Genomic DNA, 144,179 nt, shown 5'->3' with positions numbered 1-144,179 from the left:
TAATTAAAAAAAAACACATTGAGTAAGTTGACTTGACATTTACATCATTTTTAAATTGAGATTTGAAAACGAAGTGACATCACATTTTTACTTTGCGAAAGATTTAACCACAACTCTAACCACATGCATTGAGTTGGTCAAATTAGATATCATGAAATACCAAACACTAGTCATAATATGAAAAATAATAAAATATATATGTATCGTCCATTCCGGTTCTAGTCATCAATTAAACCGTCCATCCACTTATTAACTAATCACAATTATTTATCTATTAACTCAAAATGTATAATTAAAATGAGGTTATGATACTTTGCAATATTGGGCACATTGATGCGCATGCTATGTATTCATATTTCCGTTTTTAAAATTCAAATAGTCGATCTGAATTGTTCAATATGATCCAGATAAAAAAATTATCTAATTTAAAAATTTTGGACTTCCGGGTCGGGAGTAGTAATCTTCTACCTATCTAGAAAAATAGTAAAATAAAATTCTAAAAATATTATAATTTGATTTTGGTAAGTACATTTTCATGTGGAGATTATGATGAGTTGTTCAGATCGATTGTTTGGACTAAGAAAATATGGAGATATGAATTGATAGTGCAAATCAATCCGCACATTGCACCATATATATATATATATATATAGGAATATGCTAGCATGCTATGCATAGCATAGAGCCCCTTCATGCAACAGCTCGGATTTCGAGTTTTCAAAATCCTAACGGTTGATCCGAACCGTTCATCTTGTTCTCCATATTAATATGTGTTTGGCGACCAAATTTTACATTTTTGGGAATTTTTTTACTATTTCTTTAGATTTATTGAAAATCGCTGTTTTTTTATGGTCCAGATTTGCTGAAAACAGGGATTTTCAATAAATCTAAAGAAATAGTAAAAAAATTCCAAAAAATATATAATTTGGTCTCCAAACACATATTAATATGAAGAACAAGATGAACGGTTCGGATCGACTGTTAAGATTTTGAAAAGTCGAAATCCGAGGCGTTGCATGGAGAGGCTCTATGCTATGCATAGCATGCTAGCATATTCCTATATATATATAGAGGAGGGATCAAGTTACAACAATTTTTGAGTTACAACAAGCATTTTCTACATTTTTCAAAGTCCAAATCGTCGATCCAAACCATTAGATGTGATCTCTACAATAAAATGTGCTTGGAGACCAAATTTTATATTTTTTGGAATTTTTTTACTATTTATTAAGATGGGTACAAAATTCAATGGTCTAAATTTGACTAGTTTTTGTACCCATCTTAATAAATAGTAAAAAATTTCCAAAAAATGTAAAATTTGGTCTCCAAGCACATTTTATTATAGAGATCACATCTAACGGTTTGGATCGACGATTTGGACTTCAAAAATGTAGATAATGCTTGTTGTAACTTGTTGTAACTAAAAAATTAGGGTCCGGCTAATTTGCTGCTAGCAGCATTTTAGCCGGAGGTGCTGCCGCCTTTTTTTTAATTTTTGTGATGTTCAAACAACAAATTCAAACCGTTAGATGTTTAATCTATATTATAATCTACTTGGAGACCAAATTTTACATTTTTTGGAATATTTTTACTATTTATTAAGCTGGTTTGAAAACTGCTGATTTCAGTAAATTTCTATAGCATTGAAATCAGCGGTTTTCAAACCAGCTTAATAAATTAGTAAAAAAATTCCAAAAAAAAATGTAAAATTTGGTATCCAAGTAGATTATAGTATAGATTAAACATCTAACGGTTTGGATTTGTTGTTTGGACATCACAAAGTAAAAAAAGGCGGCAGCACCGCCGGCAGCAAATTAGCCACAGCATATATATATATTATAGCCTCAATCAATATAATAATTTTTTTATTTATCATTTTTTATATATTTATGTAAATTTTATAATGATTTTAATTGTTATTAATTATATATTCTTAGTTAATAAATAACTAACATGTGTTAAAAATAAGTATGCAGTTGGATAGAAAAGACAGGTGTGAAGAGTACGTAACGCATGCACATTAAAATGTTGAAAAACTTAATAAGCTAATTAAGAATGTAAGCAAGAAATTTGTTAGGAACATGAAACCCGATATTTCTGTTGAATTCAGGCTCAACCAGATAAAAAAAAAAGAAGAAGAAAAGAAATATATATATCTAAATAAGGCGGTTGGGACACCTGGCATGCATGTACATCGATCTAGTCTGATCAGGACTTGAAAATAGAGAAACGGAGGGAGAGACGGAGAGAAATAGATTTCATAGAATTAATGCATGTCAAAAAAAGATCGAGATCTTGCTTTCAAAGATATATAAGAGCTAAATTTCAACAGGAGTATTCTGTACTCAGAGCACACCAATGCTGATTTTCTCTACTTAATTGACACCTGGCTTCTAGGACATCACATTAAATTACATTTTAAGCAAATTATTATTTCTATATATGGTACAGAAACATGAATATATAGCTTGCCGGCTGCTGCTACATACCACAATTAATGTTATCGCGCGTATGCATATACGTACGTACATGACAAGTACTGCATGCCTTGACAATTAATTAAACAAATGGTTTAAAAATTAAAAGAAGTGGCAACAATTAATATGAATTAAAACAAATATAGGAGATGAGGAAAGGACAAGTGGTAGAAGATATATATATTGCGGCTGCCGATCGAGATCATATATCGATCGACAATATATGTACAACAAAAAATCAGAACCAGATAGGTATTAGAGCGGCATAATGCTAGTGTGACTTAATTAATGACGAATCTACTGTCAACATAAAAGATACTTAGTAACTTTCATAATTATATTGAATTTTTTAGAAGTATTTATATATTTCGGTTTCTTTCATTAAATGTTAAATATGTATCTATTTTTTAATAGTTAGAAGAGCAAAGTTAGGGTGTGATGTGCTTACCAAGAAAATTTGGTGAGCACAACTCTAAAAGTATATCCGATCGGCTTCAAACGACAAATTCAAACCGTTGAAATTCATGTATATGTAAAATTTTGAAGTTTCGAATTTATTTGCTACAAGGTCAAGCGGTCAAAGAAATGACTATTTTATAAGTTGTTTTATATATTCATTTTCTCATTATTTGTTTGACAGCTTGACCTTGTAGCAAATAAATTCGAAACTTTCAAAATTTTCTCATTAATTTTTAAGCATTGTTGTAAGTAATCTTCTGTCACTAGTGGAGAATGTACAATTAGTGTCGCTTCATTAGTATCGGACATCTTAAAAATGCGATACTAATACTATTAGTGTCGGTCAAAATAAAGAGCTGACACTAATAACTGACAATTAGTATGGGCTGTTTATAAATAGCCGACACTAATACTTTAGTGTCGGCTGTTTATAAACAACCGACACTAATAACAGACAATTAGTGTCGGCTCTTTATAAACAGCCCATACTAAAGTATTAGTGTCGGCTATTTATAAACAGCCCATACTAATTGTCAGTTATTAGTGTCAGCTCTTTTAAACAGCCGACACTAATAAGTCAAATTCCCTTCCCTCCATTCCTACGCGAATAAATTACCTCTCCATCTCTCTCTCTCTCATTTTGTGCCGCTCACTTAGGGTACCATCTCTGTCTCTCTCTCGTGCCCACTCCGAGTGACTACACCAGGCATTGCACCAGGCGCATTGCACCTCAGTCCCTCTCTCTCGCGACACCAGGCGCATTGCACCTCCGCCCCTCTATCTGGCGACACCAAGATCTGCCCCAAGAAGGCACAGTGGGAGAGAAATAAGGTTTGTGTTCAAATTGTTATTATTAAGAGGTTTGATTGCTGTGTAATGATGCAATGGTCTGTTTCTAGGTGGTACAAAATTTGCGAGCTGGTTTGGTAAAGTTTAGGGGCTGATTTGCGTAGTGTCAAGTATATTTGGTTTGTAAAAACTATACTGGTACAGTTCCAGAGATTTGTTAAGATAATTTAAGAATTTTTGATAGTTTGTTTATTAGCTCATTTGTATTCTGATTAAATCTGCAAAGAAATCAGAGATAAAAAGCTTAGTGGAGATGCTGGCAAAATATTTTTTTTTTATTTTTTTTTAAAAAAAAAAACATTTAGTATGGGCTTTTTATAAATAGCCGACACTAAAAGTAAGGAATTAGTGTCGGCTGTTTATAAATAACCGACACTAATACTTATTAGTGTCGGCTTTTTATTAAAGAGCCGACACTAATGTCTTACTTTTAGTGTCGGTCATTTACAAAGTATTAGTATCAGCTCCATTAGTGTCGCCCAATGTCCGACACTAATACCCATAAACAGCCGACACTAATTCTAAGTTCTCCACTAGTGTGTGTGTTGTTTGACTAATTTGCAAAATATATAAACATTTAATTTTATAGTTTCTTGGTTTAAGATATGTGTAGGTTTAATAGTTAGGTTTAATAGTTACGACCAAAGGTCAAAACAAGTCAACGATTATCATGACAAATTGGCATAAGAAGTTGCGTCTGATCGATGGTCAATGAAAGTAAACGTGCATATCGTGACAAGTCGGAATGTGACAAGCTGCACAATATCATAATCTATTGCATGATCTCCTCTAGTTACAAGGAATGATTTAATAAATATGATATGATGGAAGATTCACACGAGCCATTAGTAGTGTCGGATATTGATGAAGATGTTGAATCATGAATATTACAGAAGATTATAGAAGATCAAGATCATAATTTGGGCTATAATTCAAGTATAGAGAGCATTTGAATTTTGAGAAGACACAACTCAACTCTCCATACTTCAATCATAACTCTCCATACTTCAATCATAACTGGACAGATTAACTATGCTAGCAGTTTTTCTGCCAACCTGTGCGCAGGAGATTTGATTCCTTTTGTGAGCTAAAATGTATCCGTTGAGATTTTGAAATGTTAATAGCATCTAACTTTCTTTTTTAGACACATTATGCCATCTAACTCAAGGTAAGAATGCAACGTACAATTGTACGGCTACACTGTAGCCTCCTAATTAAATCTGTCAATCTAATTCATATCTTCGATTCTTTTCTTTTTTTCAATTATAATAGCGAAAGGCTGAAAATTGGACATTTGTAGCAGGACACGTGGATGGAACTGAGTTCGGTGAAATGTCAGAAATTGAGAAGAATCTGAGTTTCCCAAAATTTATATATTGACAGGTGTGGCTTTCCTCTTGGTCAGCCTCTGCCAGGATTTCAAAAGAAAGACAGGTGTGGCTTTCTGATTCATTTACTTAATTGCCTTGGCAAATGTAGTCCTTGTATTTGATTTCTAACTTTCCATGGTGTCAACAGTCACGTGCCTTATTGATTTCCTTGTTGTTGGGAGAGGAGGCAAGTGTGCCTCATTCGAATTCGGATCAGATCTGGTCAAATTGAATCACAATTGTATCGCTCAGGTCGGCATGCAATTTTTATTGTTCTGATCATTTTTTGTAGTTGTTGTTTTTTAAGATGCATGATATCATAAACAGCTAAATCAAGGATGATTATGTGTCACTTTTGTCCTTTCTTATGCCATGCATGTGCTCTTATATATGGCATGTTTGGTGCTTCCAAAAATATCTACTTGCAATTATGTAAAATCATGACTTGCACTTTGGGGCCAATTAATTAGAAAAGTAATTAAGGATCATGACTTGTGGTCCAAAAGCACCAAATTATTAAAAGCTTTTTAATAAGGAGTTCATGTTGATATCAACTTAATTTCTTTTCGTTATTAGTTTTATTATCGTGTTTTATATATGTATTCCATTCACCAAACTACTAGCTCATAACTTTCTCTTTCCCTTAAGCTAGCCAACAAATTTCAATATGACACACTATCAAGAGTTCACTTCAATCAAATTTCAATTTGAAAGACTTGACAGTGTGTGCCACACTATATATATATGACATGTAACTTCTGTTGCAATACATATGCATGACTGGTCATTCTCGGTTGGTTTTTGCTTTAATGTAACTTGTGAATGTATTTTTTTGAAAATTCTGAATAGCGATTATTATGTCATTGTGGGAAGATTAAAAACAAATATAACTATTGCGAAAGCGTAGCTATATCGGAAAAGCTATCGTATATATATAGTATTTTATTTCTTCAAAAATTATATTATATATTTCTACTAATTATCGACATTATCTAATAATTCATAGAGTAATAAGTAATACCAAATTGATTAAAAAATTATCATATTGAACTAGTACAAAGTTCAAGTTGTCATTCAAAATATCCTTACTAACATCTCTAGGAACAGTGCGCTTGCCTCTGTTTCTCACTCATCGCAATTTCTAGAGGAACACAAATGATAAACTGAATTAGAATCAAAAGTAATATGGGCTTTCAAAAAATTTGGTCCTTAAAAAGAATTTTTTTTTATTTTCACTTTTAAATAAAAGCCTATCTAGCACAGCGTGCGTTATTTGCACTACACGTTACATGCTATTGCGGACGACGGACCCCCATTACCACTATAGCAGTCGAAGCTAAATTAGTGCACTTTATTTCATAGCTTAATTTTTAAGCGTTGTTGTAAGCAATCTTTTGTGTTGTTTGACTAATTTGTAAAACATATAAACATTGAATTTTATAGTTTCTCGGTTTAAGATATGTGCAGGTTTAATAGTTACAACCAAAGGTCAAAATAAGTCAACAATTCATATCATGACAAATTAGCATAACAAGTCGCATCTGATGGTCAAAGAAAGTCAACGTGCATATCGTGACAAGTCGGAATGTGACAAGTTGCACAAGATAATCTATTGCATGATTTTCTCTAGCTGCAAGGAATGATTTAATAAATATGATATGATGGAATATTCACACAAGCCATTTGGAGTGTCGGATATTGATGGAGATGTGAATCATGAATATTACGGAAGATCATAGAAGATCAAGATCATGGGGAGTATTCGGCAACCATAGCTTAGAGCTCCTTAGTACTCTAAGGAGTCTTAAGCTCACCGAATGGGTGCTCCTTTATCAAGCTTAATGCCACCTCCTTAGTGCTCCTTTTGCCCACCTTTCTTAAGCTTGTCCAAATTTTTAAGTCATAATTTCACATGGCTTAAGCATTTTACCAAGCTTAAAGCTTTCTTAAGAAAGTTACTTTTCAACTTTATTCACAACAAGAATGAGACACTTTTCGCGAGGATAAACAAGTGAATTTTTGCGACGGATTACTCTCATTATTCAGCTTTTTCTTTTTGCGACGGACGACCGTCATAAAAGCGCTTTTTTCCTTACAAAAAGTGTCTACTTTGTTGTAGTGATTGCCGAACGGGTGCTCCTTAATGCAGCTTAAAATTTAAGCTTCATATGATTGCTGAACACTGCCATGAAGATTATGAAGATCATACTTTACCACCCTTATGTTATTAATTTTTATTAATCTCCAAAAGTATGGTAAAGTAGATCTGAGGTTGAGACCACCTGAGTCTAGTCGTTGCATGGCTGGACATCAAATTCAAAATTTAAATTACCGGGTCTGGTCAATACTGGAAACTAGGCTTGAGCAAAATAGATTAAACCATTATGTTGTAGATCTTGTGATCTGCATAGAGCCATTGGCTTTCCTTTGAATCCTTTGAGAGGTTTAGCCTAGTCCATTGTTGTTTAAGCCTAACCTTCAATTAGAGTGAGAGTAGTGATTGTCTGGACTTAGAGCATGTGAGCTCGGTCATCTTTGAGTTGTTGTGCTCACCTTTCTCTCTCTAAGCTGTCACTAGTGTAAAAGCTGGAATCAGAATTGGCCTATCTGGATCGGTTATACGAGACAACCGATCCTAATAAGTATCTGGATCAGTTTTCTTAACCGATTCTAAAAACTATTCAGATCGGGTTTTATTGTCAACCGACCCTAATTTATGAACTATTAGGATCGGTTTTTTGTTAGAACTGATCTTGATACTATCATGATCGGTTTTTATAGACAACCGATCCTAATAGTTCATTCATTAGGATCGGTTGTTACTAAAAATCGATCTTGATAGTATCAGGATTGATTCTAACAAAAAATCGATCCTAATGAATGAATTATTAGGATCAGTTGTTTATTAGAACCGATCCTGATACTATTGGGATCAGTTGTTATAAACAACCGATCCTAATACATAATTTACTTTTGGAAAGTAATACATATTTTTTAAGAAACTAGAAAGATAATTTTTTTTTTGATTCCTAGAATAAACATATGAGTTATACACATGGAATGCAAAATTGGCCGATATCACATACTTCACTTGCTCTCTTTCTCTCTCCACACTCTGAATAGTTGCAACGGCGAAAAGATGTGGGTGCCGGTACTGCTGCAATTGAAGAAGTTAAGAAGGGATCACTGGAGTGGATGGGGTCCCATAGAGAGGCTAGAGGTATAAACAACCGATCCTAATAGTTCATTAATTAGGATCGGTTGTTAATATAGCCGATCCTAATTCCAGTTATTTTATAAATTACTTTATAAATTATTTTAATAAATTATCTTATAAATTATTTTGATGTAGCATTTGGCAAACTGGAAGAAGAAAGAGATACATTTCCAGAGAATAACATTGAAAAAGAAATTACTTGATTAACTAGATAGTACATAAGATTGAAGCAAATTGAGCACTCCAGGAAGTCGGTATAGATTGTGGCTATCTCATTTTCTTCTCCAGTCTCGTTTTGAGGAGATGTAGGATTCAAAGTCTTTCGTCCCTTGGTTTTACTCTAAGATGGAGGATTCAAAGTCCTTACTTCTTTGATTTTACTCTGAGAAGATGGAATATTAAAAAACGGGGGAAAAACTATTAGGATCGGTTCTCAGATATAACTGATCCAGATAAGTGCCTATTAAGATCGGTTGGTTAAAAAATAAAAAATCGATCCTGATAGTATAAGTATCGCCTTCATCAGGATCGATTATATTCTGATACTAATATGCGTATATAACCGATCTTGATTCCTTATTTTCCATTAGTGTGTTGTGCTTATATGTCGTTTGTGTGGACCGCATGAGTGTTGTCTCATACCGGTCACAACTTGTAATTTTTTCTTTATTGGGTAATAGAAATGTGCGTCTCTTAAGATTGCGTTGCCCCGGAGACGTAGGTCCTTTAGTGACCGAACTTCGTAACCAATTCATGTATTACTTTTACTTTACTGCACTTTAATATTTATTTAATTGTAATTTAATTTACAAATTCTTGATTCCGCCAAGAGCTTACAGTAGATAGATTAAGTAAACACAAGAATAATTTTCAAACTTGTCTATCTAACTGATAGTTACAAGTTGTACATGTTGAATTTTTAAACAAACTTATTTACCCTCCCCTAGATGTCGTTACAAACAACATTAAGATCTTACAACACGTTTTAGAACACTTATTTCTTTTATTTTCTTATCTTGATTTAGCAAGTCATTGCAGTGGGCATAGAGAATTAATTCTTCCCTGGTAGCTCTTCATGATGGATATGCGCTCGTATATAACCGGTCATTTTATTGTCTTGATGATGATAGAGATAAATGCAATTCTCACCTTTAACCTCTAAGATTAAAGAATATAAGATCCATTTTTTTCACCGCATAACCTTAATTTTATTATATTTGTTTGCTTGTCCGAAATTTTTAGTTCATCATTCATAAAATATTGATAAACCAATAAACCACGATTAAGTGGAAATTATATATTCACTACAGACGCAAGCTGTAGTTGAGTCCATAAAAAAAATACTGAAATCGAGTAGGAACCAATATATGCTTTCATTTTGGATGAACTTAACCACAGGTTGTGTTTATGACATATATGAAATTTTAGAGAATTCATGGTTTTTCTGTTATCTTTTTTTCCGAATAATAAATATAAAATTTTCGGTTTTCTTGTATATATTGCAAATGTTTTTTTTTCTCCTTCGTTATTTTTTTGTTTGCAACTGGTTTTAATAAAAAAAAAATTGGATTTTGCTATGCTGTTCTCCTTTTTAATAAATATTGAGACCAATAAAAATTAAATACAATATTAATTATTGTGAATATATTTTATCTTTTATCAAATTCATTTATTAAATTTCAGATATAAAGATTCAACACCTATAATTATAAATAATTTTATATAAAAAAAAAAGTTATCAGAAGAACAGTATAATAAGACTTGAATTTTTATTTGACAAAACCTACTGCTTAAAAGGAGAAACAAAAAAATTATCTAGTCTGAGTTCGGTCCAGTAAGGCCATGGTTCACTGGGATATCATATGGATTGTATTAGGTTCGGTCATTATGAAGATATTTTAGCACAATAGTAATTTCTTTTTGTAAATTGTTTGTGTTTTAAAAATTATTGTTTTTTTTTAAATGCTTGATAGAGACTATCAAAGTATGAATAATATAAATGTGTTTACATCACAATCTTACTTAAATATACACAAAAATTATTGTTATTGGTCATAACCCAATTAATGACCGCAGTTGGTGTCCGGTTTCGACTTTGAATAATTCATGTGAAAAAGCTTATTGCATGTGCGCATTCCTTAAGCAACGCTCTACATTGATTAAATCCAACGGTTAGCGGCACATATTAATTATTTTTTCTTACCTAATTAATGGATTTTTTATTTATTTAGAATTACGTTAAAATAATTCATTCAAACAAGCCTTCCAAGGCTTGATTTTCTGTAACTAGCCTCCACCGATCCCTAGGATCGGTGGAGCAAAAAAAATCAAAACTACACCAGTCCTAGGGACCGGTGGAGCCTATTCTGTGTCTGCCACACCGACTACACGCAGGACTACACCAAAACAAACCTGCACCGATCCTGTGGATCGGTGTAGCTTAAAAATTAGTCCACCGGTCCTGTGGATCGGTGTAGGTTCACACTATACCATTTACCCAGCCGCACCCTTCTTCTTCTCTTCCTGATCTCCATTTTTCTTTCTTCTTCCTTCTATTTTTTCTTATTTTGTTTTTTTCAGATTCAGTAGAGGAGTTGTCATATGAACAGATCGCCACCACCATTGTACTCAGCATCGTCTTCTGATTATTATTGTGAGTTTTTTTTTACTCATATGCTTATATTTAGTGTTATAAAATTGAAAAATATTTAGAGTTTGATTTAGTGTTTATTTTTTACTCATATGTTTATATTTTAGTTTTTTTTACTCATATGTTTATATTTTGAGTTTTTTTACTCATATATTTATATTTAGTTTATTTTTTACTCATATGTTTATATTTATTGTTTTTCTGTACTCATATATTATGTAGTGTTTTTTTATATGTTTATATATTTAGTGTGTTTTTTTTACTCATATGTTTATTTAGTATTTTTTTTTACTCATATGTTTATTAATTTAGTGTTTGATTTTTGTTTAGCAAAATGTCACTGCTATTGATCAATGTGTATTATGGTGGTAACCTCCAAAGCACTTCCACAGGTGTTGGTTATGACATAGGGGCTGCATTTACCTTTACTATATCTGATTCTACCAGTTTTGCTATTATAAGACGGCAAATATACGTTGGACTTGAATTGCTTCCGAGTCGAGTCAAATTGACAATCAGGGTACGTATGAACACAGCACCGCCCGGATCGTACCATTTCTCACTATTTCGGATAGAAAATGAGGAAACTTGGGATGTCATTAAACAAACTGCAGCTCAAGTGGCTGGATTTAAGGTTATAGAATTGGTAGCTGAGGCGCACCAGGCTAGAAACCAAACCAGTTATGATCCGTGTCCAGATAGTTTGCCTGGAGGTAGTAACACACCGTCGGTTCAGACCGGCTTTGATCCTAACTCGGGCAGTGTACCTGTACCCACCTACACACCTCCGGTTCAGGCCGGTGACGGCCTTTGTGAGCAATCAGATGAAGACACAGAATCTGATAGAAGTTCTTTTGATGATGATGATTCGGATGAAGAATGGAATGCAGATATGGATGAAGCAGAGGCTGAAATGAACGACCGAGAAATATTGAAGGATTGGCACAACTCAATCCCATTCCTAAATCAAGAACCTAAGCATCCATGTTCCTCATTCCACGATGAATTGCCAATGCCATACGCGGATCGTGCATTTTTTGCAAACCCCCCCAGGTTAGATGAAAAATTTGCTGAAGGTCAAATGTTTGAATCCAAAGCCAAACTAATATCAGAACTTGCTAAATTTCACCTAAACAAAAACACAGAGTTAGATGTGCTAAACAGCAACAGAACAAAGTATAGAGTTAAATGTAAATCTTCTAAATGCAAATGGAAGCTGTATGCAATTGTAGTACCAACAGGTGCATGGACAATTTCCACCAACCCGTTTATCCACACATGTTTTGGCCGTGCTGAAAGGTTGGATAGTCATCAAATGACTTCTAGAGTAATTGCTGATATTATTAAACCAGCTTTGAAAGATGATCTGGAGTTAAGCATTAAAATGGTCAAGCATCTGGTTAAAGTTAAATTTGGGACAGTAGTGCCCTCGTATAACAAGTTGTGGAGAGGTAGAGAACTTGCAATTGCGGACTTGTTTGGGAGTTGGGAGAAGTCTTACGAGGTGCTGCCATCATTTTTGGCTGCCATCAAACCGTCTAATCCAGGTACACAGTACCTACTAGAAAGTGAACCATCAACCAAGTTTAATATCAATATTTTCAATCGGGTTGCATGGGCATTTGGGCGATGCATTGAGGCATGGGCATTTGGGCCATGCATTGAGGCATGGCCTCATCTTCGACCCGTTATCAGTGTTGATGCTGGGTTCTTATCCGGAAGGTATAAGGGTAAACTTTTTATGGCTTGTGCTTACGATGCAGAGCAACAACTCTTGCCACTTGCATTTGCAATTTGTGAAAAAGAGTCTATAGAAAATTGGGGTTGGTTTATGAATTGGTTGCGTATCAATGTTGTCGGACCAGGAAAAATATGTGTCATCTCGGACCAGCATCTTGGTATACCAGGGGTGTTTGAGGCTCCTAATCTGGGATGGTCTGAGGAACAAGGTGAAGCTGTACACCGACTGTGTTTACAGCATATTTGTGAAAATATTTGGAAAAGATACCCTCAAAAGTGGATCAAAAATGTATTCAAGAAATTTGTTGAGAAGAAAAAAATCTGGAGATTTGAAGAGGGGATGGATTTGATTAAGCAAAGAGATGCAGCTGTACATGACTACATTATGAAATTTGGTAAACGGCTTCGCAACTCTGATGCAGAGCCTTTGGCTCTGCATAAGTGGGCACAAGTGCATGATGGATTCCTCAATCGGTGGGGTATAATGACAAGTAATGGCTCTGAGGTACTAAACAGTGTATTTAGGATTGCCAGGCAACTACCTGTGTGTGCAATTGTTGATAAGACCTTTTATAAGTGCGTCGACTGGTTTGTAAATAGGCGGGAGGCCGCGATTGGATGGGAGGCAACGGGATTGGATTTTTCAATGAACATTACACTAGTTTTACATCGTCGTAATGAGAAAGCAAGAAAACATGATGTAAGACCGATGTATTATGGCCATAACAATTATGAGGTTATTGATAAAGATGGACTTCTCGAGACAGTAAGTTCTTTATATGAAAAATCTAATTATTTACTTTCACGTAATACATTTGATGTAAATAAATTTTTTTAATTGAAGGGTGTTCGGGGCGAAGTGAAGTACAATGTTACCTTCCCTCCGGAAGGAATGCCTATATGTTTGTGTCGGAGACCTCAATTAACAGGAATCCCATGTAACCATGTTCTTGCAGTTTGTTTCGTGAGGAGGCTAAATCCTAACGACTATGTTAGCCCATATTACAGCTTACAAAATTATATAAACACTTGGTCTGGTCGTTTCAATGGATTTGGAAATAAACGGGATTGGCCATTGTATAATGGCCCCATTATAAGGCCAGATCCGGATAAAGTAAATAAGGGTAGGAGAAAACACAAGCGAATTAAAATGGCTATGGACAAAATGGAGGCTCCTGCGAAGAGGCGTAATGCTTGACAACATAATCAAGAGTCAACTTCAGCAAGACATTCGGCTATAACAATTTTAAAATTCAAAAGACAATTCGTTTGCATAATTACCATTTTATTTGAACTAAGTTGTACTCATTTGTAACAGGTGCATCGACTCGATAAACTCCTAGGAATTTCTAAGAATTGGTTGTGTTGACATCATTTGTAACAGTTGTACTCATTAATGTTTCTTATTTAGACATTTTTATTGTATTCCAAGAATTAGTTGTGTTGACATTGTATTGTATCATTAGGGATGTATCTTATTTATGACACCTGAACTTTAAAGATTAATTCCCGCCAATTGGCTACACCAAATTTTGTGTTCTTTATATGAAAATTTCCCTTAAGTCATGATCTATATGGTAGAGGAGGAGGAGGCGGGATCTCTTGGTACCTACCAAACTGGCGCATGACCCTATCCGCATGCTGATACTCTACCATCCAGAAATGGATCACGTAACCGCAGCTCATCCAATACCTCTTTTGTCCTTGAACATGTCTAGGTAACTGATCATAGTAATCAACGTATGGTCGCCAGTTAACTGTCTCATCAGCTAGTCTGTCGAAGCTATCTCTATATGTGGCTGTACCACCTGTCAAAAAAAATATAAATTTTAAAAAACAATTATAAATCTATCGAATTCATCTCGAATTATAAATCTTTATACCTAAGTGAGGGTTGTGTTTCCACAAATGTCGAGTGGTCCACTTCACACCGAAAGCATTTCTCGTATCCTCATCTGCACCACCGAAGGGAGGTGGCTCTTCCCGGGGATTAGGCCGACCAATAGTAAATCGAGTCCATGACCAAATCTGTAACAACAACATCGGACCCGATATCGTGTCTACTCCTGCAAGGCAAGCACGCGACAACTCTCGATAGAGATGTGCGAGTACGGCACCTCCCCAATTGTATTCTTGTGGAGTCTCTAGATCATTAATGAATTGCAAGTACATCGCAGGGACTCCATCCGTACTAGAATCCGGAAACATAACTGACCCGAATAAATCCATACAAAAACCTCGGGTGTACTGTGCAGCTCTCTCATTACTGTCCCACTCTTGTAAGGGTTCACTAAATTTGGCCCGCACCCATTTCAGTCTAATCGAATAAGCAGAGACGGACAATCGTTCTTTCGATGTGTTAGGATTATAAATCCTATATTTATATGGCATTGTCTCAATGAGGTCATCGTAAAAAAGAGTCGGATCAGCCCCTAGATCATACTCTAAGTATGGGTTCCAATCAGTATCGCTGGTGCCAGTAATCGGGTCACCTGCAAATTAAAATAATTATACAATCAACAATTCACCTTAAAAAAATAGTTATTTAAATTAACTGATAAACAACTTTAATTAGTTAATTACCCTTAATCGGTAAGCCCCATAGACATGCAACATCTTCCAACGTCACTGTCATCTCACCGACAAGTAGATGAAATGTATTGGTCTCCGGCCTCCACCTCTCAACCAGAGCACTAATCAAATGCGGATCAATCTTGCAATCATTAAGGCGAGCAATTTGATACAACCCTAATCTCTTCAGAGCATCTTCCATCCGACTGTTGTAAGTAATACGAGTCTTATGTGAATTTATCTGGTTCAATGAAGAGGAAGGCTGCCAAAAAGAAATAAAACATTATAAACCCTTCAAATACTTCATATAATATTTATTTGCAACAAATAATTAATAGATATAATCAAAATTACCATATCACGAACTTTCCATGCTCTGTGGTTCTGTGGTGCTAATTTCAATAGCTCCGGATAATTCACATTATCCATTGACTCTGTTAGAAAATTTGATAAACAATATTTTTGCAACTAATGAGAGTCATCACACATAATTATATAAACAAACATTTTTTTCAAGCATATGGCTACAATAGTCAAAATTTATGTAAACAACATATCATGTAATTTTGATTTTAATAATAAACTTCATAAATATTACTAATTTTATACATTATAATTTTATCTAATTTTAAACTTCATGAATATTACTAATTGTACACATTTATAATTTTATACAAATTATAATACATATTACTAAAAAGTTACATTATACTACATGAATACTTAATTACACAAATTTATTCTACATAAATACTAAATTACACTAAATTAACATCAAATGAACTATAAATTAACACTACATTAGCACTACATTACACTAAATTAAAATCAAATAAACGCTAAATTAATACTACATTAGCTTAAATTACACTAAATTAAAATTAACACTAAATTACACCAAATACTAATTTCACACTACATTTCACAAAAACAATCTAAAAATACTAAACAAACTAAATTAAATTAGTTATTTATTTTAATTCGGCTAAAATAAAAAAATTAAAAAAGAGGAATTTTTACCTTATCAAAATTGTAGATCTGAAGAGTTTCTAATTCTCTTCGACGATCTGAACATTTTGAAACAATTGGATGGAGAAATGGTTGAGTATATTGAAAGAATAAAAAAAAAATTAGAAAAACTCACTGTTTTTTTGGAGAAGGGCTCGGATGGGGGAGAAGAAGGAAAAATGGGCGAGTCTGCGGGTTGGATTTTGAGAACAAAGCTCCACCGATCCTAGGGATCGGTGTAGGGCTTGCTGGGATCTTCTGTGGCCGAGTGATTGCGCTGAGGAAAAGTGAGCTACACCGGTCCCTAGGACCGGTGTAGTTTTGATTTTTTTTGCTCCACCGATCCTAGGGATCGGTGGAGGCTAGTTACAGAAAATCAAGCCTTGAAAGGCTTGTTTGAATGAATTATTTTAACGTAATTCTAAATAAAAAAAAAATCTAATTAATGTCAATCCTTTTCAGTTAATATATATAATTTATATCCATTCCTTCATTTTTCTTGGTCTACATAGGAAGATAATATAATATTTTTATTTAGATCTACACCGTTCGATCCACCATTGGAAAAAATAGAATCAGGATCGGTTATATACGGCTATTAGTATCGGTTCACAACCGATCCTGATCAGGGCGATACAGATACCAAACAAATCTGTATCGGTTTTACAACCGATCCTAATAGTTACTATCTGGATCGGTTCTATAGTACAACCGATCCAGATGTATATTTTAAATTAGATTTTTTTTTAAATTCAGAAAACAATTATCAGGATCGGTTCTTACATAAGAACCGATCCTGATAGTAACCACCTGGATCGGTTCTTACGTAAGAACCGATCCTGATAGTTATTTTGCATTTTTTTTTAAAATGATATCTGAATCGGTTTCTAATATAAGAACCGATCCTGATGCTTTATTGAATTTTAAAAAAATATTTTTTATTAAATGACCAGCTTCCATATTTATTTAGCTGGCCAAAATGCTAATTTATCACAAATCCTAAATTATCAATAAAACACATCCTAATTTAATTATCAATAAAACACATCCTAAATTAATTATATATCAAACACATCCTAACTTATTACAAGATATTCATGTTCATATATGCATGCAAATTCAGATAAAACACCCTAAATTGTTGTACTTCTTCTCGGCTTTATTTCTTTCAGCAAAATTTGGACCCACATTTGGCGAAAGTCGGCCAAGCGTTGTACCGTATATTTAGCGGGAATATCCTGCATTTTTAGAATTTAGAAGAGCATATATATACAATTAAATTGTGTATTTTATTATATTTGAAGCAACAATGCTTATTTTTGAAAATTTTATAAATGCATATATACCTTTAATTGCGGAAAAAACATCGAGGAATTCCTTTATTATGTCTTGCATGAGCAACATGGTATAATATGCACATTCCCAGCCAGCTGGTTGTTGTGGGCACTATATAACAAGTTTCAAAAAAATAAAATGTTTGTATTACGAGCATACAAATAGTTTATATGTATATTCACAAATGTGTGCATCTAGGTCATTATAATCATATCGCAATAGAAACTATTACCTTGCAATCGTTATGAACCGTTAAAGAATTACCCATTTCCTTCATGAAGACGTTGTTGAAATATGAAATCATTGAACAATCAGTACTTACGAGACATTTAAAATGACAATATAATAATAAAATCATTAGTATTATAAACAAACATAAAATTTAGGAAGGCACTTACTCCTCGATAACAGCAGTGATCATTAGCATTCTTTTACACTTCTTATCGGAATCGTACACGTACAATGCACGTTCTCTTGGCATAAGCACGACCAATATCCAATGATTTCTGCATGTTAGGTTTGTAGAATGTCATATTATTCAATTTATATGAATTGAAAGAAATATAATAAAATTAGAATATATATATATATATGATGGTAAGGTATGAAGATCAATCTCTTGTCCCGATTTTCTCGGAGTGCTTTCCCTATGTATTGAAGAACACGTCCTCGGTCATCATTCAACATGGTGGCATTTGTTCGATTGGGGTCCATGAAACCAACCTGCTCATTGGGATATTCCTCCTTGAGGTATTTGTGCCAATACCTACGAAATAAAGACGCAAAGGTGATCTCAATTTTGTGAAATTTGAATTACAAGTACTAAAATTCTGCAATTATTACGAATATTAACTCACAGCATCCAGATCTGAACAACTGGTACAGTGAGCCACTCCCGTGGTTTAAGCAAGGCCGCATAATCATCTGCATAGACGCGTATGGAGTCATCTGAACATAAAAGATCAACTGGCGAATCGATTTCGATTGGACTGCCATCTAGCTCCAAAAACTGATCACAAATGTGCTTGAATGTCCGTCCCAGCTTGTCAAAATTGATACCATCAAATGCCTTGCAGTGAATCGTTGCTTTCGGACCTCCAGGAACGACTAATTCTTTGCCTGGTTCCTGCAAAATTTCATAATAAATTGAAATAAAATCCAGAACCAACTATAACTCTATCACATATATACTAATTCGGAAGTATAAGAACTTGTAATAATAATATACCTCATCTAAACCTACCACTATCTTGGACATCGGCCATGCAGTGAAACTGCCGAGGGCATCCTTTAGGGTTTCCTGCTCGCCATTTGGTACAGGTAATGGGATGTCTAAGAAGTCTGCATCGCAAACACCATCCACCATTACTCTTGCATGGTCGGGCAGCATCGGCCTGCTGTGAATTGTTCCACCGGGTACAACTGGAACATGAATTGTCCCCATGGCCACTCGAATAGTGTTCCCATTGACAACTGCCAGGAGTTTGCAGCTTAGTTCTGCCTCCTGTTCAAATATATGTATTTACTCGAATAAACTAAAACGTATGAACACTAGAACATATAATGGAAAATAAATTGTGAAATCTGAATGTTATTGAATTTGAATTTGCATTACCTTAGTAAACCCGGAAAGATCTGCAATTGGTTTGACTGACTGGCAGCTGCTCTGAAGGACTGTTGGGGTAAACGTCTTCTCTTGTTGGCCCATTGTCTGCTGAAGCAAAAGTGCAAGTTCAGACTTCATTTCTTGTCTCATTTCTGCTCGTAGTCTCTCCTCTATTTCTCTTACTTTCTCCTCCACTTTTGCTTCCACTCTCGCATCAATTTCTGCTTCGGAACTCGAGGGAGCGTGTCTCCTCCTTATTGAGCTCTTCTCGTATGTTTTTCTGATTGGAACCAAACCTCCCACTCCTCTCACCCTCCCAAGATGTTCCGAATTTGGCAGAGATTTTCCGAGAACATCGTCATATCGTTCGACGGCCAACAAGCCTTGTTTCAGAGCCGTCTCTTGTTCTTCCTAAAATGACAACATGTTATAACGTAATAAATTAAAGTTGAGATTTCAATGAATGACAATATCTAAAATCCTCACAATTTTCTTGATGACCGGTACGTATGTTTCTGGATAAAAGCGTTCCTTGGTATCCTTATCGAGCTTTTGTCTTCCTAGTCTCCAGGTGACGTGCCTATGCTCAATCGACATATCAAGGACCTCTTCTGGTTTCAATGCACTTGTTGAGCCTTGGGAAGACGGATCATTAGATGCTTTCTCGTCTACAATCGCCTGCATAGCATCTGTAAGCCTACTCCAAAAACCCTCACCACTGTAACCTCTAGATCCTAAGAAATGCCGATACTCATTTTTGGCCTGATTCTCCTTTCCAATCTTGCTGGCAGTCTACAATGTCAAGAAAGTCATTGTAGGCCTTAATTATAAGAAAATTTGAATTCTTACTTAGAGATAAGGTAGGTGATCCGCAGAAATAAACATACCTCAAACTCCTCCGTCTCTCGGTACTTGACAAATACCTCCCAGTCTTTTTCTTCCATATTTTGCTTGGCAAAATCGGGCGTCTCACCCGCGCGCCACACTTTAGTCATGTCGGTTCGCCACTTCCGATGACAAGTAGCCATTTTCTGATAATAATAGTCCCTCACTTTTTCGTCATCTTTTATACCCCAGTTCAGCTGCCAAACAAATAGAAATCAAAATTTAGAGTTAGTTAATATCAAATGAAAGCTTGTGAACTTAGTACTACGTTATTTACCTTCAGTGTTTCCCATATTTTCAGCTTGTTCTCTTCTGGAACAACTTTCCAGAATTGAAAACTTATAGGAATATTCCTTCTCACCAATATACTGAATTCAGTTGGAAAAGACGTTGTATCCTTAGTAACAACCGACCTGTTAAACTTGTCAAGTTCCAGCTTTTTGCCTTTCTCGTTAAACTTCTCCTTAATTTGGTTAGGGTCTCTTCCTCGTTTCTTAACCGAGGCTGTCTCACTATTGCTTTCCATATCTGAATTTGCAAATAGGTTAACAATATAACAAGTATCAAAATTTGCAATTTCTAACAATTTCTAATCCTCACAAAGATTTCAACAGTTTCTAACAATTTCAACAGTTTCACCATAAATCCCCAAAAATTACAAACAAGTCCCTAATCCTCACAAAGAAAACCATCCTTAACTTGTAACTTTATCGTTCCAAGTCCAAATAACAATTTCTAAACAATGTTTTAATCCGAAATTCTAATTAGCAACAACAATTTTCTAATCCGAAATTTCCTAAACAATTCATAAACAATTTTATAAATAGAAATTCTAATTAGCAACAAGAATTTTATAAATTCAATTGGTACCCAAATTAAATTGGTACCCGAATTATTTCTCAAATTGGTACCTCTTAAATTGGTACCCTAATCTATCAAATTTCTAACAAATTTCTAACAAGTATATTCTTAAAATAATTGGTACCCGAATTTAACAAATTATTTCTAACAAATTTCTAACAAATTTCTCTCAAATGTCTAACAAATCTCTAAATTCAATTTTTAATAAACTCGTGATTTGAATTTAGAGATCTTACCTGAGTTGAGAGGGAGGGATTTGAGAGGGAGAGGGCGGCGGAGCCAACGAGCCGACGGAGCCAACGGAGGAGAATGAGAGAAAGAGGTCACGGAAGAGAAGGAGGAGGAGAGCAAAGGAAGGAGGGGACACGGCGGAGGAGGGGTCATGGAGAAAGAGGTCACGGCTAAGGAAGGAGGAGGAGACGACTAAGGAAGGAGAAGGGTTTTAGGAGGAGAGATTTGAATTTCGTGTAAGGAGTAAATGTAACATACGACTATTAGGATCGGTTCCTAGCTTAAGATTCGATCCTGGTACATTATTTTAATTATTTACAATAAATAATGTATCATGATCGGTTCTCAATCTAGGAACCGATCCTGATAGGGATTTATATTTGTGTGGGTGTATTATATTTGTGTATGTGTATGTTTTTAAAAAAAATTAAAAATAGGATCTTTATGTGTATGATATTTTATTAAAATAAGCTTGAAAATTATTTTAGTATATTAATTAGTTTGAAAATTACTTTAGTATATTAGTTATTTCAAAAATTATTTTAGTATATTAAGTTGATAACTTGAAAAGTACTTATAACATGAAATACAATAAGCTACTAAAAAAATAACATGTTGAAGAATAACTTGAAAAAAAATAAGCTAATAAGCTAATAAATTACATATACATGAAAAAAAATAAGCCACAAGGAATATTGAAGAATAACTTGCATGCTTCCCAGCTTCCTGTGTTTCAATGCATCCTGAAGGAAAAAAAAAATCCTTAAGTCAGCAATATTAATTAAAGAATATTAACTCACATTTTTATATATTTTGACATACCAATAAAAAATCAGGGATTGTTGCCAGTGGAAACTTCTTCAACCCATTCTCCTTCATTATGATCGATGCGCATGTGACCTGTTTCATTATCCTTAGCGGCTGGTAAAGACACCATGCCAGTGGAAAACAGTGGTATCTCATCAAAATGATCGTACGCTTCTTCGTCTTGCACATTATCAATCCCGATGATACGTCTTTTTCCAAAGAGGACAACATGTCTTGAATGATCGGCCGGATCAGTTACGTAGAACACTTGAGCGGCTTGTCTTGCAAGTATAAATGGATCATTCTTATATCCAGCCTTGTTGAAATCCACCAAAATAAAACCATCGTCATCGACCTTAACCCCCCTACGATTATCGACCCATTTGCACATAAATAACGGGATATTAAATCTTCTGTAATCGAGCTCTCCAATTTCTTCAATAAACCCGTAATATGACATCGATGCATGCAATGGTCCGGCACCTTTAGGATCTGACAAATCACTCGAAACAGCAACTAACGTCACTCCACTGTTTTGCACGGTACTCTTTGAATCTTGATTTATTGTGTAAAATGTGTACCTGTTGATGTCATATCCTTGGAAGGTCCTCACGACATGGACTGGACCAAGAGCCAACAATTTGATAATTTCTTTAATGTTTTCTCCCTCCGGAGCTTGCATGACTCTACGTGTAAACCATCTTTCAAATTTTTTATTGTGTTCGCCGATTAACCACTTGTCGGATTTCTTAGGATTCTGTTGCCGCAAGAGAGTCATATGCTCGTCCCAAAAAGAATGAACGTCAGTGAGGTGTTGCAAAACATGAAAATGTGCTAGTGACATTGTTGTACTATCAGGCACGAATAATTTCGCATTGATTGTGCCTACCCCGTGAAGTCTACCCTCGTGCCGAGATTTAGGGATGCCGATGGTGAAGGATTTCATGATGCGGCAAGGCGATAAATTCAAAATTTTGACCCTCTTATAAGCATCTACGGATCTACTTTATTATGCTAATTATATTAAAGCAATTCAAATGTATGCAAATGGATATATACTCATTCATTAATCACAAATCTATTTACTAAAAGTGATTTGGATATACCTCTACCAAATGTCAATTTGGTAAATAGAGAGAACTCAAATTCTCTTCTAGATCTCTTGGATACCTTCGTTTGTCGAAACGGCCTCCTAGTGTTCACCTTGAACTAAACAAGGATTAGAAAGACCTTGCTAGAGATCTTAATCTAATCTAAGCTTAGAAGCTAGTTAATAACCCTTCTTGTTCTTCTAATAATTTCTCATTAGAGAAACCAATAATATGAGAGGAATAGGAATGGCGGCTAGGAGGGAGAGGAAGAGAAGGAAATAAATTTTCAGAAAATTTCTTGCTTGCTTACTTATTGAATACCTTCTCTACCTCTCCTTATATACAAATATACTAGGGTTTTCATTGTGTAACCTTCCTAGTATAATTCTCTTTAATAAAAGAGATAACCCTAGCTGCTGCTACAGTGTGCGCTACAGTAACTGCTACAGTGCTCACTACAGTACCGGCCTCAACTCATATTCATTTTGGGTTTTAATAAACTTATGTTATAACAATGTTTTGCACATTATTAATTATGTGTCATGTATATTATACTATAAAATATGCACCATATTATACCAACTAATATACATGCACACTTCTCATAAATTTATCTTCGTTCTAAGCAGTCATGATATTTATTTATCACATATATATTATTTCATGTCATATGAAACAATATACATCATATAAATAAAATATCCTTCTTGTTTCTCGTTCAGTTGGTGTGACCTATATGGAGGATCTGTGTTATGTTGGCAATGGCATAAAACATTTTATTACCATAAACTATAAGCGGTATTCTAGCTATACATTATAGTTACCCAAATAACATAGATGTAAAGTATCATTTTTACAATATATGATCCTTTAAAGTAACGTTACAAATAACATTACTTGTGTCTATTCCTTGCCACATGATATTATGAATAATATACAAAGTCGGACTGTGTCATCTTTGTATTATATTTGTTTCTTGGTCTCTTAAGTAAATTATATAAATATATAACTGCACTTCAGTTATATTGCATGCATTATAATTCTACTTTACCAAGGGGCCCACAAAATATCATCACTCATTATAAATGAGGGGCAATGATACTATTGACATATAACTTTCTCCCGCACAAGTTATATACAAGGAACTAATATTTTTATCACCACTTATGATAAGCAGCTTTTAATACTAATTACATTATATATTTCTCATGTGAAAAAGAAATACATCTCATATCTTAGAATTCTGAGACACAATGAAAATATTAATGACACTAACATAACTCATATAATATTTTCATTCGTTAGGTCTGTTCAATATATGAAACCTTTCATATACTCATGTTATTAAACGATAAGTCTTTATCAACATTTATAGAACTACAATGTACTTTAATCAACATGACAAACTTATCATGGTATATTAGTGTTCCATGCTAATAACCAAGTCTGTGAACATTTTAGAGATTTATGTTTGTCATCATATAGAGTTCTATGGTTCAAGACCAATAGCATCTTCTTGAACACTTCTATAGATAAACATAAATTTCATGGAACAAAATGCATGTAGCATCCAATTCATAAACATAACATGTAAAAGTGATCAACATAAGATAACTTTTAGAACAAATATCTAACAGATGGCTTTGACATCATCCATATAATTAGTACAAAACTCAATAACCTCTTCTGCAGTGTAAGCTCTTACGATGCTGCCCTCAGGACGATATCGGTTCCTGACATTCCCTTTAACGATCCCATGTATCTCTCGAACGAATACATGTACCGCAAGAAAACAGGTCCACACATCTTAATTTCTCTAATTAGGTGAACGATTAAATGAACCATGATGTCAAAAAAACACGGCGGAAAATACATTTTAAGATGACAAAGAGTGACAACAACCTCCTTCTGCAGAGCATCTAGCATATCAGGATCATTTACTTTGCAACAGATGGCGTTAAAGAAAAAACAAAGCTTCGTAATGGTCTGCCTAACACACTTTGGTAATATGCCCCGAATTGCAACAGGAAGAAGCTGTGTCATTAAAACATGACAGTCGTGAGACTTCATTCCTGTCAATTTTAAATCATCCAGTGAAACTAGGTTTTTAAAATTTGAAGAATATCCAGATGGAACTTTGACACCATGAAGGCATTCCAATAAGCTTTGTTTCTCTGCTTTCGATAGCGTATGCATTGCGGGTTTTAGATATGTACAAGTTTTTCCTTTTTCTCTTTCCTTCTCTGCTGGTTGTAGATCTGGCCTTATGTTCAAGAATTGCATGTCTTTCCGAGCATTGATACCGTCCTTAGTTTTACCCGGAATATTCAATAATGTTCCAACTATGCTATCACACACATTTTTAACCACATGCATCACATCGAGACAGTGTCAAACCTCTAATTGCTCCCAGTATGGTAAATCCCAGAATATTGACCTCTTCTTCCAACATATTTTCGGAGCCCCTTTCTTTCTCACCACCTTCTTTTTAAATTTACCCAATTGAACTTTCAAATCTTTCACTCGCGAATAAACTTGTTTACCGGTCAACGGATAATTTGCTTTGGTATACTCGGTCTTTCCATTGAATTCTTTTTTTCTCTTTCTGTGTGTGTGGTTGGTAGGAAGAAATCTACGATGATCCATGTACACATTTTTAGAGGAGTTGAGTAGCCACACATCGACTGTATCATCCAGGCAAACAGGGCACGCTTTCTCTCCTTTGACACTATAACCCGACAAATTTCCATAAGCCGGAAAATCATTAATGGTGCAGAAAATCATGGCCCGTAAAGTGAATTTCTCCTTGCTGTATGCATCAAATATTTGCACTCTGGGTTGCCATAATTCCTTTAAATCCTCAATCAATGGCGCTAGATACACATCTATGTCGTTCCCGTGCTGTTTGGGTCCTGATATGAGCAAGGTCAACATTATGTATTTGCGCTTCATACATAACCAAGGCGGAAGATTATAAATGCACAATAGAACCGGCCAACTGCTATGCTTGCTGCTCATGCTACTGTGCGGATTTATTCCATCTGCACTTAGCCCAAGCTTTAGATTTCTAGGGTCACGTCCGAATTCAGAAAACTCTCTGTCAATATTCCTCCACTGAAGGGAATCAGCGGGGTGCTGTAATTTCCCGTCTTTCTTCCGGTTATCGGCATGCCAACGCACTAATTTCGCATTTTTAGCATTTGAGAACAAACGTTTGAATCTTGATTTTACAGGGAGGTACCACAATGCTTTTGCAGGAGGTCCTTTATTTGGTTTACAATCATCACTTTTATCACTGGCTATCTGCTTTGGTTTGTAACGTAATGCACCACATTTTGGACACTCGTGAAGGTCTTCATACTCATGTCGATATAATATACAATTATTTGGGCACGCGTGTATTCTTTGAACTTCCAAATCCACTAGGCACAATATTTTCTTCGCTTCGTAAACATTGGGTGGTATCTCGTTTTCTTCCGGAAGCATTTCTTTTAAAGTTTGTAATAGCTCAGTAAAACTTCTATCACTCCAACCGTTAGATGCTTTAAGGTTATACAATTTTAATACACCTTTCAATTTTGAAAATTTAGAACAAACATGATACAATTCCTTATTAGAATCTTCATACAAATTCTCAAACAAACAATACTACTTATCATTATCAAAATCCTCTTCTATATCACGTAACATTTGATCAAAATTATCACATTTATCTACCACTATATCATCATTTTCTTCGGTATGATACTACTGTTGCTCAGTACGAGTACCTACATCGGTTTCCAATCCCCATAGGTCATTCCCCTCATCTCCAACGGTATGGTATTCCTGATGCTCAGTACCAGTACCTATATCGGTTGGAAAACTCTCACCATGCCATATCCAACACTTATATCCTTGCTTGAATCCACGACTGATTAAATGGTTCCTCACTTGGTTCGAGTTGGAAAATTTTTGACCATTGTTACAATCACGACAAGGACACGACACCATTGTACTCCCCTTATTTGCCATATCTTCCATAGCAACTCTGATAAATTCCTCGACACCTGTCGTATATTCATCCGATAGACATGATGTTTCGTACATCCAACTGCAGTCCATCTGCAATTATAGTAGAACACAATTAATTTAGAACAAGCTTGGGGTACTAAATTTTATTCACAATAGGGCTTACATGGGGCCTGGTTACCATCCTATCCCACTCTTTGAATACTTCGTCTCAGTAGTGACCACGTGTTAGTCGTGTTTTAGTATTTAAGAAAATTTCGGCAGCATTTCCCCTTAGTTTCTCGAGTATTCGGGGAACTAATAAGGAAAAATGTTGCATAAATTTTCTTAAATACTAAAACACGACTAACACGTGGTCACATCCTAATTGAGACAAAGTATTCAAATAGCAGTCCCAAAACGGGGACTATTCAAAATTAATCCCTAATGGATTAATTTTGAACGGGTATCATGACCTAAAGGCATTAATCATTCGGTTGTGGCTCATAAGACAATACTCTAGCTACATACTTAATACAAATCTATTTAGTCTAGCTATCGATATACACATTCATCCCTAAACCCTAATTAAACCTGAGTTTTATGTTTTACTTACAACTTTTTTAGATGTCATACCGAGTGAGATGAAAATCGCTGCACCAAATCTCTCAATAATAGCCAAACTACAAAATTAGACCATCGAAACATAATTAAGGGATGTATATATATATATAACATATATATGATGCATATATGCTAGCTAGGGTACTAGGGTTTAGGGTTTAGATGGGTATATATGAAAAGCTCATAAATAGCATGCACATGCAAATATAATTATATCAAAAGCTCATATATCCCACAATTAATTTGCTAATCTCCACATATATACCCAAGCTTGAAATAGAAAATGTATAAAAACCTAAAAGAGAGATTTAGGGTTTATAAAATGAGATCCTAATAGATGGTGCTCCATCTAACATCAAACTTGAGAAAAAAGATGATCGATCAATTAATGAACCTGAGAAAAGAAGGGAGATAGCTGATTAATGCCCAGTAAGCTAGCTGCTGCGCTAAGTAATGGAGGCGAGGTCTGAGGATATAAAAGAAAGGCGATTATGTGATGAATCGGACTTAGCAATGCCTTTAAATGAACTATCAGGATCGGTTCCTAGCGTAGAACCGATCCTGATACTATCAAGATCGGTTCCTGGCTTAGAACCAATCCTGATACTTAATAATCAAGATCGGTTTCTAGCTTAGAACCGATCCTGATACTATCAGAATCGGTTCTAAACTAGGAACCGATCTTGATAGTGCATGACCTGTGATTTTATTAGTTTTTAGTATCGGTTTTAGTGTTAAAACCGATCTAGATAGGTATTAGTATTGGTTGGTTAGTACACCCGATCCAGATAGACCGATCATGATTCCAGTTTTTCCACTAGTGATCATAATTCAAATCAATTCTATCCGAAATAGAATGCACATAGTCCCTTCAATATAGTGCGGATTTTAATCGGACGGTCTGAATCTAAACATAATAAGCTACTACTATATCAATAAACATATTATTTTAAAAATGCAACTATTAATTATAAATAACCTCATTAATCATTGTTATTTTTTTTTGTTTGTTTACATGTTGTATATAATAGGATATATCAATGGTAAAATCAATTCTAGTACTACCATTCTTGTACTACAATATCGATAATTAAGGGGAAAATATCTTCGTTGAAAACTATGAAACTTTATCACTTTGTCAGAAAAATTATTGTACTACCATTCGAGCTGGACTGTATCAAAACCACACAAAATGAAAAAAAAAAAAATTTAAAAGAAAAATAGGTCATTGGATCGGCTCAGACTCAGACAAGCCCATATATAGCCAACGTGGTCAACTCTTACCCGTGGCTCTCTCCATACCTTGTCTCTTTTTCTTTGTTTGTTTTTTTTTTCTCATTTTCTTAATTAATGTTGACAGTTTTTTAAATCTATCCTTTTTCTTGGGTATGCATTAATTAATTTTTCAATATGTTTCTGATGTAAACCTTTTAAATAAGTAGATCTTTTATCTTATTTGGTAATTAAAAAAAGGGTCAATTAGCATGCTTAATTAGGTATTAAATTATAAAAAAAGGTTAAGATGAAGTATTAAAGTATTAATTAATCATTGTACCCAAGGGGGGATGTGCCATTACGTCAGGGGAGCTGAGCTGTATCTTATTCCCCAATGGGAATTGAGCAACAAACATCTCCATCGCAACTATAAATACCGCCCCATGCCGCATCCAATTTCTCAAACAAAACCAATGAATCCATAGAAAAATAGACACATGTCTTCTCCATGGTGCTCTAATTAACTAGCAACCTTAAATTCACAATTCCTCCAAGTATATACTGCTACTTTTGCTACTGCTATCCCTTAATAAAAATGATGAACATTTCCTATATCCCTCATGCGAACCTCTCGATCGGCACCATCCTAATACTATTCTATGTTATATACCGTCTCTCTTTGCTCTTGTTAAGAACCACACGAATCAAAGTAGGGGCCAAGGCAAAACGGCTACCACCTGGCACAATGGGCTGGCCATATGTTGGCGAAACCCTACAACTCTACTCTGCGAAAAACCCGAACATCTTCTTCACCATGAAGGAGAAGCGATACGGACCGGTTTTTAAGACCCGTATTTTGGGATGTCCTTGTATCATGATGTCTAGTCCCGAGGCCGCTAAGTTTATCTTGGTGACTCGGGCCGATATATTTAAGCCCACGTTTCCTGCCAGCAAGGAGCGCATGTTGGGACGGCAAGCAATCTTCTTCCAGCAGGGCAAGTACCATGCTCAACTCCGCCGTCTTGTTCTCCGTGCCGTCATGCCCAATGCCATTCGTTCCAGAGTTGCTGAAATAGACGCTGTTGCGTTGTCTACTGTCAGTTCATGGGAGGGTCGCACAGTCAACACATTCGAAGAAATGAAAACTGTAAGAATATATTATATATTCCCTTTATATTTGACTTGTTTCTGGCTTTAATTACTTGTGTGTCTTAAAAGAGAATCAATTGTGACATAAAATAGCCATGGGCTTAATCTTGTTGATCACCTTGTTTAATTAATTTGCTGTTTAGTACGCATTCAACGTGGCACTTGTATCTATATTTGGAAAAGAAGAGGTGATGAGCTGCATGGAGGAATTGAAAAGGTGCTACTACACACTAGAGAAGGGCTACAATTCACTGCCAATAAACTTGCCCGGGAGCCTGTTTCACAAGGCCATGAAAGCACGAAAGAGACTAGCTAGGATAGTGGCCAATATCATTGCCTCAAAGAGAAGTCAAGAGCAGTTGGAGGAGGACAAAGGTTTGCTTGCCTCTTTAATTGACCCTAAAGAAGGCCTAACTGATGATCAGATTGCCGACAACATCATTGGCCTTATCTTTGCAGCAAGAGACACAACTGCCTCCGTTCTCACTTGGATCGTCAAGCATCTTGCCGACAATCGTCAGGTTCTACAAGCTCTCAAGGTCAGTTCATGTAAATTGCATGTGTCAAATTTTGAGTACCAGAATCAATTATAATGAAAGTACTATATATATATATCGGTTTCCAGGAGGAGCAGGAGGAAATCATAAGAAACAAAGATATGCAAGGGGAGGATAAGGTGTTGACATGGTCTGATACTAGGAGCATGGAGATGACAACAAGGGTTATACATGAGACGATGAGAATTGCCTCTGTTATTTCTTATACATTTCGGGAAGCTGTTGAAGATGTCGAATACGAAGGTTGCTACCTACATACACTTGTACAATTCTGTACATGACACACACATATACACATGCATATATATAGATAGAAACACAAAGATATATACATGCATGCATGCTTACATGAAATATATTTTTATGAGAAAAGTTTGTATGATGAAATTCATTTACATGTAGTCAGACGTGCACTCCTGCGTGTGCATGCACACACTAGTGTATATAAATTAAGTTGTTATAAATTTTCGTAAAAGATGCTATACATATTAAATTTGATCTTAAAAATCTTGTCTATAATTAGTGTCTGAAATGCAGGATTTTTAATTCCAAAGGGATGGAAGGTGATGCCACTCTTTCGAAATATCCATCACAGTCCTGACCTCTTTCACGATCCTGAAAATTTTGATCCTTCCAGATTTGAGGTACATATATATATATAACACAAGTTACAATAAATTAAATTAAACTAGTGCTTCTTAAATTCAAGACAATTAATACATTTATAGAAAAGCTAGCTATCATTAATTAATTATAACTATATATACCAAAACCACAAATTAATTATTACAGTTTTAATTTAGTAATTTTGGTTCAACGTACTCTAACAATATATATATAGGTTGCTCCAAAATCAAACACATTCCTAGCATTCGGGAACGGGATCCACTCTTGTCCCGGCAACGAGTTGGCAAAGTTGGAGATACGGATCATGCTCCATCACCTCATAACCAAATACAGGTAATCTATCAAGAACAATTAAGTACCTAGCTAGTATTCACTTGCTATCATTTCCCAAGTTCTGTTATGACAAAAAGAACCATTCTCGATCTCATGAACAGTTGGTCTATGCCGGAAGCGGAAGCGGAAGCTGAGGCTGGGATTGAGTTTGGACCGTTCGCAGTGCCACTCAATGGTTTGCCTATGACATTCTCTCCGCTGCTAGCTTGATGTTCCCCCGTGCTTGTAAAATGTATTATGTATATATATAAAAAAAGGAAAGGCTACTCTTTCTAACTTCAGTGGTATTAGATGAGGAAGAAATATATATATTGCTCTCTTGGCAGTGAAGAGGGGTACATGATCAGGCGATGCTAGATCGATCGCACGTCTCAAGGAAGAATTAATAATTCTACTTTGAGTCGATATTGGAAACTATAACATATCAAAACTGAAACTGAAATTAGTACTTAATTAGAAGCATCTGAGCCAAGTTGGTTAATGTGCAGAGCGTATATATTCTATGGCTCCATCAAGCTGTGATTCTTACATGTAAAGTGATCAAGATTTACAGGGAAAATAAAGAACAAAGCTCTTTATTTGAAATAAGGTTCAGGCTGGTAATATTGTAACTTCAAAATTTGGAGCTTAAGACATATAAAACCTAATGAATGCTTATCATTAATTTATGAACAATTAATGCATATACATGTTTTCTATGTTGTAGATGAAATTCTACGGTTTGTTAATTCTAATGAAGTATTTACAATTGATGACAATTTAATAATTTTTTATATTAATTAAACAGGGAAGATTTACAATGTCCCTATAATTAATATATTGTGTCTATTGAGATTTAATCCATATAATATTACCTCTTAAATTTCATTTTAATACCTCACCATACACGAACAATTGAACTATATAAACTCGATCATGCATGTCATTTTTAAAGAGAAATGATAATCATCCTAATTAGCAGACCATGCGGATTATTTTAATCATTCACAATTATTCAATTGTCATAAAAAATCTCAAAACTGCTATTATTTTTTTTTAAGGTCAGTGGCTTTAAATGCCAACTAACAAAAGTAATTAATTAGTATCTAACAACTAATTAATTAAGGACTGATCATTGTTTTCTGAAAAATGTTTCTGTCCTAGCTATATATAGCTGCTACCATCATTTTTCACAAACTAGAACAATCTTATTTAAAAAAAAAAAAATTGCAAATCGTAATCAATATATATAATATAAACACTAATTCATGTAACCTAAATGTAACTTATATATAACATCAATGCTAAAGAAACTGATTATTGTTTCGTATGATTACTTCAACATCAGTCTGAGTTGGTATCGCTAACTTCGATCGGGTGATTTGAGAGTTGCATTGGTCCTCATCTGATCATACTAAAAAAAATTATTTAAATTTATGTCGAGTTAATAAACATAGGTGTTGTACTCTTTAACTGTTTTATTTGCTTTTGGATTAATTTACCTTGTGGTAAATTATGAACTTGCACAAAATAAAGAAATAAGTCAATATCACCAGTACTCATGAGTGAGAGTTATAATTAATGCTATTTATTTAAAGTCAAAGAGGGAAATGCTATTTATTTCCCCCCAAATGATGAACCGGTAACCAACAAAGAAAAAAACAAAAAGATTATTCTTTGTTAAAGAAGATTGATTGCTTGAAAGTTCCGGATCATACCTTATATATATATATGTTTTTTAATTATGTGAATACACTAAAACTTGAAGCTATAGCCATCAACCTCAACCTACGTCGACGATAGTTTTTTTTTTGCTTGTTTATAGATAGACATCAGAACAGAAAGTAAATGAAAAAAATATTCTTTAAGATTCATGTCAAATATCATTCGACAAGGTCAGATATAGGGGTGGCAAAAAAGCTCGTGGCTTGATCGTGACTCACATCGGACTCGCTCGCTAATAGCTCGCTTGTTACTGGACCGAGTTGTTAACAAGCCAGCTCGCCACTAGCTCAGTCCAAAATTAACGAGTTCAAGCTGAGATCTAACTCGGCTAGGTATCAATTTGTGAATTTGTATGCATTTTATAGTATCTAGCTCGGTTCAGTTCGATCCAAAAAATTTATATAATCGAGCTAACTCGGACTGGCTTGTCACAAGTTTAAATTTAGATTTTAGCTCGGATGTCCTAAGTCTAGCTCGCTCAACTGTATCTCGATCTAGAATTAATAAAGCCGAGTTAGGACCTAGTTCGGACAGAGCAAGCCCGTTGCCACCCCTAGTCAGTTATTACACTGGATCTGAATTGCCCCTGGATAATATATACTTGATAAGGTATGTACCTAGAATGACGCGTGAATAGCAGCTGCAACAGCAACTTTTCTATTTAAATAGTACGACTTTTCTATTTTCAAATTGATTTAATTATTGTTGTATTTTCTTTTTCTTTATTCTGATGAAGATGGATGAGGTCAAAGCATTTTGTTCTTGCTAACTTGCTATCTCTCCTTCTGCCACGTTCGCATCAACAATACATCATGCAACATCATTGATTACGTCTCCTACGCCGTTAAATCAGCTAGCACCCAAATTTGATTACGTAAGAGAGGAAAACACACACTCACTCTGTGTGTGAGAGAGAGAGGAGAGGAGACTATGAACCCAATAACTGAATTTTTTATTAATAGAAAACAAATAAATAAATAAAACACTACAATAGATCCAACTATTAACGATTGATTTTTCGGTCGCTGATAGTAATTCCGGTCGTAGAAAGTAAAAAATGGTTGCTGATACCTCGATTGCTGAAAACATTGTCGCAGATACTCTCCCGATGACGTCACCGGTCACTGATAATTTATCTACGACCAAATTTTTTTTGGTCGCTGTTGTTTTTTGCTGACGTCATGAAAATGTATATGCGACCAAAATAACGGTCGCTGATAGTCAAACCCGGTCGCTAATAGTCAAACCCGGTCGCTGATGCTTCTATCAGCATTTTTTTTGTATATTTTGTTATTTACATTTCTCCATGACATTTCAACATACAACATTACATCAAAAAACATAAATAAGACAACAAATAACATATTACTTCCACATTAATTCATATGACATTTACATAATTCAAATTTTACTAAATAACACAATAATTCAAATTCTACCAAAAGTACTATTGTCCCTCGTATTTATTATACGAGTTATAGTATCACTGGGCCCCTTGATGGAGTAAGATTATCTGCTAGCGGTATAATACAAGAGTAATTATATTTGATAATCTGCTCAAGATCAAGAAAAGATTAAGTTTGCAAGGATGACACACACCTACCTTGAAACTGATCTGATAGCTATGAGACAAAGAATTAACACGAGTAAATAGTTTACTGGATCGTGGTATTGTACAGTACAGCATCATATGTGTAATTCGATGATCATAGTGAATTATGTCAGGTGTCTCCTATGATTATAGAAGTTAGAACAGTTTTAATTCTATTTACTAACATAACACAGATCCTATCGGGTCACGCCGTAAATGAGCTACTCAGAGAATCTTATTGATTAATTATAAATTGATTATGATTAATAATAAGATGGTTATAATTAATTATATGTGATATAATTAAATTATAAGTGTCATGAAAAAATGGCAAAGCAAAAACAAAAGGTTAATTTATAAACGTACTTGGTACGTTGTATAAAAGTTATCGAAACAACAACCGTAAGAAATATAATTGTTCAGAATAATTATATGGATGTTAATTGAATTCAGGCCAAGGGCATTTTGGTTTTTTCACATGTCATCCTTATCCACATGACATGTCATCATCCTTATCCACCGAGGGTATTTTGGTCTTTTCACGTTGTAACCTCCTTACTATTCATGAGGTATTTTGGTAATTAGGCAACCGACCCTATGGCCTATATAAAGGCATGAGGTGTAGAGAGAGAAATCACTAATTCACTCATATCGTTTTGTGTCAAATCGAATCGATATTTTCTCTCTTTCTTGGTTTCTCTCCCAAATAGTATTTCGGGTTAGAAAATGATGTTATACGTAATCCACGTATAATCTTGCGGGTTGTTGAGAAGTATATTTGCGGTATTGGTGAATAGTGTTTTCCTGAATTTAGCGGTATTTCTGTTTTGTTTATTAGTGAATCTGAATAACTGCAAATTCGTGTTTACATGTTTTCGTCTTTTCTCGGTGAATAGTGTTTTTGCAGAATCTCGAAGTTTATGGTATTTCTGGTAAAAGAAATAAACCGCTCTCCGGTTAGTCCTATTGGATAACTAATAGAGGCATCAGACGTCTGGTGCTCCGAGACTAGTCATTCCCTGAGTCGTTCTTCTCGCTCGGTCTGCATTCCAATCTGAATTTGGAAATGAGGTATAAATGTTATATTAATCTATTTAATTGATAAGTAGATTAAAGTTTTAGAAATCAATCATGGAGTAGATCTGTAAAATGATTAAATTGGGTTTTGATGCCAAAGGAATACTGAGGTGGACCACTTTGAAAAGTTTTCTGACATACCCCGTTTAATCCTTAGTTTGAGTTAGAAGTAAAAATTTTATTTTACGGTCTTTCCGCAGCTTAAACTTAAATCGGTTTTGATTATCCCAAAACCCAACATAGTTAACAAAGAGTAAGCACGTTCTTTTATTTAATTTTTCTTTAAGAAACATACTGGGCCACCGAGATACTGAAATCTAGCCAACTCCAGTTCCTTTAGAATTCCATCTTCACCTATGACACAAACCTCACCAGATACAACATTTTTTGCCTCAGGCTGATCAAACTTCACCTCCACAATTCCTAATTTAAATAAAATTCTCAAAATTCTGGTCCCGACTGAATTGTAGAAAAGGAAAGAGGAATTAGGTACAACCTGTATCTAATTCAGAGAGGCGATTTAGTTTAACTAGCTAAGAAGCGGTTTGAAGGATGAGGTGTCTACGAAATGAAGCACGGAAGAGAGAGGGGGGTGAATGTTAGGTTTAGGTAGATCGGAGAAGAGAGGGGAGTGCTGTCTGGTGCTGACTATAGACCAAGAAAGAAGGATCGAGGCGATCGTTCGATATAGAGTCTAGGTAGGGGAGGAATGGAGATCAGCAAGAGAGAGTGAGTGAGGCTCGTAGGCAGTGACAACGAAGAAGAAGGGAGGCGGCCCCTTTCTTGCGCGAACTGGAGGAGAGGTTTTGGCGGAGAGGGTTTCGATCGAGATGGCGCGTTTTATTTCTTTTGCCGCGGGTTTTGTTTCAAAATTTAGGGTTCTGACGCCCACACGTTTTACCCCAAAATTTCAGCAATAAAAAAAACTTTCAGCGACCGGTGTTGTCGCCGGTCGCTGATACAGTTGGTCGCCGGAATTTGAGTGAAAATCTTTATTTTTGGGGAGAAATTGAGCATCAGCGACCGGCGTCACCACCGATCACTAAAGCTCCATTTTGCTGTAGTGAAATATCGAAAAAGGGGTTGGCAGATAGATCGGGATAAATTTTCCTGTCCAATGAACGGGACTAATTATTTCGTCCGGCTTTCTTTAATTTACCCGACCAGATTAATTGCTAATTTTACTTGGCGAAAAAAACAAATCTTGGACGGGGTAGATTATCCCGTCCAGTACTGTAGTATTTTTTTTAAAAATAATTTTATTATCTAAGATGAAACCAGAAACCAAAAACCAAAAAAAAAAAAAAAAACTACAGTACCGGACGGGATAATCTATCCCATCCAAAAAAAAAAAGCTACAGTACCAAAAACCAGATGAATGGTGCAGAATTTTCAAATCAAGTGATTTTCTACCTATCTAAAAAAATTCTAAAAAATGTAAAATTTGGTAAACAAGTTCATATGGAGATCATGTTGAACGGTTCAGATCGACTGTTAGGATTTTAAAAACTCAAATAATGAGCTGTTGCACGGAAGTCCTCTATGCTACGCATAACATATTAGCATTGAGAGAGAAAGAGAGAGATAGGCTAATAAACAATCGATTATTCCTAGCCTCTCGTGCAACTAAGTCTTATTTCTATTTTTAAAGTCCAAATAATCGATCCAAACCGTTAGATGTGATCTCCATCTTAAAATGTGCTAGGAGACCAAATTTTACATTTTTGAAATTTTTTTACTATTTATTAAGCCACTTTGAAAATCGCTGATCCAACGGTAGCCTCTGATTTTACTATTTGGTTAAGCCACCGTTGGATCAGCGATTTTCAAAGTGGCTTAATAAATAGTAAAAAAATTCCAAAAAATGTAAAATTTGGTCTCCTAGCACATTTTAATATGGAGATCACATCTAACGGTTTGGATTGATCATTTGGACTTTAAAAATCAGAAAATGACTTGGTTGCACAGGAGGCTAGGAACAATCGATTGTTTATTAGCTTATCTCTCTCTATATATATATATATATATATATATATATATAGAGGTAGGCTAATATACAATCGATTGTTCCTAGCCTCCCGTACAACCAAGTCGTTTTCTGATTTTTAAAGTCCAAATGATCGATCCAAACCGTTAGATGTGATCTTCATATTAAAATGTGCAAGGAGACCAAATTTTATATTTTTTGAAATTTTTTTACTATTTATTAAGCTACTTTGAAAATCGCTGATCCAACGGTGGCTTAACCAAACAGTAAAATCAGAAGCTACCGTTGGATCAACGATTTTCAAAGTGACTTAATAAATATTAAAAAAATTCCAAAAAATGTAAAATTTTGTCTCCTAGCACATTTTAATATGGAGATCACATCTAACGGTTTGGATTGATCATTTGGACTTTAAAAATTGAAAAACGACTTGGTTGCACGGGAGGCTAGAAACAATCGATTGTATATTAGCCTACCTCTATATATATATATATATATATATATATATATATATATATATAGATGTGCTACGGTGAGTTGCAAAGTAAAGCGACTATTTTACTTCACGCTCATATTTTGCGATTTTAAAGTTCAAAACATCGATCCGAACCGTTCATCTTGTTCTCCATATTGAAATGTGCTTGGAGACCAAATTTTATATTTTTTGGAATTCTTTTACTATTTATTAAGCAATTTTGAAAGTCGCTGATCTGATGGTCCAGGAAATTTTACTATTTTTCACTATTCACGACAAAACAACAATTTTCAAAAATGCTTAATAAATAGTAAAAAAATTCCAAAAAATGTAAAATTTGGTATCCAAGCACATTTCAATATGGATTAAACATCTAACGGTTCGGATTGGTCGTTTGGACTTTCAAAATAAAAATACGGCGTGAAGTAGAAACGCGTTTTACTTCGCAACTCACCGTAGCCCATCTGATATATATATATATATGAGGAGGGATCCGATTACACCTTTTTTTGGTGACATCGGATTACACCCTATGTTTACAAATTTCAAACAGTAGACGGGTACAAAAAATTCAACAATCTAAATATAGTCATTTTGTTAAATACTTAATAAATAGTAAAAAAGTTCCAAAAAATGTAAAATTTGATCTACAAGCACATTTTAACATATCCATTATGTTGAATGATTTGGATCGACTATTTGGAATTTGAAAACTTTGAAAATGGAGAGTATAATTTGATGTCACCAAAAAAGGATGTAATTGGATCCCTTCTATATATATATATATATCTCACATGTAGAAAATATAGCATCTTAATTGCTATCTCTATGATTAGGACTGTCAAAGAATTAAGATTGTAGAAAGTACCGAGTTACGAAGTAAGGGTCTTGTTTTACTTCACGCTCGTATTTTCTATATTTGAAACTTCAAAGAGATAATTCAAACAGCTCAACATGATCTCTATATTGAAATGTGTTAGGAAACCAAATTTTACATTTTTAGAAAATTGTTTACTATTTTTTTAGGATATTTCAAAATCACTATTTTTATGGTCCAAAATCCGTTCAAAAACAACATTTTTCTACCTATCTAAAAATGTAAAATTTAGTCTCCAAGCACATTTCAATATGGATATCATGTTGAGCAGTTCAGATCGACTATTTAATCTTTAAAAACAGAAATATTAGTGTGAAGTAAAACAAAATTCTTAATTCGCAACTCACCATAGCCATCTATATAATGTCCTTAATATGAATATAATATCAGCATACCATCATACATTCACTACAGAAATATATATAATAAATTCATATTGTTGCAATGTCAGTCAATACATCAACTTTACGAATTAAGGATCGGAGCTCATATACGGACACATTCATTATTTTCAATATTTTAATTTAATTTGTTTATCAATATTAATATTGTTGAACTAAACGAAAAAATAACGAAGGAATTTTGAACCGATTCCGATCGAATGAAACAATATTATATATACGTGTTTTATGATTTAACTTAACGAATTTGTAATCTAATTTAACTATTTAAGAACTTAATTTATTTAAATAAGTTATTATAAACCAGTTGATGAGTTCAATATTACTACTGAGTTTGACTAGTATAACATCAGTGTTTATTTTAGTCTATATAACACCAACTCCAAAACATATCGAATTGACTTCAAACGGTAAATCCAAACCGTTCAAACCGATCTACTTCATTAATTAGTTGTGTATTTACATGCAAAATTTATAATTTTTTAAATTTATTTAGTATTAAGTCAAGCTGTCAAATGTGTAAATTTTTAAGATAATTTTAATACATTCATTTTTCAACATTTTTACCACTCGATTTGATACTAAAATAACTCAAAAATATAAAAAATTTGTGTGTAAATGCATCATTCATAAAATAAATCAATTTAAATGGTTTGAATTAGTGGTTTGAAGTTTATTCAATCAATTTTAAAATTAATATTATATAACACCGATGTTATACTATAGTCCAACGAGTAGCAAACTCATTGCTACTCGTGACATTAAAATTTTAAAATATAATACTGCACTGCACGCCATAGGAAAGTGAGAATGACTAGATTTGCGACACCTGGCTTTGATAGATTCACTGTACTTGCATTTGGAAATTAATACAGTTGAATTAATGATGAAAGCGAGATAACACTTTGACATCCTGTTATCTGTTTATCCAACTCCTTATCATGTTTGAAAAAATAAATAAGAATAATATTTATTTATTCTTAACTTATCATATACGAACAAGAATAGAGATTTTTCCGTAATTACGAAAAATGATACAAATAAAGACCATCTTTATACGTTAAAAATAAAATTATATGCATAGAGATGATATATAATACGATAAAATTTTGTAATTTACTAAATTTTTATAATACAAATGAGGAGGGATCCAATTACATTTTTTTTTGTGACACCGAATTACACTCTCGATTTTCAAAGTTTTCAAAGTTCAAATAGTCGATTCAAACCGTTCAATATAATGCATATATCAAAATTTGCTTGCAGATCAAATTTTACATTTTTTGGATTTTTTTTACTATTTATTAAGTATTTAACAAAATCGCTATATTCAGACCATTAAATTTTTGTACTCATCTTAATCAATAGTAAAAAAATTCAAAAAAAATATAAAATTTGATCTGCAAGCACATTTTAACATATCCATCATATTGAACAGTTTGGATCGACTGTTTGAACTTTGAAAATATAAAGTGTAATCCGGTGTCACCAAAAAAGAGTGTAATTGGATCCCTCCTCAATACAAATTAGTTGTATTATTATTATTTTTATTTTTTGTTCTTGTATTGAAAAATATTTTATTAAAAGCACAAATCGTTGTGTTCATAACACGTACTTTTATATGAATATCAACGGATGGGATTTGAATTGCAGGTTGGTGTTATTCCTGAAGAATAACAGCAGATTAATTAACTAATTAAGTATATTCACATGCATAATACGAAACAAAAAGGTCCCTGTTTGTAAGATACGAATTAACTGCATGCAATATTTGAAACAGATCGATACATTCATTCAGAGCACACAAAAGCTGAAATTTTGAGCATCTAGTAGCTAGCTATGCTATCACATTTTGGGCATCTCTGGACTTAACACCTGGCTTCTAGGCTATCACATTTTCAAGATATATCCATGAATTCCACACATACAAGTGCCCCGGCAAACGAATTAATTCTTACATACATGAACGGTACAGGTACATGCATGAATCATGAATTAATGTCTAGTTTCTTCATAATCATGCGGTCAAGCTGATTACTTGACCAGCATATATTGTTGAACATGCGGAGAAGACAAATTAAGTTCTTTAATTTGAAGATAACGAATGAAATACGGATAAAGACAAAATAAATTATCCTTTCCCAATCATATCCATGCCGCGCGCAAAGCGAACAGTATGTCGAATAATGGAGGATCAGCGACCGTTCGGACATATATTGCATGAATTTTTCAGATCTTCTATAGTCATAAATCTGTAAATAACTATGTAACGGATAGAAAATATAACGATAAGTCGACACCATGTTAAAATGATTCGATTTCACAATAATGTATCACAAGCGTTGCACAATGAAGATCTCACAATGAGTGATAAATTTAGGAAAAAATTATATGCATTGATTATCTTTTAAAAAATCTCTATTTAGAAATGTTGTTATAGGTAAGTTAACTGTTTTTTCTATAATGAAAATGGGGTTCGGCCTTTTAATAAAAAAAAAATGTTGTTATTTTTTAATTGAATATCTTTAAAAAATATTATTTGATATTGTTTGTCTCATTTCACATATTGTGTATAAAATTGTTGAAATATTTTTTTGTCGAATGAAAAAATATTTTGTATTCAATTCTTATTAGCCATTATTTATTTCTTTATATATTACTTTATTGATTATACATATTACCAATACATTTTTTTTATTTGTATTTCCTGTCAACACTACGCAGTGGCGGAGCCAATAGTCTACAGGGGTGGGCAGCTGCCCACCCCTGGGTTTCATTTTTTTTTTTGTGTGTGATCAGTATTGCTATTTGATCTTGCCCTACTCTGATTTGAAAACCGTCCAATCCTGATCTAATTATACAATAATTAATAACAGCTCATATTAAAAAGTTTTGCCACAACCCATGTCTCTTGGCTCCATTGTTGGAGCGTCTCTCCCAGCAATAAGAAAGGAGATTTATGAATTCTGATAATAGAAAGGAAAACAATGATAAAATAAGAAACAACAACGATAAATGAGGGAAGCCAAAAAAAGACGGACAAAAAAAAAGGAAGCAACGATAAGAAATAAGAGGAGAAGCGATAAAAAAAAAGAAGTGAAAAATAGAAACAGAAATTAAAAAAGAAGAAACAAGGGTTGAAGGTTGAAGTACGAATTGTAAGTAAAAAGCGAAATTCAGAATCTTTGAATGGTAACTCTAATTTAGAATTTTTTAATCTTTGAATCTGTGATTTAGTAACTTTTATATTAATAAAACTAATGTGCTTGGAAATTACCAATTAGAATCCTTGAATTTACAATTGTTGAATTTGTTGAAAATTTTGTATTTGTTGTTGAATTGTTGGACTTATTAGATCAATAGAGTTGAATTTTTGAATTTATTGAAAATTTTGTATTTATAATTGGATTGTTGGACTTATTAGATCATTAGATGAATTTTTCTGCCTACCTCTTACTCCAAATCCGGACTATGCCACTGACACTACGTATGTGATTTTACTGAAACTTTTTATTTCTATGATTACAAAAATACATCACAGAAAATATATATATATATAAAAAAAAAAAAACTTTCAGAAATTGTTACCTCTTATGGTTATTGGGCCTTCTTTTATTTTAAAGCTTGATAGGAGCGGTTATTGGGCCTTATCTCTCCCATTTACTCCTCAAATTTTCTTCGGATTTATAAAATATTGAAGCCCATATAACTGAATTTTGTTTCAAGGCCTATACCCATCACCATATAACTGTTTCGAATTCCTTACACATCGACCCATGCCGGATAGGTTTTAATCTACTGTTCAGGCAATCTCTAGAATCGCTATATATATACACACTAGTATATTGTCCGTGCGTTGCAACGGAGACATTATAAGAGAACAAAGCTTATAGCATGAAGTAAGCAGCTCAAAGAAAAATATATATGTCATAGTTTTGTCACAATGAGTAAGAACAACAAAAACATGCATCGGTACACCATTAAGTGTGCAAAAAATAAATGTCAAACTGGAAAGGTGAATCCTGAAGCTAGTATATGAAAGTATAAAGACAGAAAAAAAAGTATCTTAAAGCTAGTGTGTGAAACACAAGACTTGTCACATAAGAAAATTATCATGTCAACATGTATCATAATTCTTTTCAAGCATTCCATGTTAATATTAGAATTGTTATTTTTGCTTGCAGTTCCGGTTAAAAATTGAATAAGTGATTGGAGGTACTGGTTCTTTCATGTTCCAATGAATTGAAGCCTAGAATACTATAATACAAAGCTAAGATTGATTGGCATATTCTGAAAATTAATAAGAAAGAACAACAAATAAAATAAAAAAAGATCAAATATAACATGAAAAAAATCTTGAAATATCATTGCCAGTATGATTCTCTTCGATGTACTCCTATATTTTCTGAAAATGAACCATAAAAATATGAAAAATAGATTATAATTGCTCGAATTGAAAAAAATAAAAATATTAAAAATATTAAAATAATATGGTTCGTACCTTATTCCTCGTTTAAGACTTCCCGATAAACAAGGGCGGAACATAGTGGTGGGGAAAGGGTGCTAAGCACCCCTATAGTTTAAAAATTTGTAGTTTGGTCCATTAAATTTTGTAATTTTTATATGCATTAATATCTTTTATCCCCCTTTATAAAATGAAATTACACTATATTTGATTTTTCAGCCCCTCCAATCTCTATTTTTTAGTTCCGCCACTGCCGATAAACTATATTTTTTGTAAAAGTATAAGAATGGAGAAAAGGAATTTAAACCAAAGAAACGTTAACTCAGCATCAACAAGCAGTAGCTTCATTCTTTTCTTTGACAGATAGTGCTGAACATTAAACTTTTGCTCAACTCGTGCACACAAGTTCCATTTGCGTAATACATAGGGACGAAGAACAGTAAATGGAGGAAATGGTTTCTTCCTCTTCAATATGTGAAAATAACAAAAATAAATAAATAAAAGAGACCATGAACAACAAGCAAAGACAGATGATATAATCCTTATAAGTTGAACTTTTATAAAGCAAAAGTACCGTTCATCTGACTCATTTTCTTCATTCTCCAGTTTAATTTCTGTTGTAAATTCCTTTTGTCCACTCGGTTCATCTTCTCCTATAGTAACTGTGACAGACGACTCAACAATATTGGATTGTAGATTGCTATTAGTGACATCCTCATTCACATGAGATCCACCTTTGGTTGTCATTTAACAGTATCTAGTACCATTAAAAATTAAAGTTATAAATCAACATTAATCAGGTGTCTAGTGAGTAAAAAAAACAGTAAAGGGCCAAAATTGCTTCCAAAAAATTGAACTGCTAAACCAATTTTTAAGCATCCCACGTTACCTTGAACTGCTAAACTAATTTTTAGTGAAATACATTTGACCCATGTAATCCAGTACACCTTGATTAAATTATTAAATCAAGTTGAACACTTGAATGCAACAAAAATTAATTAATTAGAATTCATAGAGCAATAAATCCATATCAACTATCCATTAATAAAAATGAATCTATTAACACCAATCAAATAGCTTTTACTTACTGAGTTGAACACAATAGAACAATAAATCTCAATTTTAGGCACATGATCCAAATAAATACAAATAGAAAGACTATCTTGAAATACCCTACACAATAGAGCAAAATAACGTTGGTACTTTGTAGGTACCGTCAACCCAGAAGTCAAATGAAGGTACTATCAACCAAAATAACCTATTTCCAACTAACATATACAATCGAGACCTAGAAGAGATACCTGGCGATCAACTCCAAGTTAAACAACGGCAGCCACCACCCCTCTTAATAAATCTTTAGGGTTTCTCCTTATACTCGCATCTCCATTCTATTATTTAATCTCATGGTAGTATCTATAGAAAGAAAAAAAGAAAAAAAAATAAGGAAGTGAACAAAATCTTGATTTTCATTGCCATCGGAAAGTGTTTTGATTTGAGATAGAGAAATAGGGAAAGAAAGAAATTGAAAGTTCAAATTTCGGTTCCACCAAAGGAAGGTGTTTTGGTTTTCATTGCTATCGGAAGAAATGAAAACAAAGAAACAAATTATACAGATGGAGTCGTATCTAATTAGAAAGAGAGAAATAGGGAAAGAACTTATTATTAGGAAAATAAGGAAACATTATCAGATAATTAATTAGAAAAGTTATATTGCATATATTTACAATGCGCTATATTATTAGGAAAGTTAAATCCTTAATTTTGTTCTTTATACGTAATTTAACAGTATCAAATGAAAGTAAATAAGGAAACAATACAGTACATTACAATTAAAATTAAATTTGAGAATATAATTTTTTGTGTGGCGGTACGTGTGGCGAGTATGTTTTGAGTTAAATTTAGATTTCTACACATTATTCAAATGCATTTAATCAAAAGAAGATAGATTATGTAATTGGAGGGCTAAGATTGAATTCAAAATTTGAACTTTCAATCGTAGCCATTGGCGGATCGGACACTCAACGTGTTTAATAATAGAATGGAGATTTCCAATCTATTTTTGTAATTATTTTATTTGAATATCTATAAGTTTTGAGAAAAGATCTTGGTCCACAGACCTTTGTTCACGGTTTGTCCACAACCTTATCCATTCCCTAGTTCAAATGTCTTTAACTTCCGATGGTTCCCACCTTCTAACGGGTCTCGTCTCCTCTTATTTAAAAATATCATCGTGCGACACCGAACGTTCCTTTTCTGAATTTCATTTCCAAATCTTCCATTTCTGATCAGATCTGCTCCGCAATTTCCTTCCTCTTTCCAATCAGATCTAGTCTCTCATCTATGCCGCTCCGTCCGCCACTGTTCTTCCTACTCATCCCCCGTCGCCTCCTCACGCCACCATCCCCATCTCCATCCCGATCTCAACCGCACCTAAGCATCCGGCTTTTGTTCCTCCTTCAATTGCCATTACCGTCGTCCCAATTGCCGATCTCAATCGTGACCCTCCTCTCATCACAATGGAGGCGGCATCATCGCACCCTCCTCCTCACCGTCGATCGGATAGAAGTTGCCAGGGTTGAAAAACAGGGCAAAATTTAAATCCAGTGAGTTATTTCTTTATTTCTGTTGAATTTCGATATGGAGGAGATATGAGGAGATGATTTGAGAAAGGCGACATGGATGAGAGATGATAGAGAGGCGATATGGAGTATTGATCTATTAATTTTACAGTATTCATCTTGTAATTTTATAGTATTCATCTTGTGGAAATCTGGATGAAAGAGATGGTAGAGAGGCGATATGGAGTATTGATCTATTAATTTTACAGTATTTCTCCTGTTAATTTTACAGTATTCATCTTGTGATTTTACAATATTCATCTTGTGGAAATCTGGAGGAAATAGATGATAGAGAGGCGATATGGAGTATTGATCTGTTAATTTTACAGTATTCCCTCTGTTAATTTTACAGTATTCATCTTGTGAAAATCTGGAGTAAAGAGATGATAGAGATGTGATATGGAGTATTGATCTTATCAATTTACAGTATTCACCCAATTAATTTTACAGTATTCATTTTGTGAACGGTTACTAATGTTTAACAATGTGGTTGTGAATATTTAATGTATTGATGATTTATAGTTTGCATCTATTAGTTTTACTGTTTACAACTTTTAAATTTATAGTATTGAATTTTGCAGTGTGTTTATCTCAGTTTTATAGTGTTTTAGGTTTTAGATTTACAGTTTTATAGTTTGCATCTGTTAGTTTTATAGTTTACATTTGAAAATTTTACAATATTGAAGTTCTAGAGTTTGCATCTTTATATTTTACGGTATGTGTAGTTTTAATTTATAGGATATAGAGGCATATATAAATATTAATAATTGAAGAAAAAAATTAAAATTAATTTTAATTTTGAAAAAGAAAATTTGATTCAAAAAAAATAATTTTGATGCCAAAAAATATATTTTGTATAATTTCCGATATTATTTTGAAAAAACTGCAAGTTTGATAAGTGATTCAATTTTAAAATGTTCTAGAATGTTTTAAAACTGTCATTAACTGTAAGTTAGAGAAGTGCATCAAGTGGTCCCGCATTAAGTACAGTTAGTTGTGCAAGTTGCAAGTACACAAAATGGTTCTGCTGAATGTTAGAAACTTAAAGTGTTTTTTTTTGTAAGATTTGTTATACAAGTTACAGCATTAAATTAGTAATTTTACAGGATTGGCGCAAGTCAAATGATAGCTTTTCTGTGAACAAACTGTGGATAAAAAGCTGTGGACAATTAGACGCTTCATTTTTCATTTTATCTCATCAGTAATTAAATCATCTTCTATATTTTATTTATTTTAATGAAATCAGTTGTTGATTCCTCATCCAGATTATGTCCCTCAGATGAGTAGCAAGTTTAGCATGACCCCACACCGATTTTTTCATTAATAGAAAAATCATAAAAAAAAATTGACAATAATTAATGACTTCGGCAGATTTCAAAATATAAGAAACAGTTATGGTTTATAACGTTCCATCAAATGTTATAAACTATAACTTCCAAATTAGTCAAATCAATTGAACTCTTAATCAACAAAATAACAAAAAACAAAAATCAGAATGTTACTAATTTCTACAACATCCGAACCCAAAAAAGAAATTTATTATCAAACTTGAAAAATTATTCGTATGTCATTTGAATATTAATTATCAAACTTGAGAATTTTTTTGAAAAGTCAATTACTTCACACGCTGAAAGCATCCATAGTAAAACTAAAAATTCCAAACTTTTAATTATTTACATTCACAAATCACAATGCATGTTTGCCGAAACTTTTTTAAATACCATAATAAATAAAAAATAAAAAAAGGTAATGTCCCCCGGGCTACAGTTCCTCAAAAATCCCCGTGTATAAAAGCATTCCCTTTTTAGCTTAGGTCTGACGCGTTTTTAACTGCCACAATTGCCATAATTTTAACTGCTATAATTTCAAGTACAATATGTATGTTTACAGAATTATATGTGTATGTTTACAGGATATTATGTGTATGTTCACAGAAGGTGGTCCCCAACAGCTATCACGCGTTTTCAACAGCTGTCATGCGTTTTTAACAGCTTTCACGCATTTTTATGTTTACAGGATTTGTTGAATTAGTTTACAGGATTTAGTATTGATGTTTACATAATTAGTTGAAAATATCCGGGAATTTTTGGGGAACTGGAGTTGGGGGACTGTTAGCTGCTTCCTAAAAAAAACAAAATACCTCTGTTTTGGGAGAATTCCACATTTACCCAGGTTGTAGATTGACTCTGGGATCTCATTTGGGGGGACCGCAGAGCCAATCTACTGCCCCACTGTGCATGTTACAATAACCCAAAACACTCTTTGCGGCCCGCTAAGTGAGGCTGCAAATTGGCTCTGCGGCCTTAGTAAATGTGGAATCCCCCCAAAAGAGAGGTGTTTTGTTTTTTTTATTTTTTATTATGGTATATAAAAAAATTTCAGGCATGTTTGTACCGGATCCGTATCGTCCCAAGTTCAAGACAATTCAAATGGACAGCTCAGATTTACTCACAGCTGGTGTCTCTTCGAAATAGAGTAATAGAGTAATATCTTGTGCTTTGAGATTCGTGTTAAGTTAAAAGAACGATCATGAACCGTTCGTTTTAATAATTAATTGTACTCAGTCAGGTAACCTTGGGGGTATGAATTCTGTTTGCACCATAACGATTTTTTTTATACTTTGAAATATGTTGAATTCGTTAATTATTGTCGATTAATTTGTTTTGTTTTTCCTATTAATAAAAATTTGGTTACACGACAGGTTTGACAGACAAACAGGAACGGAACACGTATGGCTTAGTCGGCATGACGCATAAATTATTCACTAACCCTCATTTATTTTCAAAACTAAACTAATTATAATCTAATTTTATTATAGTTATTGAAGAGAATTCAATATTAGCCTCTATATATATAATAAAAGTTACTCACTATACACTATCCTATGTAATTCGGTTGAACTAAACAATCTGAAATTTAATTTGGTTTATCCATATATTTCGATTTTAATTTACTTTATGAATTTATTTTAATCAGTTCAATTATATTTTTAAAAACTAATTAAAATTTTAATTTATCTATTTTATTTCAGTTTCAACCGAACCGAACTAATGAACACCAATTTACTTATAAGTTGTTTTGGTACGTAGCGATCTGGTAAGTACACAATGATTTGTTGACTTAAGTAGCTACAAGAATGTGACAATATTCACGAGGGTAAAAAGTGACTATCCGCAAAGGTATACTGACATAAAAGTGTTTTTTCTATTAGCAACGGTATACCGACAGTATCTCTCACAGAGATGCTGTCCCATTCTTGTAATAGACAGCACAATTTTCTAGCTCAGTGGCCGTGTAAAATCAAAAGCTCTACAAAACTTGAGATATTGTCGTCAAGCTAAAATTCCAGTGTTACTAATAAATAGGAATTAAGTAATTATTCTCTGCTACAATGGAGTAATATATGGACCACTTCCACTTGTCCACTTAATTGGTCGCACTACTATACCTGTAGCTTTAATAGGTTTACATCATAAATTAATTTTTAATTCATTGTTTTCAATTAAATATATTCGGATCATTTTTTTGTCGTCTCTGTTTGACAAATTTGAAAGAATTTTTTTTTAAAACCATAAATAAAAAAAAAAATTTACCAAATCAACTTGATTGCTTTATTTTTTTTACAAAACTATAAGTACTGAGATGTTATTTCAGTCCATTTTTTTTAGACCAAATTACCATTTCGGTCTCAGACATTTTCACATATTTCGAAAAAAAAAATTGAAAAATTATGAAAATACTTGGGACCGAATTGTCATTTCGGTCTAAAAAAAAATAAAAAGGAATCGAAATGGCATTTCAGTCCTTGTGGTCTTTGTAAAAAAAAATCATTTTGGTTTCATAAAAAAAAAATAATAATTAATTATGATTTATAAAAAAAAATTCCATTTGAAATCTTAATTACGGCGGAGATGCAGCGTCTAAATCGGCACTAGAAAAAATACACAAATCATGTGATTAATTAACTTTGAAGGGTACATCGGGATTAATTATTACACTAGCTGCTTAATTTGTTCAATTTATTAGATTCTTCAAAATAAATATGATTTAATGAGAAGTCAAACAAGGGATATATATATCGATAGATCCGACACTTTCATATAGTGTTAATAGTCAAATACGAGTCAGAAGGAGATAGAAAGAAAATATTTTTATATTCATAGCAGAATTAATTGTATTCGTATTTTATTTTTTGTTATTATAAGTATTAGTTATATGATATCTGTACCTTATTATTATTTGTGAAAATTAACGAGTAACGAATACTTATTGAAAAATTAATAGTTTATATAATTAAATCTTAAAATATAAAAACAAATAAATATATTATACATACACCATATACTTATATGATACATGAATAAATAATTATCATATTTTTTTTATATATATCTATTGATCATAAAGTAACAATTACACAGTAAACTTGTTTTCATATACTTATCCATTAAATTAAAAAAAAAAAAAAACTTAACCTATATATAATACAATATAAATTGGATAAGTTGAGATTACCAATTAAGAGGAGGGATCAAGTTACAACACTTGAAAGTTACAACAAAGTTACAACATCATTTTTTTTCATTTTCAAAGTCCAAATCGTCGATCCAAACCGTTAGATATTCAATCTATATTAAAATGTGCTTACAGACCAAATTTTACATTTTTTGAAATTTTTTTGCTATTTATTAAGATGGGTACAAAATTGCTGTTTTTAATGGTGCAGAATTTTAATAAAAACAGCGATTTTGTACCCATCTTAATAAATAGCAAAAAAATTTCAAAAAATGTAAAATTTGGTCTGTAAGCACATTTTAATATAGATTGAATATCTAACGGTTTGGATCGACGATTTGGACTTTGAAAATGAAAAAAAATGATGTTGTAACTTTGTTGTAACTTTCAAGTGTTGTAACTTGATCCCTCCTCACCAATTAATTAGAACCCTAAAATCACGCCGGATCTGCATATATATATAAGCTGAGCTGTCACGTGTATACATTAATACATATATATAGTTTGATGATTTTGATCACAAAATGTCATATTGGATTTGAGGGGCCAGCTGGAACATGTTTTGGTTGAAGCAGAAACTTTTTGTATCTATTTCGAACCGTCTTTTAAATGGACGGTCGACATGTCATCATTAATTAAAAGATATTGCTAAAGAGGAGGGTTCAAATGCCTCCATGTTTTTGTGCCTCTATCATGCCTCCATCTCTCTCCATTATTTTCAAAGTTCAAACAGTCGATCCGAACCGCTCAACCTAACCTCCATACTAAAATATGTTTGGAGACCAAATTTTATATTTTTAGAAATTTTTTTACTATTTTTTTAGATAGGTGCAAAATCAGTCAATCTGAACCATCTAAAAACAGTATTTTTGTACCTATCTAAAAAAATAGTAAAAAAATTTCTAAAAATATAAAATTTGGTCTCCAAACATATTTTAGTATGGAGGTTAGGTTGAACGGTTCGGATCGACTGTTTGAACTTTGAAAATGATGGAGAGAGATGGAGGCATGATGGAAGCACAAGAACATGGAGGCATTTGAACCCTCCTCATTGCTAAAAAGGCAGAATATATCATAGCTTCATTATGGACAGACAGGTATCTGCGATATATTCCGATCCCATCCATTGATATTCATTGAGATTCGTGCATAAAAAATCTGAACGACTAGGATCGAAATAAACAAGTTCCTGTGTTATTCCTCAGATTTATTTCCCTTCATTATATATATATATATATATATGGGTCCAGCTAATTTGCTGCTGGCAGGATTTTAGCCGGAGGTGTTGCCGCCCTTTTTTATTAAGCTGGTTTGAAAACCACCGATTTCAGTAAATTTCTGCAGCATTGAAATCAGCGGTTTTCAAACCAGCTTAATAAATAGTAAAAAAATTCCAAAAAATGTAAAATTTGGTCTCCAAGTAGATTATAGTATAGATTTAACATCTAACGGTTTGACTTTGTTGTTTGTACATCACAAAAAAAAAAGGCTGGGAGCACCGCCGACAGAAATGTTGCCGGCAGCAAATTAGCCACAGCCTATATATATATATAGAGAGAGAGAGAGAGAGATGGGCTATGGTGCATTGCAATGCATGGAGGAGTTTGTGCATTGGACCATAAATCTAAAATTCAAAATTCAAATTGCTGATCCAAACCGTTCATCTTGTTCTCCATATTAATATGTGCTTGGAGACCAAATTTTACATTTTTCTGAATTTGTTTACTATTTATTAAGTATTTTACAAAATTGTTGATCCAACGGTGGCGTAACAAAACAGTAAAATCAGCAGCCACCGTTGGATCAACAATTTTGTAAAATACTTAATAAATAGTAAAAAAATTCAGAAAAATGTAAAATTTGGTCTCCAAGCACATATTAATATGGAGAACAAGATGAACGGTTTGGATCGGTCATTTGAATTTTGAATTTTATATTTATGGTCCAATGCACAAACCCCTCCATGCATTGCAATGCACCATAGCCCATCTATATATAGAGAGAGAGAGTCCGGCTAAATTGCTGCTGGCAGCAGTTCTGCCCAAGTGCTGCCGGGGCTATATTTAGCCGTGTGATGTCCAAACAACAAATCCAAACCGTTAGATGTTTAATCTATATTATAATCTACTTGGAGACCAAATTTTACATTTTTTGGAATTTTTTTACTATTTATTAAGCTGGTTTGAAAACCGTTGTTTTCAAAACTGCAGAAATTTACTGAAAACAACGGTTTTCAAACCAGCTTAATAAATAGTAAAAAAATTCCAAAAAATGTAAAATTTGGTCTCCAAGTAGATTATAATATAGATTAAACATCTAACGGTTTGGATTTGTCGTTTGGACATCACACGGCTAAATATAACCCGGCAGCACTTGGGCAGAACTGTTGCCAGCAGCAATTTAGCCGGACTATGTATATATATATATAATTAAACAAGCAAGCAATCAAGAAGTAATTAAGTAACCGCTACAAATAATTAAAAAAATATAATCTAAACATGCAAATGTACCAATTTAACATGCCACGTGACTCCTGTTTTCAATCAATTAATGCATCTCAATTCGGCATTCCAATTATCCATACAAAATGTCTATCAATCTACGTACAATACATGCATATACGTATACAAGAAAAAACAATACAAAAATAGCAAAAGAAAGAAATGAGAAACATATATATAAAAATAAGTAAACAAATCACCTTCCCCTAGTCGTAGTCCGAGCCAGAGGAATAAGCTCCGAAAGAGGTGTAGCAACTGGCGACAGTACCGGTGAACTCCTACATAACGGACATGTAGCGCTTAATCTTAGCCACTCATCAACACATGCGACATGAAAACAATGCCCGCAATCGGGTCCCCGTCTCAACACATCCCCACTTACATACTCTCCTAAACAAATCGGACATGCATCATCCCCACCGGCACCGGCATTATTCTTGTTATCCCCTTGACCAGAATATTGGTGTACAAATTTTGGATAGAAAGCGTCAATTGTATACAAATCAAGACCGACGACGAAGTTTGGTGGTGAGGAGGAGGGGGGAGGAGGTAGCGGAGATGAAGGGGAGATCGGGAGAGGGGATTTGGATCTGGCACAGAGGTAGGAGGCAAGGAGAATGGTGGAGATGAGAACAAGGAGACCAACAGCAATGGCAATGCCGTAGCCAAGACCGACACCGGCTGCAGAGGTGGGAAGGGATGGAGGTGGGAAGGGGGTGGACATGAAGAGGGGATCGAGGTGGTGAGGGAAGGAGATCGAGAAAGGAAGAGAGATCGAGGTGGGAGTGGGTACAGACGTACAGTAAGGGAGCGCAATTAAAGAGCAGTGAATTAATGCATGGAAGCGGCTACGCCGGCTAGTTGTGTGTGTTGGATTTTATGTGGCGTTCAACTCTATGATGATTGCTGCCTCTTCAATTTAGGTTTCAGGAGATTTTTCGAAGGACCTGCATATATATGTTCGAATTTTGATTAAACAAATTAATTAATGTTTTCAACGTACTCATTAGTAGTATTGAATCAACAGGGTATCTGGTACTCAGATTGAAAAATAATATAACGTCTTAATTTAAGCTGATATATATATATATATATACTAGCATCGTAACGCACCGGAAACATATTATTTCATTATAAAATATTATAAAATGAAGAAGATCAAACGTTTTATTATTTCATTATTTGTGTGACCTTTTTGAAAATCAACCGTTCAAATACGTGCTGCACAAATCTCAAAGCAATAATAATACTGATACGATACGGATATGGCGATACGGCAATTTTCAAAAATGAAGGATACGATACCGCTATTAATATATATATTTTTTTATTATTTTATATATGATATTTATATAATTATAATTTAAATCAAATTTGTAGAGAAAAATAGTTAAATATTATATTTATCTACAAAATAACACATGTGAACTCTAGTGTAGTGGTAAGAATTTTGGTACCAACAGAACCCAACTGGGTTCGAATCCCGCCTTCAGCAGAAAAAAAAGGGTGCGCCGTGCGTGGGTCAGAGACGCGGTCCACGGGTGCAACGCGCGATCTACCATTTTTGATAAGAAAATCAGAACTCTTACAAAATCAATAAATCAGAACTCTTACAAAATCTAGACATTAAGCTCTTTGATAAGAAAGAGAGAGAGAGAGATATATATATATATGAGTTAGGCTGGGGTGCTATGGATAGCATAGAAGCCTCTATGCTACGGCTCAATATTCGAGTTTTCAAAATTCAAACGGTCGATCCGAATCGTTCATCTTATTCTCCATATTAATATCTGCTTGGAGACCAAATTTTACATTTTTCTGAATTTTTTTACTATTTATTAAGTATTTTACAAAATTGTTGATCCAACGGTGGCTGCACAAAACAGTAAAACCGTTGGATTAGCGATTTTCAAAGTGGCTTAATAAATAGTAAAAAAATTCAGAAAATTATAAAATTTGGTCTCCAAGCAGATATTAATATGGAAAATAAGATGAACGGTTCGGATCGACTGTTTGGATTTTGAAAACTCGAATATTGAGCCGTAGCATAGAGGCCACTATGCTATCCATAGCACCCCAGCCTAACTCTATATATATATATATATATATATATATATGTATTTATTTTGAGGAGGGTTCAAATGCCTCCATTTTTTGTGCCTCCACCATGCCTCCATTTTTTAAAACTTTAATAACTCAAAATTTAAAACTTGAAAGTCAAAAAAAAAAACCGTTGGATATGATCTACGTCATTTTCTCTATGTGCTCAAAAAGTTATCACATTTTAATTTTGTTTTTATGTGAATCAATAAGTTCAAAAATCAATATCTAGAAATCATCCATATTAATGCATTTTTTACAAGCTCTTGATGACAATCAACATAAAATTGAAATGTCATAATTTTTTACACGTGCATAAATAAAATGACGTAGATCATATCCAACGGTTTTATTTTGACTTTTAAGTTTTAAATTTTAAGTTATTAAAGTTTTAAAAAATAGAGGCATGATGGAGACATTTGAACCCTCCTCATTTATTTTATCAATTATCCACCTAATAAAATACAAAAGTTTTGACTTTGGCACAGACAAGGTTGGTAATGTAGGAGTTCGGAGCCCTAGAGAAACCAGACAAACACCAACAAGTACCACGTACCCGGCCCGCGGTGAATTTAATGGTACCAGTTCGTGAATAGCAATGGTAGGTGCATGTCAGATGCTCCACAGATCATATTATCATACACGTCCCCAGTAGCGAATTTTTACAAAATGTACTTGTAGGCCCCTCATTTCTCTCTCTTCCTCTCTATTCTTATCTCTTATTTTATTCTTATTAAGTTTGACACTTTTTATCTATCATTAAATTTTTAATGAATACTTGAAGATATTAAAAAATATCTAATTTAAACAATAATTTTTTCGTAGACATGCAACAAATTTTTCAGTTAGATAATATATATATTTAATACATGTTTTTTTTTGTAAAAGTATTGATACTAATATGCATCATGATGAAAATTATTTATACAGTTATACAGTATGTTATTAGAAAGATAAACTCTTAAATTTGTATTTTAATTATTTGACAGTGTTTCATTTTATTAAATTTTCTTATAATTATCATTCAAAAAAAATATAAGATTGAAAACTTTATAAAAAAAAATTATAAATACAATTGAGATTTAAATAAGAAGTACAAAATATGAGATAAAAAAAAAGTAATTTTATCTCCATATTTTAACACAAAAAATTATATATTGTCAAAAAAAAATTCTCTATTTGGTTACAATATAAGACAGTACTTAGATAAAAATGACAATTATCTTCAGTATTGATGGTGTCTAATTAGTGGATTGAAATGAGAATATATATTAATGTTTGATTCTTGCATTTAGGATATGTTCATTTTTGTAAATTTAAATCGCAATACATCATATTAATGCATATATGCTCATCAGTAATAAAAAAAAAAAAATTTCTCAAAATATGATTATTATAATTAGCCTTCTTAAAAAAATAACAAACATACGATCTTGTTCTTCAAATAAGTAACTAAAATATAAATTTAAGAGTTTCTCTTTCTAATAACATACCTTATAATCGTGTGAATAATTTCATCATGATGTGGATTAGTATAGATACTTAAAAAAAATATGTATCCGATATATATATTATCTAACTGAAAAAATTGTTGCATGTCTATCAAAAAAATTTTGTTTGAATTACATATTCTTTAAAATCTTTTATTTTTTGATAAAAAAAAGGCCTAAGCCCTTTCTATTGTAGAAAAGTTAACTTATACCCAATAATTGTTCAGAACCTATTGCCAACCACAAAAAAGAACCCAAAATATAGCAACCATGCTAATCCACATAAAGCATCAACAGAAACTAAGTCAACATTTATTCTAAGCCACCACATGGGACTGGAACTAAGCTGCAGCAAAAGGCTAAGGATACTAATATATATATATATATATCAAAAAAAGGCAACTGGGCCAAATCACTCCATCTGGGCTGTGCTTCTTCATAAAGTACCAGCTGGTACTCGAGCTCAGAAGAAATTGTCCCTGCATTCTTGTCCACGACATCATCATATGGGTGCCAACTGGCAAGGGGGATAGCATCAGTGTCCACTGGCAGCCATAGAGACATGCTTTCCTGTATCTGCGGCTTGACTTGACATGTCCAATAATGAACCAAATATATAATTAGTAGCATAATTTGTCGTATTATTTTTTTCTTACCTGATTCAAAACATAGCTCGTTGCGATGCTTCCAAATCATCCAGCAAACTGCACTGAACACAAGTAACATAGTAGCTTTTTGATGGGGAGGCAATTGTTTAGCAAAATGAACAATATATGAAAATTTAGTCCATTGTATGCTGGCATGCTGACATGACCCCATGAAGAACCAAATTTGTTTAGTGAATGAACAGGTCACAAACAGATGGTCTTTGGTTTCGGGTTGATGGCAGAAATGGCATTTATTATCACCTTGCCAACCTTTTTTCAACAAGTTATCAAGAGTAAGGATTCTATTTTTATTGGTCAACCACATAAAGATTCTAATTTTTATAGGTATGGGGACTATCCACCACAGCATAGCATGTCGTGGTTTGATCCCTCTGAAATTCAAAAATTGATACAAGGACTTTACTGTAAATTTTCCTTGTGCATCCCATCTCCAACTTAGCTTATCCTCTAAATGAGTAAAAGATAAATGACTAATAATCCCTAGCAATTCAATCCATTCAAAATATAGAACTCCATATAAGGATCTCCTAAACAGAAGGGCATCCCCTTGTGTGTTGTCTACTTGTTGAAGGGTAATGTCAGGGTTTATGCAAAATTCAAACAAATATGGGAATTTGGTTGCCATGGAGCAATTGTGGTACCATATATCCGACCAAAAGAGAACAAAATTGTGGCTGCCAGGTGTATATTGTACACTAGCAGATCCCAAATAATCTAAAAAAGAAATTATTGACCAAAATTCAGATTTAAAATATTTTATGTACAATATACTTAAAATCTTTTATGTACTCATTAAAGTCCAATGAGAGATAAAAATGTGTCAAAATTGATGAAAGTAAATAGGAGGTAGATATAGAGAGGGAAATGAGGGTCCCACAAGAATATTTTATTAATTATTTTAGAAGAGAGGTATTTTGTTTGAAAACTTTAAAAAGTAGGATAATTTGTAAAATTTTCCTCTCTGTGCTGTAAAAAGGAATCTTTTACAATAACCATAATAACGGTCCAGATTACTTCTCAGCCGGTTCCTATTTGGGATGGCACAGGGGCAGTTAAAAGAACGATCCGGATCAACTAATTGTAAAAGATTCATTTTTGCGGTACCGGAGAGGATCTGAATTCTGCAGCAGGAGCGCGCATCTGCTGCCACAAAAAGGCAATGGCGCGGTGTTCCCGTCATAGTTTTTGAGGACCATCCAACTACCTAGATTACATATTTTAGTTTTCAAGGAAGATTTTATTATCTGATATGAATCTCCCAATTTGATGGACGGCTCTAGTGTAAAATTTGGTTCATCTTTGACGTCACTTGTGTGGCTAGGGGTAGCAAAAAAACTCGTGGCTCATCGTGACTAGCTCGCATTTGACTCGCTCGTTCGTTACTGGATCAAGCTGTTAACGAACCAGTTCGCCACTAGTTCGGTCATGAATTAACAATTTCAAGGTAGGAGCCTAGCTTACTCGCGAGCTAGCTTGGCTAAACATCAATTTGTGAATTTGTAAGAATTTGTGTGTGTTTTATACTGTTTAGCTCGGTTCAGCTCGATCTAAAAAGTTTGTAAATTCATTTTTTTCTTAAAATAAGATCCAACAAGCCAGCTCATTAGCTCGCAAACTAGCTCGGGCTGGCATGTCACAATTTCAAGCTAAGATTTTAACTCGGTTTTATCTCAGACTGGCTTATCGCTCGGCTGTAGCTCGATCCAAAATTAACAAACTGAATTAGAATCTAACTCAAACCGAGCCAGCTCATTGCCACCCTATATATGGCAGCCTGGCAGACTATAACCACTTTCTTGTCATTTTTCTTGCTTTATAAACCATTGTATATAATTAATTGCTGCTTGTGGTACTATATCAGCCGTATTCAGGGCAAAGAATACTGTACCGGTGAAGTGCCAGGTTTTTATAAAGCCTACTGTTCGATTCGTGGATGAAACTAAAAGAATTAGATTGAGATATATAAATATGTGGTCATTAAAATTTAAATTCAAATTTTTACAACACATACAGTGTGAAATTGTAACAATACTAAGTAGGCCTTCTTCTAATGAGCTGGGCCGACTCATTAGCAAACGAGCTAGACAGCTCAATAATTTAAAACGAACTCAAATTTTATCTCTCGAACAGAGCTGAGTTTGAGGCTTTGAGCCGAGTCGAATAACCCATCAAGCCTAGCCAAATTTTCCGTGTTTCGCGCTCACCACGCTCTCACCTCTGACCAGTGTTGCAAAATGCGGTTCTATGCGCCGCATATGCGGTCTTATATGCGGTTCCGCATTTGCGGCCGCATATTCGGCCGCATAGAACCGCATTATGTTTGTATGCTATGAAATTTATGTATTTTGTTGTGATAACTGACTTGTGATATGTTTGTATTATGTTATTTTATGTTCTTTGATATGTTTGTATTATGTTGTTTGTATGCTATGAAATTTATGTTTGTATTATGCTGTTGATAACTGACTTGTGAGTTGTGGTATTTATGTTTGTTGTGATAACTGATATGTTGACTACAGCTATTCACTATTTCACATTTATGTTTGTATTTTTATTTTTGTTGTGAGATTATGCATATAATGATACAAATTATATATGAATTCTTATTTTAAAATCCGCATATATTAGTCCGCATATGCGGCCGCATACCGTATATGCGGTATGCGGTGCCCTTCTGCATACCTTCTGCATACCGCATTTTGCAACATTGCCTCTGACCTCTTTCTTTCGCAAACATCGCCGACTGTCACGCAGGGCTTTCTCTCGCTCAGGTCTCAGGGGAAAGTATCATCTGCGGAGTTTTTCCATGCGAAGTTGTGCGATGCTTTTAATCCGGTCCGTTCATTTCAAATCGGACGGACCAGATCAGATCTTGCGTGAATTTTAAAAAAACTCAAAATTTGGTGAACCCTTAATTCAGTCCGTCCGATCTGAAACGAACGGACAAATTAAAAGCACCGCACAGCTCCGCACGGAAAAACTCCACAGAGGATAGCAATTCAGGTCTCAGACTCTCAATTATGAAGATAAATAACTAAGCAACCTCTGTTTCCTCATTTGGCTTTAGATCTATTCATTATTAAACTAGTAATTTATTACAACTTCACATAGTTTCAGAAAACGAGAAGAGTGAGTCTATGCTACTATGCATATTACGATTTGGCAACGTGCTACGGCTCTATATTCGAGTTTTCAAATCCTAACGGTCGATCTGAACCGTTCATCTTGTTCTCCATATTAATATATGTTTGGAGACCAAATTTTATATATTTTTTTTAATTTTTTTACTATATTTTTAGATATTTAGAATATGGATATTTATGAATCTCGACTTTCATTTCTGTTTAGATATCTTTTGTTTTATATTTCTCTACATAAAGAAACGAGATACATATCCCTAATTATATTATATTAAACATACGGTTGGATTTCACTTTTTTTTTTAGTACGTACAATCCTATTAATCCAAGCCGTTAATCCGAAAGATCCTTGCAAGCAGATTATTTTGAACTTTGATACAAACAAGTTGCTCGCTTTCAATAAGTTGTGTAAAGGTACCTGAGAGGGTTATCAAGAAAGGTCTCAATTATCCAGCAACACTGCGAATTTGAACGACAAGAAAAAAAAAATGATGCAATTTTCCTAAAAGTGACTTCCATTGCATTGCAATAAATCACCATGCATTTTGCCTGTATATATATATATATATATGGTATATACATTACATTACCTGTAAAACCTAATGCTCTCTCTATCTTCCCCTCTATACCAAGCAACTCATTTGTAGCTTGTCCTCCCATATAATCTCCAAGTACCCCAAAAATAAATACAAGAAGAAGAATTGTGAACAAAAATAATAACACTATCTACCATATTTAATCCTCTTGCTCCCCATACCAACAACTTTCCGGTGAAATTTCATCTCATGTTTCATAAAAGTAGCATATAATAATTCATTCCATGCATCTGGCACGCCAGGTAAGCACCAGTGACTACAGTCCTGTCTATGTAACGGTGCAGGACCTTTCTTGCCTAGGTAGAAGACTGACAGGTGACCGTCTTTTCTTCGAGCAGTCATTTCAGTTATGTTTAGAATATCTAGGTTGGGCATGCTGTATTTTTTGGAGTATGTACTGATAGGATTCAAAAGGTTGGTCCATGGTTTAAGAGACAGTGCCGATGGACCAAGTTCAGGGGTGGTTTCTTGGTGGCAGCTGCCTCCAGTTTTCCAGTCACCACCTCTAAAGAGAAAAGTTTGATCATGTATCAGGTACAGAAGTATGGTATGGCAGTTTATTTGGACCTTGCTGAACAGACTTCGGTTAGCACTTAACAGTTATTGATTAGAACTTTGGGCCTATAACACTAACAAAAAGTTAGAAAGGGGGGTTTCATCAGTTATGTAAACATCAGTTCAAATATCTAGCCCTATAATGTGCTGGTGACAAAAAAAAATTAACAGACGAGCCAAAGGAGTTTATGATACAATTAGATTAAGAATTATTCTAATCAGATGAAGAAAAAGAAAAACACAAACCTGAAATGAACAGGTGCATACGTGCGAAATATGACTTGAGTCTTAGTTCTGTTAACCTCACCATTAAGCCAATTAAATAATGTTCCTATTGCTTTCTGGTAAGCTGTGTCTACATTCATCTCCATTTTCACCTCATTGCCTTCTTGGAAGTAACATCCTCTGTTTACAATGATCAAATGTGACAACCAACTCAGGTCGAAACCTCAAAGTATCATAAAGACGCAATTGTGACAGAGTTAACCTTGTTTGTGTAGCTAATAACACAATGGATCGTACTAAAGCCTACTTTAGTTAAATTGAGTCTCAATCTATCCTGCATGGGATTTTATTATACACTAATATACTCTGGATGTGCACTTAAAACCACAGAAATGAGAACACATTTGGCAACAGCAATATTAAATAATAAATAATATTCTGGTTTTGACAGGGATGGTATGATATTTAAAATGTTTTTGCTGCCCAGTAAAATGCACAAGTGTAGCTCGAACATCATGTTGACAAATAGGAACTGATTGATTGACCTTCAATACTTCAATAGTAACAAATTAGCACATGGATTTCACTGCTTTACAGTTCGATTGACATTCAACTATACTAGGTTGAGACTATATTAGGTATGAGCTGAAACTCTAACTGGACAGTGTTTAGCCAATTTTTATTACTTGGTGACAGTTAGCCATTTGGGTTCTAACAGGGGCATCTGTTAGCTTCTTTTCAATTCTTCTTATCTGAAAGTAGCAGGTGAAAGGGCTACTAAGCCGACCTTTTGTCAGCTTCAAACTAAATGTTTCAAGTAGAAAGGTACTTGACACCAACTGTGAAAACCAATTCAACTAAAGAAACTAAAATTTCTGACCATTCGAATTGATGTCCCTTTTGTCATTAGCTCAAGGCAATGTCATGAAAATGAAAATAGTCAAACAACAGTCATCTTCAAAAGAACAAGCAAACACAGAAAAGGCAACTATGTCATTTTCACTCGTGATCATAGACCTGGTCTCACTTGCATACCCATCAATAATTCCATTTTCCTTTTCTGTTTCTTCTGTTTATATTTTCTTTTCAGTTATACTTACCCCGGCAAACAGTATAACCAGACAGTGCAGGTTTTGAATTGCACAATTTGGGTATCTAATCTCTTGTAAATCTTTAGGATAATTTCCTCTTGTTGGTGTTTTGTAAATGGACAGGTATAATAATGGTATTGAAGAGTTTCTTTTAATAATAATAATAATAAACAATTATAATGAAAGAAACTTACGATCTGACAGTTTTCTCATAATTCCACCAGTGTCCAGTATTGAAGACTAAGACATCAGCATCTCTCCAGTGCCAAGACAACCAGTCCATTACATCCAGCTTGAGTGTGGTGTGAACCTTTTTGTGTGCACCAGGTGGGGCCCGGCTCTGCACAACCAGAAATGGTGCCCGGTAATACTCCACGGTACAGTTATACTCACTAAATTTAAACACCAAGTATCCCATGTGCTTGGTTATTGGGTTGCCGTTAATTTCGTAAATGGAGGATTTATTTGATACAGCACTGGAGAGTAGGCACAGAAGAGATTCCCACTGGTTACGGCCGATTGAGTCGCCAGCAAATACTAGTCTCTTGTTCCTTAGCTTTTCTAGCATCTTTTTTGCACTGAATCTGAAAAAAAATCATATAGTGTCCAACAAAATGAATAATTTAATACACAAATCAATGTAATAGAACAGATTAGTAACTTATATCAACAGAACAGCATCCACAATTCATTTGCATACCACAAATCAAACAAATATATAAATAATAAAATGAATGTATTCACTGATTAATAGCAACTAATGAAAGCACTTGTTGAACATTTCCAAGGAACATGACATACTTCCACTGAGTTTCCACTCCTAGGAAACAAAGGGATTGATATTTTTGGTGTCAAATTTGAATAGGTTGACATTGCATTTTACACAAAGGCATAAAACAAACTTATACATGGAAAAGAGAAACGAAATATAAAACCACAAGAGTTCCAAAAACCGAAAGCAAGATGACCACATAAGCCAATAAAAAAAATTATTGCCTTGCCCCTAAAAAAAGAGCACAATGCATAACAAATTGAAATCCACACAGAGAGTATTCGCTTGAAAGAACAAAAAGTTGGATGGGTGTAAATAAAGAAAATCAAACAAGGCATTAAAGAATAGAGCCAATTTACTATTTTCTAACATGGTACTACTTACCCAATATTTAAGTACCAATTTCTATTCCCAAGGATCAAATTTTACAGACAAAAAAAAAATGAAAAAATTGCGCTACGAGGTGAGCTCGAGAGATTAAACAATTAAAATATACAAATGATTAAATTACTTGTTTTTGAGTATTCCAAGAAAGAACAAGTGCTGTCTTTGAGCCTTCCGAATTATTTAAAGAACCCCTTTGGACCTTGATAAAAAAAAAAATCAATTTTTTCCGAACTCCAAATAGTTGATGAATGTAATTTAATACAACAATTTGTGATCCTAAAATGGTAAATGACAAGGTTTGTGGTTGTAACATCTCTTTCCCTTTCATTCAATCTAACTAATAACTTTCGTACTACTGCTTTCAAACCTTTTATCTTACCAAATCATTCTCTCTTTTTTTTTTTTTTTTTTTTTCCTTAAATCCAATCTAAACCCCCCCAAAGAAGCAAATATTACAAAACTAGCAAGTAAAATCAGGACCAACAACAACAACCTGGATCTCATTTGAACCCATGCAAAAACATAAATGGGAAAGGAAAGAAGATTTAAAAGAGGTCATGGAGGAGAATAAATGGAAAAGAAAAGAAATTAAATAGACCTGGGAAGATCACAGTGCTTGGGCTGCCATCTCCAGTGTGAATACAAACTATCGGTTCGACCATTTTCAGAGCACCTGAAACCCGAATCGAGAAAGGGACAACTTTTGGAATCGTAAAGAGGATACTTGTCGTCCCAAATCCATTCTCCATCAAACCAATCGCACTCCAAACTAGAGTTTCCGCTTCCAAAACCAAAAACCTTCTTTAGTTCGACTCCGCTCCTCATCTGTCGCATCTTTCCATCCCGCCATAGAAGCGAACCCCAGTCAAAGTAGAGAGTACTGAAGAGAACCAAGAAAAATATTATCGCGACGGTGAAGAAGAACCAGATGGGACGCACCTGTTCCAGAGGCTTAACCCGTCGCGAGGGAAGCACCATGAGAGAGAAAGATGATAGCGATTTTGTTGGTTGTAAATTGTAATAGTATAAACACTCTTGCTTAGTGCGAATAAAGAGAAAATGGGCTTCTTGCGCCGCAAACCCACAAAAACTATTTTCCTCGTTTAGAGAGAGACAAGGTGTTGTTGAGGGAAGCGAGTAGAGAGAGAGAGAGTGGGTAGGCGATTGGTGATCCCTCAGGCGAGCGTGGAGAGCGTGGGGGATTGATGTGGAGAGAGAGAATTATGTCGGAATTTAAAGTGGGGTTGGGTTATGACTTATGATGCCTAGGCTAGGCTGGTGAATGACATTCAATAACTTTGTTTTCTTACTTTTTAAAATGCTCAGCTCTGTATCCGTAAAGTATCTTCAGTGGAGTATCTCTATCTCCTGGGACCTACGTTTTAGTGAACTGTTTTATGATGGATTATTTTTATCCGGTCTCAGAGAATCTGGAATCTAAAGGTGGCCAAAATTACGCTGCTACTTTTCTAATTCGGTAGAATTAAGTTCCAATTGTGGAATTGGACTGATTTCGGTGTGAACTACCAAGTACCAAACATCTAACAAAACACAAATTGGATTTATAAAATTTATAACATAAGATTACGATTATCTACTCGCCAATCCAATTCTAAAAAAAGATCAAATTAAATATGGAAGCAATTATAATTTTTGTAACAAAAATTTGCTATGTTATACTCACTTTCACAATAATTGTTCTTTTATTTCTAAACATAAAGGCAGACACCATCATAAAAAACAAAATTAGTGCGAGGGATTGTATAAGGGTTCGTTTGATTGCAAAATAAGAATAGTTAGAATAGTCAAATCAATAATAGCTATTGTTTGTCTTATTATAATAATCAAATCTCAAAACCCTTACAAATAATCTATTCTAATAAGACAAAAAAATTTGATTCATTATTCTAACTATTCTAACTTAATCAAACACCGAATAAGCTATTCCTAATAGTCTAACTTCAAAAATAACATATTCTCAATCCAACCAAACATATCATAATACTATAATTCTTTTTTTTTTTTTGAGTTTCATGAACGAGATTTGTATCAGTACCTTCATTCTAGGACTCGTATTGAACTCCATGAAAGAAAATTTGCCTTGTGTATTGAATTGGACTAGTAAAATATTAAACAAATCAGAAAATTTGCCTTGATTTATAAATATCTAAATCAAGTGTTTATGATGGCTATATGTATCTAAATTTTTCTTTTTATTATTATGTAGGCAATATGGATGAATTGATAACTAAACGATTGATGGAGTTATTCAATAATGACGACGAATCATGAAGTTAAACCTATAAACTACTGGATATATTTCAAATATGTGTTTTATTCACTTTTCAGATATGGCCAAGTAGGCGTTTTTGTAAATTTTATATCTTTAAATTGACATTATGAAATGAGATATAGAGTATGACGGTTACTGGTACAAGTTTTATTTTATTTGAATTAAAAATGCAGTCATACACATGGGTATCTGTAAATTGTAAGTTTGGGGAATTTGGGATGTTTAAAAGGGCCTTGTAAATTTTTCTTGTACATACGGTACAATGGAGGTGGTTGTATCAGTTTTTCTGGTACACATGGTCTTAAATGGGTGCAAAATAGTTTTTATTTTTTATTTTTTCTTAAATGTGTACAATAGTTATAATCATGACAATGATACTATTAATTAGTGGGTGGTGCTGGTGCCCGGTGGTATTGGCCTCTTTTTTTGCTGACTCAAAAACAAGCTTAGTCTTGCTTTGAGGATGATAATATGATGTTATGTTCAATTACATCATCTTTGCTGTGTTCAATTTTTCAAGGAAACAAATTTAGTTAGAATGATTGAAAAGGTAATTAACATGTCTGAGAACATGTTCAATTTAATCCTTATTATAGATTTTTTACTATTGTTAATACTAATTCAACACTTGATTCGAATATTTTAACTATATTATTAACTTTTATTTCATAATTTTATCTGTTGAATTTACACTCACCATTTTATTGAATATGCATTTTAATCATGTACTACATATGACGCTGGTGCACTAACCTAACTAAATAAGGATATAACAGTCATTTCCAATTATTATTGTATTTTAATGAGTGTTCACTTTTACTATTCCAACAGTTGAGTTTACCGGACACAAATGAAATAGATAAGAGTGATCAATTCTCAATTCCTCTATTCCTTCGCTATTCTACACTTTGCCGAATAGGCCCAATAGTCTAACTCCAAAAATAGCATATTCTCAATCCAACTAAAACATTCTCCTAATACTATAATTTTAGGACAATGGAGAGGGAAGGAAGGATTTGGATTCAACATGTATTACCAAATAGACTATATAAAATATAAAAAATAAAATGTGATCATGCAAATTGATCAAGGTTATTACTTTGTTATGTTGTGTGTAATTTATTATATGTGTTAGACCTAGCTAAAAAAGTTTGGTCGAATGTTGCTTTTCCTCTCTGAGTTTTTTTTTTCTTATTTTAATTGCTTCAAATGATGTATCACAGTCATGAAACATTTATATAGTCATCCTGCAAAGAAAATTTGTCCCAAGTGCTATTTAAATATTCAGAAAAAATAACAAAATTTGTTCTGCATAATATTATACACTTTTTTGTGGACGTAGTCCATGATATAGTAAAAAAATCAGAAGAAATTATTTTGGTATTTAAAGATACAAAAATCAAATAATAAAAAAATAATTTTATTCGAATTAATTTGGCGCCAAATATTATGGGGTCCCTCTCGATATATGGGCGTTTATCGCGTCATAGCAAACTGGATAAAAATATAGCACTATGACCAAATAGCGTCGATAGCGTTATAGTTTTTATGGTCCGAAAACACTATAACACGCTATTTAGAACCTTGATCGTCTCACAAATACACGCTGACGATGTATATTTAATTATTTATGATGATAAATGAACCAAAAGGGTACAAAAGAATTTTTTTTTTTCTGATTTTTGGTTAACTTTTAGCAATATTACGTCGATTAATTTAGTGTGTTTATTATCATCTCTGTTTCTTTTTCAGCTTGGGATCATTTGGCAATTGATACATAGATAATTTTAATAATATATTTCTAAGTCGAGCTATTTTTTTTTTCCAAAAAATAAAGAAAACTTCATAAACAGCTTTTTTTTTTTTGTCTTGATGAATTGATTGTATCAAATTTCATGCGATTGTAATGTTATTTGATATTACATTAAAGACCGTTAAATATAAACCGTTGTAAAATTTAAATTGTCTGATAAATGACAAAATTGAAATAAAATGCTATCATTTTTCAATTTTTATATTTATTTTAAAATCAGATTTTAAATTACAAATTACTTTTCTTACTATTAGTAATTAACATTACCAAGTTAATATTTTGTCAAATAAACCTTAACTTTTTTGTCTCATCCTTGTACTTCCATATAAAAAAATGGCATGTTGTTATTCTCTATAGAAAAACAAAAACGAATGAAATAAAGTATACTATGAAGGGAGAAAAATGACAATTTTTTTAGAAACCGTAAATAAAAAAATATATTTTACCAAACCAACTTGATTGCTTTGTTTTTTATAAAAACCATAAGAACCGAGATACCATTTAGGTCCCCTTTTTTTGGACCAAAATGACAATTTTGTCTGAGTCGTTTTCACATATTTCGAGAAAAAAATACATTGAACAATTATAAAAATATATCGAACCGAATTGCCATTTTGGTCCGAAAAAAAAATCAGACCAAAATGACATTTCAGTTCTTATGATTTTTGTAAAAAAAAAAAAAAGTAATTATATCGGTTTCATAAAAATCTTTTTTTTTTTAATTATGGTTTATAAAAAAAAAAATCGAAAAATGAAGAAGGAAAAAGAGTTGAGAAGGAAAGGTATTTGTTCAAAATTTAAACGTAGAGGAAGAGGTATCTGAAGAAGTGAAAATGCTTTCCCTTCTCCAACGGTTAGTGCTTGCTTCTACAATCTACATCAATGAGTCATGTAAGAAACAAAAAAAAAAAATCAATGAGTTAAAGAGAGCGTGCGTCGACTTGGTTGCCTCTTTTCCAATTCTTTCCACATAAAAAAAATCCCATCTTTCGTTTTCTTCAGTAAAGTTCGGAAAGCTATCGAAGATTTTCCAGAACGACCCTTCATTTTTATTTATTTTGAAAGAGGCTTTGTAGGCATGGCCTTTAAAGCTAGAGATGGCCTAATCCCTTATTATTTGTTAAGTAGATGACTTTATGTTTGAATCATATTTTGAACAATTGTGTTGAAATTGTTACTTTAGTTAAGCATCTTATAATTGTTTTAAAACAAATTAAGTTTGTTTGAAATATTAATATCACCTCCTAGGTCAAAGGAATGGGAGTCAACTGACACCCTTTTTTTTGTACTTAAATATAATTTTTAATACAATTTAAAATAAAATGTCATGGTATCGTAAAATTGAATGTCATTCTCTATACGAAAATTTTATGTAATTGACTCCCATTGTGTATTCCACCCCAATAGTTCAGAAGTCTAACTCTGCTTATTAAATGTGTTGAGATATTATAATGATTCCAGGCTTATTATGATTTCACCATTTTAACATATTAGAGCATGTTCATCTCAATTACAAAAGCAAATGCAAATGTTAATTAGACAATTACAATTTTATTTATAAAAATGTAATAAAATTGCTAATTTTGTAAGCTTAATTAGCAAATTGTCTATGTCTAAAATTATCACACAAATGTTCTAAATATTTTACAAGTACAATTTCAGGGATGTCAAAGAATGAACATTAAAGATGTAAGAAAATATATTAAAACACTCTATGGATCTCACAAATTAGGATTCTAACTAAATTCTAAGGCTAGAGATGATTAGAAATTGAATGAAGGTTTAATAGCAAAAGTTGTAATTAAGTGTGGCTGAATAAATCATTGTTAGAAGATTAGTAGATTTTTAAAATTAGGATTTTTTTTTTTTTTTTTTTTTTTTTGCTACAAGTTATCATAAGATCGAGACAAATGTGTGTCTACAATGTTTTATATTTTTTTTAAGTTCGTTTCGTACAAGACCGAGACATTTATTTTTGTAGCTTTTTTATTTTATGCGAAATGAACTAAAATGATGTAAATTATGGATATAATTTATCAATCCAGACAATATTTTTTTTCGACGGAATTGAAGATATTAGTGACATAATAGAAAAAAAAAAAAATTCTTAGCTCCAAAGAAATAGACTCGATTGAATTTGAAAATGAGCTAACTTAGTCTAATGTTAATTTGTCAAAAGTTTCAAAATGTCACCATCATCTAAACGAGTTGAGTTTAGAGTAGGTACGATGCCTATTAGACCTACATTGATTTGATAAGCTTAATCACCGTTCGATCCATATTAAGATGTGTGAATTCTTTTTAAAATCCGTACGAGTTTGCTTCAATTTTTGTACGCACATATCTTAATATAGATCGAACGATGTTAGAGCTAATTGAACTCAAAAGTAGATTCAATAAACATCCAAATTACTATTTTCTCATCTGAACATGCGCTAAGATTCAAAATATTTAAGACACGTGTTTCCAACTAATTATAGTGGCCAATGTGCGGTTGATATCCATTGATATTCTCCTCTACACAATCTTATCAATAATTAGGTTACTAATTCTTATGTCTACCAACTTCACAAGTTCATGCAAGCAATATAGCAAGAACACAATGTTTAGATTTTTTTTTTTAAATAAAATCAAACTTAAATATTTTAACGAAACAAACACATTGAATTTTATTTTTATCAAAAACAGCTTCACCGATCCTGTAAATCGGTGGAGGTAAAAAAGTATTTGCTCCATTGCATATAAAGTAAGCATAGTAAAATGCCTCCACCGATCAGATCGGTGAAGCTATTTTTTATAAAAACTAAATCCAGCTTACTTGTTTCGTTGAAATATTTAAGTTTGTTCTATTTAAAAAAAAAATCCAATGTTTAATGCTAATTTGTTCCTGAAAAGTACCGTGCAGAACTAGAAATGAACCAAACTTATAGCCACGTTCTACTGATTATTGTCTTTGATCTATTGATCTTTTTAAAATAAATCCATATAAAAAAAAATTAGCTGAAATTCACCTCACACTTTACACGTTACAATTTGAAATATTCTTGATTGTTGGAGAATTTTTAGTCAAATGAATAGTTTAAGTTTGTTATTAAAATTTTAAATTGTATGAGATTAGGAATGACCAAATTTTAAATAGTTTCGTATTATTATTATTATTATTATTATTATTATTATTTTATTACTTTTCAGACCGATTAAACCTAACAATACAGTTATTTTATTATTTAAAAAAAACGGTTAGACCAGTGATCCGATCATATCTGATATCGGGTCACGGGTCAACCCAACCTAACAACATTTTAAAGAAAAGTTACTTTAAATATCATGAATTTTACTATTTGGAAAAAAAAGGAGGGTTCTAATAGCTTGTGCATGTCATACCTCATCATACTTCATATTTTGTATTTTTATTTTCAAAGTCCAATATGTCAATCCGAACTATTCAACATGATTTTCATACTAAAATATGCATGGAGATGAAATTTTATAATTTTTGAAAAAAAAATTATGATTTTTTTAGATAGGCAGAAAATCATTGTTTTTTAACGGTCCAGATACTGCGATTTTGTACATATCTTAAAAAATAGTAAAAAGTTGCAAAAATTATAAAATTTCATCCCCAAGCATATTTTAGTATGGAAATCACCTTGAACGATTTGAATCGACAATTTGAACTTTAAAAACAAAAATATACAATATGAGATATGATAAAGTATAAAAGACACGAGGTTATTAGAACCCTTCGTTTTACTTTAGTTGAGAATTGGACACGTTCATTTATCTTCAATTTGATTATAGAAATAAATAAAAAATTATGTCATTATCCAATCGAATCGGATCGCATCAATTATTGGCATCCCAACAAGATACTTAGTTATTTGGTTAATTGATTGTCCCGATCACTATCGCAGATTGTGATTGTTTAATTGTTTCTTGTTATTTGATTAATTAAACTTGTTTTATTGGACAAGCCAGCTCGATGTTTAAAATTGAAAATCAAATATCCCCACATAAGCAATTTGTTTATTAATTTTACAATTTTTATAATCATAAGTTTTTTAAATACTGAATCGTTTAATCTAAACGGTTTGTTAATTTGGTTATGATAGATTTTATTCATTCAATTTGTTTGCATTCGATAAACCAAAAGAATGACGTTTTTTTTGGAGCTGATAACAGTATCCGCGCTACAGTATCCGCAGAGGGACCACTGAAAATTAAATGTGAAAAAATAACTTTTTGTGAAGATCGCAAAAACTCCACAATTCATTTTTTTTTCCTAAAGCATTAATATCTGATGCGCGTAAATTAGGTATACTTTTACCTAGGATTTTGTATCGATAACTTGACCAATTTCCATGCATTTAGGTTAATTTAGCATAATTTAGCTTAGACATACATCAAGGACCAAGTTACTGCCATTTGCTCATTTTATTTGTAGTTTTGGAGCATTTGCAAACTTTGGAACGGTCTCTGGGGCACTTGGTGCGACCGTATCCACTTTGGAAGAAACCTCGATAAAAAAGAATCAAGTTACTGCCAAAAGTCAATTTAAATTACAGGGAATTAAAGATCTTCTCGCAAGCTTTCCGAAAAGTGGTTGAACGCTGAAAACGGAGCTATGGATAAGGAGTTATGCCCATTTGAAGTTCAGTTCACAGCCTAGTCAGAGGCTCTGTGCGGCCCAGCCAGCCCGCACGGCTCACAGCACGGAAATCCGTGCGGCCACCCCTGGCCGCATAGTCCAAATCTGGAAATTCCAGCTTGCGATATCTATTCGTATTTTGGCCATATCATGGTCATACGTACTCCGTTTTAGGCAAAGAAAAACTTGCTGGAAAGAGAACAACGAGATCTACAATTATATGAAGGTTATAAATCAGAATTTGTAATGTCCAAGTCGCAGGAACCCTTTTAGTAAGCCATTAGCTGATATCTAGTGTCATATCTCATGAGATCTTGATTGATTCACCTTCCATAGTTGGTTGCTTCTTCCCTAAGTCATAAAATAGCTATAAATGAAGGGGAGACAGCAGGAGGAAGGATCATCTCCCCTTTGGGGGAAGCCACCTTTACCACCATCAAACCCTAATCATCTTCTCCATCCATCTCATCTCTAAAGTAAATCAAAGGCGCGAAGGATTGAAGGATTTAGCGGATCTCGAGGAGCTTGCAAGGAAGAACTGAGGCATAACTTGGGAATTGGTGTATTCTATTTCTCTTGTTATTTTCTTGATTTTACTTGTATGGATTATTTGTTTTCTATCATGGATGTTATTGTTTTTGCACCCATGAGAGACTGATTTCCTCTCTAAGGGCTTAGGTTGTAGCATGAACTTGTGTTAGTTTATTTACTTGGATGTTCTCTTTATGATGATTGTTTTGGCTTGATGTTTGGTTTTATTTTATATATTTGTGAGTCATGCATGATTTGTGTTTTGGTAATCGAACCTTGTTAGGGTAGTGACAGTACTTTAGCATTAATGGTGTATGATAAAGAAGAAACACTTTCATTGTACACAAATAATCTCAGGGTTTATATAAGGTTGACTGGATTTGGATCTATTCCCGGAATTATAGAACCAAATATGGTACCAAGTAAAAGTAGTAGATGATTCATGTTAAATAACCCAATTATGTGGATGAGAGCCCTAATTAAGAGGTACATTAGCAGGAGAATCAAGAATTGTGAAAGGTATTGTAGGAACTAGAAATAGACCAACCTAGTTGGAATTCCCATCAAGACAAGACATGAATTTAGAAAACTCTAAAAGTAAATGGATTGACCAAGTGATTGTAGACCAAAAGCCCTTAGACCTCGCTATCTTGATTTACAAACAAATTTTTATTTGCATTTGATTTGATTTCTTGTTACAAACAAACAGCTTTGGGTATTGAACCCACACTTAGTTAATTCGCAACAAAACCCCTGTTTTAATTACTTGCAATTTATTTAGTTTTAATTTAGTTTATGTGAAAAATACAGTTGCCTTAGTCTTTGGATCGATACCTATATTACTACAATGATAGATTGGGCGCTTGCAATTTAATCTACTTTGTGTTTTTAGGTTTATAAATTTAAAGCATTTGCGTGATATTTAGTTCCAAAACAAATTCCCCTAAAATTCACAACAATATCTATGCACAAAAATATTTATACATATGTACGGAAGTATTTATAACTATCAAGTGAACAATTATTTATTGCGCGGGTACTGTAGCGCGAATATAATAGTACCCGCAACACTATACCTGCACTGTACCCGCGGGGGACCACCAAAAATTAAATGCAGAAATATAACTTCCTACAGGGACTGCAAAATCTCCACAATTTTAATTTTTTTTCTATATTATTAATTCCTATGCAATTTTTTCTTTCAAATGAGATCCATGATGGCGTACTTTCAAACTCGTCATCGTGCAAGTTATATAAACCTCGCCGTATAAGTATTTATACCTATACTTGCAAGTATTTTTTACATATGATACTGAAAGTATTAATATCTAAGTATTGAAAATATTTATACTTATACACTGAAGTATTTATACGTATGAGGTCAACTATTTTTGTTACAAGAAGGCTGACGCGAAGATAATTGGGGAAATCGAAAAGGGATAATCATAACAAGTTACGCATCAAATAATTAATATTTTTTTAAGTGTTAATATCTTATCTTTTAAGTATTTATAATACGAAGGTATACATATCTAACTATTTTTTACACACGACACCGAAAAAAATAATATCTAAGTACTGAAAGTATTTAGATCTATGCAATGAAGTATTTATTTCTATGAAGTCAACTATTTTTGTTAGAAAAATGTAGATGCGAGAACGAGTGCGGGGATTGTGAAAGGGAAGCTTACGATTAGTGGGGACCATAGAAAAATGATGTTGCTAGAATTTTAGAATAATAATTAATTGAAACTATATAATTAGTGGGGACCATAATATATTATTCTTCTAAGTACATATATTGTAGCTCAGGTACTAAAATAATTAAATATTTTTTTAAAAGAACAAAAGAATGACAAATTTTGCTAGTGTAATTTTATTTGAACAAAATTAATCAGCGAACACCCCTCCAAGCGTAGAGTATCAGTTGTAACTTGTAAGGCTCTTTAAATAAAATTATATATCAAAGTTGAGAAATGAGAAATTTTAAAGACGAAAAATAAATATTGTAGTTAACGAAGACCGCCAACAAAATTTGAGCCTAATTTTTGTCGCCCTCACCTACAAGTAGGGCTGCAAACGAATCGAATCAAATTGAACTTATTTCAGTTTCAGTTTGAGTTTAAATAAGATTCGAATTGAATTGATTTGATTTGTTTCATAACAAATTAATTTCGAATCGGATTAATTGTGAACTACAATTTTTTTTGAATCAAAGCCAATTGAATTAGAAACTATAATTTTTTTTGACAGCTCTAGTTATACCGGTAGTTTATGCATTAATTTTCTTCATGCAGAACAAAATTCACACGGTTTTTTTTACCTTTCACTGATTCACACTGCTGAATTATGGGCCAGCTCAATATTCTCTTACCTTTTACGCTGTTGGATTGATTAAAATTACGACATAGACCTAGTCAAATGAAACTTATTCCGTTGTTAATTTGTTACGCTGTGAAATATTTTTCTATTATAAATTACCATTATATTAACAATTTTAAGCTCTGATATAAGTTCGGTTCCTGCATTATTAAAAATTAATGGTTGAATCTATTAGTTGCATTATTTGAGATTCTAACCTAATTAGTTTGCGAATCAATTTTGAATAAATTATATCCAGTTTGAGTTTGATTTGAATAAGATTCGAATCCAACTGATTTGATTTGTTTCAAAATTAACTAATTTCGATTCGAATTAATTGCAAACTTTTTGGAATCGAACTCAAATCGAATCACTAACTACGAACTACGAACTTGTGTGCAACCTTACCTACAAGGTTACAACGCTATCTCATTTTATGAATAATTAAAGTTACAGAGACTCTGTAACCTAGGATATGTTTACACGAGAAAAAACACTAAGTAAAAATATATTGAAGAAAACAATAAATTTTTATAATAAAAAATTGTATAAAACATTTAGAAAATTTTGTGCACAATTATTTTTCCAAACAATTCGTATAAAATAGTGAATAACATAATTAATTGCACAAAAAACTCAACAGAAAAACAGTATTAAGTGTTAAACTGCATTTTAGACACAACAAACACATAGCCTTTTGATAATTAAGGAGAAACATGATATAAAAGGCATTCAATCGAAATATGAAGAGAGAGGAAGTAAATTTGATGCATACAAATATCAATGATATATCATAACTGAAATTGTAGAGACTTAACACTTTTATAAGTATCAATTAGTTTTAAATTTAATAGAAAAGAATTAACATTTGGTCAGATGGCAAAGGTACATGGTCTATATGTGCGAAGTATGATAGCAAAAGCACATAAAACTTTAATAACTCAAAAATTAAAACTTAAAAGTCAAAATAAAACTATTAGATGTGATCTATGTTATTTTATCCATGTGCTCATAAAAAATTATCACATTCCAATTTTGTTTTTATGTGAATCAATGAGTTGGAAAATCAACGTTTAGAAATTATCCACATTAGAACGTTTTTTAGAAGCTCTTGATGTCAACCAAAATAAAATTGAAATGTCATAATTTTTTACATGTACATAGATGAAATGATGTAGACCACATCCAACGGTTTTATTGTGATTTTAAATTTTAAATTTTGAATTATTAAAGTTTTTAAAAATGGAGGTATGGTGGAGGTACCAAAAATGAAGGCATCTAAATCCTCCTCTTTGTAATTATTAAAAATAATTAATTTAACTCATTAAACTTATCAAATAAATTTAATTTAACTTAGTTACATTGTTAATTAATTTAACCCTAAATCAAGTTTATTTGATAACATAATATTGCTTGTAAAACTTGCAGTGGAATCATCTGAATTGTGAATTACTATTTTTGTTATTACCATTTTAGTTTTAGTTTTAGTTTTAGCTTGTTGGACCTTTTTTAGTTAGAAACTTAGAATCGGCGGATATATCCCATGTCAGTGTCACACATACTATTTAAAATTTTAAATAAAAGTTTTAATTTATTTTTTGTTAGCATTTTATTTTAAAGTTTCCCTACAAAAGACTATAATACTACTATTTAATTATTATATGAACTAAAGTGTTGGAAATATTCAACATACCACATTATTTGAGCCGAAATTAATATCTTTATTCTCAAATTTAATATGGATTAAACCATAATCATATGATTATGTGATGCAATTTCTACACTATTTTTTGAAAAATGGTGCAACTTAATACCGCACCGTTACAATTTGATGAGGCTATTGATTAACATGAAAAGCGATTTAAGTTATATTCTTAATTAATTAATTATAGAAGAAAGTTTGTGATGCTTTAGAAATCGTCTGATTCAAGTAAAGAGGACTTGGCAGAATGCAGAATGCAGAATGGCAGCGGAGCGTGGAGCCTCTAAAGTTGTTTCTTCCGGTCGGGCAGTAATGGAGCAGAGTATGATTAAATATATCTGATGAAAATGGAATGATTATGGGTTATGGCTATTGGCTATTGGCTATTGGCTAAGGTAGGTGCGATTGGGAAGGGAAGGTTGGCATCAAAGCCAAGTAAAATTTATGATTTGGCGTATCTCTATTCTCTAATTCTCTATGTGATGTCATCAATTGGCATGGCCTACGCCTACGTGGACCCGCTAAAATGCTAAATGCAGCTTTCCTCTCATTTATTCAATTATTGCGCTTCCGAAAACATCACCTAAATGCTATACCTATATTCTGGAACTTTTTTTTTATAAACGATAGTTAGAAAAAAAAAAATTATGAAACCAACATGATTATCTTTTTTTACAAAAATCATAAAAATTGAAATGCCATTCAGATTCCGAATTTTTTTTTTTTTTTTTGGACCGAAATAGCAATTCGGTTGCAAGAATTTTTACAAATTTTTTACGTTTTTTTTTCTCAAAATCTATGAAAACGGTTGGGTCACTTCGGTCCCAAAAAAAAGGGACCGAAATGATATTTTGATTCTTATAATTTTTATAAAAAATAATAATCATGTTTCATAAAAATCTATTTTCTAATTATTGTTTATAAAAAAAAATGCCCTGTATTGTGGATATAATTTCTTTTTTCTTCCACTATTTTGAAAGGACATTTTTTTATTTTATTTCATACATATTTATTTTAGTATCCGCACATTTGGAAAAATTATCGATCCAGCAAGTAAATGCTTCCGCCGACGAAAATTCCGAATTAACCTTAAATAATGAATTCAAACGGTTAAAATCAATTTAATTTACGAGTTATGAGTTTATATGCAAATTTCTTAAATTTTTGAAATAATTTAATGTAAATCAAGCATTGCTAGTAAAGTGAATAAATTTTAATAGTTTGAGTTCATGTTCAAAATCAAACCAATAAATTTTAGAGTCATATCTGATGAGCTCAAAAAAACTAAAAAACTTTGATAGAGTCATGTTCTCAAGGCCCTTTTAGCTTCAATCTGGGTCATGAACAAGGCCGGAATTAGAACTTCATTTTTAGATGCCAACCCGGGTACAATGCAAAGCCCACGATTGAAGCCCCTTATGACAAAAACCCAAAATAGACCGGCTCAGATAGGCCGAGATAGCCCGTATATCGTGACACGAAGCCCCGAGGTCGCTCCTGGACGATAACCGTTTATAACCAATCACGATGTCGGTTACGGCATAACCGTCCACGACGTCGTATAACTGCTAGTCATACGTGGCCATGATCACATGATTTTATAACTAATTTACGAACCGGCTTACCCTGGCATGGATGAGGCAGTACGTAGGTCACATTATTTAAATTGAATTCGATATTTTTTTTATCCCCTGACGAAAATTCTGAATCCGCTCCTGTAACACGCACCAAAAAGAATCTACAACAGAAATACACGTGATCAGAGATTCAATCTAGCGACACGCATAGTTATTCAACATTTTGCTGTTTCTAAGAGCATCTACATCCGTGAAACTCTTGGAGTTTCTAAATAACTGTTAACTAATTTTTAGAAATTTTGTCTCTGAAAGTTTCTAAACTCTCACATCCCTGAAACTAAAATTAGAGTTTCTTAATTGCCACATCAGCAAATAAATTACAAGAGAGAAGAATTTCAGCGAATTATTTGGCCACGTCAGAGTTTATAAACGGTTTCTTATTAAGAAACTTTGAAGCAAAGTTGCTAAATAAGAAACTCATTTGCATCTCTGAAACTGGTTTAGAAACTGCCACATCGGATTAGAAACTCCAAGAATTTCAGGGATGTAGATGCTCTAATTGTCCATAGCCTCACATGCTATTTTAAGTACTCGTCTTTGTCTTTTCATCGCATTTCCTGTCATTAAAATTTAAAAACTTCTTCATTCTTCTACCAATCTAATGAAGGTTAAATAGCAGCCCGGCCCAATAGAGTGTTTAACAATTTGGGCTTGGGCTGAAAATGTAAGAGGAGATACGGGCTTAAACGGGCTGATTGGTTAAAAAAAAAAAGGTTTTTATGCACGAATTTCAAAACAGATAAATTTCTTGGATTTGGAATTGTAGGCTCCCTGTTATTTCTTGGAATCAAAGCAGATCTATTTCTGTTAAAAACGATCATAATTAAAAATTAAATATTTGGAGGGCGGATTTGTTTGGGTAATTATCAGGCTCCTAAAAAAAAACGAGCGAGTTATTTTCACTTCAATTATTCAATATCCTACAAAATAATAAAAAAATAAATAATAATTGAAGATTGTGTAGAGTTTGAACATTGAAATTCATTTTTTTTTTTTACAGCACAGATTTTTTTTAATATGTTTATGTTCTTATTTTTTTTATTTGTTTATTTTTTAATACGTACTCTTCTTCTCTATTTTAAATGTTTTTCTATTTTCTATAAAATAATAATTCACAAGTAACATTATGTTATTATTTAGTTAAATGCATTATTAATAATTTTGTTGATAAAGATAATTGTATAATATCAAATATTTTAGAAAGAAAAATATGGTTTCCCACAAATAATTTTACGGTACAACTGAACGCCAATTTCAACGCGTTTCCATGAATAAATCCTTTACGTATCTGTACTCATGGGTTTTCATTTTTTTCAAAAGTGAATTCTTATCTCCGTCAAATTCCATCCCGTACAATCCCGTAACAAACAAACATGCCCAAGGCCTCATTCAGTTGCTTGGTTTTTTGTGATAAAAAACACATTAGGGATATTTAACTCCAGATGTGTTCGGTAGATTGATATTTTCTCAATTAAATTCCCAATTAATTCCTAAGAGGTTCCTTTTCTCTTTCGACAACACTATTCTCATAACAAAAAAAACAAATTAAGTAAAATATCATTTTTCCCCAATTGCCGCAGCTATGTGAAAATTAATAAATTTAATTGCTTCTTGGCATAATTAAGCTATTTTATTATAATTATTAATAGAAACTGGATTTAGCTAATTTTTTTAAAAATATTCTTTTAATTTATTTGTATACATTTTCTTATTTTAAAATAAATAATAATTAATAATGTTATGTTATCATTTAATCTATTTTATTTAAGAGGAGGGTTCAAATGCACCCTATCTTTCAAATCATTTTTCTCCGTTTTCAAAGTCCGAATAGTCAATCCGAACCGTTAGATGCGATCTATATATTAAGATGTGCTTGGAGACCAAAATTTACATTTTTTTGAAATTTGTTTACTATTTATTGAGCCACTTTGAAAATCGCTGATTTTACATTTTCTGAACCATTGGATCAGCGATTTTCAAAGTGGCTTAATAAATAGTAAAAAAATTCCAAAAAATGTAAAATTTGGTCTCCAAGCACATCTTAATATATAGATCGCATCTAACGGTTCGGATTGACTATTCGGACTTTAAAAACGAAGAAAAATGATAGGGTGCATTTGAGTGCACAAAAATTTGAGTGCATTTGAACCCTCTCTTTATTTAATTGCATTATTAATAATTTTATTAATATAAATAATTATACAATATCAATCATTTTAAAAATAAAATAAGATTTTTCACAACTAATTCTATATTTCTATGTACAGCCGAACACTTAATTCAGCGCATTTTCCATGTGACCATACGGTTTTCATTTTTTCAAAAATAAATTCCCGTCTCCGTTAAATCTTATGACAAAAGAACAATTCCCAAAAGACTGAATTCTTGTGTAGCCATTTACGTAGCTTGTGGCGCTCGGATTTTTCCAAATAATTCGAATTTAAAATTTGACATCTTAATAAGACACTGAATTCAATTTTCGGTTATTTTCACCGCATCAAATATCTATCACTCAATTCTAGGGCTGCACAAAAAATTCGTAGTTCGTGATTCGATTTGAGTTTAATTTGAAAAAGTTCGTAAAAAATTCAATTCGAAATAGTTCGAAATTAATTCAAACCAAATTCAAACTGAACCTGGTTCGTTCGAAATAGGTTCGTGAACTATTCTAGTTCGAATCGCAAACCAAACTCAATTCCAGGGCTGCACAAAAAATGCGTAGTTCGCGATTCGATTCGAGTTTGATTTGAAAAAGTTCATAAAAAAATTGATTCGAAATAGTTCGAAATTAATTCAAACCAAATTCAAAATGGACTTGGTTCGTTCGAAATAGGTTTGCGAACTATTCTAGTTCGAACCTTAAAGTAACATGAACCGTTGATATCTGCTGATGACTTATGTTTACTGATAACTTAAAAGTTAAAACATAAGGCCGCCCAGCAATAAGTCACAACTCGTAAGTTGTAACCCTCACTTCCAATTCTAAAACCCTTGACGACTTTCACCTCTCGCTTTCGACGACTATAATCACTCTTCCTTGTCATAAAAAAATTCATAAAAGATTCGAAATTGAGTTTGTAAAAAATTTGATTCAAAATTAATTTGAACCAAACTTAGTTCAAAATTAATTCAAACCAAATTCAAACTGGAGTAAGTTTGTGTCACACCCCGGAACAGGGGGTCGCGCAGTTTTGTTTTAAAATGCGGTTTTGTTCATGCAGATCTATATATATATATATATATAAAACGTTATGTTTATGTGTGTGGGCCCGATTCTATTAGTATGCGGGGGGTGGCAGGGGGGCGGCAGCCCCCTGCGAGCGTTGTCTGAGGTTACGAAGCACCGCTCAATAGAGCACGGAAAATTTTATTTTGGAGAAGTCAAATGGTATGAAAATCCTTTAACCGACGGTCCAGATTAGTCAAATTATCATATGATTTGATTTAAAATAAGTTTGGTTCAAATCCGATTTAATTTGGCTAAGTTATACTCAAAATAGCATTTTTCAGAATCCCCATTGCGGCCCGCAATAGGGCTGTTGCGGCCCGCAACAAGTTCCAAAATTTCCAGCCTCTGCAAATTGTCTCTGCCTCCATTCATTGCGGCCCGCAATGAATTTATTGCGGCCCGCAATGAATTTATTGCGGCCCGCAATGACCTGGTTGGCCTCTGCATCCATTCATTGCGGCCCGCAATGAATTTATTGCGGCCCGCAATGACCTGTTTGGGTTTTAATCTGCGAAATTTCCTCTGTCTACTCTCATTGCGGCCCGCAATAGGGTTATTGCGGCCCGTAATAAGGGTACTGTTTTTCATCCCTTTGCCCATTTTCGTGGAATTTCACCCCGTTTTCAAACCCGATCAAATCCCCGTATAACTAAACCATTATTCCCCATTCACTAGAAATTTTAATGACGTTTAATATGCAATTTCAACATTTAAGTCATAACAACAATTTAAAACATACCGTTAGGGTTTTATAACATAACACGGTTCGATAACAACCTATACATCAAAATAACCGACTACGGGTTCAACTACACATTCAAAATGGACATAAAGGGTTTGGCATAACCTATTAACTCGGCCTAAACTCACGCGTCGAGCCCGAGTCCCACTTCACTCGCGTTTACCTACACATATCAGTTCAAAGGGAAAAATTCCCCGAGGGGATGGGGTGAGAAAACCTGTCATCCGTTTTCTCAGTGCGGAATTTAACAGGGCTACTGGATTTGTGAGAAATCCATCACCAGAACTAAATACACTAGCAATAGAGCTTCTATTTAATTATTCACCAATAATAATAAATGCACATGTACCGGGAACAGATTCAAACGGGTTTCAATTCACAAAAATCAACATCAATCAACGAATTTCCAGAAGGATTTGGTTTCACAGATATAATATATATACGTCTGGTTATGAGGTACAGATATCAACTATCCATCACCTCCGGCTTAACAGTTCTAATTTCTGGTTTCAAGTCATACAATTTCATCAATTCATCACTTAAAATATACACGAGCATATTCCGCGAATATGCAACAGAATATCAATTTTCTCAAAAAGAAATCACTGACACTTTCACTGAATCACTGAACCACTGAACCACAGTTCTACCTAAAATTACACTGCACTTCCCTTACCCAACCGGTACTGGGTTCACTAGGGCCATTCTCCAGATGCGCATAAGGGTCCTGGATGAAAGTCTAGTAGCTAGCTAGACTTTCCACTATGATACACTGTTCACTTCACACAATCAATCCAAGTCATACTGTGGTTCCACTCACTTATTCAAAACGACAGATCAACAATCGATAAACCGTACCAACATGAGAATCATAACAGTTATACAATTCAATTACGCTAATATCACAATTAATGCAATGCGGCAACAAATGCTTTCAATCAGAGATTCAACATGCTATGCACAGTTTATTTAAATCAAGCAAACAACATAAATATAATAATATGCACCGTTATTTAGTTCTACGAATAAACCCCAAAACAGATCCCGTGAACCCCCGCACCTGGTTACGTAGGGCACGTAGAGGGTCCGCGATCTCGCGACTCGGTAAGCTCGTCAATCCCGCTAGCCGTGCTCGTTAGGATCTATACATAGGTCAATTTATTAAATTCCGGCATTTTTACAATTTAAACCCTCAAATCAATTTTTTTGGGAAAAATCCGTAAATTGGAATTTGGTTGCACTTTGGAACACGGAATCAGTCAATTTACACTATATAAACAACAAAGGCACGGAATAATCAATTTGGTACGATTCTACGGGTTTTCACCGAAACCCTAAAAACACGGAATCGAGAAATGAGAGAGAAATAGAAACGGGAATTACCAATGGAACGGATGGATGTGCGAGATTTGAGCTCCTCTTCTTAAATCTCGGTTTTCGGGCAAAACGGTCACCGGGGTGTCTCTCTCTCACTCTCTCTCTCTCTCGTTCTTTCTCTCTTGGCGGAAACGAAGGAAAAGAAGAAGAAAAGGAAAGGGTGGGGGCGCAGGAAAGGAAAGGAAGGAGGGGAAGAAAAGAATGACAAGGGGCCCCCACTTGTAAGTGGTCTTTTTGCAAAATAAACCCTCCACTTGTTCGATATTGTTTAAATGATTTATAAAACACCTATTGTTCCTCTTTCTTAACACAATTAATCGTATAATTATTGTTCACCATCCACGTCACTAATTTCGTATATATGTATATATATATTATTCGATTTAACCACTTATTATTTTAATTAAATCTGAATTTTAAAAGTTCACAGTGTTACAGTTTGATTCGGTTTGATTCGTTTGCAGCCCTACTCAATTCATTTAAAACCTATAATATTTACTTTAATAATATTATGAGGAGGGATCCAATTACATCATTTTATGGTGACATATCTTGACACCATATTTTTATAAGTCATTTTTGCGATTTTAAAAATTCAAATAGTCGATTCAAACCGTTCAACGTGATATCCATATTAAAATGTGCTTGGACACCAAATTTTATCTTTATTTTGAAAATTTATTACTATTTATTTAGAATTTTTTAAAATTGTTATTTTTCAATGATCCAAAATTACCTGAAAATAACACTTTTGTACACATCTTAATAAATATTAAAAAAGTTTTAAAAAATATAAAATTTGATCTCCATGCACATTTTAATATGAATATCACGTTGAATGGTTCAGATCATGTATTTGGATTTTAAAATTATAAAAATAACTTATAAAAATATAGTGTTAAGATGTGTCACGTGTAATTGAGTCTCTACTCTAATATTATATATATATTTCAAGCTTCGCAGTTATTTTAATAATATTTCTATAAATAAAATTCTGTAGCACGAGTAGAATGTAGACCTCTTCGATCCCGAATCATAGAGAATTCGCATTCTCTGAAATACCTCATATTTTGCATGACTTTTTGGAGAATCTGAACCGTTCAAATATATTCTACACGAATCTCCCCTCAAATAATACGGCCCCTGCTCTATCTCCGAATAGGAACCGGACACGTAGGTCACGTAAAATATGAGATACCTCGGAGGATACGCACTCAATCTTGGACTGGTATTTCCCTCTGACATATGGGCTGGAGAAGTTCCATGAAAGACCGGTCTGATATACGTAGCGATGATAAACGGGGCTGACCAAACATAAAACACCAGGTCCACAAAAACTCTTCCTCTCCTGGGCCGTCGTTTTCTGATGATTCCTATGCAAAAAAACAAAAAACAAATCGAACGAGACCAACTTTTCTAATTTGTATTGCTTTAATATTAATATTCTAAAAGAAGAAACAAACTCTGAAACCGAAAGGAGGAGAGGAGCGAGTAAAATGTTACGCTCAGAGGCTGAATTGGGTTGGATTCATGCCAATTTTGACTTAGTCAAACAGAACGGGGAAGAAAGAAGAGATCGGGGCAATTCGGGCATAGCAACGGTCAGCGAAATTAAATCAGATGGAGCACTGACAATGGGACCGGTTTGTAAGAAAGGGAAGTCGACCGTTGAAGCATGTAAACAAATAAACACTCACTGTGTAGTGGACCCAGCGTGTCAGAAGGAGACGAGTCCACATAGGTGCTGAGATGGCAAGCGGGTATTCAATCAATCAATTCAACCGAAGGATCAGATTGGTTCCAGCTCAGGAAGCTTCGCTTATATAAATAGAATTAATCTAAGGATTAGGATTATGAAATTCTTGTTCAATCTTTACAATTCTTCTAGTCTTTACGTTTCTGTCATTCTTCTGTACTCTTTACCAGTTCAATCAAATTCTTAGTTTATCAATTAAGTTTGTGTTAATTGTGACAAATTGGATTGAGGGTCGTTACAGGTGGTATCAGAGCACTAAAGATCGCATCTGGGAGGACGACATACGATCGTCAAGAATATCAGACAACCAGCCATGCCGATTACAACACGCAGCGGCACGAGCAACGACGAGACAGCTATGGATTTGGCGTTTCTTACAAACCGGTCCCATTGTCAGTGCTCCATCTGATTTAATTTCGCTGACCGTTGCTATGCCCGAATTGCCCCGATCTCTTCTTTCTTCCCCGTTCTGTTTGACTAAGTCAAAATTGGCATGAATCCAACCCAATTCAGCCTCTGAGCGTAACATTCCCCCCTCCTTCAATCTTTACAATTCTTCTAGTCTTTACGTTTCTGTCATTCTTCTGTACTCTTTACCAGTTCAATCAAATTCTTAGTTTATCAATTAAGTTTGTGTTAATTGTGACAAATTGGATTGAGGGTCGTTACAGGTGGTATCAGAGCACTAAAGATCGCATCTGGGAGGACGACATACGATCGTCAAGAATATCAGACAACCAGCCATGCCGATTACAACACGCAGCGGCACGAGCAACGACGAGACAGCTATGGATTTGGCGACATTGACCTCTAAATTCTTGCAAGCGGAAGACCGTTTCAGTCATTTGGAGAGTCAGCTGGAAGCACAGAGACAGCAGCTCAATGCCTGCACTCAAGCAACGAGCAACAACACTCATGCGATTGCTACAATGGACAAGAAGATGGACGCCACTTCCAGACAACTCATTGAATTGACTCAAGCCAACAGTCACCAGCTTGCGGAGTTACTAGCAGCACTTCACGGACGGAATGGCAATGCGATTCCAACTGCTCCTGGTGGCAGTAACACCGAATTCCATAATGACAGACATGAAGACGAGAGCGGCAATTCAAGAAGGGAAGGAATTCTTTTGCAAGATGGAATCTTGGAGCATGATCCTCCAAGAGGAGAGGAAACCCGCCCAGAAAAACGACAGATTGAGCACGGCACTACTAAATTCAACCTTCCTCGAGTCGATTTTCCAGTTTTTACAGGACTTAAGCCTAGTTCATGGGTCGATTGCTGCAATTTCTACTTTGATATGTATCAGGTGCCTGATGAGTACAAATCACGGATGGCGGCTATGCACTTCACAGGACCAGCAGATGATTGGTACCGATGCTTCAAGGTCTCCAATCCCCAACCTCCATGGCCAATTTTGGTGGAAGAAGTGCTGAACTACTTTGCTCACAACACGGGCAATGCAGTTGATGAATTCAAGAAAGTGCACCAGTCTGGAGATCTAGAAGAGTACATTGCAAACTTCCTGCAAGCAAGGGCTAGGCTCACTTATAAACGGAAAATAACCAGTGAAGATTTTTATGTTGAGGGTTTCATAAGTGGGTTAAAGGATGAATTAAGGCACACTATTGAATTGTTTAATCCAAGCACTGTCAATGATGCAATTAGGTTTGCGAGGCAAATAGAGTTATCCATTGATAGTACCATTAAGAGGGTTAGTACAGTGGTAAAGCCTTTACAGTACCAGCATAGAAACACCTACCCCTTGACTGATAATAGATGGAAAGAAAAAGGATTAGTAATACCAAGATTAAATGCCAAACCTGAAGTACCTAGAATCATGAATAAACCATCTAATACCCTAAGTTTAGACCAGAAAAGATTGTTAGGGCTATGTTTTAAGTGTGGGGAAAAATGGTACCAAGGGCATAAGTGTCAAATTAAGTCTTTAAATGCCATAGAAGCTGAGGAAGAGGTTAATACTGATCCAAATCACCTAGAATTAGTAACTGACAGCCCAAAGGGGGAATTTGATGATTTTATTGAATTTGAGGAAGGGGAACAGGCAGTAGTTAATTTGTGCAATGGTGAGTATAATTCTTCAATGACATTTAAAGGAAAAATTGGTACCATACCCATTTGTGCACTAATGGACAGTGGCAGCACTCATTCATTCATTCACCCTAACTTAGTGCATAACCTGAATCTCGAACTAACCAAATCAAATCCCTTGACAGTAAGGGTTGCAAATGGCCATAAGATGCAAACTGATGAAATATGCAAAAAACTCAAGTTTTATTTACAAAATCACGAGTTTAGTGCAGATTTGAGGGTATTAGATGTTCAGGGGCATGATCTCCTCCTTGGCATGAATTGGTTAACCAAGTTGGGTCCCACTCTAGTTGATTGGAATAAAGGCTCTATGAAATTGAAGAGGGATGGCAACTTCATCAAGCTAGAAGATGAAGATGTAGAATCTAAATTGAGATTACTCACTCTCACTGAACAAGGGAAGGGGCACTTGAAGTTAAAGCATGAGGAGGGCGATGTATTACTGGCACAGATTTTCAATATGGAGGAACAGGTAGAAAGGGAGGTACACCCCTCTTTTATACCAGTACTGACCGAATATGCTGATCTGTTTGTAGAGCCTACTGTACTACCACCAAAAAGGGATATTGACCATAGAATTCCTCTTAAACCAGATTCTAAACCAATTAATCTTAGGCCTTATAGATTCTCTCATTTTCAGAAACTTGAAATAGACAAAATAATTGAAGAATTGCTTAAGAATTGTTTCATTCAACCATCATGTAGCCCTTACTCCTCACCCATCCTTCTAGTCAAAAAGAAGGACAATTCTTGGAGGATGTGTGTAGATTATAGAAAATTAAATGAAAACACCATTAAGAACAAATATCCAATACCAATTATTGATGATCTCTTAGATGAATTGAAACATGCTAGGGTATTTACCAAATTGGATTTAAGGTCGGGTTACCATCAAATTAGGATGCATGAGGAGGATATTTATAAAACAACATTCCATACACATGAGGGCCTTTATGAATTTAGAGTAATGCCTTTTGGTTTAACAAATGCACCAGCATCATTCCAAGCACTTATGAACACAATCTTCAAGCCTTATTTAAGGAAATTTATTCTAGTATTCTTTGATGACATTTTGATATATAGTACTGACCTTGAGATGCATGTAGAGCATGTTAAATTGGCTTTTGAGGTATTGAGGCAAAACCAACTGTTTTTAAAGAGGAGCAAATGTGATATAGCAGTGGAGCGGTTAGAGTACTTAGGCCATATAATTTCAAAAAATGGTGTAGCAACAGATCCAAAGAAAATAGAAGCTATGTCCAATTGGCCAACACCAAGTAATGTCAAAGTACTAAGAGGATTTTTAGGCTTAACTGGGTATTATAGAAAATTTGTTAAGAACTATGGTACCATTGCTAAACCACTAACTGAGCTGTTGAAAAAGAATGCATTTCAGTGGACTAGAGAAGCACAGGAGGCCTTTGAAACACTTAAATTAGCCATGACACAAGCTCCAGTGCTTGCTTTACCCGATTTTAGTCAAACCTTTGTAGTAGAAACTGATGCTAGTAATCACGGTATAGGTGCTGTCTTAATTCAAAACAAGAAACCTATTGCATTCTTGAGTAAGAAACTAGGTCCAAAGAATCAATTACTCTCAACTTACGAAAAAGAATTTCTAGCACTTCTAACAGCCATCACTAAATGGAGACATTATTTAATGGGTAGCAAATTCATTATCAAAACTGATCATATCAGCCTTAAATATTTATTAGAACAGAAAATCAACACTGCAAGCCAACATAAGGGGCTAAGTAAACTACTGGGGTTAGATTATACCATTGAATATAAAAAAGGGAATGAAAATCTTGTTGCTGATGCCCTCTCTAGACAAGAGGGGCAAAATGGGAATTCTTTTAATTGTGCAGGTTTGCATTTCCTTAGTGAGATTCGACCTCAGTGGGTTTCCGATATTCAAGCAAGCTACTTGGAAGACAATTGGATAGAAGGCATCAAAGGAAAGCTGAATTTGCCACAAGATGCCACTGGTGACAACCCATACAGTCAATACCAGCAACTAATCAGGTATAAAGGCCGAATCTGTGTTGGATGCTCTGGTGAGTGGAGGCAAACAATTCTGAGGGAATTTCACGCTTCAAACATGGGTGGCCATTCGGGAATTACAGCTACGTACCACAGGATTAAAAAGTCTTTCTATTGGCCAGGAATGAAGAAGGATGTGCATCAGTTTATTAGAGAGTGCGATGTGTGCCAGTTGAACAAACCAGAACGCATTCATCCTCCGGGCCTCTTACAGCCCCTGCCCACTCCAAAAGATGCATGGCTGAGCGTTGGCCTTGATTTTATCACCGGTTTACCAAAATCAGAAGGCAGAGATGTGGTAATGGTTGTTGTAGACCGTTTCACAAAATACGCCCATTTCATTGCTTTATCACACCCCTATAAAGCAGCTGATGTAGCACAGGCTTACTTCGATTACGTATATAAGCTTCATGGCATGCCCCAAGATATTGTTTCTGATCGAGACCCGATATTCACAAGCAAGTTCTGGAGGGAACTTATGAAAAGAATGGGAGTTAAACTCAATCTTAGTACAGCATATCACCCTCAAACGGATGGTCAGACGGAGCGTGTCAATCAATGCTTAGAAAATTACCTGCGTTGTATGACATTCGACAAGCAAAAACAATGGGCTAGATATCTGACCCTTGCGGAATGGTGGTATAATACTACCTACCATAGTGCGATACAGATGACGCCATTTGAGGCGCTGTTTGGCTATTCCCCACCTCAATTAGGTTTGAGCAGCGTGCCTAGAAGCCAGGTTGAGGCAGTAGATACACTATTGAGAGACAGGAGGGCAACATTGCAACAATTGAAGTCCAATTTAGCCATGGCACAAAATCGCATGAAACAATATGCTGATGCGCATCGCAGCGAGAGGAAATTCGATCTTGGCGATTGGGTTTATCTGAAATTGCAACCTTACCGACAAATAACAGTGGCAGGATTACGGAATCAGAAACTCAGTCCTAGATTCTATGGTCCTTATGAGGTGATTGACAAAATAGGCGACAACGCTTATAGATTAAACCTGCCTGAGGGTTCAGCAATTCACCCAGTGTTTCATGTCTCTCAACTTAAGAAACGAATTGGGAGTACTCAAGCAACTACTCCTAGCCTTCCAGTAATTGGACCTGACGGGAGTATGCAGCCGTTTCCAATAGCAATGTTAGCACGAAGGATGGTTAAGAAACGAAATGCAGCGGAGACTCAAATTCTAATCCAATGGTGTAATCAAGAAGTAGAAGACGCAACATGGGAAAGCTATCATCATATTGCTCACCAATTTCCAGAATTTATCCTCGAGGTCGAGAATGCTTTGAAGGAGGGGGGAATGTTACGCTCAGAGGCTGAATTGGGTTGGATTCATGCCAATTTTGACTTAGTCAAACAGAACGGGGAAGAAAGAAGAGATCGGGGCAATTCGGGCATAGCAACGGTCAGCGAAATTAAATCAGATGGAGCACTGACAATGGGACCGGTTTGTAAGAAAGGGAAGTCGACCGTTGAAGCATGTAAACAAATAAACACTCACTGTGTAGTGGACCCAGCGTGTCAGAAGGAGACGAGTCCACATAGGTGCTGAGATGGCAAGCGGGTATTCAATCAATCAATTCAACCGAAGGATCAGATTGGTTCCAGCTCAGGAAGCTTCGCTTATATAAATAGAATTAATCTAAGGATTAGGATTATGAAATTCTTGTTCAATCTTTACAATTCTTCTAGTCTTTACGTTTCTGTCATTCTTCTGTACTCTTTACCAGTTCAATCAAATTCTTAGTTTATCAATTAAGTTTGTGTTAATTGTGACAAATTGGATTGAGGGTCGTTACATAAAAGACGTCAACTTTTCCCTTTCCCTCTATGCTTCCTGCAAGCCAGCTCGCCGGATTCGGCGATCTCTCTTTCAATTCCCATTCTCATTCCATTTCTCATCTCAATTCACCCCAGATTCCATTTTCATATTCCAAGCCGACTAAATTTCAGCTCCAATTGCACGATCCAAACGGAGGACAAGAAGAAGAAGAAGACGACGAATGGGCGGTGTACGCCTCAAGCCGAGTTGCAACTCGTGAGAAGATCGGAAGTGGTAACTTACAAGCAGGTCCCACTCACAAACCTGAAGATAACGTCGACGAATGGGGAGTCTTACAAGTGGGCCCCGCTCAGAATGGAGAAGATTGGGGTTTGTTCATCTCAAGCCCTGTTGAATCTCAACCAAAGGTTAATGGCAGTAATCCTGTAACCTCTAACATCAATTCAATTGCTTCTGAAATTTCAACCCAAACAAACAGTGGTGGATTGCAAGCGGGTCTAAATCAGAATGAAGATTGGGATCTTTTCGGCTCATATACTGGTAGCACAACAAACCTCATTCCCACTCATCAAACATCAGATCAAAAAGATAGAATAGACGACTTACAAGCGAATCCTAGTCAGGTAAAAATTCTCGTTGAAGAAGAAGAGTGGGGCACCTTTGTTTCAACTCCAGTTGCACCTCAGGCACTCGACAATGATTCTAACGGTACAAGAACCTCCGTTTTCAATAACATATCTCAAAGAAAACTTGGTAGTGTTAACTTGCATGTGAGGCCAGTTGATTATGAAGAAGAATGGGGAGAGTTTGTCTCAAGTCCAGTTGCATCTGGTACGAAATCTGGTGTTAGTAACAGTAGCGGTGCATCTCCTAGCGTGAAATGGGAGAAACCGAAGGGCCCAATACCACTTTCTTTCTTTGGTGGAGAGCAGGAAGAATTGGTAGAAGAAGAGATAAAGATTGAAACTTTGCCAAATTTGAGACCAGTTTCTGTTTCACATTCTGATTCATTTTCTGATGCTTCACCTTCTAACTCTTCTGGTGTTCTTAAAGAGATTGTTTTGAACTATTATGGTGCTATTGAAAACTTGGAATTAAATAAAGCTCCATCTCCTCAGGTTCGTTTTGTTATCTTGGCTTTTATGTTATTATTTTTCTCAAGGATTGAGATTGCTGCCCAGGCATGCTGATACTGTACCAAAGGTGCCAGTTATGGTTATTCTAGTATTATTTGGTTATATTAATATCATATAAATAATTAATCCTCAATTGAGCATTTTAGCAACAAAAAGAGAACGTAAAAAATAACTGTATGTACTTAAGCTTTAAATGTGTTGAATTTTTTCATTTTAAATGTAGAACGTTTTTTTAAGTTAATGAAAACTTTGATGGATAAACTACTATCACAAGTTCTTCAAATGGCTTCAAGAACGTTTTTACCATTGTTTGCTTATGTATTTGTTTGTTTATGTTAACCTCTATTAAGCAACAGTTTACAACACAAAGTTAGATAAGATGAATTAAAACAAAGCAGACTGGATTGTGAATTTGGTTGGTCTTCATTTAATGTTCTCAACTTTCATTGAAACATTTTTTGAAGATAAATGGACATGACTTTAATCAAGAGGCTACCGCAACAAGTTCCTTAAATGGCTCCAAGAGTACCACCTCAAATTTAGGAAGCACTGGTGAAAAAGCTGAGCATAGTAACAGCAGATGGGATCCTTTTGCCGATGGAGAAAATGCAGTTAGCAATGAGGCGTGGGAGTTTAAGGATAACTCATCAGATATAACCAGTAATTTAACAGCCTCTCCTCAAAAAGAGGTGCTTTTCTTTTAGATTATCTTAATTTTAAGCAGATTTATATCAGAAAAAAGGGACTGTGTGAACCAATATATGAAAAAGAGTTCTGGAGGAGAACTGTGCCATTGTCTGAATTAACATTTGCAACTCCTGAACAGGATTCAACAAGCAGTTGGGCTCCATTTTCTCAATCAAACAAACAAGTAGTTAGCTCTTCAGCTACTGAGCATAAAAATGGTGCATTGGGCCTTTACACCGAACCAAACCATTCTGAGAAGCAAACGAGTTCACTGGGTCTTCTCTCCCACAGCAAAATGGTAAATGGAACAGAAATATTTCATATATTTTATATGGAATGCTAAAATAACTTTTAGAACTAACGACAAGTTCTTAGGCTGTGCATGAAACAGATCAAAGCTATTCAAGCGAATCATCAAAAGAGACTGTATTGAAATTCTACAGAAAACTGCAAGAGGGCTCTGTGTTACTAATTTCACATCATTTCAAGGGCCATAAGGTTGGTAAATGTTAATTACTCTCAAGACCTGCCTCAATTCTTCTAAAATTTTAAAACCATATATATGGAATACAAGTCATGACCATAATGGTACTAGGTTCCTTTTACTTTTTGTTTAAATAATTAAATTGCATCATGATGATATGATGAAATTCTTGGAATTGCAGGAGGCATCAAAAGTAATTACTTTTGTAGGACAAAAGGTTGAAGAGGAAAAGCTTGAGGACGAGATTCAGGTTCTGTAGTTTAAGTAATAACTTCCCTTTTTAACTAAGTTCATTAAAGTGCCTGTACATCTACATGGGCCTGTGATTATGTTATGTTCAACCTCTTACTTTTCTCAATTGCTGGATATGTAGTATTTATTTGATGTACTTGTGTTTTTTTACGCACAGGAAGCTTATACAGTACTGAAGAACTTAAATGTCAGTGAAGTTTTGAACTCTGGAAACAGTTCGAGGGATGAATGCATTAATGGATTGCTAAATAGCACTGAAGAAGAATATCTGAATTTTTTTGAGAGAGAGTACCAACTCTCTACAAAAATATTGTTGGTATGTGCCTTTTTTAGCATAGATCTGTCATGGCAAAAATGCTATACAAATTATAAAACCTTAATTTTTGTCAACTTTGCAAGAAACACCCAGATTTCCCTCTTTGCAACTGATAGACCAAGTTCTTGGAGTTCAAACATTAACCAAGTAATGTATCCAATTTTCCATGTACTCTGTCATTTTAGTATATACAATCTTTTTATAACAAAAAAATGCTCTAAGATCGGCTTTCATTGCAAACATGAGAAAATGTTGGGACTCTTATGCAAGATTGTAAGCATTCTGTGTAATCTTATTTAAAGGAAAATGATTTACTCCCGTTTATAATCCTTTCACTTTTTTCAAGTAATTTCTTGCATTTTAAATTTTACTCTAAAAAAATAAAATCCAAATTTATTTTATTTTTATCTGTTGCATAGGCAGTGGAGAACTTGGGTGCTGCACTAGACTTACTGAAGCATAGTCTTTCTATTATAAATGCATTAGAAATGGCATCTATGGAGGGAATAAGTTCTTACATTTCCGCATGGTATAGTCTTATATCAGCCTGTTCTCAAGAGTTGAAAAATGGTGCTTCGATTTGGGTTCAATCTTTCAGTGCTAATCTCTCTGACAAGCTAATTTCTTCAGGTATGCATCTGTAGCTTTATTCTTTTAATACCTATATATATTGCAACCATCCAATCTGTTACAATTTGATTCCAGGCCAACCCATTTATAAGCATGCGAAGAATGCTATTAAAACTGAGAACAATTGGGTCACTAACTGCCATTAATTCGAGTCCCTCCAGTATCTGTATGATACCTTAATGGAACATATTGGAAGCTGGACTTTTTCAAATTTTGTTCTGATTATTATTACCTTATATTTTACATTATATTACCTTGTAATTCTACTATGCTTAGTTTCCTCCTGGGTACTTTTTTCCTTTTGATATTGTTAAGATTGTTAGAATTTTTTTTGTGGTGGTTGCAACCTTTTTTGGGCAGGGAGGGTACTAAATTATGGTAATATTGGAAATGGAACAAAAGAAATTCAGAAGCTTTTTCTTCGGCTTGCAGGGGAAAATTACTTCATTGCCCTTGGGGAGATATACCGCGTTGTAGAAATTCTAAAAATCACCCTAAAACGGTTCAGCTCATTGATACTCTTATCAAATCAAAACAGACTGAATGAAATTAATGTGTGTTTGGATATTTGCACCAAAGCATGGAACTCTGGCTTGAATGTTGCCCTAGAGACAATCTCTGGTGGTAATTCGGCAAGTGCATTAAATGCGAAGTCACTTGCTGAATCGATCAAAAGGATAAGAGAAGTTGATATTCAAAATGATGTCCTCTATAAGGAGAGAGCATATTGTAAATTGTGTCTTCTTCCTTTGGCTCTTTTACCAGGTAAACAAATAGACTTAAACTATGAAGATATTTATGTCCCAACAAAAACATTCTTGAAATTAGCAATGAAGAATCAAAATTGAATAATTTGAAAAGAAGAAAAGCCGGATTTTCAAAGTCTGGTCATGATTTTTTGGGCCCGTCTATTAACACTGGATTTACTTTGGACTCGAGAGTCTATGCCGGACGGACTTCGAAAGTCCAGCCAGAATTTTAAATCAATGGCCGTATTTTCAGAGTCTGGGTTTCTTGTTTTAAAATTTTGTCAAGTTTGATTCTAATTGCTTATTGTGTGATGGTATTCATTTCCAAACAGAAAGGTTTTTGTTTAGTCTGAAATATGAAAAGGCAATATCTTTTAAATATGTCCCTGATAGGAATGATGTTTAGTTTACATAACTTACAGTGGCATGTCTTTGAAACTAAATGTAATGTGTACATACTGAACAAAACTGCTATTGTTTCGAGATGGTAAACAATTCTTGCACTTGCTACTTTTTGTGCTTTGAAGCAGAGATGAAGCCCATTACATGGCACGGAGATCGATACATTATGAAGCTGGTGAATTTATGGGCCAATAAGATATCTCCCGAGCCTCCCAGATTGCCTTCCATTCAAATGAAGTAGATTCAAGTTCATGCTCCTTCAAAATAGGGGTAAAAAATAGAAACATAAACAAAATTTGCACCAAGTGATTCAAATTAAGTAGATTCGAGTTCATTCATCCCCATTATGTATCTAGCGTCTGTAACTCATAATTCTTTATTGCTGTACCATCTACAAAATAATGTAATGCTTCAAGCAAATGTGTTAATAAAATGCTTGCTTTTGGGATTAACAATAACAGTGAACTTAAAATGTATGTTAATAATGTTGGAAATTTGTTCACTTTTAACTCGGTTCATCACATGAATATATTTTTTCTTCGGAAAAAATTAACGAGAAAAACATTAGCATGGTTTTCTTTGGCGAAATAAAGTTGACATTCAATTCGTACAATGGCGTATCTTGCCGTTGTCTCGCCAATAATCTTTGCCATCTACCAAAAATGTATCAAAACCCATTCCATAGTTTAAGAGGAAAGAAAAAAAAACAACGGCTTTAGAAATGACTCAGTTGCTCAGATATAAAAATTATCTTACATACAAGTATAAACATTAAAATCTCCTCAATTTTAAAAATTACAAAAAATACTCGTCAAAACTGCCAGAAATAGCAATTCGGATTAAAAAAATGACTTCTACCACATCTATTACACAAGCACCCTCTCATTTCTACCTTAAAATTATAAATAATCCCCAATTATTTGTGAAGTTTTGCCTCACTCGGACCAAAATTTGATGATGGCCGTGACGAATGCTCGAAGGGTATTCCACAGAGGATTGTTTTCAGCCTGTACTCTGGTCTTTTTGGCACCGTCCCTGTTACTGGAGGCATCCATTGAAAGCTCACGAGTCAGAAAATCTAATTTAAGATAAGATTCGTGCCTATGTAGAAGGTACTCATTGATAGGAGTTTTAGGGTTCAATTCCCACCTAGAGCACACAAAACAACAAAAATAAAATTACACAAATACCACCCAAATTTACTGGATCACTACGCGACCAAGCTCCTCAAACAATAAGCAAAAATGATTTTCCTACTTGGGATTTTCAACAAAGCACTAACAGCCACAAAAGCAACTATATGCAAGCCAGCTTTCTGTTCTGAATGAACTGACTATCAATTTAAAGGAAATAAAAGATTACCCTTTAGTTTTGGTGGCATTCTTCACTGTAGCTCCATCCTCAGTCTTCGGCACTGCGTCAAGGCTTTTTCCAGAACTTAGGTCTTCCAACTCAGGTTTAGTCTCTGTCTCTGTAATTACAGTGGCAGGAGCTTTTACCTCAACCAATTCCTGAAAGATATCAGAAAATTAAGAAAAAGAAAGAAAGAATTTCAAACATGTACAACTTCAGACCCCAAGTCACACAATCATATTTTTCTGCTTCTATCAGGAAAGTTTTTCAAAATTTACCATTTCTCTCTCTTCCACAACAGCAGAAGCAGAAACACCATCAGAAGTTTCCCTATTCAAGGAACTGTTGGCTCGTGGCAATGGGAATTGCTCTACCTCAACAACAGTTCTCAAGGATTCAAAGCCTCCATTGGGAATTGAAGTTTCCACGGACTCCATGAATGAAGTGGACTTCTTGTTTTCATTAAATGACATTTTACCATTACTCTCCAAACTTTGCTCTTGCCCATCTATCTTAATTTCTGAATATGACTTTTCAACGGTTTCTGTGGTCATCTCCCCTGCTGGCTCCTCCTGCAGATCTCCTATTGTAATAGCCCCAGGCATTTCAAGATCTACATTCAATATATTGTCACCTTCTAAAACTTCACCTTTCACTTCCTCACTGTCAGATTTAGACTCCATGACAGTTTTCTTACTCACTTCCATTACTGACTCCTGGATAGCTTCATTTTCAACAACCATTGACCCTCCAATACCTCCATTTGAATCACTAGTTTCTGGGTGCTCCGCAAACAAGTCAACCTTTTTTGCTTCATTACAAGGTAAAGGACCATCAGTCTCTGAAACTTTACCTACCTCTCCCGTTTCGAAATCACTTTCCAAAACATCAACAATTGGTTGTTTCCCTACATTACCAGTACAAGTTTCCTCAGCTATTATATTTCTATCATGTTTTTTGTAATCCAATACCTCCATTTGCTCAAAACTTCTATCATTCAATAAATCCAAATTTTGGTCTTCATTCTCCTCCGAAGATTCTAAAGATACATTTGAACCTTGATTTACAGATTCCACAACTATGTAGACCTCTTCACTGCCAGCTTCGTGGTGCAGCTCTGCACCAGTATTGGTATTAGCATTCTCACATATTTCAGGCTGCACTGGTACATCTTCTAAGGTAAGAGATTGCATATCCAAGTCACCAGGGCCTAGAACCCTATTTTCTTGTATTATGTCTCGCACAATATCTCGAACTATGTAATACGAGCCACCGACTTCCTTGTGAGTGAGTTTGAGAGAAGGAAAGCTGCCCTTGTTTGTATTTCGGTAACTGAGTAGTAATCACAGATAAATTAAATTAAATACTATTTTGAAGTACCCATTCCATACCTATGACAGTAAGCATCAGATTTTATGCTACTTTTCAGTAAGCTATCCATTCCTATGACATTTCAATTAACACCTAACGATTAAAGATATTTATCAGTAATGCCCAACAGATAAATTAGTGTGATGACAAGCAGAAATATACATTTTCATTGTGTCACCCATAACTCTCGTAACTACATTTTTTCTTTAGGCCCAACAAGTACTAGGATCAAGTCAAGGGGTACCAAAAAAATGTTCCATGTCTAGAAAAAAATGTTACTAGAAAATTTTGGTAAAGTCATAAAAAAAGTTGGCAATTGTTTCAATTATTTCTATTACTTAGTCTTGGTGCAATTGCTGTAACAATAATATTTTGAAATAACCATACAAATTAGCATTAATAAGAATACAAATTAACTCGAGGTATATCACCTCTTACTGGTAACACAACGAAATCATATTTAACATTAGTAAGCAAATTAGATTGTAATAATTTAATGAACACATGCTATTGTCCTAGCAATAAGTCACACATGCAATTAAAAAAAAGTGGGAACAATAAGTCAATGCTTTGATATCTCGATTGGTAAAACCTCTCATTTCTCAATACATTTTTTTTCTGAAATTTACTAACATGTCATATACTGGTCCTTCGATACCTACTATCTGACTATATTCATCAGATACCTTCACCTTCTCAAATTTTGCATGTGCTATAGATGCTCCTTTTATTTCTCAAATTCTTTCCATGGCAATACTTATGGTGTCAGTCTGACCTTTCTTAAGAGGGAATAAAATGAAATGACCATAATTTAGCGTTTACCATCTATTCTTGACTTGACACACTTTCACTGTATTGTTCGAAAAAGATGATAATAATGACAAATATAGTTTGCATCCCTGTAAAATCTGGGAAAATCAATCTAAATACCTACAAAACATGGAAAAAATTCACCGTAGCCCTTGATACTCCCTTTCATTTGGAACTTGAACAAAAGGGTCAATGCAGTTCTAGAAACAGTCAGGAGATGATCATTTTATAGTTAAAATATAGAACTTTTTTATTTCCCGTTTTGCAAGTTTATACGAGATATTTCACCTCTTTGGAATTGCAATTGAGTATGGAGCATTATTTGCAAATAATACTGGGGTTCCACAGCAACCAAAAAAATTAAAGGTGGCAGGATAGGTTCTTACTTGATTATGAAATTCTCGACCATACCACGTCTCTCTTCCTTTGACTTTCTTTGACGGGGCTTCTTCTCTTGTGACGAACAACGACATCTTGTCAGTGCAAATCTTTGACTGGTACAATTTATACCTCCCACTTGCATTCTTTCACAAATTTAAACAAAAGTAAAAATATCAGTTCCCTTACAGTTACCAATTTAAAGAAGGCTTTATTCTGAATTCTTTCCAACAAAGGCTCGACCGAATCTCAATTATGCACTTCTAGTAGAAGAAATGTAAAAAAGGAAAAGTAGACCACAAATTCAGCACAAAATTTGAGAATGTACTAGTACAGTTAGCCTGTGGGCTTGACAGGTAGCGCCTTAGAGTAGATCTGAGAATGAAAGAAAGAAATGGGTTGGTGCTTACCTCGCCGTAGAAATGGAGGTGCCTCCGGTTACTGCAATTACAGTTGTCGGAAGTAAAGAGCCCCGCCGCTAGTTCAATCGCATCTAAAGCACCGTGAAATAGAATGGAGAAGAGAAATGTTAGCCGAGTTCAAAAAATGGAGTAGAGCCAAAACCCTAGCGAGATAGAGCAATGGCCAATGGGAGATGGTCGGGAGGCAAAAGCCCAAAACCCTGAATTCGTATCCTCTGCATTAACTCAAAAGGGAATCTTTTTAGTTAATGAATATCAACTGTCCGATTCATTTTAAGATTCGTGTCGACTGGATCTGCACTAATATTGAAAGTCCCTAATGTTTACAGGCAGGTGGCGGATTGGCTCCGTTTAAAATCAGACGGTCCATATTTATTAACTCAAAAGATTTCCTTTTGAGTTAATGCAGAGGATACGCATTCCAAAACCCTGGACAAGAATTTAACTGAATTCGTATCCTCTGAGATATCTCAAACTTTGCGTGACTTTATGGAAAATCCCAACCGTTTAAATACGTTATGCACGAATCTCAAAGCACACATAATACTGACCCTACATCACTCCCGAATAGGCACCGGACATGTCGGTCACGCAAAAGTTGAGATATCTCAGAGGATACGGACTCTAACAATTTAACTAGTGACGTGTAGAGTGTCAGATCCGATTCCACAAATGGAAGGAATGAATCGGGTATGAATCTAAATTGTTTTAATCAGTTTATAAGTGTTTCATACTTTGGTAGTCCCTACCAACCTATGTTGTATGGATACGGGTACGATATCGTGTCGGATATGACACGGATACGGCGATACGGCAATTTAAAAAAATTTAAGATACGACACGTTTATTATATATATTATATTTAGATAATTATAACTTAAATTAAATTTGTTCAGAAAATAAAGACTTCATGATATAAGTATATTAAATATTATACTTACTAAAACATAACACATGTGATAGTTTGGTGTAGTGCTTAAAGGTTTTGACTCCCATTTGCGCGTATCCAGCTGTGTCCGTATTGGCAGAGGTTAACCAGGTGTCGGAGACCGTATCAGACGAGTAGAGACACGCCAGCTGGCGTGTCTGATACGTATCAGAGACGTGTTGGTGTCGGATACGTATCGGACACGGACGATAGCTTCCTAGGAGTGTCAGGGTAACATAGCTACCAACCATTTAAAAAAAAAAATTAGTTTATAAGTGAATTGGATCGGATCATAATTTATTTATTTCAGCCCAACTTGTTACTATTTTTTATATGAATATTTAATTTTCTTTAAATTTTTCTATACGGGGATTGCTGAGTGCTAACTGCCAAAAACATGTGACAATCAAACTAGAACTATTTATCATAGAAGATATGTTTATCAATCATTGTTGTGTGCTTTCATTATGTCTCTATTTTTAAAAACATTCATAATTCGAAATTTAAATTATAAACGTCAAATAAACCGTTAAATGTGATCTATTTATTTTCTCTATGCTCATAAAAAAATATTACATTTCGATTTTGTTTTTATGTGAATCACTCAGTTGAAAATTTAACATCTAGAAATTATTCACATTAATACGTTTTTACAACCTCTTGATGACAACCAAAACAAAGTTGAAGTTACATGGCTAACTTGCGAACTTGTGAGGCCTTACACGAACGGAAAGTCCCTTGTAAAAACAAGCACAAAAGGCTCTCACAAAAGAACACTTAAAAATAAGCACTCTAAATAGAGATTAGTGAAGTGGAGTTGACATTGAATTAAGGGTTTTAATGGTTTGAGCACATCCAACAATAATGACTTCGTCTTAGTAGAGAAAAACATGTTTTTGAAGTGTTTGGCGACTGCTGCTCAAATAATTGTTAAATCCAAACCTTCTATTTATATTGAAGGAAACAAAATTAGGTATGTTGAACAATTGTCCTCTGACAAAATGGTTGAGAAAGCTGATGGTACAATAATTGTGAATGAGTTGTTCAATAGTTGAACGGTTGTCAATAGTTACCAACGATTATCCTTTAACAAAATACTTAAGGAAATTTGAATTTTAATTCCAAAATTTATTTAAATTATTGTAATGTTTGTCAACCATTGCTAACGGTTGTTCATTGACTTTTCAACCTCAAATTTACTTTATCAATTTTTAATTACTCTTTGCTTAGTTAATAAATTCTCTTGGTTGATTTGCTTTTGTTCATCAGTCCATATTGCAATGACAACTCTTACGAACATGTACATATCTCAATAAGAAAAAAAATGTAAAATTCAAATTTGTAAATTTTGTAAATTAGTCAAATAAAATATATCAAGAATTAATACAACAATAAATATCCCCTCTTTCCATATGGCCTCCCTTCTTTCACCTCTACTTCCAACCCAACACCCTTCCATCTCTATGGGCCTGTTCAGCTATCAAAAGATGGGTATGATTAGAGAGAAAAGAAAGTTGATGTCCATTTTTTTTTAATACTTAATATCTTAGGTATGAATACTTAATATATTCATACATGTACACACCAGTTGTAAATTTTTTCAAATATAAGTGGTCCCCAAATAGTTGGTAGGCCCCCTAAATAGTTGGTGGTCCCCATCATACTTTATGCATCAGTTAATTAGAAGGACGTTTAGAGGACTGAAGTAGGGAGACTATTAGTTGATCTCTAAATTGTTATTAAGCATATAGGTACGGCAGCTACATAATGTTACTTTGGGTATATATGGTTGAATTGTAGGCTTTTGCTATGGTTGGATTCCTTTTTAACCTTTTGCCTTACATAATGTTATTTTGGGTATATATGGTATAATTGTAGGCCTTTTGCTATGGTTGGATTTCATTTTAAATTTTGTCTGATTTCTACATGTGGAGGACTATCCATTTCCTGGTGGAACAGGCTAGGGGTGTCAATGGGTACGATACGAGTAGGAGTGTCAATGGGTACGATACGGGTAGGGTGAAAGTATTTTCATACGTATACCCACTAAAAATGATCTTAACTCATATCCTACCATTACCAATTAAGATTTGACCTTACCCTATCCTACTCTTACCCGTTAAAATTATCGGATAACAAAACGGTAGCAGGTGAATACGACTATAATAATTAGTTTTATTATATTTTACAAATAGAATATCAAAACTCATTTATTTCGCACATTTACAATGATATTACTAATAAAAAATAAAAATAAAAATAATTATGCAATCAATTTCAACTAAATTATATTTTTTATAAAACAAGAAAATTCAAAAACAAAAATATATCTTTCCAAAACATTTATTATTTAATTAAATAGCAAAACATACAAATAAAAATAATACACTAAATAATATAAGTACTAGCTAATTATTGTTCAAATATTATCATATTATTATATTATTATATTTTATATAATTACCCTATAGGATAACGGATACGAAATAACATTTACCCGTACCCTTACCCATTTAGCTAATTAAAAAAATCCTTACCCATACCCATACCCAATAAACTAATGGAAGAAAAACCTTACCCATATCCGCCTTATCGAATAACGTACAGATCGGATAAACAGCTAAAAGGGTATTATTGACACCCCTAAACTAGGCAAAAAGGTGCCAATTTTTCCAAATGTGAAGATGTGCATATATGTTTTCATGAGTTCAACTTTGAAGCTGTGGTCACCATGTTCCATCGTAAGGTGCATAAATGCTCCTTTTGTTCTAAGAACCTTAGATTAGATCTGAGTCTAGGCCATATCCTGAAGTATAATACATGCAACCCATTTTTATTTTTTTTCCTTTTAAATAAATAAATAAATAAATTTTTGGTATTTGTAGCAACTAGGAATTAATTGGGACAAGGGGTAGATAACTTCATGTCATGATATTCATCACGGAGGCCTTATTGTTAGTTTGTAATAATTTAGAAGTCAATAATATGATAAATTATCATAAAGTTTTGTTCATGAATTGAGTGATTAATAAACTGTCATTTTGTTGCCTTGAGTATTATTGTATTTATGAATCATTCATTTTTCTGACTAGAGTCATTAATTGGAATTGTGAAACTTTATAATGTAAATGATAAATATTCTTAAAAGTCTCTAACCAAGGTAATTAGCAGGAACACTAATTACCGCTACAAGGTTAGTATGTGGATTAAAAGATTGTCAAATTTTACAGACCACTGACAAGAGATGTCATTTTAATCACACAGATATATGTTCTAGGAACATGGTATTAGACAGACCCCGAATGAAACATTAAATGAAATTGTGTTCGTGTCATTAATGTTTTCATTCAGTGTTAAGTTCTAAAGTATGAGGTATCCATCTTTCCTACTAAGAGATGTGTATGTGTGATTGTTATCTAACGCTGTCGATAAAACGCAGTTATAACGGTAGCTCTTCGATATACATAGCTTAGCTGAGATAGTGATGGTTTACCAAAAGTACCATTGTCCCTCGTATCTCTATACGAGCTATAGCATCACTGAGCCCCTTAGTAGAGTAAAATTACCTGCTAGCAGTATAATTACAAGAGTAATTATATTTGATAATCTGTTCAAAATCAAGAAAATATTAAGTTTGCAAGGATGACACACACCTACCTTGAAACTAATCTGATAGCTATGAGACAAAAGAATTAACACGAGTAAAATAGTTTACTGGATCGTGGTATTGTACAATATAGCATCATCTGTGTAATTGGATGATCATAGTGTAGATGTCAGATGCCTCCTATGATTATAGAAGTTAAAATAGTTTTTAATTCTATTTATCAACATAACACAGATCCTATTGGGTCACACCGTATAGGAGCTAATCGGAGAATCTTATTGATTAATTATAAATTGATTATGATTAATAATAAGATGGTTATAATTAATTATACGTGGTATAATTAAATTATAAATGTCATACGAGATGACAAGCAAAAACAAAAGTTAATTTATAAGCATATTCGACACGTTGTATAAAACCATACCGAAACCGAACTGTGAGAAAAATAATTGTTTAGAACAATTATATATATTTGATTTAGATTTTAAATATTAATTATGGTTTTGAATTTTGAGCTAACAACTATTAGCAAATTAAAACCTTAATTAAAAATTAAAATCCAAAAATCAAAATATATATAAATCAAATGAAATGCATGTCGGCCATGTAGTAAAAATCAAAATATAAATAAAAAATCAAATCATTTGAATATTCGGCCATAGTGGCAAATTTGATTTTCTCCTTTGCTTGAACCGCCACAAAAATGGCATTTTTGTTAATATAAAACAAATAGCATGTACCAAAAGATGAGAGAATTAAATAAAAATTAAACCCATTGCATGGAAATCCACATATTCACCGAAATATCACACAGTCGACGCTGGGAGACCTCTCAAAGTTGGCAAGAGATCGAAAAGGAAAGACATAATACATATATAACAAACAAACTTGGATTAAGATTGTGGGTGGCTCTGAAGCCATTCATGAATAGCAGAACGAAGCACACGATTTGGAATCAGATCGTGATGTGGAAGTGCCAAGTTGGTCATTGGAGATGTGTTATGACCTGTACTGAGCCACTGTTTTATTGCCTCTGCATCATATGTGAACCCATCTGCTGCAATACAAGGATCCTTCATCACTTCCTGATATATTGGACAGATGAAGTGTGATGGTGGTATGCTCTCTTCCGCTAGTTCCACGTAAGTACAAGCAGCCTTCATCAAGGGTTCAACCACTACCCACACCTCATTAACAAGATCAGGCCGTTGGCTTCTAGATATCTCGGCACATCTTAGTGCTATCTTTGCTAGCTCCTTAGCTTGCTCAAAGGGCCAAGCCCCAGCTGACTCATCAATCACTGACGACAACATATCGTTACTCATTGCATCTTCCACTTGTCTTGCTATGTTCATTGGAGGCTTTCCTGTTAAGAGACGAAGGATAATGATGCCCAAGGAGTAGATGTCTGATTTTGGTGTCAGAATCCCAGTTGAATAATACTCAGGGTCATTGTATGATAATGTTCCTGCTGGACGACTTGTTTTGTGGAAAGCAGTTGAGTTGGTGTCTGTTTGTTTCAGGAGGCGAGAAATGCCAAAGTCACTGAGTTTACTCACCAAATTGGTGTCAAGGAGAATGTTTCCAGGCTTGAGATCTCCATGGACTACTAGTTGGGGCTTGTTTGAGTGGAGGAAAATCAGAGCGAGGCAGATCTCACCGATGATGCGGGTGCGCGCGTACCATGTCAGAGGTGGGGTGTTGTTGGCACAGGTTAAACGATCCTCAAGGCTGCCATTAGATAAGTACTCATATACAAGTGCTGATACTTCTGAGCAAGCTCCTATGAGGTTTACTAGATTTGGGTGCCTCACTTTAGTGAGAATGGTAATCTGTAATTAAGGAAGGAAAATATCTTAAAAATATTTAAACAAAAAGTTAACAATGTTATATATAATTATAAATATAAGGTGTAAAAAAATTAGGGTATATCAAAGATCACCACTGTAGATGCTAATCTAGAATTGCATCCCTTAAAGTGGATAGCTTAATTCAGCCATACTCTGGTTCTTGCTGAACCTTAATTATATTTTCATGCATAAAATTAACTACCTCTTGTTGGAATTGTGACAACCCCTGTATGCTCTGGGAACGCAACAACTTAATTGCTACTGTGGTTCGACGAAGAGAACCTTTGTAAACGGGTCCAAATGCACCTTCTCCAATCTTCAGTGATTCACTAAAATTCTCAGTTGCTTGCTGCAGTTCTTGCAAGGAAAACTCTGAGTTCAATGCTGTAGAGGAGACATAATGCATCTTTTCTTTTTGCATGCATAGCTCATTAACAAGGAATTCCAAATCAGAAACTTGTTCTTCCAAGGCAAGCCTCCTCTCATGTGCCACTTGAATCTGGTTGAAATCTTCGTTTCTTTGGATTCTGAGGAGGTCAATCTCTTTCGTGATTTGTTCAATTTCTTCTATTTTCTTATGCTCGTTCTCTTCAATTTCTCGTCTTAATTGATCCTTTTCTTGCTTTTCCCTCTCTAAATTTTCCTTGAGATCTCTAATTTCTTGCTCTTTTTGCTGTGAATTCTTTGCTAGCTTGTTCTGCAATTTTAAGTCATAAATTAAGCACTAATATACAATTACAGCAAAAATGTATTTATTGTAAGAAATTATTATTATTTTAAAAGCAATATAAGGAGAAAAAGTCTTAAACTCATTACTACTAGGTGAGCCATTTTCTTGTGGGCCCCAAAAAATTCTTCAACCATCTTTTCCAAGTTGTCAGCTTTTATGGATGTCTCGTGAAGCATCAAAATTAAAGAAGCATCTACATCAATATCTCCCTAAGAAAGAAAACCTCAATCAAATAGTAAAACACTTGTCTTAATGAGACAAAAATATACAGAAAGCTCAGATTTCTTTCAGTTTGTTCAATGCTCGGTGTGAAACTCAAGCAGGGCACCATGCTTGTGATCTTATTGTTAACTCTTTAATGTCCATATTTTTAGAAAACACAGAAAAAAGGTTTGCTCTTATGGTCTCAAAATACTGTCACAGTTGGATTGCAAGGTGAAATCTAAAGTGAACCAACAAACATTTTCTATAAAATGAGTTATATGAATATAAAAAACGACAGTATCACCTCTTCTATTGTGGACTCACTACTGGATCCGGAAGATGTGCTTGCCAAATTTACTACTGGATCCCTATAAGAAAGGTCATTCAAAATTCAGAGCTGAACAAATTTACTCTGCAAAAGAGTATGAAGAGCATAACTAAATGATTAACAAAACAACAAGTTGTACCATACCAACCATATAATTGTATACAGTGACCGATATAGTATACATAGATGCTGATGAAATTGGTGCCAGTTAGAAGCTCAAACAATTTTGAATGGATGTATTGATGAACTTGTCATTTTCTCAATTTTTTGGGGTGCAGGTGGTGAACTTTGCCTTTCTTTTTTATTAAAAGGAAATGGGAGGTTGTTGGATGCTATATGTTTAAAACCTTATCTATGCTCTGATTGATGCATAAATTCTCACTTTGACTTGAATTTAACAGTTAAAAACTATCAAATGAAAGTACATAAAGAAATTAAAATTATGCACATTTGAACTTTAATTATACCTAGTGAAAATAAGGTTTCCGTCGGAGACAAACCACAGCTTGCACGACAGATTTGCTTCTCGCCTCACTTTGATTGCTGTCTCTGATGCCAGATCCGTCATATCACTTCAATTTGTAATTTTGGAAATTTGGCACGTCACTTTTGGAGAATTGTCTTGTTTTCATAAATCTCGAGAAGATGACATTTGTAATTCAGATTATTTTTTTGGTTTATCACAATACTAGCTAATTCATCCCCTTTTCATTTGCTAATTGAGGTATATCGATCTATATTTTGTGTCAGTACCTATTTGCAGTTGAACACATGGCAAGGTTGTTGATTCCATGTTTTGCAATGACTTGCACAATTCCATCAGCAATATCATCTGCCTTGTGGAGCAATTTCTCAGCTAGAAACTATGAACAAAATGTCTATTATTATTACTCGGCTTCTCAAATTCCTCTTTTCATGGAAAACTAAAGACGACAGAAGTTAAAAAAAAGAAAAAAAAGTTGTGGAAAACAAAAATAAAATGGTAGAATGCACCTTGTATGTAACACAGTGTTGAAGGTACTTGTTCAGAACCAAATCCATTTGTAAAAACTCATTCATCTGATGAATATCCAGTAATTCTGTTTGTCAAAGTTTGTAAACAATCAGCATTGGTTGGTACTACTACTATACGTCTATACCATGATTTGAAATCTCAATCTCTCTCATATGATTAAGAATAAAATAAAGGTAGTAATATATAGGTACAAACCTTCAATAGGTGAAGTCGTGACACGAGTGATGATGATTTTTGTTTTATCCTGGGAGAAATAATTAAGAACCCATGACAAAAGAGATAATCCATCCTCATCTGTCTCAGGCATTACAACAAACACCTTGTCTGCATTATTATTATTGTTCTGTGCTGCCATCAAAACTAAATTAAGATCTGATCAGCAGTATAGAAAAGGATTAGAAGTTTGTCAACGGAACATCGAGAGAAAGAAAGAGCGAGATTTTAGAAGAAAGAGGGTTTACTTAACGGTTAAGAGAATGTTTTTTTTCTCTCCGACAGCTCAACCCTTTCTATTAGAAATTTAGAATCTTTCAAATTGACAGGACAGTCCTTACATTGTGTAAAATTACAAAATAAAATAATAAAATATAAAAAGGAACAAGCGTTACACGAGTCAACAACTCTATTTCTCAACAGATAATCAATCATAGAAGAACTCGGATCCTCCCAGGTACTGACTCAAAACAATTGTCAACGGATGGTCCAGATTAATTCCAACCGGTCAGGTGCACTATAGAAAATTAGAAATTATAGGGGTCAATTTTGAGATTCGTGCCAGGTTAATCTGAACCGTCCATTAACAATTGTTTTGAGTCAGGCACAGATTCCTCTTATATAAATACAATAATAGCTAGCTATCAGCCGAAATTTTTATTAATAGAAAATTAATTAAATAAATATTGATAATGGAGAATGAATCTAAGTTTTTTTGAGATATAAGGAAAAACGTGATAGATTATCACGTCCGCTAGTGTTTGCTGGACGTTATAAACTATCATAGTCAGGATTAACCGTAACTCTCCGCTAATTAACTAAAAAAAAAAATTTACTGGACGTGATCACGTCCAGACAAATGCACTGCTCCATTTGAATTAACAATCACATCCAATAATTTTTTTTAGTTAATTAATAAGTGTGGTAATTAGTTTATCGATAATTAGACCGTGATAATCTATAACGTCCAACGGACGTGATAATCTATCACGTTTTTCCTATATCTCGAAAAATTCAGATTTGTTTTCCATTATCGATATTTATTTAATTAATTTTCTATTAATATAAATTTCGGAGCTATCAAACGCCACCTCGACAAGCCTCTTATTTAGTGGGCAATAGCTAGGACAAGAAAAGGTCCCATTGACCATTGGGGAATGCCATGCGATGAGATGCCAATTATATTTGAGAGAATTTTATATATACCACTCAAAAACTGTGAAATTACGTATTTACCGTCCAAATTTTTGTAATTTCATTTTATAAGTGACTTTACACAACTTTATTAAAAAAAATAACTATATTAAGTTCTTTCAAGTTCTCTGTAGACAAAGTGTATAACAATAATATTTGCTAATGTTGAGATGGTTTGAAGTGGAAATTATATTAACATATATTTTCTTTATGCATTATATACTTACAAAAAATAAAATGGTAATATATTATTTGTTGCTAATGATGCTTTCTATATAAGAACTCTACTCATGCAAAACAAGCTACTTATGCAAAATATTTTATCCATGAAAATGTAAATATAGAACTTTTTTTTAACAGAACAAAAAGAGGAACCCTTGAATAAATTTTTTTTTTTAAATAAATAGTTCAAGAGATGCCGATCGGAACCACAGCCGAGACGATCCTTCATCTCTGCTTTCTATTATTCTTCCTCTTCCCCTATACTTTGTTGTATTTAATTTTATTTTGATCACAAGAGATAGATAGTACTTGTGTTCATGGTCACAAGATTCGTGAATTATTCGCGAATTAAATCTGAATAATTTGTTTTTTCTGGTGATGTCGAACCAAATGCTGAATTATTTGGTTAACTAAACTTTGACCGAATTAAACCCGAATAATTCGCGAATTTTATGAATTATTCGTGAATTTTTTCCTGAACATTTTTTTTTGCTCTCTTGCAGGGCAGAGATCTCTGATCCGGATAATTCAGAATCATTCCCGAATTATACCCAAATTATTTTCGAATCAGGAATTTTTGACCTCGCTGAACCGAAGCCGAATAATTCATTTGTGACTATGCTTGTGTTTATACTTTATATTTGTTAGTTGTTGTCCCTGTATCATACTGTGAGAGAACATGAGAGCAAGGCATAAAGGATCAAGACGAGGGGGAGGGGGGGGGGCCTGCCTGATACAATTACAAGGCTAGGTTAGGAAACAAGACCGCAGGCGCAGAGAGGAGTCTCTTTCATTGCAGGAATCTTAACTCCTAAGAAAGAAGAGATAAATTACAAGTGCCATTGTATTTGTGCCAAACCCATCAGCGATCAGCGTGCCCTTCTTTTGTTGCATGCAACCTTCCTTCCTCTACTCTTCATCCAAACAGAGTGTTAGTGAAGAAAAGAAAATGGTTATTAATGAAGAAAATGTATTAGTGCACACTGCACAGCACACATCTCTTTTCACTGTCACTGGGTTCCTCAAGTAAATCTAACCATAGCCGTAAAGCATTCGCTCAATGCCTCTGAATCATATGTTCCGACTTTGGTTTTTAAGCTATTTGATCCTAATTAATCAACTAGAAGGGAAAATTATTATTTTCTTTATTTGTCTGACAGAGACATTTTGATAAGATTGTGATGATGAAATTAAATCAAACGGTAAAGAAACGTTTTAGAGAGAACTCTTGTCCAAAGCTATATATTCCTCAAAATTCCGCCAGAAACGGTGATATGGATTTAATTCTTTGAATAAAATATTCTCATTCAATATTCCGGGCACATAAAATTTTAACATGCATCGTTATTTAATGAAGCCATCAATCTATTCCACACGTTGAAAAAGAAACGGACAAGCTTGCCGTGAACAACAACCAAATTGCCTATGGACCACTTGGCCCAAAAATCAAATAAAATGAAAAAATAAATATGCGTGATTCCACACCAACAAGGAAATTTCTTATACTGGGTGGGTTCTCAGGACAGACTAATTTTGACAAATTTAAATCAATAAAAATCAGTAGTATGCATATATAATTCTGATTAAGACTTAAATGTTATGGATATAAGATTTTTTGTATTGTGACTTTAAAAATTTATCGTATAAATTTTAAATTTCGATCTAAGTAGCTCAGTAAATTGGTTATGTAATGAACTTGTAGTATACTAATTTTTATTATTTTTTATGATTTATCAAAAATGACAAAAAGTGACCTAAAATATTAGCAATTTTCTTTTATTTTTAAGTCATTTTTTGTCATCTTTCATAAATCATAAAAAAAAAGTAAAATAATTCTAAAAATAGTAAATATTGGTATTTTACAAGTTCATTATATAAACAATTTACTGAGCTACATAGATCGAAGTTTTATGTTTATAGGATAAATTTTTTAGACCGCAGCACGGAAGGCCTTATGCTATTTCTAACACCTAATCTTACTTTATAATTCTTATAAAATATATCTTGCAGGAAACATAACTGATAGGGTCATGTGAACAAGACCCTTAAAAAGAATAAGGTTTAGGTCATGAATAACCCAGTCCCGGATCTCCCTTGGTGGATCGGACCGGGACTAAGAATAAGACCCACACTTTCACTACACCAAGCAGGCCCGTCACGGCCCAGCCCGGTTTGAAGCATCATTCCGGACCAACGAGATGGATATGAGCTAGATCCCATCCGGGAGGCCCGTCTCAGCCCGTAGCTGCAACTGTCGCCCCGCACGAATGAATACGCATATGATGGCTATGCGACATTCACCAGTCCCTATGCGGACTCCTCTGATAACTCTGACAACTCTGACAATGCAGAATGATTGTCAGAGGATGACCTATATAAACCCCGAATCACAAGATATTGGGGAGTTGGACTTTTGGACAATTAATGCTACTAAGAGGTTAGAGTATGAGTACCTTGACAATTACCCTAAGTTCCGAACCGCATCTCAGCGAGATTCAAACCGAATTCCTCCAGATCGGGACGAGTCGAGCTCTCGAAACCACCAAAATCGTATGGTCTCGTTTCCCGGGACTTGTTCCGTATCAAGAACTAACCAGTTTGATTTTTGAAAAAAAAAAAAAAAATTAGTTCGGTGGAAGATGGGAGGACGGTTTGACAGTGAATTATTGATACAGTGGAGACCTTTTTAAAAAATCTCATCCGGATTTGCACCGTACCAGTGGTCGGCTCTTTCCCTCTCTCCATATCTTTCCTTTCTGTTCTTCGCTGAAAAATGATCTCCCACTATAACATTTACATTAGTCTTCGGTGTGGACAAATATATATGTGGCATTTTTTTACTATTTATGAAGTATTTTACAAAATTGTTGATCCAACGGTGGCTGCACAAAACAGTAAAACCGTTGGATTAGCGATTTTCAAAGTGGCTTAATAAATAGTAAAAAAATTCAGAAAATTATAAAATTTGATCTCCAAGCAGATATTAATATGGAGAATAAGATGAACGGTTCGGATCGACCGTTTGGATTTTGAAAACTCGAATATTGAGCCGTAGCATAGAGGCCACTATGCTATCCATAGCACCCCAGCCTAACTCATATATATATATATATATATATATATATTGGTGCGGTGGCCGGTGGGAAATCTCATTCTCATATCCTAAATTCCTAATCCTACTGTACTAATATAATAATATAGTCAAAATGTTTTGTTTTCTGAAAAACCACATTTATGATTCTGTTTCTGCAAGACTAGTCATTAATTGGACTATATCTAAATTTAGTAAAAAAATTGTTATGTATGTCTGCTCTTGATCAATTTTAGCCATATATATTTAAGATCATCAGAAGATTATCCAAGTCGACGGACAATTTTGACATGTCCACTGTTCGTCCCTTACGTGCTCATCAATTTATTTTCATAAAAATCAAACATATACATCCAATATTACACATGTACGTAATTCTTCAAAATATATTTAATTTATCCTAGCTGTCTTCTGTGTCTCTTGATATTCTCAATCAATGTTGACATTATATTATTTATAGTACGTTGTCTTCAATCAATTTTTGTCACATTAATAATCTTAAGATCACAAAAATTGGCAGATATATCCAATATATGTATTCATCAACTTTTTTTGTGATTATTAATTTGTGACCTGGCCTGTAGGGGCTCGAATCGAACAATAGTAGAAATTAAATTCAGGTCAAGTACTTTTGTTTGAGGATGGAAATTGTGGTCAAATTTACACGAAGCTTACGCCATTAATTAATGCTTGCGCAAGTTCATAATTAACGGTATGTGCACTTCACTTTTATGTATACGACAACACGATAAGAAATTACACGCATTGGGATAGAGACATGACTTAAGGTTCACAATTATATCCTTTCCCGTGCAAGTAACCTTGAAATCAATATTTAATTTTGAGATTTCAATAATTGATCTCCACCGTTTCCAAAAATCATTTTTTTTTCTTTTATTTTTATTGTACATGAAATCAAGAGCAAGAAGCAATAATGAGTCTGGCTAGTATGATATTTATGTTACATGACACTAACTTTAAAATTGATTGAATAGATTTCAAATAATTAATTCAAACTGTTCAAACCGATTTACTTTATGAGTGAACGATGCGTTTACATGCAATTTTTTTTTATATTTTTGAGTTATTTTAGTATCAAATCAAGCGGTAAAAATGTTAAAAAAATGAATGTATTAAAATTAACTTAAAAACTCATTTATTTGAGCGCTTGACTTGATACTAAATAAATTTGAAAATTTATAAATTTGAATGTAAACACAAAACTAATGAAGTAGATCAGTTTGAACGGTTTGGATTTACTATTTGAAATCGATTCGATAGATTTTAAAATTGGTATTATATAGGCTTAAATGACACTTGTTATAATATGTAAAAATAATATCAATGCTCTTTATAATTAATATAATTAATTGTAGGTTGAATCATTGTAGTAGATTCAGTTGAAGATATTAAATTTTCCTTGCCTTGGAGACAATCACCTCTCTATATAATTGTAGCTAATCCAGACGAACATTCTCCCAAATTTCCTCAATATAATCCAAAATCCCACGCATACTCCACCGCCTTTATAAACTCTTAGCTATAAAAACTGATATCTCTATCTCAAGTCTCAACTACACAGAAACACAAAAACCCAACTCTCACAAGCAACCAGCAAGGCAACAACTAGAATACACCTTAGTGTACACTCTAGCTTAATTAGCTTCTCTTCTCTTCTATGGCGCATGATACATCCAACCAAGCTGATCAAGACCCAAGCATCAAAATCCAAATCAGGGACCAACCAAGCATCAACAGCTTACCGTCCCCGTTTGAACCGCACCAGGACTCACCACCACACCCAAGCCAGAGCAATGAAGATGATACAAGCCCCGTATCGACCGGTAATACTGTCGGTGTTAGTGACAGCGCGCCGGAGAAGAAGCTCACGATGTTTGCTCTCGGACTGGCCGTGTTGGAAAAGGGGGCTAGTGGGCTAGGTGCACTGGGTTTTGTGTGGGCAACAGTTGTGCTACTAGGTGGATTCGCGATAACACTACAAATGAAGGATTTCTGGTTCGTCACCGTCATTTTGCTCATAGAAGGGACCCGCATTTTCAGCCGGAGCCACGAGCTCGAATGGCAGCACCAAGCCACTTGGTACGTCAGGAGTTCTCATACTTACAGTCTTTATATATATAATATAAGTTGGTACCTTACAACAGAGTTATAGCTCAAGTGGTACGTAAGTGGTAATTAATTAACTAGTTGCAGCTATATATATAAAAAAAAAGGTAACAAGTACATAGAAGAAATGTTGAAATGCCTCTTTCAAATTGATCTTCATTAAAAGCACATTAATTTAATTAGCCTTTTTTTTTTTTGGTTATAAAGGTCTTTAACTAGCCGACGGTCAAGCTTCCGTGCGATGAAATCAAGGTCCCACCTCCTTGTTGAATCTGTGAAATATATCTTCAAACCCTTCTCACTGAAAAGCTCAAACATTGCAAATGATGTGCTTTCTAAGAGCAGACAAGCACTTGACCAATGCAACGGTTCAAGATCAGCTGGAAGGTGCGTTCAACGCACATCAACTATGCGACGGTTGCAACTCCTCCCTCGTGCCAGTTGGGTCTTCCTCTCGCAAAACATTAGCCGCCTCTTCAACTGGCTCCAGCTCCTCTCCGCCATAGCTTGTGTTGTTTTAACCCTGATGCGGCTAACTTCACAGGATTTTGGCAAGACAAAAGAGGGAAATCAGGGCAATCGGGATTCCGCTTTAAATATCTTCTATAGTCTGGCACTTGCAGAGGCATTGCTGTTCCTTGCTGAGAAGGCTTTTTGGGAATGGAAGGTGAGTTACTGCAACTTGCTTGAACAAGTTAATGCTGAGTGCCAACTCGGTCCGTCCGGCATGCTTTCAATTAAGAGATTCTTTTATGATGCATACTCTAAATGCGTAACCGGAAGCATTTTTGACGGGCTGAAAATGGATCTAGTCACCTTTTCTGAAGAGCTCCTCGTTTCAAGCTCACATGACGAACAATTGATCGGCATAAGAATTATACTGGCACTTTCTACCCGATCACACTCCTCTGATGGAACACTACGTAAGGTCGGTACATCGATGGTGGTAATTGATCGGCTCATCGAGATGTTAAATTGGAAAAACCCATCCGAAGAAGAGATTAGATATTCAGCAGCCGTGATTGTATCAAAACTAGCCAGTAAAAAACAGAATGCATTGCGTCTGGCCGGAATCCCTGGAGCGATAGAGTCAATCTCCTCTTTATTGTACTCCGATCCTGTAAACCATACACAGAACTACGATTTCTCGAATCTCAATCTATTGGGACTCTTGATACTTAAAAAGCTTGCAAACGACCATGACAACTGTGGGAAAATCGGGAACACTCGTGGGCTACTAGACAAGATAATCGACTTCACTAGCATCGGGCAGCTGGGAATGGGGATGCATTTGAAGGCGGTGAAGAGGTCGTTGCAATTAGTGAAGATGCTTGCTAGCACAACGGGTCACACGGGCTTGGTGTTCCGACGGGAGATATCTGAGATTGTGTTTACCACCAGCAATATCAGGGATATACTCCGTCATGGAGGAGACCATCTAGATCTCCAAAGGCTGGGATTAGAGGTACTGACAAACTTGGCAATGGATGGAGAGGCACGAGAGCGGATTGGGAGTACAGGTGGGATGGTGAAGGAGTTGCTTAGACTGTTCATTCAACCGGGAATCACGCGCGATCAAAATGCAGTGAGAGTAGAGGCGGGTGAGGCATTAGCCATGCTTTGCTTAGAAAACAAAGAGAACTGCAGAAGAGTACTCAAGGAAGAAAACATGGTGGAGAGACTTGTCGAGGCTCTCGAGGATCCAGTGCTCTCTATCAATTCCTCCAGGATTTTGCGCAATTTGTGCGCTTTTGGAGCACCTGAGGAGTCTTCTCAGTTGAAGGGAGTCCTTGCTGCCTTTACTCCGGTAAGTGGTCTTCTCAGTTGAAGGGATGTTTTTTTTAAAAAAAAATTTCCTTTTAATTAATAAGATGTTTTCTTGCTTGCACATTTTTGGCAGGTCTTAAATGGCATAATGACAGAGAGGGTAAAACTAGTGGAGGTATCTCTTGGTCTTGCTGTTGAGATGCTTAAAATCACAAGTTGTCATAAATTAACCGAGGAGCTTCACAACGCTTGCATCTCAGATGCCGATTTAGTAATCAAATTGGTTCAAATTCTAGCAAGCTACGAATACCCTTCCATCAAAGTGCCGCGAATTAGGCGGTTTGCAATCGAACTCGCAATTGAGATGATGAGAATCAACAAGAGCTATGTCAGATTGTTGAATGAAGCAGGAATGATTAGGGAATTGAACCGCGTGGCAAATACAACATCAGAGCTTGAATGCTTCAATATTTTCTCTGGCAGTGTTGGGTTGAGCAAACATGATGTTAGCCTTGACTCGCTTGTTGACATGGCATTGACTTTCTTTAATGAGCAAATGCTGAAATTTATAGTTTGATGCAACAAAAATAAAACTACAAATCCATAATGTGATTTTTGTGAAGCTAGTTTTCAAAAGTCGAGTGGAAATTAATGTACAGACGAAATATATTGTAAATGATGCAATTTTTTCATTTGTTTATAAATGCGACCTGATTTTTTTATATTATAATTTCATTCATATTGATTAATTGATATACATTAAAATGTAATAGACATGATCGAATATAAATATTTTTTTTGTATTCTCTGTATTATAATATAAATATTAATTAAATGTAGAAAAATAATTTCGTACATTTTATTTCTGAAATGAATGAGCAAATATGAATTAATAGAAAATTAGAATAATTTCAAATGATTAACATGGCATTTTATAAGTAATTTCATTAAAAAAATATTTATTAAATTAACATACATTTGAAAGTATATATAAAATTGCAATTTGAAATTAGAATAAAATATCAATGAAGACAGTAAAGTAAAATTGAGGAGAGAGAATATATTGTAAAACTGTGTGTTTTTTATTACAAGGTTTTCTATTTATAACTACAAGACTTAAAACTAGTCACTGGTACTATTTTCTATTCTAGTAATGACGGTACACGTTACCGTTATCTTTCTATATTTGAAAATAACTTAATTCTATTTCTATAGTTTAACACTTCCTCTCAAGCTAGGAATGTATATATCACATAATCCTATATTGCTCGTAATTCTCTCAAATGGATTCTGATCCAAGCATTTTGTGAAGATATCCGCAAGTTGATCTTCACTTTTAACATACGGTGTTTCTATTTCTTTTGCTTGAAATTTTTCTCTAATGAAGCGGTAATCCACTTCTATATGCATGTTTCGTTCGCTCATGAAACACGAGATTTGATGCTATATGTTGTGCCGAGTTGTTATCGCAAAATATTTTCATAGGTTCTTGAGTTTTAAATTCCATGTCCAATAAGAGTTGCTTAATCCAAGTTAATTCGCTTGTGGTTGATGCCATGACACGATACTCTGCTTCGGCACTTGATCGTGCCACAACATTTTATTTCTTGTTTTTCCATGTGACTAGATTTTCACCTACCAATGTATAAAAGTCAATTGTCAATTTTTTTTATCGAAGCTTTCGGCCCAATCTGCATCGAAATAGCCACATATGTTGTTAGAATTATTGTTTTTCATCAAAATACCCTTACTGGGATTCCCTTTTGTTATTCTAGCAATAATCTTTTTAGTCTATTTGACTAATTTGCAAAAACATACAACTATTGAATTTTACGATTTCTTCTATTTTAGAATTATGCAGGTTTAAGTCAAATGGAATTGCAATATGAAATACTTGAACTGAAGAAATCATGAAGACTTATCAAGAATGTAAATTGTAAAATATAAACTTGGTAAAGTGTTTTTGATGTTGTTTCAACAGGATAAAAACGTTGGTAACGTTTGTAAAACGTTATAATGATTATACCTTAAGAAAACACTGTGAAACAACTTGATCAAAGGCAAAGGAATAAAAAAAAATATGCTGTAACGTTTTAAAAAGTTACAACGTTTTCTATAACGTTTTAGAAATTGTGATGTAACGTTTTAAAAAGTTATAACGTTTTCTGTAACGTTTTAAAACGTTATGTAACGTTTTAAAACGTTATGTAACGTTTTAATTAAATTCAGCCTTCAAACAATTCCTGTTTTTGATCAAGTTTTTACAGTGCAAAACGTTATGTAACGTTTTACTGAGCTTTCAGACAATTTGAAAACCTAAAGGAAAAACGTTGTAACGTTTTATGAAAACGTTGTAACGTTTTATGAAAACGTTGTAACGTTTTATGAAAACGTTGTAACGTTTTATGAAAACGTTGTAACGTTTTAGCTCAATTAGCTTATTTTTGAGCTTACTCTATAAATAGGGGATTGGGCTTTCTTCCAAAATCAACCCTAGCCGTCCCTAATTGCAAAAGAGGCGATTTTCTGTGAGCTTGGTTCCACCATTGTTGATTGAGCTTAAAACTTCAATATCTCTCAATTAATCTCAAACAACCTCAAACCCACTTCACTAATCTCTAATTAGATTAGGTTAGAGTGATCTATTGAGTGTTTCTCTTGTTCTTGAGTAGCTTGTGTGACTTCTCTTGTTTGTAAGGGCTCGCCGGCTCAAACCTCGAGTTGCTCGTGTGACTTCCCTTGGTTGTAAGGGCTCGCCGGCGCTCATCTCTCGTTGGCCGTGACTTCCCGTTTTGTAAGGGCTCACGGTTCACAATTGTAATCATTTCATATTGGGTAATAGAAAGGCGCACCTAGAAAGAGGTTGCGACGCCCCGGAGACATAGGCCTTTGTTTTGCCGAACTCCGTTATCATCCCGCGTGTCAATTTCTCTAAACTCATCTATTTACTTTTAATCGCATTTATTTTCAGTTTTTGAGCTAATTAGCGGTGCCCCTAGTAATAACACCTTTTAGATATCTCAAAATTATATTTATAGCTTATAAATGTGGTGTTTTAGGTGAGTGCATCAACTTGCTAATTTGACTTACGGAAAAAGATATATCCGGACAAGTAATGTGTCAGGTGTCGATCCACAGAGATAAATCTTTAAATGATTAATAACGTATACTAGTCTAGGTTTTCAAGTTTGATTGGAGTTTGTTTTTAAATAATAAATAATAATAATAATAATAATAATAATAATAATAATAATATATGTTTGATTTTACAGTTTTCTCTGGCTAGGTTTTAGGTGGAGATGCTAATTGCAATAAATCACAGAAATAGGAGCCTCTAGGGTTCAGATGATATTCTTCTAACTAATTCAAAATATATTTATGACACTCATGTCTACCCGCATACGGCACTGTCACTAACCCCCATGCGATATAAACCATCCCACCGACAGAGCTGCACTCCGGTACTATAATTCCCCATGGATGTAAGGGTTCAGTCTTATGCGTATTTGAAAGGTTCTCTAATCTTTCGATTGACTATGGGGAACAATTCAGATTGTCACAGGATGTAATCTAATTGACTTACTCATACCAACCCAATTAATCACATTTCTAGAGTATGGCCAGATCTGTGGGTAGAGGTTGGTAAGTTCGAAGCTCGACCTTTTTCTTCTTAAGATCACCAAGGTACTCGATATTACTTCTTGATCCTTGTTTTTATTGTCAGCTCTCTTGCATGAGTTGATAGATGTGAGAGAAATTGTTTTGTTGCCTATACATGGCTTTTATGGCTTCCTATAACTCATGCATCGTGTCGGCTGTCATGAAGAGGTCGGCTACAATTGGCTCCATTGACGACATGAGCAAGATTATGATTTTATCACTTGTCAGCCGCTGACAAGCTTTCAAAAAAAAAAAAGGTTATGATTTTATGATTTTTTTATTCTCCAATTTTTTTGTTGTCTTTGTTTCGATTTCGGTCTTATTTTTTGGATCTGTTGCTTTTGGTTCTTTAGTGTCGTCGGTGATGTATTATAACATATCTCGACCACTTAAAGCCCTAGATGCTGCTTTTGCCCATGACAAATAATTTTGACCATTGAGCAAGGTGTTTGTTAGCTTGAGTTAGCTCTCTTGAGCCATTTTGTCTTTTGTTGAATTTTGTGTTGTAGTTCTCGCTAGTACTGACTACCTTTGCTAGTTTATGTGGCACTTGTGCAGTATATTTTTTCAGATCTATCGTTCTAATACCATGTTGATTTTAAGAGACAGTAAAGTAAAATTGAGAAAGGAGAATATATTGCAAAACTTAGTGTTTTTTTTTTATTACAAGATTTCTTATTTATAACTACAAAGCTTAAAACTAGCCGTTGTACTATTTCACACGTTACCGTTATCTTTCTATATTTGAAAATAACTTAATTCTATTTCTATATTTTAACAGAGATTGTGTTCATTTTTTCTTTGTTTATCACATAGTAATATATTTTTACTAAGGAATACGTTTCGTAATTTTCAAAAAAGAAAACGGTTAAGCAAATCATTGACAAGATGAGTGCAAAATTCTCATCAAAAAAAAAAAAAAAAAGGTTGAGTGCAAAATTGCAAATGGACAGCCACACTTTTGCGATTTCAATCCTTCCTTCCCTAGGAAATCGTATCCTCTGCATGAACACAAAAGAGAATCTTTTGAGTTAATGAATTTAAACCGTCCGATCTATCTTACGATTCGTGCGGATTAGATCCACACTAATATTAAAGCACCCCTATATTATAATATAGGAACCGGATTAACTCCGTTTAAAATCAGACGGTTGAGAATCATTAACTCAAAAGATTCTCTTTTGAGTTAACGCAGAGGATACGCATTCCTTCCCTAGTCGGCAATCTTTTCCGCGCAATTTCTTTCCTTTCCTCTTTTCTTTTGAAACCTTTAGATTCTTTCCTCTCTCTCTCTCGTGCGCTCGCTTGCTCTCTCCTGTAGAGTTTTTTCTTCTACCCGATCAAGGTCCTTTCCAATCTGCGCGTAATGAAGGGGGCAGATCTGATAAACACCGTGGTACCAGAGGAGGTGCTAATGGATATCCTTACCCGGGTCGAATCCAAACCCGATTTAGACTCCTGCGCACTTGTTTGTCGCAAATGGAACCGCATAGACCGCTTAACTCGGCGTTCGGTCAAGATAGCGGCATATGGCGCCGCTGATCAGTTGTTAGCTCGAGTGATCGGACGATTCACTGGATTGACTAGCGTGATTATTGATGAACTAGTTCCGTTGTCGTCTTATTTTCCCCCCGGCCTCGCCACCCCGTCTAGACATAGGGTAATTTTATTTTTCTTTGTTTTAGGTTACATAATTTTGTTCGGATCATGCATAATTGAAGAATTTTGGTGATTTTGGTGATTTTGGTGGAGATGTACACAATTGCGAATTGAGATGGAATGTACTTAATTAGGAATTGAGATGAAAATGTAGAAATGTTGGATAATTTAGGTGTAACCTGAATACCTGATATCCACTAGATATTACTTTACCCCTTTAATTAGTGAGCTGCTGCAGTTTTTGAAATTATGAGGATTGCTAATTTGTTCTTGCTTGTGTACACATTGGTAGAGTATAATGCAGATAATTATCACTTATTATTAGGTCACATTCCTCAATCTCTTGTGTACATAATTTTTTTTTTAAATATGATAATTTTCTATATCTATTACCTTATATGATTTTTGGTTACTTGATTTTGATGCAGAGAAACACCCTTAGTGGATCTCGCAAGCGTAATCGTAATTCCCCAGAAAGCAGTTCCAGCTCAGTTGAAGAAAATGAGATTGAGCAGCATTCCCTGTCTGATGCCGGTTTGAGTTTTCTTGGAGTGGGATGTAAACAGCTTGAGCATCTAAGCCTCACTTGGTGCCAATCTCTTACCTCTCTTGGGTTGGTAAGCATTGCAGAGAATTGCCGAGCTTTGAAATCCTTGGAAATTCAGGTACTATCTTTGTTTAACCTTTTTTTTTTATATAAAATAAAGAAACATTAAAGTCCCATATCACTAAGTACCAATGGAATTATGGGAGTTCGGAGCAACAAAATTTCAGTTGTAATTTCAGAAACTGACCAGTGATATAATATCTTTAAGCTTAAAGTCTTAGACTTTAAATTAATTCATTGAAATATAATATTTGTGGCCTTCTGGGTATTTGCGTAGTACCTACTATCTTATGCATGAGAATGATTGATTTTGCTTGTGGGAGGGGGGACCAAAACCGAGACTAAATACTGACATATGTTTGTTAAAATTTAGTAGCTCTGTTGAGTCATAAGTTAAAAAGATGAAATTTTTTTCCTAAATGTTTGGAGCTTTCAAGACCCTGGTGTCTCCTTTATTTTTTCTGAGGAAATTATTTTCTTCTCCTTAAATGACTATCTTCTATTATTTAATTATTTTCCGCGGATTTTTTTTTCTTGTAGGGATGCTATATTGGAGATGATGGTCTGATAGCTATCGGCCAAAATTGCAAGTTGCTACAGGAGTTAAACCTAAAGTTTTGTGAGGGCATATCAGACAAAGGTTTGACAGACTTAGCTAGAAACTCCAATTCCTTAACGTCTCTAGCAATATCATCATGTCCTAGTATCACCGATATGTCCCTGCAAGCTGTAGCATCCCACTGCCACCACCTGGCAGCCCTCACTTTGGAAATGGATTCCATCAAGGATGATGGTGTAATTTCGATCGCTAAAGGTTGCAGGTCTTTGAAAAGCCTCAAGTTACAGTGCGTCAATGTTGGTGATTTGGCTTTACAAGTAGTCGGGTCATTTTGTGCTTCTTTGGAGGTTCTGGCTCTTTACAGCTTCCAAGGTTTTACTGACGGGTAGTTAAATATTTCATTAACCTTAAAAACTTTTTCTTAGAGAAACTTTGCTCTACCAGTGCAGGACCTGAACTGATCTAGTTTTACTGTCATTGTCTGGCTGGGACAGATTAAGTTCATCTGATAAAGCTACTGAAAACACCCAGAGATTTTTTAAACATGAATCTAGTTTTACTGCCGACTTCCTATCAGGCTCAAATGTAGTTTACCTTAACAATAGTAATGGTTACACTATATTTGTAGTTTTGACTCTTATGAGAACACATCAAGTTTGTTCAGATGCCATCAGGATGTCAGGAAAAGTTGACTAACTTGATCATGTATTTATTATCATTTTTTGGCAGGAGCCTTTGTGCGATATCAAAAGGGTGCAAGAATCTGAGACAACTAGTTCTGACGGATTGCAACCTATTAACCGATAGAAGTCTTGAGTATATTGCTCGTGGTTGCACCAAGTTGGAACATATTGAGATAAATGGTTGTCAAAACATTGAATCAACTGGACTAGAATCCATTGGTCGATTTTGCTCGTAAGTACTGTATTTGAATTGATATTTAGGATTATTTGTATTCTATGTAAGCTACTGTTTTTTCAATTTTTGTGCCATGTAGTATAATAGGCATTAGTTTTAATTTTTAAGCAAGTAAATGTTGCTAAAGTGCTACAAGGTTAGTCTGGGAGTTGTTTTAGAATGGATATTCGTCCAAATAAAACTCACATATGAGTTAGGCTTTCATGATATGAAAAGTGGTTGCAGCTGGTAGAGGGAAAAAAAATGAAATAACTTGAACAACATCAACAACAACAATAGTTGTAAATACATATATCCCAAAAGATACTATCCCATTACATATTCACTACCAAACTGGTCTGGAATTGTTAATATTTAATGTTGACTTGCTGTCTAAAATGTAGTCATACCACATGTTGTATTTTTATTTAGGAAATAAGAACCGTTGTTACCAATGTTTTAAACTGTGCTGTACCATTTTTTACCTTTTATGTTTGAAGGGGCCTTCTGAAGCTGTCATTGGTCTATTGTTCTATGTTGCTCAAAAGTGCATTCATAGAAGTAGGCAGTGGCTGCTCTCTCTTGCAATCTCTCCACTTGTTCGAATGTCCGAGATTTGATGATGATGCCATGTGTCAGATAGCTGTTGGTTGTAGAAACTTAAGACAAGTTCACCTTAGGCGCTGTTACGAGGTTCATTCAATCTGCCTTCTTTTTTTTTGGTTCGGCAGAACTGTAGAAGAAATAAGCTGAGTATCTTATCACAGTGTCTAATATTTTACAGATAAGAGATAAAGGGATGATCTCTGTGGGGAAGAACTGCAAATATCTGACTGATTTATCCCTTCAATTCTGTGAACGGTGTGATTGTTACTGCATATATTATGCTCTCTCTCACTCCCTCTGTTGCACACACAAGAACAAACACACAGACGCACACACAAGAACACACACACGCGACTGCACAAATTCTGTTTTTACTTCTTATTATTGCAAATGTGTAAGTTGCAGCCATTTACAAATGTAAGCCCTCACACACACTCATGCACACAGTATCCATAAGTAAAATTGAAGCTCCATGTTGAGTAACAAACCAACAACCTTGTAAAACACAAATTTAATCTATAGGTCAAAAAATTGGATGGTTAATATCAACAAGCAACAAAGTAGCACCTTTCGATATTTGTTAAATATTGATTATTTGTCTAGTTTATTGTTGCTAATAGTGTTTTGAATGAAAATGTAGGGTAACCGATGAGTCACTGTTTGCAATTGCTGATGGATGCTCTCTCCAACATTTAAGTGTGAGCGGCTGTCATAAAATAACAAACAATGGATTAGCTGCTATTGCTAGAAGCTCTCCTGATCTCATATCCTTGGACATAAGTGTGCTTGAGGTGTCGCTCTCTCCTACTCTCTTTCACTCTCTGTAATGGCTATTCTGTTGGAGTTCCTGACAAAAGATTATGAAATTTTCTTTTTCAAAGAAAGAAGATTATACTCTTCGGATATACTATAGTTACTACTGCCCATAGCCAATAGTTGGTTGCGTACCTGGCCATGACCTGTTAGAGGTTGTCCTGGCTCTATTTTGAGATCAGGTTAAGAAAATGAAAACACAATAAAAAGTTAATTGACATAGTGACCCCCAGTGCAAAAAGCAAATGTAACAATACATAAAATGATAAAATAGACCAAAGTTGAGATTGCTAGATTGTTTTTGTACTTTTATTGCTCATTATGAATTGTTTGGTGGTGACATGTGGAAGAATAAAGTATATTAACTTTGTGCTTAACTACCATGTAATAATATCTGAGAAATGACAAAAACACCCTCCACAGAACATAGGGGACATTGCAATGGCTGAGCTAGCTGAAGGATGTCCAAAGCTGAAGGAAATATCCCTTTCTCAGTGCACAAAAGTAACAGATGTTGGCCTGACCCACCTCGTGAAGGGTTGCATGGGGCTCGAGACATGCAGCATGGTGTACTGCCCTTTGATAACTGCATCTGGTTTAGCAACTGTTGTCTCAAGCTGTTCCAAGATAAAAAAGGTGCTGATAGAAGAATGGAAGGTTAGTGAGCGAACCCGTAGACGTGCTGGTTCTGTACTAACTTCTCTCTGTTCCGAGTTGTAGTGTTTTTCTTTTTTACATGAGCGATTAAAAAGAGTTGATTCCAGCACCATTCAAGCATGTGGTGATTTATTTATATAACCATTAGAACTGGAAAGAATAATGGTTTAGCTCATCTTTCTTTTGTTCACTTGTTGAATCATTACTGTATCTCAGTTATTCATTTGTGCTATTGTATTTGTAAGTTAAATCTCAAATGACTTGTAGAGTGAGTCCAAACTGTACCAGACATGCCAAATTCTTTTGCTAATGGATATGCAGCTTTGGGGTTCTTAAGCTATACATAAGGACACGGTTGCAAAGTTGAACACTTACAGTAATGATATGAATCTAACAACTACGAATGTTGTTTTTCTTTTTTTAAGAGGAAGAAGAACTATGGATGCCGTTAAATATGTTTTTGGACCCTCTTATGTAACGAGTTCTCATGTCTCCCAATCCCAATAAACTCGTGCTATATAAACCAAACCTCAGCTTAAGGTTTTTGGCAAATGCACTGTTATCAAAACCGGACCGGACCGGCCGGTTCAGCTGGAATAAACCGGAACTGGACAGGTTTACGGATTGGTTCGCTATTTGAACCGGACATGCAATAAAACCGGATATATTTAATTAAATTGGCCGGTTTTATAAAAAAAAAACGTAGTAAAAAAAAATAAACAAACTGGTTTTATATTGGTTTTGTGTTGAGCCATCTATTCTCAATTTTGAAAAGAAAGGAACCGTTTTTGAGGAAAAAAGTAGCACATTTTTAAGAGAAAAAGTGAAATCTAATATGCATTATTATGTGGCTAATTTGTGTAGTCATTTATGTTTTGTAACATGTTTTTGTAAACAATTATGTGTTTGAGAATAATTCAACATTTGTTGCAATATTATTTTTTTTAAAACAAAAAACAAAATATTAATTCTAATATGGATCATTAGAGGTTCACTTGATCACAAAAAACTAAAGAATTTTTATAATTCAATTTTAATATGAAGTATAAAACTATAAAATTTCTTTGATGAGAAAAAGTATTTCATGATATTTTATTTTACTAATTTTAAGAATGAGTTCTACATTTAAGCTACAATAAATATTTTATTTTCCAATAAAAAATTATTATTTGTAATATATAATTTACTTTTATAGCACATTGTTAATATGTATATTGGAAATTTTATTACATAAAACATAATTATTTATAATAATACTTATATCTTATAAATATGCAAGTATTTAAAAAATCAGCAGTCAAACCGATTGAACCATTGGTCTGCGATCAGTGAACCGTCAAACCGGAGCTTTACCGGATCGACGTTCGGTCCGGTTCTTATAACATTCGACAAATGAGTATTTTTCAAAAAGGCACCTGTGTTTTTTGTTGTTGTTATTGTAGCCTTACTATCTATAGCAGCAACAAATGTAACAAGGAAAAAAAAGAAAAAGTGCCTCCTGTTTCTTTACAGAGAATATGGTATTCATGGTGATGAATATATTGGCATTAAACTTTTTTTTATAATAGCGATAATTAGCAAATTGTTCATCTAAAATAAAATTATATCTTTATAATTTAAATAGTATGTGTATAAAATTTGTAGAATTAGTAAATCCCTCATCTGTTGAATGATTTGAAAAACTGACAATTCAATTTTGTTGACACTTAATTTATGACGAAATAAATTTTCAATTGTACTAACTTTAGTACATAATCAGATCTATAATAAAAAATAAGTCTCTAATTTGGTTTTCAAATTTGACACCACTTGTCATGGCTGTCAAGTAAACTTGTAGTTCTCAGTACTCCCTCATTTAAAAAAATATTGCTTGATATGCATTGTGTGCCTTGATCTAACCTCTTTGCTTACAAAAATATAATAATATTAGCGTTTCCTCCTTTGAGAAACGTGCTTGATACTTAATGCCTTGCTGCAATAACAAGAGAGAATCCTGTACTGTTCTTATTTGCATCATTTGCAAAATCTCCATTAATTCATGCATACAATTAATGCTCACTATTCTCAACAATACATTGCAATGGAGAAAAAGGAAGATCAAAAGAAGTGTGTTGGCATCTGTTACAGGGCTCTTTCCTTTCTTGTGAGAACTTTTCCCTTGTACATACATCGACAATTAAGCAAAGGGAGGGGCAATTGTACTTCTCTTGCTAGGTCCAAAGGTGAACACATACACACAAAAAAAGAAGTATATATATATCACCCAATTGTTGATATACTTTTGTTTGAGTATTGTACATTTTTGGTACGTAGTATTCCAAATATATTTATGCAACAAGTCAAATATACTCGTCAATTTGTCATATATATATACCAAACATCCTTTTGGCCCGATTAATCGGCCGATTAGTCGTTGGCAGTGACCAAACCATCATGGATTTTTCCGACTAATCGACCGATTATTCCCGATTGTAGCCGATTATTCCTGATTATTTCCGATTAATCGCTTGGAATTATCCTATCCATTCAACCACCCCATCCCATTATTTACAACACTGATGTGTACTCTGCATCAACCAAGTTAGTTAAACATTAGTATATATATATATATATATATTTTTTTTTTTTTTAATTTGTATGAACCCAAGTATCATTTGTCACATGATTTCTTGTATCAAATATTGGAACCTTTCTTGTTTGAAATGTATGTTTTTTTAGTAGACTTGAACAAGAAGTTGCACTTTGTTGTCATGATTTTTAGTATTGTTTGCAAATATTAATTCTACATCTGTTGGAATATATATATTTTCCTATAGGCACAGAAGAGGGGAAGGTAACAAGTTCTTTGACAGCAAAGTATGAGACACAAGAAGAAAAGAAAGAAGCTTTAGAAGAAGAGGAAAAAAAAAACAGAGGGAGGTCAAGGATTTTGAGGCCTGTTAAAGAACTAACCAGGGTTACATCAAATATAAACGAGAAATCTCATGCTTACATAGAAGATAAAAAGAGATCTTTTGCTGATCAATAGACAGCAGTTGAGAAAGGGGAGGTAGTACAATTGGCTAGGAAAATGTCCTAGAGTTGTTATACTTAAAAGTCGAGAGTTCGATTCCCCCTCACAAACCTTGGTAGCTACTACCAAGTTTTCAAAAAAAAAAAATCAATAGACAGCAGTTCATTTATTTTTCTTTTTATGCTATCAATTGTTAATTCTAACATAGCTTAATTTGTAACAAAAATGTATAATGGATTGGTTGATATCTGGTTTTTAGATAGGCTAAGATCCTTCTGATATATATTGTGTGGTCTGAACCTAGATTTGGTAATATCAAATGAAATATATACTATATATATGATGTATTCTTTACATTTTTTTTTTCAGTACAGGATCAAGTTCTAGAATCAAGTGAATTTTCTATAGCTAAGAACAAAATCAGGTGAAATCATCAACTACGTACTCTTGTTAGGGTTTAGTGTTTAAAAAATACTCTTATTATTATTATTATTATTATAAAGAAGGAACACATGTGCCTTTACCACTAGATCACACAGTAGTTTTAAAAAAATGTCTATTTTGTTTTCAAATTTAAATTGTAGGAGGAGAAGGATAGATGAAGAAACTTTTTTTTATTTCTTAAAAACTTATTCCCTCCTTGTTCCAATATTAGAGTATCTATATTCTAGCAACTCAAATGAGTTTTTAAATAACTGTTAACTACTTTTTAGAAATTAAGGTATCTAAAGTTTCTAACTCTCACATTCTTAAAATTAATTTTAGAGTTTATATTGAGACACGTTAGTAATAAATTAAAAAGGAGAAATAATTTGAGTCAGTCATTTGGCAGCATGGAGTTTATAAACAATTTCTTAACAATAAATTTTTATGTGTAATTTTTAAATAAGAAACTCTCTCAGATCTCTGAAATTAGATTAAAAACTATCACATCATATTAGAAATTCTCATAATATCAGAGATGTAGATAATCTAAGCTCATTAATAAATATGTTTTTCGTTAGTATATTGGTATTTGAGATTTTATGTAACTGAGATATGTTATAGTAGGTGTTTTTTCTCTATGTTCTGAGTTTGTAAAATCACTTCAAGATGGTGATAGGTTGTGTGATCTTTTTTTTTTAGAATATGTTTATGTGTAGCATAATCCTTCAATAATCTAACATGTTATAATTTTAGAAATTACACTTTTACCATTAATTGTGAATAAATAGGAGACGAATATTTTATTAAATAAATTGGTTATAAAATGAAAAGTGTTTTTTCTCTATGCGGCTGTACGCATGTTGTATAGGATTTATGCTTGTTTAAGATGCATCAAAGTTCGTGCACGAATCCAAGAAATAAAAATGATGGAAGTGGAACAAAATAATTTAACAGCTTTGGTGGGTCAGCTTGTAAAATTAACCCTCCATCTCCGGAATTCGTATCCTCTACATTAACAAAAAAGGAATCTTTTAAGTTAATGCATCTGAACTGTCCGATCAGCTTCAAAACTAGTGTGAATTAGATCCGCACTAATATTGAAGACCCCCTTTGTTTTAAGCGGGGACTGGATAGGCTCCGTTTACAATCGGACTGTCGATATGTATTAACTCAAAAGATGTTCTTTTGAATTAATGCAGACGATGCGGACTCCCATCCCTGTCGAATCCGTGAAGAATGAGATCTGGATCGTCCATTTTAACCTTGAACGAATCTTTAAGGGGACTCCTCCACGTATCCTCTGAGATATCTCAACTTTTGCGTGACCGACGTGTCCGGTGCCTATTCGGTGATAGCGCAGGGGGCTTGTATTATTTGTGTTTGCATTTTTTCGCGAATAATTTGTCAACTCGCGTTTTATACGCGTTTTATTCCCGAATAAAATGTATTATATGTTTTTCTGCGTTTTATACGGAGTTCGGTTCAGTTATGTGAAAAAAAAAACAAATTACACGTGAATTATACGCAATCTTGTCACTATGCTCTCATCTAGACATCCATCATGTGAGCTCTACATGTAGGGTGAAACTATAAAATTGAGATTGGAGAGACTAAATAAGCTACCGTAGTATTGTTTTATTTTACGAGGAATGATTGAAAAATATTAATTTGTAATTGCAAAATTAGAAAGTGTAAAGAACAGAATTGATAATTTATATTTATTGAGGTGCTTAATAATCTTTTGTAAGAAATGAAGACCAACTAGCAGATATGTTTACTAAAGGAGAACGGAGGACATCGGACCTACTTTTAGGTTCAACGAGCATGATGACCATTCGTAGGGGTGTACAAAAATACTGCCGACCCACCCGACCCGTCTGACCCGTCCGACCCAATCCGTATTTTACCGGGTTGAGATGTTACTGGGTCGGGTACGGGTTGAATTTTGACAAACCCGTTACTCTGGGTCGGATCATAAATTTGCTCTTAATAACCCGTTTATACCCGGACCCAGTCTCAAATCTACGTTTATACATTTTTACCACTTTTTTTTTTGATTCAAAAGGCCCGTAGGCTTGCACTAACTCATTCATACAATCTTCAAAGCTATCTACATCCATACCTATTCCATCCATTCACCCTACCCAAATTTGCTAGTGAATGTGCCTTAATCAAATCCTCATGCTCCTTGTTGCAGTATACAACCCTGAATTTAGATTGTGACTCTACCCTATATTTCCAAGCTTGCCAAATTTCTAGAAAAGACATCCAGTCAGAGATATTCGGGAGCCTTGCATTGATGGACAAAACCATTTCCCTTGAATCTGACAAGACCAGCTCTTCACCATTTGCTAATTCTTGTAAATTTTTGAAACCTTCTAGAATGGCTTGAGCCTCTGCCTGAGCCGGAGTGTGTGCCTGCACAACCTTTGACACCCACTTGACCATATCACCATTCTTCAATAAGCATATTCCTATGCCTGCACGGCCCCCTTCATCCCAGGAACCATCAACAAAGCATGTGAAGTTGCATACCTAATCAGAGAGTAGGGAGCCATCAGCCTGTACCAGCAGCACTCTGGGTCAATTTTGTCGGGCAACGTTATTTCTATTTTATTTATGTTTGTCACTTTTATTTGTACTTTAATAAAAAATAGTAAAAAGGTATATAATATATTTTCGATCAAAATTATAACTCGTTTAACCCGTCTAACCCGCATAACCCGTATAAAAAAAATATATGGGTTGGGTTGGGTTATGGGTGGGTCAAGTAAAGAATTTTTTTGGGGGAATTTCACGTATACCCCTCAAAAACTTTAAAATTACGTATTTCCCCCTCTAAAGTTTGAAATTACGTATTTCCCCCTCTAAACTTCAAAAAATCACAAATTTACCCATTTTATTGTATTTTATATTAAAACTCATTCTAAAATCTTAAAATACCTATTTTACCCTTTATTAAAAGCATATAAAGCCCATCAAACTCAAAATTGAATCTGGAAAATTTTTCTACCATCCAAATTGCTTTTAAATATGCGTGCGCAAGATCAGCATGAATCTTGATGTGAACACGCACGCATATTGATGTGATATGCACAGATCTTAATGCGATGCGCACCAATCAATATTGCTTTAAGATCCGTGCATGCTAGATCAACACAAAATTGAAGCACTATGCACAGATCTTAATGCGATGCACACGGATCAAACGGTAGATGAACCCTTTAGATTTAAATTTGAGTTTGATGGGCTTTATATGATTTTAATAAAGGGTAAAATGGGTATTTTAAGATTTTAGAATGAGTTTTAATATAAAATACAATAAAATGGGTAAATTTGTGAGTTTTTGAAGTTTAGAGGGGGAAATATGTAATTTCAAACTTTAGAGGGGGAAATACGTAATTTTGAAGTTTTTGAGGGGTATACGTGAAATTCTCCCAATTTTTTTAACCAGTGTAATCGGGTTGGATTCAAATTTTAATAAAATATCATCAACCCGCCCGTTGTACACCCCTAACCATTCGATTCAATTTAAGATTTGTGCGCACGGAAATTGAAACAAACACGCATACAAATTTAAGTATTCTGCACGATTCTTAAAGGATATTGACGGTGATTAAACCCATCAAACTAAAGTAGGTCCAATGCTCATCGGACCTACTCTCAAGTCTTACTAAAGGATTATAACCAAGATCATTTAAAGAAATCAATCTAGGATTAATTAACAAACTTGAGAGGAAGTGTTGAATATATTAAATCAAAACATGACCTAATTAGAATAATTAGAAAATAACAGCTAGTACAAATCTGTGTAATCAAGCTATATTTAGCAGTATAGATTGGACCCGGCCGGGTCAAATCTGCGCGAGAATGTGACATGCATTTAATGTTTTCTTGAATATTGTGTTACACTCAAACTCAACAAACTTAAAAATTAGAGATCTACATGTATTTATAAAAAAAAATTGAAGTAACATTTTATTGTGTTTTTTTTTTAGTTTTGGGATAGCTTGTAGTAACAACTGATACTTTGCCTGTGAAATCTACATACATTTATAAATTTTACAAAGGGTAATGAAACAAAAAATACATAAACTTTACAAAGGATAAGAAACATAAATTTGGGACAAAATGAGAATGGGTAATATGCAATGAAATAGCTTTGGGACAGATCCATCAAAAAAGAAATAGCTAAATAGCTTTGGAATAATGGGACAGGACTCTTTCAATACGGTACCCTACGTGTAGAATGAGATCTGGATCGTCCATTTTAACCTTGAACGAATCTTAAAGGGGACTCCACGTATCCTCTGAGATATCTCAACTTTTGCGTGACCGACGTGTCCGGTGCCTATTCGGGGGTGATGTAGGGGGCAGTATTATGTCTGCTTTGAGATTCGTGTACAACGTATTTAAACGGTTGAGATTTTCCATAAAGTCACGCAAAGTTTGAGATATCTCAGAGGATACGAATTTTCATCGAGTCCGCATCGTCTGCATTAACTCAAAAGAGAATCTTTTTTGAGTTAATGTATCTGGACCGTCTGATTATAAACGGAGCCCATCCGGTCTCCGCCTATAATGTAGGAGCTCCTTAACATTAGTGTGGATTTAATCCAGACGAATCTTAAAGCTAATCTGACGGTCCATATACATTAACTCATATAAGATTCCTTTTTAAGTTAATGCAGAGGATACGAGCTGCCGATCATCGCCCTCTCCAGTCTCAAGTTCCCTTTTTCTACTAAAAATTTCTGCTGTGAGAACTGAGAAAACCATATCACCATGGCAGGATGTAGCATCAGAGCAATTTGGATTCTTACTCCCCACGACTCCATCGCCTTTTCCAGGTATGGAAACTCTCTATCTCTCTCTCTCTCTTCCTCCCCTTCCCTCTCTCGGTGTTTTTCACTGGTAAATGGGATCACAAATGCTATATCAGGACATTCCCTGTGGTGGAGAGGAAGTGGCGCTCCGCCTGCGAAAGAGACGGTGAAGTGGCAGCTCAGGTGCCGCTTCCTTCCGACCTGGAGCTCGCTGCGGCGTTTTCTGATCGCAAGCTAAGGTCAGATTTCTTCTTTCTTTCCACTATTTTAAGAAGGTGAACTGATAATAATCTTAAGAAAAGTCTCCTACGCATTGTTTCCAATAGTTTTCTCCCTATAACTGCACTGAAAATAATTCAAAAAGAGCATACTTATGTTTTTTTAGTACATACTTATCAACTATTATCCACAAAAAGGTTTAAATTTGTACTAAACAGTCCAACAGTTTATACAAAACAAATGAATTTTTCATATAATCTAAGTGGAATTATAGAAGATATAGATGTATATTATTTAAACAATTGTAACGATTTCAGCACTGATTCATTTATAATGCATGAAGACAAATATTAAAAATTTCAACTACATAAACCCCCAAAAAAATCAAATAAAACCTGAAAAGGAATGAACAAAACACAATAGTACAATACTTATAGCGGGCTTGACCAGCTTGATATCTATTTATGACTGTTATTAAAGTTACCATAATTAAACTGTTTAGAATGACTACTAAACCATTATGCGAGAAATTGCTTGGCATTAGCCACACATAAAGATTCTAAGTGTACATAATTGAACTCGCTGGAGATGATACTTATGTTGCATTGCTAACAAATGCTTGTGTCTCCTTGCAGTTCCAAATACCTAAAAATTAACAGCAAAGACAACAAATTCAATACAAGAAACTAAGTTAAACAAATGAAAAAGATATGAGAAAGTGAGATGCACAAGAAGTTGCTTTGGAAGGGGCAAGCAACAAATCCATAAAATGCCTTGCTTAGAGAAGAGGCACTTTAGTTTGAAGGGTCTTGCTTAGATTTACACCACTATGTCCAAAAATAAGGGGACAAACCCACAGCAACAGGAGAGGTAGGAAGGCATGCTGAGGAGAAGAGAAAAGGAAAGGGAGCCATGTATGTGGAGAAAGGAAAGATAGCCATGTGAAAGAAGAATGGAGGGTTGAGAGTTACAAAGACACCCCTCCTGTTGGGTTCTGATCTCTCCTCTTTTATAAAGTTTGAAAGAGTCGTAGGTTTGGGCATGGATTTCTTGAGGTTGTCTGGAACAGAATAGAATGCTTTAGAGAGTCCTATTGCCAAAATAACCAAGAATCAGTACAGATGTCACTGTATGAAATGGAAAATTAGAACCCGGGAGATTTTGACTAGGGATTATAGGTCTGAGAATTTTAATACTTATAGTTTAAAAAAATTGACAAAAAGAGAAGTGCCTTCCCTTTTGCAATGCATTTTGGCTTTTGAAATGTCCTGCTTTATTGACCCAATGTTGAAAGATAGCAGTCTCATTGTGTCTACCTTAACATTATATATTTGATGTTTTCCATTAACAAAGAAAGTCAATTTATTGGACTGCCATGTGTGATGTGTGCTGATGATTAGAGTAGTTTAAGTTGTTGTCCATTGAAGTTACTGAAATAATATTGAATTAGATAAAACTACTTTATTAGAAAAAAAAAAAAAAAAAGTTCAACACTTACCTAAATTAATGGGTCTATCTCTCATTGTTACATTGTATTTTCAGCATTCACTGTTAAAGTGGTTAGCGCCATTACTAAATATCACTAATGCAATGTTATTTTTCATGGATCTATTTTGTGTACTTTCTTAGTTTGTTTCTTTTAAGATGCCTTGCTGAATCACCTCCACACAAATTTGTTTCAGGGAAGGATCAGTACGTGGTTTTGGCATCCGTGTTGGCTCATCATCTCCTGGTTCAGATTCCTGGGTCGATGACCCTGTAACCCGCCATATCATCACAATTTACATAAACCGAGAAGAAGCAGAAGGATATATGCTATGGCCGGTGATTCTTCATACCAGTGCCAATTACTATGTTCTAGTATTGCCTTTGGTCGAGCCAAAGAAAGTTAAAGAGTACAAAAAGTTGTACGAAAGGAAGGATTGTGGAGGCTCAGTTAAAGAAAATGACAGCCTTTCATCACTCCTTCTCAACCTCCCTTGCATCACAGGGTAATGTAAGTTCTTTAGAAGTTGCAAATATTAACATACAAGTATTACAATACCCATACAAGTTTTGATGGTACTGTATCAGCCTAAAGCAGTCCACAGAGGAAAGAAAGATTAACAGCAATTGAAGATGTAAGAATTTGTGATATCATAATTATGGATCAAAGAAACCTTGATATAACACTGTCATGATTGTAGGGCATTTATGGTGGCACATGCAATTGGGGATCTGATATCAGGTGAAACATCTGACCCAGAGGTGGTAGCAACTTCTTCATCTGCTGTTGGTGGGCTATTAGATACCTTAACAGGTAGCATTGGTATTGCTGTTGCACCTCGACCCAAACCCGCTTCTGTACCCATTTCAGCTTCAGCCTCTTCGTCTGCGACATTAATGGGCTCAACTTTGGTGGATTCATCGAGAACCATGACCAAGCCTATTGACAAGGATTTGCTTAGAGGCTTTATTAGCGGCTCCATGCCGTATGGTTAGTATCTTATATTTATTTTATTCACTTTTAAGAATGTTTTCATGGTTTTGTTTTGAAATCATTTTTCTGTATTTTACAGTATACTGCACGAATAACCAGTATAACATTTTTACATGTTGTATATAACATCCAACTGGCATGTCAGTGTTGTGGGTGCATATATTCTTTGGAGTTTTTAAAATTTTGCTCTTAACATAGTGGGAACAGTGACTACAACACCCGTTTTGCTGGAAAATCAAGGATAGTTAAATTAACATCGGTTTCAAGGGTTATATTTGCAAATAACCAATAATCAATTTTGTTAGTTTCAAACATGAGGGTTGCTGGGTTAACTTAAAACAAAGTAAATATTGGATGCAAATTGTAAAATCCTGTTTCCATTTCACATGCCTGCTAAATCATAAAATATCTTTTCGAAATTTCTCTTTTGACCTACCAAAAATGAGAAATAACCTCAAATATTCCCCATACCCCTCTACTCCCCATTTAGATAATGTCAGAATGTACTTCTCCTTGGCATGTATTATCGATCAATGATTTCAGTGACCAAGAAGGGAGTCTTAAGGTCATAAGTTCCTTTCCTTGATTATTTGTTATTCTATATCTGACTAGGTACACCTCTTGACCTCAACCTGAACAATATAGCTGCAATCCGCACAACTGGGTTTGGATCTGCTGACCCCCCACCTGTTGACCTTCGTCAACCTGCTTGGAAACCTTACCTCTATAGAGGTCGTCAGAAAATATTCTTCATGACACAAGAAACAATAAGTGCTGCATTATATGACCGTGAAGATATACCCGATTCATTCTCAATTTCAGGCCAAATAAACTGTCGTGCTGAACTAGAAGGGTTACCGGATGTTCAATTGCCCCTTATCGGGTTGAAATCCGCAAAGGCTGAGATCCTCTCTTTCCACCAAAGTGCCCAGTATTCAGATCATGGGGAGGAAAAACAAGCCATAAACTTCTCTCCACCAATTGGCAGCTTTGTACTGGCCCGATACCAGGTCTCTCACGCCACCAATCCAGCACCTGTTAAGGGATTCTACCAGCTATCATTGGTGTCAGAAGACGGAGGTCAATTTTTGTTTAGGTTGACACTAATGGAAGGCTATAAAGCTCCTTATTTCATGGATTTTTGTTCCATCACAATGCCATTTCCTAGGAGGAGAATACTGTCTGTTGATGGTACACCCTCGGTAGGCACTGTTTCTGTGACAGAGAAGCTGATAGAGTGGAAAATAGTGGCAAGTGGCAGGGGTATCTCAGGAAAAACAATTGATGCAACCTTTTCTGGGACAGTTAGGTTTCACCCAAGAGTGATGAATAAGTCTTTATCTATTTCTCTCTCTAAGTCAGTATTGGGTTGCACAGCAGAAGAGGATAGTGATGAGGAGAAAGAATCTGCGAACAATAGTGTTAACGTAGATGATGTTTTAATGGAGAAAATGAATAGGGACTTACAAGCGGTTGATTTCGAGGAACCATTATGTTGGCAAGCTTTCAACTATGCAAAGGTAAAGATGTGCTTTTCATGTGATTTCAATAATATTATTAGTTCCATTTTATTTTGCTGAGATGGTATGTCATTGATTTTCCAATTTGTCCAACCATGTTGAGTTTCTAATTTTGCATTTTGACTGACTACAAATGATGTATGCTGGCTTTGTAGGTATCTTTCAAGATTACCGGTGGCACATTTTCAGGAATGACAATTGATCCCAAATCTGTTAGCATCTATCCAGCTGTAAAAGCACCAGTAGAAAACTCAATGATGGTACTGGTCAAACTGTTTTAATTTTAATTTTTTGTTACTTTCTGCAGTTCTCATTTACATTTTGGTATTTCATGAAAATGACTCTTTTTCTTTCCAGGCAGTGTCAGTAGTTTTGACAAACTTTTTAACTGCACTAATTATTGTTATGTGATGCTTTTGTTATTGAAAGGTTACTTCTGGAGACTACATTTTGTGGAATACACTGGCAAGATCTCCTCATGCTGCTGTGTCCAAAGATTAATTTTGATTGCTTTCTTTGCTTCTTTTTTGTTTATCAAATTTCCTGTATAGAATACATTTTTCTTACCTTCATCCTTTTGTCCTGAGAACTGAGAAGTGAGGACTGCTTCTGTTTCTCTTAAAAAGATCCATTTTCCTGTATTTTTTTTTGTTTGTTTTAATTGTCAAACAGAGCTCAAATTTACTATTCGCCATCAAACTTCGATATCTGTACAAGAGTATGTTTTGTTAGTTTACTGTGGTCAATATACTGGCTCTGTCTTGGACCTAGATTGAAAAGAGCAGATTGATTTCAAATTAATCCAAATACTTGTTGTGTCATCTGACATGCTCGTTTTCATCTGCAATAAACTTGTTCCGAAACCAAGGAGCTGTAAAAGCAGTCGACGGAGTTAGGTGGGGTGCCATCCCATGCTGCTTTTATCTTGGATGTGCTGTGATTTATCAGATTTGCAGGGGGGGGTATCAGTGGTGACTGGTAACCATGGGCTGACAACTGTTCTTGATCATCCTGCAAAGTTTTGAAATGTGCCATCTCTAACAGATATAAAGGAAGTGACTGAAGAATGCGTTTTGCGATTAACCACTATGTTAAATTTGAGATGTGATGCCGTCGTATGCATGAAGAAGAGTAGGATTCAATTTCAATTTTTTTAGAAGATTCTGCAAAAATTATCAATAAAAACAATTCAAAGAAATATATAAAATTTGATTTCTAAGTACATTTTAATAGGGAGATTATGTTGAGCAGTTTAGATCGATTGTTTGGATTTTAAAAACAGAGATAAGTATGTAAGGTATGCTTGAGTTATGAAAGACATGAGTCATTTGAACCGTGCTCCAAGATAGCTTGATAAGCATAGCACACATTAACTATGCTCTGCAAAAATTATCAATACAAACGAGTAGAAATAGGGTGTTCTTAAGTTCCAAAATTTATCAGATTGACTTCAAAATTTATCGGATTGTTCTTAAGTTCCAAAATTTATCGGATTGACTGCAAAAATCTACTTCACGAGTGATGCGTTTAAATGTCAAATTTATAAAATTTTAAATTAATTTAGTATTAAGTCAAGCGTTAAAAAAACAATGAAAATGAACATATTAAAATTAACTTATAATTTTTATAATTTTTTTTACTACTTGATTTTATATTAAATTAATTTAAAATTTATAAATTTAATATGCAAATACATCATTCTTTAAGTAGATCAGTTTTAACAATTCAATTTTTTTATTTGAAGTAATTCTGATATATTTTAGAAGAAGAAAAAATGATAAACTTTAAAACACCCTAATTCTACTCCCGTAGTGGAAAAAATTAATGCGTGTTGTGATTCATCGTTTCGCTTTGAAGGGTATAGGTATTTGCGCAGATACAGGAAATGGACTCTCTGGATTGAGACGAGTATTGGACTATGGGACTCACTGTTTTACGGTACTGATTAATTCAAAGCTGTGTTTATTTGGGAATATCGCAAGAGGCTAAAAAAGTGCCATGTCCTGCTGTGATTAATATATCGTGACTTTGGTCTCGTGTCGTGTCGTAACTAATATGTTATGACTTTGGTCTCGTGTCGTGCCGTGTTGTGATCAAATTAATTTTTCACGTGCCGTGACTAAAACATCAGTGGTGGTCACGGCACGCGAGTCACGCCATGTCCAAACGCGTCGTGACCAAACATGCATTGCGTGATCATTTAATCATAATTTAAGTTAGTTTTTTTAAGATTCACCATTTAATCAATATCTAATGGTCCTAATTATATGTGACTCGCGTGACTACATGCCGTAACTTACGTGACGTGTCATGCAATGTCAAAGTTTTAAAAGATGGTCATGGCACGCGAATAGTCACGACACGGAACACTTGAATCACACTGATAGGGCCATGTGAACAAGACCCTTAAAAAGAATAAGATTTGGGTCATGAATAACCCGGTCCCAGAACCCCCCTTGATGGACTGGACTGGAACTAAGAATAAGACCCACGTCTTCACTACACCAAGCAAGCCTGTCACGGCCCAGGCCCTGTTGAAACATCATTTCGGGCCAGCGAAATGGATCCGAGCCGGATCCCACCCGGGAGGCCCGTCTCGGCTCGTAGCTGTGATCGTCGCCCCACACGAATGAATACGCGTAGAATGATTATGCGACATTCGCCAGCTTCTATGCGAACTCCTCTGACAACTCTGACAATGCGAAATGATTGTCAGAATATCACCTATATAAACCTCGAATCCCAAGATATTCGGGGGTTGAACTTTTAGACAATTAAAGGTACTAAGAGGTTAGAGTAAGAGTACCTTAACAATTACCCTAAGTCCCAAACCTCATCTTAGCGAGACTCGGACTGAGTCCCCCGAATCGGGACGAGTCAAGCTCTCGAAACCACCAAAACCATACGGTCTCGTCCTCCGGAACTTGTTCTGTATCACACGGCACGTAACTGACAGGCGTGTCGTGTCGTGCCGTTATGTACCGTAACCGTGCATTTCTGTGACGGAGCCGGCTCTGCTGTACCATTTTTTCCACCCTA

At 34.3% G+C, this 144,179-nt stretch overlaps 11 protein-coding genes and 1 long non-coding RNA gene across 17 annotated transcripts; 7 read left to right on the top strand and 5 right to left on the bottom strand.

Moving 5' to 3' along the window:
* Positions 1-12,034: 12,034 nt before the first annotated feature.
* On the top strand, positions 12,035-13,983 carry LOC144576178 (uncharacterized). Its single transcript, XM_078326463.1, has 2 exons — positions 12,035-13,528; positions 13,607-13,983. Exons 1-2 carry the CDS (start codon positions 12,035-12,037, stop codon positions 13,958-13,960), a joined length of 1,848 nt encoding a protein of 615 aa, XP_078182589.1. The 3' UTR covers positions 13,961-13,983.
* A 342-nt stretch (positions 13,984-14,325) lies between these two features.
* On the bottom strand, positions 14,326-14,934 carry LOC144576177 (serine/threonine-protein phosphatase 7 long form homolog). Its single transcript, XM_078326462.1, has 2 exons — positions 14,646-14,934; positions 14,326-14,570 (listed from the first exon to the last, which is right to left on the bottom strand). The coding sequence occupies exons 1-2, from the start codon at positions 14,932-14,934 to the stop codon at positions 14,326-14,328; spliced, it is 534 nt and encodes a 177-aa protein (XP_078182588.1).
* A 14,531-nt stretch (positions 14,935-29,465) lies between these two features.
* On the top strand, positions 29,466-32,338 carry LOC144543845 (abscisic acid 8'-hydroxylase CYP707A2-like). The gene is made up of 6 exons (XM_078292280.1): positions 29,466-30,133; positions 30,279-30,674; positions 30,761-30,935; positions 31,230-31,336; positions 31,534-31,652; positions 31,754-32,338. The coding sequence occupies exons 1-6, from the start codon at positions 29,582-29,584 to the stop codon at positions 31,860-31,862; spliced, it is 1,458 nt and encodes a 485-aa protein (XP_078148406.1). The 5' UTR covers positions 29,466-29,581; the 3' UTR covers positions 31,863-32,338.
* Positions 32,339-54,044: 21,706 nt separating this feature from the next.
* On the bottom strand, positions 54,045-54,587 carry LOC144576176 (putative RING-H2 finger protein ATL69). The gene has a single exon (XM_078326461.1). It carries the CDS (start codon positions 54,585-54,587, stop codon positions 54,060-54,062), a length of 528 nt encoding a protein of 175 aa, XP_078182587.1. The 3' UTR covers positions 54,045-54,059.
* Positions 54,588-61,750: 7,163 nt separating this feature from the next.
* Positions 61,751-66,136, bottom strand: LOC144576160 (protein trichome birefringence-like 10). Its single transcript, XM_078326444.1, has 4 exons — positions 65,486-66,136; positions 63,923-64,312; positions 62,659-62,817; positions 61,751-62,362 (listed from the first exon to the last, which is right to left on the bottom strand). Exons 1-4 carry the CDS (start codon positions 65,863-65,865, stop codon positions 61,984-61,986), a joined length of 1,308 nt encoding a protein of 435 aa, XP_078182570.1. The 5' UTR covers positions 65,866-66,136; the 3' UTR covers positions 61,751-61,983.
* LOC144576161 (uncharacterized) lies at positions 63,222-63,568 on the top strand. Its single transcript, XR_013518609.1, has 2 exons — positions 63,222-63,345; positions 63,410-63,568. It is a non-coding gene; the product is annotated as an uncharacterized LOC144576161 (long non-coding RNA).
* Positions 66,137-67,417: 1,281 nt separating the features above from the next.
* On the top strand, positions 67,418-141,839 carry LOC144576157 (clathrin adaptor complexes medium subunit family protein). 2 transcript variants are annotated; one of them, XM_078326442.1, is made up of 8 exons: positions 67,418-67,428; positions 136,861-136,946; positions 137,039-137,161; positions 138,824-139,132; positions 139,328-139,617; positions 140,233-141,140; positions 141,296-141,400; positions 141,570-141,839. In XM_078326442.1, the coding sequence occupies exons 2-8, from the start codon at positions 136,882-136,884 to the stop codon at positions 141,639-141,641; spliced, it is 1,872 nt and encodes a 623-aa protein (XP_078182568.1). In that variant the 5' UTR covers positions 67,418-67,428; positions 136,861-136,881; the 3' UTR covers positions 141,642-141,839. The 2 variants fall into 2 exon arrangements, with proteins under 2 accessions (XP_078182568.1, XP_078182567.1); XM_078326441.1 differs by lacking the exon at positions 67,418-67,428 and having other exon boundaries at positions 136,802-136,946.
* Positions 86,658-98,083, top strand: LOC144543600 (uncharacterized). 2 transcript variants are annotated; one of them, XM_078291922.1, is made up of 10 exons: positions 86,658-86,718; positions 92,954-94,048; positions 94,531-94,755; positions 94,893-95,051; positions 95,129-95,251; positions 95,419-95,487; positions 95,647-95,805; positions 96,225-96,435; positions 96,868-97,200; positions 97,715-98,083. In XM_078291922.1, the coding sequence occupies exons 2-10, from the start codon at positions 92,978-92,980 to the stop codon at positions 97,825-97,827; spliced, it is 2,463 nt and encodes an 820-aa protein (XP_078148048.1). In that variant the 5' UTR covers positions 86,658-86,718; positions 92,954-92,977; the 3' UTR covers positions 97,828-98,083. The 2 variants fall into 2 exon arrangements, with proteins under 2 accessions (XP_078148048.1, XP_078148047.1); XM_078291921.1 differs by having other exon boundaries at positions 97,712-98,083.
* On the bottom strand, positions 98,301-102,121 carry LOC144543800 (DNA binding protein). 3 transcript variants are annotated; one of them, XM_078292208.1, is made up of 6 exons: positions 101,909-102,120; positions 101,507-101,644; positions 99,697-100,271; positions 99,218-99,663; positions 98,949-99,097; positions 98,301-98,735 (listed from the first exon to the last, which is right to left on the bottom strand). In XM_078292208.1, exons 2-6 carry the CDS (start codon positions 101,641-101,643, stop codon positions 98,522-98,524), a joined length of 1,521 nt encoding a protein of 506 aa, XP_078148334.1. In that variant the 5' UTR covers position 101,644; positions 101,909-102,120; the 3' UTR covers positions 98,301-98,521. The 3 variants fall into 3 exon arrangements, with proteins under 3 accessions (XP_078148334.1, XP_078148335.1, XP_078148333.1); XM_078292209.1 differs by having other exon boundaries at positions 98,301-98,627; positions 99,218-100,271; positions 101,909-102,121; XM_078292207.1 differs by having other exon boundaries at positions 99,218-100,271.
* LOC144543716 (U-box domain-containing protein 57-like) lies at positions 107,203-110,996 on the bottom strand. The gene is made up of 8 exons (XM_078292080.1): positions 110,781-110,996; positions 110,564-110,649; positions 110,324-110,433; positions 110,038-110,142; positions 109,547-109,610; positions 109,125-109,247; positions 108,511-109,005; positions 107,203-108,290 (listed from the first exon to the last, which is right to left on the bottom strand). The coding sequence occupies exons 1-8, from the start codon at positions 110,938-110,940 to the stop codon at positions 107,352-107,354; spliced, it is 2,082 nt and encodes a 693-aa protein (XP_078148206.1). The 5' UTR covers positions 110,941-110,996; the 3' UTR covers positions 107,203-107,351.
* Positions 116,880-119,921, top strand: LOC144576156 (uncharacterized). 2 transcript variants are annotated; one of them, XM_078326440.1, is made up of 4 exons: positions 116,880-117,405; positions 117,640-117,684; positions 117,778-119,239; positions 119,333-119,921. In XM_078326440.1, exons 1-4 carry the CDS (start codon positions 116,984-116,986, stop codon positions 119,774-119,776), a joined length of 2,373 nt encoding a protein of 790 aa, XP_078182566.1. In that variant the 5' UTR covers positions 116,880-116,983; the 3' UTR covers positions 119,777-119,921. The 2 variants fall into 2 exon arrangements, with proteins under 2 accessions (XP_078182566.1, XP_078182565.1); XM_078326439.1 differs by having other exon boundaries at positions 117,640-119,239.
* Positions 124,068-128,902, top strand: LOC144576159 (F-box/RNI-like superfamily protein). The gene is made up of 8 exons (XM_078326443.1): positions 124,068-124,519; positions 124,947-125,183; positions 125,666-126,069; positions 126,414-126,599; positions 127,082-127,274; positions 127,366-127,442; positions 127,828-127,978; positions 128,424-128,902. The coding sequence occupies exons 1-8, from the start codon at positions 124,226-124,228 to the stop codon at positions 128,718-128,720; spliced, it is 1,839 nt and encodes a 612-aa protein (XP_078182569.1). The 5' UTR covers positions 124,068-124,225; the 3' UTR covers positions 128,721-128,902.
* Positions 141,840-144,179: the final 2,340 nt, after the last annotated feature.

This window comes from Carex rostrata, chromosome 25 (assembly GCF_964058835.1).
Source record: "Carex rostrata chromosome 25, lpCarRost1.2, whole genome shotgun sequence".
Taxonomy (NCBI): Eukaryota; Viridiplantae; Streptophyta; class Magnoliopsida; order Poales; family Cyperaceae; genus Carex; species Carex rostrata.
This window is presented reverse-complemented; position numbering and strand designations above follow the sequence as displayed.

What these genes read in the sequence shown, in the direction of transcription:
- LOC144576177 (XM_078326462.1), bottom strand. Translation starts at nt 14,934, where the DNA reads ATGTACTTGCAATTCATTAATGATCTAGAGACTCCACAAGAATACAAT. An exon ending in GAAACACAACCCTCACTTAG is followed by an intron (nt 14,571 to 14,645) that starts GTATAAAGATTT and finishes TTTTTTTGACAG; the next exon opens with GTGGTACAGCCACATATAGA.
- LOC144576156 (XM_078326439.1), top strand. Translation starts at nt 116,984, where the DNA reads ATGGCGCATGATACATCCAACCAAGCTGATCAAGACCCAAGCATCAAA. An exon ending in TGGCAGCACCAAGCCACTTG is followed by an intron (nt 117,406 to 117,639) that starts GTACGTCAGGAG and finishes TTGGTTATAAAG; the next exon opens with GTCTTTAACTAGCCGACGGT. An exon ending in TCCTTGCTGCCTTTACTCCG is followed by an intron (nt 119,240 to 119,332) that starts GTAAGTGGTCTT and finishes CATTTTTGGCAG; the next exon opens with GTCTTAAATGGCATAATGAC.
- LOC144576159 (XM_078326443.1), top strand. Translation starts at nt 124,226, where the DNA reads ATGAAGGGGGCAGATCTGATAAACACCGTGGTACCAGAGGAGGTGCTA. An exon ending in TGAAATCCTTGGAAATTCAG is followed by an intron (nt 125,184 to 125,665) that starts GTACTATCTTTG and finishes TTTTTCTTGTAG; the next exon opens with GGATGCTATATTGGAGATGA. An exon ending in ACCTTAGGCGCTGTTACGAG is followed by an intron (nt 127,275 to 127,365) that starts GTTCATTCAATC and finishes AATATTTTACAG; the next exon opens with ATAAGAGATAAAGGGATGAT.
- LOC144543845 (XM_078292280.1), top strand. Translation starts at nt 29,582, where the DNA reads ATGATGAACATTTCCTATATCCCTCATGCGAACCTCTCGATCGGCACC. An exon ending in TGAAGATGTCGAATACGAAG is followed by an intron (nt 30,936 to 31,229) that starts GTTGCTACCTAC and finishes TCTGAAATGCAG; the next exon opens with GATTTTTAATTCCAAAGGGA. An exon ending in CACCTCATAACCAAATACAG is followed by an intron (nt 31,653 to 31,753) that starts GTAATCTATCAA and finishes TCTCATGAACAG; the next exon opens with TTGGTCTATGCCGGAAGCGG.
- LOC144543800 (XM_078292207.1), bottom strand. Translation starts at nt 101,643, where the DNA reads ATGCAAGTGGGAGGTATAAATTGTACCAGTCAAAGATTTGCACTGACA. An exon ending in TTGTGGAAGAGAGAGAAATG is followed by an intron (nt 99,098 to 99,217) that starts GTAAATTTTGAA and finishes GATATCTTTCAG; the next exon opens with GAATTGGTTGAGGTAAAAGC. An exon ending in AATGCCACCAAAACTAAAGG is followed by an intron (nt 98,736 to 98,948) that starts GTAATCTTTTAT and finishes TGTGTGCTCTAG; the next exon opens with GTGGGAATTGAACCCTAAAA.
- LOC144576176 (XM_078326461.1), bottom strand. Translation starts at nt 54,587, where the DNA reads ATGTCCACCCCCTTCCCACCTCCATCCCTTCCCACCTCTGCAGCCGGT.
- LOC144543600 (XM_078291921.1), top strand. Translation starts at nt 92,978, where the DNA reads ATGCTTCCTGCAAGCCAGCTCGCCGGATTCGGCGATCTCTCTTTCAAT. An exon ending in ATAAAGCTCCATCTCCTCAG is followed by an intron (nt 94,049 to 94,530) that starts GTTCGTTTTGTT and finishes CATTTTTTGAAG; the next exon opens with ATAAATGGACATGACTTTAA. An exon ending in ATCATTTCAAGGGCCATAAG is followed by an intron (nt 95,252 to 95,418) that starts GTTGGTAAATGT and finishes TTGGAATTGCAG; the next exon opens with GAGGCATCAAAAGTAATTAC.
- LOC144543716 (XM_078292080.1), bottom strand. Translation starts at nt 110,940, where the DNA reads ATGGCAGCACAGAACAATAATAATAATGCAGACAAGGTGTTTGTTGTA. An exon ending in AACACTGTGTTACATACAAG is followed by an intron (nt 110,434 to 110,563) that starts GTGCATTCTACC and finishes TTTTGTTCATAG; the next exon opens with TTTCTAGCTGAGAAATTGCT. An exon ending in AGAAAATGGCTCACCTAGTA is followed by an intron (nt 109,006 to 109,124) that starts GTAATGAGTTTA and finishes TTAAAATTGCAG; the next exon opens with AACAAGCTAGCAAAGAATTC.
- LOC144576160 (XM_078326444.1), bottom strand. Translation starts at nt 65,865, where the DNA reads ATGGTGCTTCCCTCGCGACGGGTTAAGCCTCTGGAACAGGTGCGTCCC. An exon ending in TATGAGAAAACTGTCAGATC is followed by an intron (nt 62,818 to 63,922) that starts GTAAGTTTCTTT and finishes CATTGTAAACAG; the next exon opens with AGGATGTTACTTCCAAGAAG. An exon ending in TATGCACCTGTTCATTTCAG is followed by an intron (nt 62,363 to 62,658) that starts GTTTGTGTTTTT and finishes TTTTCTCTTTAG; the next exon opens with AGGTGGTGACTGGAAAACTG.
- LOC144576178 (XM_078326463.1), top strand. Translation starts at nt 12,035, where the DNA reads ATGCCATACGCGGATCGTGCATTTTTTGCAAACCCCCCCAGGTTAGAT. An exon ending in AAGATGGACTTCTCGAGACA is followed by an intron (nt 13,529 to 13,606) that starts GTAAGTTCTTTA and finishes TTTTAATTGAAG; the next exon opens with GGTGTTCGGGGCGAAGTGAA.
- LOC144576157 (XM_078326442.1), top strand. Translation starts at nt 136,882, where the DNA reads ATGGCAGGATGTAGCATCAGAGCAATTTGGATTCTTACTCCCCACGAC. An exon ending in AACCTCCCTTGCATCACAGG is followed by an intron (nt 139,133 to 139,327) that starts GTAATGTAAGTT and finishes TCATGATTGTAG; the next exon opens with GGCATTTATGGTGGCACATG. An exon ending in AAGCTTTCAACTATGCAAAG is followed by an intron (nt 141,141 to 141,295) that starts GTAAAGATGTGC and finishes CTGGCTTTGTAG; the next exon opens with GTATCTTTCAAGATTACCGG.